Consider the following 144,179-nt stretch of genomic DNA (forward strand, 5'->3'; position numbering starts at 1 on the left):
GGCGAGTACCGGAAAAGCGTCGAATAAGTGTGAGTACGAAAAATCATAGAATCCGGGCGAGTACCGAAAAATGGAAGAATTCGTATGAGTATCGAAAATTTGTAGGGGCGAGTACCCGAAAAGAGTCGAATAAGTGTGAGCACCAAAAAATGATATTATCCGAGCGAGTATCGGAAAAAGGAAGAATCGGTGCGAGTATCGAAAAACTGTCCGGGCGAGTACCCGAAAAGAGTCGAATAAGTGTGAGTACCGAAAAAAGATATAATCCGAGCGAGTATCGGAAAAAGGCAGAATCCGTGCGAGTATCGAAAAACTTTCCGGGCGAGTACCCGAAAAGAGTCGAATAAGTGTGAGAGTACCGAAAAATGATATAATCCGAGCGAGTATCGGAAAAAGGCAGAATCCGTGCGAGTATCGAAAAACTGTCCGGGCGAGTACCGGAAAAGCGTCGAATAAGTGTGAGTACTAAAAAATGATAGAATTCGGGCGACTACCGAAAAATGGCAGAATCCGTGTGAGTATCGAAAATTTGTCGGGGCGAGTACCCGAAAAAAGTCGAATAAGTGTGAGCACCAAAAAATGATATTATCCGAGCGAGTATCGGAAAAAGGCAGAATCGGTGCGAGTATCGAAAAACTGTCCGGGCGAATACCCGAAAAGAGTCGAATAAGTGTGAGTACCGAAAAATGATATAATCCGAGCGGGTATCGGAAAAAGATAGAATCCTTGCGAGTATCGAAAAACTGTCCGGGCGAGTACCCGAAAAGAGTCGAATAAGTGTGAGTACCAAAAAATGATAGAACCCGAGCGAGTATCCGAAAAAGGCAGAATCCGTACGAGTATGGAAAAACTGTCCGGGAGAGTACCCGAAAAGACTCGAATAAGTGTGAGCACCGAAAAATGATATAATCCGAGCGAGTATCGGAAAAAGGCAGAATCCGTGTGAGTATGGAAAAACTGTCGGGGCGAGTACCCGAAAAGAGTCGAATAAGTGTGAGTATCGAAAAATGATATAATCCGAGCGACTATCGGAAAAAGGCTGAATCCGTGCGAGTATGGAAAAACTGTCCGGGCGAGTACCCGAAAAGAGTCGAATAAGTGTGAGTACCGAAAAATCATATAATCCGAGCGAGTATCGGAAAAAGATAGAATCCTTGCGAGTATCGAAAAATTGTCTGGGCGAGTACCCGAAAAGAGTCGAATAAGTGTGAGTACCGAAAAATGATATAATCCGAGCGAGTATCGGAAAAAGGCAGAATCCGTACGAGTATGGAAAAACTGTCCGGGCGAGTACCCGAAAAGAGTCGAATAAGTGTGAGTACCGAAAAATCATATAATCCGAGCGAGTATCGGAAAAAGATAGAATCCTTGCGAGTATCGAAAAACTGTCCGGGCGAGTACCCGAAAAGAGTCGAATAAGTGTGAGTACCGAAAAATGATAGAACCCGAGCGAGTATCCGAAAAAAGCAGAATCCGTACGAGTATCGAAAAACTGACCGGGAGAGTACCCGAAAAGAGTCGAATAAGTGTGAGCACCGAAAAATGATATAATCCGAGCGAGTATCGGAAAAAGGACGAATCCGTGCGAGTATCGAAAAACTGTCCGGGCGAGTACCGGAAAAGCGTCGAATAACTGTGAGTACTAAAAAAAGATAGAATCCGGGCGAGTACTGAAAAATGGCAGAATCCGTGCAAGTATGGAAAAACTGTCCGGGAGAGTACCCGAAAAGAGTCGAATAAGTGTGAGCACCGAAAAATGATATAATCCGAGCGAGTATCGGAAAAAGGACGAATCCGTGCGAGTATGGAAAAACTGTCCGGGAGAGTACCCGAAAAGAGTCGACTAAGTGTGAGCATCGAAAAATGATATTGTCCGAGCGACTATGGGAAAAAGGCTGAATCCTTACGAGTATGGAAAAACTGTCCGGGTGAGTACCCGAAAAGAGTCGAATAAGTGTGAGTACCGAAAAATCATATAATCCGAGCAAGTATCGGAAAAAGATAGAATCCTTGCGAGTATCGAAAAACTGTTCGGGAGAGTACCCGAAAAGAGTCGACTAAGTGTGAGCATCGAAAAATGATATTGTCCGAGCGACTATCGGAAAAAGGCTGAATCCTTACGAGTATGGAAAAACTGTCCGGGTGAGTACCCGAAAAGAGTCGAATAAGTGTGAGTACCGAAAAATGATATAATCCGAGCGAGTATCGGAAAAAGGCAGAATCCGTGCGAGTATCGAAAAACTGTCCGGGCGAGTACCGGAAAAGCGTCGAATAAGTGTGAGTACGAAAAAATCATAGAATCCGGGCGAGTACCGAAAAATGGCAGAATCCGTGTGAGTATCGAAAATTTGTCGGGGCGAGTACCCGAAAAGAGTCGAATAAGTGTGAGCACCAACAAAATATATTATCCGAGCGAGTATTGGAAAAAGGCAGAATCGGTGCGAGTATCGAAAAACTGTCCGGGCGAGTACCCAAAAAGAGTCGAATAAGTGTGAGTACCGAAAAATCATATAATCCGAGCGAGTATCGGAAAAAGATAGAATCCTTGCGAGTATCGAAAAGCTGTCCGGGCGAGTACCCGAAAAAGGCAGAATCCGTACGAGTATGGAAAAACTGACCGAGAGAGTACCCGAAAAGAGTCGAATAAGTGTGAGCACCGAAAAATGATATAATCCGAGCGAGTATCGAAAAAAGGCAGAATCTGTGTGAGTATCGAAAAACTGTCCTGGCGAGTACCGGAAAAGCGTCGAATAAGTGTGAGTACGAAAAAATCATAGAATCCGGGCGAGTACCGAAAAATGGAAGAATTCGTATGAGTATCGAAAATTTGTAGGGGCGAGTACCCGAAAAGAGTCGAATAAGTGTGAGCACCAAAAAATGATATTATCCGAGCGAGTATCGGAAAAAGGAAGAATCGGTGCGAGTATCGAAAAACTGTCCGGGCGAGTACCCGAAAAGAGTCGAATAAGTGTGAGTACCGAAAAAAGATATAATCCGAGCGAGTATCGGAAAAAGGCAGAATCCGTGCGAGTATCGAAAAACTTTCCGGGCGAGTACCCGAAAAGAGTCGAATAAGTGTGAGAGTACCGAAAAATGATATAATCCGAGCGAGTATCGGAAAAAGGCAGAATCCGTGCGAGTATCGAAAAACTGTCCGGGCGAGTACCGGAAAAGCGTCGAATAAGTGTGAGTACTAAAAAATGATAGAATTCGGGCGACTACCGAAAAATGGCAGAATCCGTGTGAGTATCGAAAATTTGTCGGGGCGAGTACCCGAAAAAAGTCGAATAAGTGTGAGCACCAAAAAATGATATTATCCGAGCGAGTATCGGAAAAAGGCAGAATCGGTGCGAGTATCGAAAAACTGTCCGGGCGAATACCCGAAAAGAGTCGAATAAGTGTGAGTACCGAAAAATGATATAATCCGAGCGGGTATCGGAAAAAGATAGAATCCTTGCGAGTATCGAAAAACTGTCCGGGCGAGTACCCGAAAAGAGTCGAATAAGTGTGAGTACCAAAAAATGATAGAACCCGAGCGAGTATCCGAAAAAGGCAGAATCCGTACGAGTATGGAAAAACTGTCCGGGAGAGTACCCGAAAAGACTCGAATAAGTGTGAGCACCGAAAAATGATATAATCCGAGCGAGTATCGGAAAAAGGCAGAATCCGTGTGAGTATGGAAAAACTGTCGGGGCGAGTACCCGAAAAGAGTCGAATAAGTGTGAGTATCGAAAAATGATATAATCCGAGCGACTATCGGAAAAAGGCTGAATCCGTGCGAGTATGGAAAAACTGTCCGGGCGAGTACCCGAAAAGAGTCGAATAAGTGTGAGTACCGAAAAATCATATAATCCGAGCGAGTATCGGAAAAAGATAGAATCCTTGCGAGTATCGAAAAATTGTCTGGGCGAGTACCCGAAAAGAGTCGAATAAGTGTGAGTACCGAAAAATGATATAATCCGAGCGAGTATCGGAAAAAGGCAGAATCCGTACGAGTATGGAAAAACTGTCCGGGCGAGTACCCGAAAAGAGTCGAATAAGTGTGAGTACCGAAAAATCATATAATCCGAGCGAGTATCGGAAAAAGATAGAATCCTTGCGAGTATCGAAAAACTGTCCGGGCGAGTACCCGAAAAGAGTCGAATAAGTGTGAGTACCGAAAAATGATAGAACCCGAGCGAGTATCCGAAAAAAGCAGAATCCGTACGAGTATCGAAAAACTGACCGGGAGAGTACCCGAAAAGAGTCGAATAAGTGTGAGCACCGAAAAATGATATAATCCGAGCGAGTATCGGAAAAAGGACGAATCCGTGCGAGTATCGAAAAACTGTCCGGGCGAGTACCGGAAAAGCGTCGAATAACTGTGAGTACTAAAAAAAGATAGAATCCGGGCGAGTACTGAAAAATGGCAGAATCCGTGCAAGTATGGAAAAACTGTCCGGGAGAGTACCCGAAAAGAGTCGAATAAGTGTGAGCACCGAAAAATGATATAATCCGAGCGAGTATCGGAAAAAGGACGAATCCGTGCGAGTATGGAAAAACTGTCCGGGAGAGTACCCGAAAAGAGTCGACTAAGTGTGAGCATCGAAAAATGATATTGTCCGAGCGACTATGGGAAAAAGGCTGAATCCTTACGAGTATGGAAAAACTGTCCGGGTGAGTACCCGAAAAGAGTCGAATAAGTGTGAGTACCGAAAAATCATATAATCCGAGCAAGTATCGGAAAAAGATAGAATCCTTGCGAGTATCGAAAAACTGTTCGGGAGAGTACCCGAAAAGAGTCGACTAAGTGTGAGCATCGAAAAATGATATTGTCCGAGCGACTATCGGAAAAAGGCTGAATCCTTACGAGTATGGAAAAACTGTCCGGGTGAGTACCCGAAAAGAGTCGAATAAGTGTGAGTACCGAAAAATGATATAATCCGAGCGAGTATCGGAAAAAGGCAGAATCCGTGCGAGTATCGAAAAACTGTCCGGGCGAGTACCGAAAAAGCGTCGAATAACTGTGAGTACTAAAAAATGATAGAATCCGGGCGAGTACTGAAAAATGGCAGAATCCGTGCGAGTATGGAAAAACTGTCCGGGAGAGTACCTGAAAATAGTCGAATAAGTGTGAGCACCGAAAAATGATATTGTCTGAGCGACTATCGGAAAAAGGTTGAATCCTTACGAGTATGGAAAAACTGTCCGGGTGAGTACCCGAAAAGAGTCGAATAAGTGTGAGTACCGAAAAATCATATAATCCGAGCGAGTATCGGAAAAAGATAGAATCCTTGCGAGTATCGAAAAACTGTCTGGGCGAGTACCCGAAAAGAGTCGAATAAGTGTGAGCACCAAAAAATGATATTATCCGAGCGAGTATTGGAAAAAGGCAGAATCGGTGCGAGTATCGAAAAACTGTCCGAGCGAGTACCCGAAAAGAGTCGAATAAGTGTGAGCACCGAAAAGTGAGATAATCTGAGCGAGTATCGGAAAAAGGCAGAATCCGTGCGAGTATTGAAAAACTGTCCGGGCGAGTACCGGAAAAGCGTCGAATAAGTGTGAGTACGAAAAAATCATAGAATCCGGGCGAGTACCGAAAAATGGCAGAATCCGTGTGAGTATCGAAAATTTGTCGGGGCGAGTACCCGAAAACAGTCGAATAAGTGTGAGCACCAAAAAATGATATTATCCGAGCGAGTATCGGAAAAAGGCAGAATCGGTGCGAGTATCGAAAAACTGTCCGGGCGAGTACCCGAAAAGAGTCGAATAACTGTGAGAGTACCGAAAAATGATATAATCCGAGCGAGTATCGAAAAAAGGCAGAATCCATGCGAGTATCGAAAAACTGTCCGGGCGAGTACCGGAAAAGCGTCGAATAAGTGTGAGTACTAAAAAATGATAGAATACGGGCGAGTACTGAAAAATGGCAGAATCCGTGCGAGTATGGAAAAACTGTCCGGGAGAGTACCCGAAAAGAGTCGAATAAGTGTGAGCACCGAAAAATGATATAATCCGAGCGAGTATCGGAAAAAGGACGAATCCGTGCGAGTATCGAAAAACTGTCCGGGAGAGTACCGAAAAATGGCAGAATCCGTGTGAGTATCGAAAATTTGTCGGGGCGAGTACCCGAAAAGAGTCGAATAAGTGTGAGCACCAAAAAATGATATTATCCGAGCGAGTATTGGAAAAAGGTAGAATCGGTGCGAGTATCGAAAAACTGTCCGGGCGAGTACCGGAAAAGCGTCGAATAAGTGTGAGTACTAAAAAATGATAGAATCCGGGCGAGTACTGAAAAATGGCAGAATCCGTGCGAGTATCGAAAAACTGTCCGGGCGAGTACCCGAAAAGAGTCGAATAAGTGTGAGAGTACCGAAAAAGGCAGAATCCGTGCGAGTATCGAAAAACTGTCCGGGCGAGTACCGGAAAAGCGTCGAATAAGTGTGAGTACTAAAAAATGATAGAATCCGGGCGAGTACCGAAAAATGGCAGAATCCGTGTGAGTATCGAAAATTTGTCGGGGCGAGTACCCGAAAAAAATCGAATAAGTGTGAGCACCAAAAAATGATATTATCCGAGCGAGTATCGGAAAAAGGCAGAATCGGTGCGAGTATCGAAAAACTTTCCGGGTGAGTACCCGAAAAGAGTCGAATAAGTGTGAGTACCGAAAAATGATATAATCCAAGCGAGTATCGGAAAAAGGCAGAATCCGTGCGAGTATCGAAAAACTGTCCGGGCGAGTACCGAAAAAGAGTCGAATAACTGTGAGTACTAAAAAATGATAGAATCCGGGCGAGTACTGAAAAATGGCAGAATCCGTGCGAGTATGGAAAAACTGTCCGGGAGAGTACCCGAAAAGAGTCGAATAAGTGTGAGCACCGAAAAATGATATTATCCGAGCGACTATAGGAAAAAGGCTGAATCCGTGCGAGTATGGAAAAACTGTCCGGGCGAGTACCCGAAAAGAGTCGAATAAGTGTGAGTACCGAAAAATGATATAATCCGAGCGAGTATCGGAAAAAGGCAGAATCCGTACGAGTATGGAAAAATTGTCCGGGCGAGTACCCGAAAAGAGTCGAATAAGTGTAAGTACCGAAAAATCATATAATCCGAGCGAGTATCGGAAAAAGATAGAATCCTTGCGAGTATCGAAAAACTGTCCGGGCGAGTACCCAAAAAGTGTCGAATAAGTGTGAGTACCGAAAAATGATAGAACCCGAGCGAGTATCCGAAAAAGGCAGAATCCGTACGAGTATCGAAAAACTGACCGGGAGAGTACCCGAAAAGAGTCGAATAAGTGTGAGCACCTAAAAATGATATAATCCGAGCGAGTATCGGAAAAAGGACGAATCCATGCGAGTATCGAAAAACTGTCCGGGAGAGTACCGGAAAAGCGTCGAATAAGTGTGAGTACGAAAAAATCATAGAATCCGGGCGAGTACCGAAAAATGGCAGAATCCTTGCGAGTATGGAAAAACTGTCCGGGAGAGTACCCGAAAAGAGTCGAATAAGTGTGAGCATCGAAAAATGATATTGTCCGAGCGACTATCGGAAAAAGGCTGAATCCGTGCGAGTATGGAAAAACTGTCCGGGAGAGTATCCGAAAAGAGTCGAATAAGTGTGAGCACCGAAAAATGATATTGTCCGAGCGACTATCGGAAAAAGGCTGAATCCGTGCGAGTATGGAAAAACTGTCCGGGCGAGTACCCGAAAAGAGTCGAATAAGTGTGAGTACCGAAAAATGATATACTCCGAGCGAGTATCAGAAAAAGGCAGAATCCTTACGAGTATGGAAAAACTGTCCGGGTGAGTACCCGAAAAGAGTCGAATAAGTGTGAGTACCGAAAAATCATATAATCCAAGCGAGTATCGGAAAAAGATAGAATCCTTGCGAGTATCGAAAAACTGTCCGGGCGAGTACCCGAAAATAGTCGAATAAGTGTGAGCACCAAAAAATGATATTATCCGAGCGAGTATTGGAAAAAGGCAGAATCGGTGCGGGTATCGAAAAACTGTCCGAGCGAGTACCCGAAAAGAGTCGAATAAATGTGAGCACCGAAAAGTGAGATAATCTGAGCGAGTATCGGAAAAAGGCAGAATCCGTGCGAGTATTGAAAAACTGTCCGGGCGAGTAGCGGAAAAGCGTCGAATAAGTGTGAGTACGAAAAAATCATAGAATCCGGGCGAGTACCGAAAAATGGCAGAATCCGTGTGAGTATCGAAATTTTGTCGGGACGAGTACCCGAAAACAGTCGAATAAGTGTGAACACCAAAAAATGATATAATCCGAGCGAGTATCGGAAAAAGGACGAATCCATGCGAGTATCGAAAAACTGTCCGGGAGAGTACCGGAAAAGCGTCGAATAAGTGTGAGTACGAAAAAATCATAGAATCCGGGCGAGTACCGAAAAATGGCAGAATCCTTGCGAGTATGGAAAAACTGTCCGGGAGAGTACCCGAAAAGAGTCGAATAAGTGTGAGCATCGAAAAATGATATTGTCCGAGCGACTATCGGAAAAAGGCTGAATCCGTGCGAGTATGGAAAAACTGTCCGGGAGAGTATCCGAAAAGAGTCGAATAAGTGTGAGCACCGAAAAATGATATTGTCCGAGCGACTATCGGAAAAAGGCTGAATCCGTGCGAGTATGGAAAAACTGTCCGGGCGAGTACCCGAAAAGAGTCGAATAAGTGTGAGTACCGAAAAATGATATACTCCGAGCGAGTATCAGAAAAAGGCAGAATCCTTACGAGTATGGAAAAACTGTCCGGGTGAGTACCCGAAAAGAGTCGAATAAGTGTGAGTACCGAAAAATCATATAATCCAAGCGAGTATCGGAAAAAGATAGAATCCTTACGAGTATCGAAAAACTGTCCGGGCGAGTACCCGAAAATAGTCGAATAAGTGTGAGCACCAAAAAATGATATTATCCGAGCGAGTATTGGAAAAAGGCAGAATCGGTGCGGGTATCGAAAAACTGTCCGAGCGAGTACCCGAAAAGAGTCGAATAAATGTGAGCACCGAAAAGTGAGATAATCTGAGCGAGTATCGGAAAAAGGCAGAATCCGTGCGAGTATTGAAAAACTGTCCGGGCGAGTAGCGGAAAAGCGTCGAATAAGTGTGAGTACGAAAAAATCATAGAATCCGGGCGAGTACCGAAAAATGGCAGAATCCGTGTGAGTATCGAAATTTTGTCGGGGCGAGTACCCGAAAACAGTCGAATAAGTGTGAACACCAAAAAATGATATTATCCGAGCGAGTATCGGAAAAAGGCAGAATCCGTGCGAGTATCGAAAAACTGTCCGGGCGAGTACCGGAAAAGCGTCGAATAAGTGTGACTACTGAAAAATGATAGAATCCGGGCGAGTACTGAAAAATGGCAGAATCCGTGCGAGTATGGAAAAACTGTCCGGGAGAGTACCCGAAAAGAGTCGAATAAGTGTGAGCACCGAAAAATGATATTATCCAAGCGACTATCGGAAAAAGGCTGAATCCGTGCGAGTATGGAAAAACTGTCCGGGCGAGTACCCGAAAAGAGTCGAATAAGTGTGAGCATCAAAAAAAGATATTATCCGAGCGACTATCGGAAAAAGGCTGAATCCGTGCGAGTATTGAAAAACTGTCCGGGCGAGTACCGAAAAAGCGTCGAATAATTGTTAGTACGAAAAAATCATAGAATCCGGGCGAGTACCGAAGAATGGCAGAATCCGTGTGAGTATCGAAAATTTGTCGGGCCGAGTACCCGAAAAGAGTCGAATAAGTGTGAGCACCAAAAAATGATATTATCCGAGCGAGTATCGGAAAAAGGCAGAATCGGTGCGAGTATCGAAAAACTGTCCGGGCGAGTACCTGAAAAGAGTCGAATAAGTGTGAGTACCGAAAAATGATATAATCCGAGCGAGTATCGGAAAAAGGCAGAATCCGTGCGAGTATCGAAAACCAGTTCGGGCGTGTACCACAAAAGAGTCGAATAAGTAAGAGTATCGAAAAACTGTTCGGGCGAGTACCGGAAAAGCGTCGAATAAGTGTGAGTACTAAAAAATGATAGAATCCGGGCGAGTACTGAAAAAAGGCAGAATCCGTGCGAGTATGGAAAAACTGTCCGGGAAAGTACCCGAAAAGAGTCGAATAAGTGTGAGCACCGAAAAATGATATTATCCGAACGACTATCGGAAAAAGGCTGAATCCGTACGAGTATGGAAAAACTGTCCTGGCGAGTACCGGAAAAGCGTTGAATAAGTGTGAGTACGAAAAAATCATAGAATCCGGGCGAGTACCCGAAAACAGTCGAATAAGTGTGAGCACCAAAAAATGATATTATCCGAGCGAGTATCGGAAAAAGGCAGAATCGGTGCGAGTATCGAAAAACTGTCCGGGCGAGTACCCGAAAAGAGTCGAATAAGTGTGAGAGTACCGAAAAATGATATAATCCGAGCGAGTATCGGAAAAAGGCAGAATCCGTGCGAGTATGGACAAACTGTCCGGGCGAGTACCCGAAAAGAGTCGAATAAGTGTGAGTACCGAAAAATGATATAATCCGAGCGAGTATCGGAAAAAAACAGAATCCGTGCGAGTATCGAAAACCAGTTCGGGCGTGTACCACAAAAGAGTCGAATAAGTAAGAGTACCGAAAAATGATATAATCCCAGCGAGTATCGGAAAAAGGCAGAATCCGTCCGAGTATCGAAAAACTGTCCTAGCGAGTACCGGAAAAGCGTCGAATAAGTGTGAGTACTAAAAAATGATAGAATCCGGGCGAGTACTGAAAAATGGCCGAATCCGTGCGAGTATGGAAAAACTGTCCGGGAGAGTACCCGAAAAGAGTGGAATAAGTTTGAGCACCGAAAAATGATATTGTCCGAGCGACTATCGGAAAAAGCGTGAATCCGTGCGAGTATGGAAAAACTGTCCGGGCGAGTACCCGAAAAGAGTCGAATAAGTGTGAGTACCGAAAAATGATATAATCCGAGCGAGTATCGGAAAAAGGCAGAATCCGTGCGAGTATGGAAAAACTGTCCGGGCGAGTACCGGAAAAGCGTCGAATAAGTGTGAGTACGAAAAAATCATAGAATCCGGGCGAGTACCTGAAAACAGTCGAATAAGTGTGAGCACCAAAAAATGATATTATCCGAGCGAGTATCGGAAAAAGGCAGAATCGGTGCGAGTATCGAAAAACTGTCCGGGCGAGTACCCGAAAAGAGTCGAATAAGTGTGAGAGTACCGAAAAATGATATAATCCGAGCGAGTATCGGAAAAAGGCAGAATCCGTGCGAGTATGGACAAACTGTCCGGGCGAGTACCCGAAAAGAGTCGAATAAGTGTGAGTACCGAAAAATGATATAATCCGAGCGAGTATCGGAAAAAAACAGAATCCGTGCGAGTATCGAAAACCAGTTCGGGCGTGTACCACAAAAGAGTCGAATAAGTAAGAGTACCGAAAAATGATATAATCCGAGCGAGTATCGGAAAAAGGCAGAATCCGTCCGAGTATCGAAAAATTGTCCTAGCGAGTACCGGAAAAGAGTCGAATAAGTGTGAGTACTAAAAAATGATAGAATCCGGGCGAGTACTGAAAAATGGCCGAATCCGTGCGAGTATGGAAAAACTGTCCGGGAGAGTACCCAAAAAGAGTGGAATAAGTTTGAGCACCGAAAAATGATATTGTCCGAGCGACTATCGGAAAAAGCGTGAATCCGTGCGAGTATGGAAAAACTGTCCGGGAGAGTACCCGAAAAGAGTCGAATAAGTGTGAGCACCGAAAAATGATATTATCCGAGCGACTATCGGAAAAAGGCTGAATCCGTACGAGTATGGAAAAACTGTCCTGGCGAGTACCGGAAAAGCGTTGAATAAGTGTGAGTACGAAAAAATCATAGAATCCGGGCGAGTACCCGAAAACAGTCGAATAAGTGTGAGCACCAAAAAATGATATTATCCGAGCGAGTATCGGAAAAAGGCAGAATCGGTGCGAGTATCGAAAAACTGTCCGGGCGAGTACCCGAAAAGAGTCGAATAAGTGTGAGAGTACCGAAAAATGATATAATCCGAGCGAGTATCGGAAAAAGGCAGAATCCGTGCGAGTATGGACAAACTGTCCGGGCGAGTACCCGAAAAGAGTCGAATAAGTGTGAGTACCGAAAAATGATATAATCCGAGCGAGTATCGGAAAAAAACAGAATCCGTGCGAGTATCGAAAACCAGTTCGGGCGTGTACCACAAAAGAGTCGAATAAGTAAGAGTACCGAAAAATGATATAATCCCAGCGAGTATCGGAAAAAGGCAGAATCCGTCCGAGTATCGAAAAACTGTCCTAGCGAGTACCGGAAAAGCGTCGAATAAGTGTGAGTACTAAAAAATGATAGAATCCGGGCGAGTACTGAAAAATGGCCGAATCCGTGCGAGTATGGAAAAACTGTCCGGGAGAGTACCCGAAAAGAGTGGAATAAGTTTGAGCACCGAAAAATGATATTGTCCGAGCGACTATCGGAAAAAGCGTGAATCCGTGCGAGTATGGAAAAACTGTCCGGGCGAGTACCCGAAAAGAGTCGAATAAGTGTGAGTACCGAAAAATGATATAATCCGAGCGAGTATCGGAAAAAGGCAGAATCCGTGCGAGTATGGAAAAACTGTCCGGGCGAGTATGGAAAAACTGTCCGGGAGAGTACCCGAAAAGAGTGGAATAAGTTTGAGCACCGAAAAATGATATTGTCCGAGCGACTATCGGAAAAAGCGTGAATCCGTGCGAGTATGGAAAAACTGTCCGGGCGAGTACCCGAAAAGAGTCGAATAAGTGTGAGTACCGAAAAATGATATAATCCGAGCGAGTATCGGAAAAAGGCAGAATCCGTGCGAGTATGGAAAAACTGTCCGGGCGAGTACCGGAAAAGCGTCGAATAAGTGTGAGTACGAAAAAATCATAGAATCCGGGCGAGTACCCGAAAACAGTCGAATAAGTGTGAGCACCAAAAAATGATATTATCCGAGCGAGTATCGGAAAAAGGCAGAATCGGTGCGAGTATCGAAAAACTGTCCGGGCGAGTACCCGAAAAGAGTCGAATAAGTGTGAGAGTACCGAAAAATGATATAATCCGAGCGAGTATCGGAAAAAGGCAGAATCCGTGCGAGTATGGACAAACTGTCCGGGCGAGTACCCGAAAAGAGTCGAATAAGTGTGAGTACCGAAAAATGATATAATCCGAGCGAGTATCGGAAAAAAACAGAATCCGTGCGAGTATCGAAAACCAGTTCGGGCGTGTACCACAAAAGAGTCGAATAAGTAAGAGTACCGAAAAATGATATAATCCGAGCGAGTATCGGAAAAAGGCAGAATCCGTCCGAGTATCGAAAAATTGTCCTAGCGAGTACCGGAAAAGCGTCGAATAAGTGTGAGTACTAAAAAATGATAGAATCCGGGCGAGTACTGAAAAATGGCCGAATCCGTGCGAGTATGGAAAAACTGTCCGGGAGAGTACCCAAAAAGAGTGGAATAAGTTTGAGCACCGAAAAATGATATTGTCCGAGCGACTATCGGAAAAAGCGTGAATCCGTGCGAGTATGGAAAAACTGTCCGGGAGAGTACCCGAAAAGAGTCGAATAAGTGTGAGCACCGAAAAATGATATTATCCGAGCGACTATCGGAAAAAGGCTGAATCCGTACGAGTATGGAAAAACTGTCCTGGCGAGTACCGGAAAAGCGTTGAATAAGTGTGAGTACGAAAAAATCATAGAATCCGGGCGAGTACCCGAAAACAGTCGAATAAGTGTGAGCACCAAAAAATGATATTATCCGAGCGAGTATCGGAAAAAGGCAGAATCGGTGCGAGTATCGAAAAACTGTCCGGGCGAGTACCCGAAAAGAGTCGAATAAGTGTGAGAGTACCGAAAAATGATATAATCCGAGCGAGTATCGGAAAAAGGCAGAATCCGTGCGAGTATGGAAAAACTGTCCGGGCGAGTATGGAAAAACTGTCCGGGAGAGTACCCGAAAAGAGTGGAATAAGTTTGAGCACCGAAAAATGATATTGTCCGAGCGACTATCGGAAAAAGCGTGAATCCGTGCGAGTATGGAAAAACTGTCCGGGCGAGTACCCGAAAAGAGTCGAATAAGTGTGAGTACCGAAAAATGATATAATCCGAGCGAGTATCGGAAAAAGGCAGAATCCGTGCGAGTATGGAAAAACTGTCCGGGCGAGTACCGGAAAAGCGTCGAATAAGTGTGAGTACGAAAAAATCATAGAATCCGGGCGAGTACCCGAAAACAGTCGAATAAGTGTGAGCACCAAAAAATGATATTATCCGAGCGAGTATCGGAAAAAGGCAGAATCGGTGCGAGTATCGAAAAACTGTCCGGGCGAGTACCCGAAAAGAGTCGAATAAGTGTGAGAGTACCGAAAAATGATATAATCCGAGCGAGTATCGGAAAAAGGCAGAATCCGTGCGAGTATGGACAAACTGTCCGGGCGAGTACCCGAAAAGAGTCGAATAAGTGTGAGTACCGAAAAATGATATAATCCGAGCGAGTATCGGAAAAAAACAGAATCCGTGCGAGTATCGAAAACCAGTTCGGGCGTGTACCACAAAAGAGTCGAATAAGTAAGAGTACCGAAAAATGATATAATCCGAGCGAGTATCGGAAAAAGGCAGAATCCGTGCGAGTATGGAAAAACTGTCCGGGAGAGTACCCGAAAAGAGTGGAATAAGTTTGAGCACCGAAAAATGATATTGTCCGAGCGACTATCGGAAAAAGCGTGAATCCGTGCGAGTATGGAAAAACTGTCCGGGCGAGTACCCGAAAAGAGTCGAATAAGTGTGAGTACCGAAAAATGATATAATCCGAGCGAGTATCGGAAAAAGGCAGAATCCGTGCGAGTATGGAAAAACTGTCCGGGCGAGTATGGAAAAACTGTCCGGGAGAGTACCCGAAAAGAGTGGAATAAGTTTGAGCACCGAAAAATGATATTGTCCGAGCGACTATCGGAAAAAGCGTGAATCCGTGCGAGTATGGAAAAACTGTCCGGGCGAGTACCCGAAAAGAGTCGAATAAGTGTGAGTACCGAAAAATGATATAATCCGAGCGAGTATCGGAAAAAGGCAGAATCCGTGCGAGTATGGAAAAACTGTCCGGGCGAGTACCGGAAAAGCGTCGAATAAGTGTGAGTACGAAAAAATCATAGAATCCGGGCGAGTACCCGAAAACAGTCGAATAAGTGTGAGCACCAAAAAATGATATTATCCGAGCGAGTATCGGAAAAAGGCAGAATCGGTGCGAGTATCGAAAAACTGTCCGGGCGAGTACCCGAAAAGAGTCGAATAAGTGTGAGAGTACCGAAAAATGATATAATCCGAGCGAGTATCGGAAAAAGGCAGAATCCGTGCGAGTATGGACAAACTGTCCGGGCGAGTACCCGAAAAGAGTCGAATAAGTGTGAGTACCGAAAAATGATATAATCCGAGCGAGTATCGGAAAAAAACAGAATCCGTGCGAGTATCGAAAACCAGTTCGGGCGTGTACCACAAAAGAGTCGAATAAGTAAGAGTACCGAAAAATGATATAATCCGAGCGAGTATCGGAAAAAGGCAGAATCCGTCCGAGTATCGAAAAATTGTCCTAGCGAGTACCGGAAAAGCGTCGAATAAGTGTGAGTACTAAAAAATGATAGAATCCGGGCGAGTACTGAAAAATGGCCGAATCCGTGCGAGTATGGAAAAACTGTCCGGGAGAGTACCCAAAAAGAGTGGAATAAGTTTGAGCACCGAAAAATGATATTGTCCGAGCGACTATCGGAAAAAGCGTGAATCCGTGCGAGTATGGAAAAACTGTCCGGGAGAGTACCCGAAAAGAGTCGAATAAGTGTGAGCACCGAAAAATGATATTATCCGAGCGACTATCGGAAAAAGGCTGAATCCGTACGAGTATGGAAAAACTGTCCTGGCGAGTACCGGAAAAGCGTTGAATAAGTGTGAGTACGAAAAAATCATAGAATCCGGGCGAGTACCCGAAAACAGTCGAATAAGTGTGAGCACCAAAAAATGATATTATCCGAGCGAGTATCGGAAAAAGGCAGAATCGGTGCGAGTATCGAAAAACTGTCCGGGCGAGTACCCGAAAAGAGTCGAATAAGTGTGAGAGTACCGAAAAATGATATAATCCGAGCGAGTATCGGAAAAAGGCAGAATCCGTGCGAGTATGGAAAAACTGTCCGGGCGAGTATGGAAAAACTGTCCGGGAGAGTACCCGAAAAGAGTGGAATAAGTTTGAGCACCGAAAAATGATATTGTCCGAGCGACTATCGGAAAAAGCGTGAATCCGTGCGAGTATGGAAAAACTGTCCGGGCGAGTACCCGAAAAGAGTCGAATAAGTGTGAGTACCGAAAAATGATATAATCCGAGCGAGTATCGGAAAAAGGCAGAATCCGTGCGAGTATGGAAAAACTGTCCGGGCGAGTACCGGAAAAGCGTCGAATAAGTGTGAGTACGAAAAAATCATAGAATCCGGGCGAGTACCCGAAAACAGTCGAATAAGTGTGAGCACCAAAAAATGATATTATCCGAGCGAGTATCGGAAAAAGGCAGAATCGGTGCGAGTATCGAAAAACTGTCCGGGCGAGTACCCGAAAAGAGTCGAATAAGTGTGAGAGTACCGAAAAATGATATAATCCGAGCGAGTATCGGAAAAAGGCAGAATCCGTGCGAGTATGGACAAACTGTCCGGGCGAGTACCCGAAAAGAGTCGAATAAGTGTGAGTACCGAAAAATGATATAATCCGAGCGAGTATCGGAAAAAAACAGAATCCGTGCGAGTATCGAAAACCAGTTCGGGCGTGTACCACAAAAGAGTCGAATAAGTAAGAGTACCGAAAAATGATATAATCCGAGCGAGTATCGGAAAAAGGCAGAATCCGTCCGAGTATCGAAAAATTGTCCTAGCGAGTACCGGAAAAGCGTCGAATAAGTGTGAGTACTAAAAAATGATAGAATCCGGGCGAGTACTGAAAAATGGCCGAATCCGTGCGAGTATGGAAAAACTGTCCGGGAGAGTACCCAAAAAGAGTGGAATAAGTTTGAGCACCGAAAAATGATATTGTCCGAGCGACTATCGGAAAAAGCGTGAATCCGTGCGAGTATGGAAAAACTGTCCGGGCGAGTACCCGAAAAGAGTCGAATAAGTGTGAGTACCGAAAAATGATATAATCCGAGCGAGTATCGGAAAAAGGCAGAATCCGTGCGAGTATGGAAAAACTGTCCGGGCGAGTATGGAAAAACTGTCCGGGAGAGTACCCGAAAAGAGTGGAATAAGTTTGAGCACCGAAAAATGATATTGTCCGAGCGACTATCGGAAAAAGCGTGAATCCGTGCGAGTATGGAAAAACTGTCCGGGCGAGTACCCGAAAAGAGTCGAATAAGTGTGAGTACCGAAAAATGATATAATCCGAGCGAGTATCGGAAAAAGGCAGAATCCGTGCGAGTATGGAAAAACTGTCCGGGCGAGTACCGGAAAAGCGTCGAATAAGTGTGAGTACGAAAAAATCATAGAATCCGGGCGAGTACCCGAAAACAGTCGAATAAGTGTGAGCACCAAAAAATGATATTATCCGAGCGAGTATCGGAAAAAGGCAGAATCGGTGCGAGTATCGAAAAACTGTCCGGGCGAGTACCCGAAAAGAGTCGAATAAGTGTGAGAGTACCGAAAAATGATATAATCCGAGCGAGTATCGGAAAAAGGCAGAATCCGTGCGAGTATGGACAAACTGTCCGGGCGAGTACCCGAAAAGAGTCGAATAAGTGTGAGTACCGAAAAATGATATAATCCGAGCGAGTATCGGAAAAAAACAGAATCCGTGCGAGTATCGAAAACCAGTTCGGGCGTGTACCACAAAAGAGTCGAATAAGTAAGAGTACCGAAAAATGATATAATCCGAGCGAGTATCGGAAAAAGGCAGAATCCGTCCGAGTATCGAAAAATTGTCCTAGCGAGTACCGGAAAAGCGTCGAATAAGTGTGAGTACTAAAAAATGATAGAATCCGGGCGAGTACTGAAAAATGGCCGAATCCGTGCGAGTATGGAAAAACTGTCCGGGAGAGTACCCAAAAAGAGTGGAATAAGTTTGAGCACCGAAAAATGATATTGTCCGAGCGACTATCGGAAAAAGCGTGAATCCGTGCGAGTATGGAAAAACTGTCCGGGAGAGTACCCGAAAAGAGTCGAATAAGTGTGAGCACCGAAAAATGATATTATCCGAGCGACTATCGGAAAAAGGCTGAATCCGTACGAGTATGGAAAAACTGTCCTGGCGAGTACCGGAAAAGCGTTGAATAAGTGTGAGTACGAAAAAATCATAGAATCCGGGCGAGTACCCGAAAACAGTCGAATAAGTGTGAGCACCAAAAAATGATATTATCCGAGCGAGTATCGGAAAAAGGCAGAATCGGTGCGAGTATCGAAAAACTGTCCGGGCGAGTACCCGAAAAGAGTCGAATAAGTGTGAGAGTACCGAAAAATGATATAATCCGAGCGAGTATCGGAAAAAGGCAGAATCCGTGCGAGTATGGAAAAACTGTCCGGGCGAGTATGGAAAAACTGTCCGGGAGAGTACCCGAAAAGAGTGGAATAAGTTTGAGCACCGAAAAATGATATTGTCCGAGCGACTATCGGAAAAAGCGTGAATCCGTGCGAGTATGGAAAAACTGTCCGGGCGAGTACCCGAAAAGAGTCGAATAAGTGTGAGTACCGAAAAATGATATAATCCGAGCGAGTATCGGAAAAAGGCAGAATCCGTGCGAGTATGGAAAAACTGTCCGGGCGAGTACCGGAAAAGCGTCGAATAAGTGTGAGTACGAAAAAATCATAGAATCCGGGCGAGTACCCGAAAACAGTCGAATAAGTGTGAGCACCAAAAAATGATATTATCCGAGCGAGTATCGGAAAAAGGCAGAATCGGTGCGAGTATCGAAAAACTGTCCGGGCGAGTACCCGAAAAGAGTCGAATAAGTGTGAGAGTACCGAAAAATGATATAATCCGAGCGAGTATCGGAAAAAGGCAGAATCCGTGCGAGTATGGACAAACTGTCCGGGCGAGTACCCGAAAAGAGTCGAATAAGTGTGAGTACCGAAAAATGATATAATCCGAGCGAGTATCGGAAAAAAACAGAATTCGTGCGAGTATCGAAAACCAGTTCGGGCGTGTACCACAAAAGAGTCGAATAAGTAAGAGTACCGAAAAATGATATAATCCGAGCGAGTATCGGAAAAAGGCAGAATCCGTCCGAGTATCGAAAAATTGTCCTAGCGAGTACCGGAAAAGCGTCGAATAAGTGTGAGTACTAAAAAATGATAGAATCCGGGCGAGTACTGAAAAATGGCCGAATCCGTGCGAGTATGGAAAAACTGTCCGGGAGAGTACCCAAAAAGAGTGGAATAAGTTTGAGCACCGAAAAATGATATTGTCCGAGCGACTATCGGAAAAAGCGTGAATCCGTGCGAGTATGGAAAAACTGTCCGGGCGAGTACCCGAAAAGAGTCGAATAAGTGTGAGTACCGAAAAATGATATAATCCGAGCGAGTATCGGAAAAAGGCAGAATCCGTGCGAGTATGGAAAAACTGTCCGGGCGAGTACCGGAAAAGCGTCGAATAAGTGTGAGTACGAAAAAATCATAGAATCCGGGCGAGTACCCGAAAACAGTCGAATAAGTGTGAGCACCAAAAAATGATATTATCCGAGCGAGTATCGGAAAAAGGCAGAATCGGTGCGAGTATCGAAAAACTGTCCGGGCGAGTACCCGAAAAGAGTCGAATAAGTGTGAGAGTACCGAAAAATGATATAATCCGAGCGAGTATCGGAAAAAGGCAGAATCCGTGCGAGTATGGACAAACTGTCCGGGCGAGTACCCGAAAAGAGTCGAATAAGTGTGAGTACCGAAAAATGATATAATCCGAGCGAGTATCGGAAAAAAACAGAATCCGTGCGAGTATCGAAAACCAGTTCGGGCGTGTACCACAAAAGAGTCGAATAAGTAAGAGTACCGAAAAATGATATAATCCCAGCGAGTATCGGAAAAAGGCAGAATCCGTCCGAGTATCGAAAAATTGTCCTAGCGAGTACCGGAAAAGCGTCGAATAAGTGTGAGTACTAAAAAATGATAGAATCCGGGCGAGTACTGAAAAATGGCCGAATCCGTGCGAGTATGGAAAAACTGTCCGGGAGAGTACCCAAAAAGAGTGGAATAAGTTTGAGCACCGAAAAATGATATTGTCCGAGCGACTATCGGAAAAAGCGTGAATCCGTGCGAGTATGGAAAAACTGTCCGGGAGAGTACCCGAAAAGAGTCGAATAAGTGTGAGCACCGAAAAATGATATTATCCGAGCGACTATCGGAAAAAGGCTGAATCCGTACAAGTATGGAAAAACTGTCCTGGCGAGTACCGGAAAAGCGTTGAATAAGTGTGAGTACGAAAAAATCATAGAATCCGGGCGAGTACCCGAAAACAGTCGAATAAGTGTGAGCACCAAAAAATGATATTATCCGAGCGAGTATCGGAAAAAGGCAGAATCGGTGCGAGTATCGAAAAACTGTCCGGGCGAGTACCCGAAAAGAGTCGAATAAGTGTGAGAGTACCGAAAAATGATATAATCCGAGCGAGTATCGGAAAAAGGTAGAATCCGTGCGAGTATGGACAAACTGTCCGGGCGAGTACCCGAAAAGAGTCGAATAAGTGTGAGTACCGAAAAATGATATAATCCGAGCGAGTATCGGAAAAAAACAGAATCCGTGCGAGTATCGAAAACCAGTTCGGGCGTGTACCACACAAGAGTCGAATAAGTAAGAGTACCGAAAAATGATATAATCCGAGCGAGTATCGGAAAAAGGCAGAATCCGTCCGAGTATCGAAAAATTGTCCTAGCGAGTACCGGAAAAGCGTCGAATAAGTGTGAGTACTAAAAAATGATAGAATCCGGGCGAGTACTGAAAAATGGCCGAATCCGTGCGAGTATGGAAAAACTGTCCGGGAGAGTACCCAAAAAGAGTGGAATAAGTTTGAGCACCGAAAAATGATATTGTCCGAGCGACTATCGGAAAAAGCGTGAATCCGTGCGAGTATGGAAAAACTGTCCGGGAGAGTACCCGAAAAGAGTCGAATAAGTGTGAGCACCGAAAAATGATATTATCCGAGCGACTATCGGAAAAAGGCTGAATCCGTACGAGTATGGAAAAACTGTCCTGGCGAGTACCGGAAAAGCGTTGAATAAGTGTGAGTACGAAAAAATCATAGAATCCGGGCGAGTACCCGAAAACAGTCGAATAAGTGTGAGCACCAAAAAATGATATTATCCGAGCGAGTATCGGAAAAAGGCAGAATCGGTGCGAGTATCGAAAAACTGTCCGGGCGAGTACCCGAAAAGAGTCGAATAAGTGTGAGAGTACCGAAAAATGATATAATCTTAGCGAGTATCGGAAAAAGGCAGAATCCGTGCGAGTATGGACAAGCTGTCCGGGCGAGTACCCGAAAAGAGTCGAATAAGTGTGAGTACCGAAAAATGATATAATCCGAGCGAGTATCGGAAAAAAACAGAATCCGTGCGAGTATCGAAAACCAGTTCGGGCGTGTACCACAAAAGAGTCGAATAAGTAAGAGTACCGAAAAATGATATAATCCGAGCGAGTATCGGAAAAAGGCAGAATCCGTCCGAGTATCGAAAAATTGTCATAGCGAGTACCGGAAAAGCGTCGAATAAGTGTGAGTACTAAAAAATGATAGAATCCGGGCGAGTACTGAAAAATGGCCGAATCCGTGCGAGTATGGAAAAACTGTCCGGGAGAGTACCCAAAAAGAGTGGAATAAGTTTGAGCACCGAAAAATGATATTGTCCGAGCGACTATCGGAAAAAGCGTGAATCCGTGCGAGTATGGAAAAACTGTCCGGGAGAGTACCCGAAAAGAGTCGAATAAGTGTGAGCACCGAAAAATGATATTATCCGAGCAACTATCGGAAAAAGGCTGAATCCGTACGAGTATGGAAAAACTGTCCTGGCGAGTACCGGAAAAGCGTTGAATAAGTGTGAGTACGAAAAAATCATAGAATCCGGGCGAGTACCCGAAAACAGTCGAATAAGTGTGAGCACCAAAAAATGATATTATCCGAGCGAGTATCGGAAAAAGGCAGAATCGGTGCGAGTATCGAAAAACTGTCCGGGCGAGTACCCGAAAAGAGTCGAATAAGTGTGAGAGTACCGAAAAATGATATAATCCGAGCGAGTATCGGAAAAAGGCAGAATCCGTGCGAGTATGGACAAACTGTCCGGGCGAGTACCCGAAAAGAGTCGAATAAGTGTGAGTACCGAAAAATGATATAATCCGAGCGAGTATCGGAAAAAAACAGAATCCGTGCGAGTATCGAAAACCAGTTCGGGCGTGTACCACAAAAGAGTCGAATAAGTAAGAGTACCGAAAAATGATATAATCCCAGCGAGTATCGGAAAAAGGCAGAATCCGTCCGAGTATCGAAAAACTGTCCTAGCGAGTACCGGAAAAGCGTCGAATAAGTGTGAGTACTAAAAAATGATAGAATCCGGGCGAGTACTGAAAAATGGCCGAATCCGTGCGAGTATGGAAAAACTGTCCGGGAGAGTACCCGAAAAGAGTGGAATAAGTTTGAGCACCGAAAAATGATATTGTCCGAGCGACTATCGGAAAAAGCGTGAATCCGTGCGAGTATGGAAAAACTGTCCGGGAGAGTACCCGAAAAGAGTCGAATAAGTGTGAGCACCGAAAAATGATATTATCCGAGCGACTATCGGAAAAAGGCTGAATCCGTACGAGTATGGAAAAACTGTCCTGGCGAGTACCGGAAAAGCGTTGAATAAGTGTGAGTACGAAAAAATCATAGAATCCGGGCGAGTACCCGAAAACAGTCGAATAAGTGTGAGCACCAAAAAATGATATTATCCGAGCGAGTATCGGAAAAAGGCAGAATCGGTGCGAGTATCGAAAAACTGTCCGGGCGAGTACCCGAAAAGAGTCGAATAAGTGTGAGAGTACCGAAAAATGATATAATCCGAGCGAGTATCGGAAAAAGGTAGAATCCGTGCGAGTATGGACAAACTGTCCGGGCGAGTACCCGAAAAGAGTCGAATAAGTGTGAGTACCGAAAAATGATATAATCCGAGCGAGTATCGGAAAAAAACAGAATCCGTGCGAGTATCGAAAACCAGTTCGGGCGTGTACCACACAAGAGTCGAATAAGTAAGAGTACCGAAAAATGATATAATCCGAGCGAGTATCGGAAAAAGGCAGAATCCGTCCGAGTATCGAAAAATTGTCCTAGCGAGTACCGGAAAAGCGTCGAATAAGTGTGAGTACTAAAAAATGATAGAATCCGGGCGAGTACTGAAAAATGGCCGAATCCGTGCGAGTATGGAAAAACTGTCCGGGAGAGTACCCAAAAAGAGTGGAATAAGTTTGAGCACCGAAAAATGATATTGTCCGAGCGACTATCGGAAAAAGCGTGAATCCGTGCGAGTATGGAAAAACTGTCCGGGAGAGTACCCGAAAAGAGTCGAATAAGTGTGAGCACCGAAAAATGATATTATCCGAGCGACTATCGGAAAAAGGCTGAATCCGTACGAGTATGGAAAAACTGTCCTGGCGAGTACCGGAAAAGCGTTGAATAAGTGTGAGTACGAAAAAATCATAGAATCCGGGCGAGTACCCGAAAACAGTCGAATAAGTGTGAGCACCAAAAAATGATATTATCCGAGCGAGTATCGGAAAAAGGCAGAATCGGTGCGAGTATCGAAAAACTGTCCGGGCGAGTACCCGAAAAGAGTCGAATAAGTGTGAGAGTACCGAAAAATGATATAATCTTAGCGAGTATCGGAAAAAGGCAGAATCCGTGCGAGTATGGACAAGCTGTCCGGGCGAGTACCCGAAAAGAGTCGAATAAGTGTGAGTACCGAAAAATGATATAATCCGAGCGAGTATCGGAAAAAAACAGAATCCGTGCGAGTATCGAAAACCAGTTCGGGCGTGTACCACAAAAGAGTCGAATAAGTAAGAGTACCGAAAAATGATATAATCCGAGCGAGTATCGGAAAAAGGCAGAATCCGTCCGAGTATCGAAAAATTGTCATAGCGAGTACCGGAAAAGCGTCGAATAAGTGTGAGTACTAAAAAATGATAGAATCCGGGCGAGTACTGAAAAATGGCCGAATCCGTGCGAGTATGGAAAAACTGTCCGGGAGAGTACCCAAAAAGAGTGGAATAAGTTTGAGCACCGAAAAATGATATTGTCCGAGCGACTATCGGAAAAAGCGTGAATCCGTGCGAGTATGGAAAAACTGTCCGGGAGAGTACCCGAAAAGAGTCGAATAAGTGTGAGCACCGAAAAATGATATTATCCGAGCAACTATCGGAAAAAGGCTGAATCCGTACGAGTATGGAAAAACTGTCCTGGCGAGTACCGGAAAAGCGTTGAATAAGTGTGAGTACGAAAAAATCATAGAATCCGGGCGAGTACCCGAAAACAGTCGAATAAGTGTGAGCACCAAAAAATGATATTATCCGAGCGAGTATCGGAAAAAGGCAGAATCGGTGCGAGTATCGAAAAACTGTCCGGGCGAGTACCCGAAAAGAGTCGAATAAGTGTGAGAGTACCGAAAAATGATATAATCCGAGCGAGTATCGGAAAAAGGCAGAATCCGTGCGAGTATGGACAAACTGTCCGGGCGAGTACCCGAAAAGAGTCGAATAAGTGTGAGTACCGAAAAATGATATAATCCGAGCGAGTATCGGAAAAAAACAGAATCCGTGCGAGTATCGAAAACCAGTTCGGGCGTGTACCACAAAAGAGTCGAATAAGTAAGAGTACCGAAAAATGATATAATCCCAGCGAGTATCGGAAAAAGGCAGAATCCGTCCGAGTATCGAAAAACTGTCCTAGCGAGTACCGGAAAAGCGTCGAATAAGTGTGAGTACTAAAAAATGATAGAATCCGGGCGAGTACTGAAAAATGGCCGAATCCGTGCGAGTATGGAAAAACTGTCCGGGAGAGTACCCGAAAAGAGTGGAATAAGTTTGAGCACCGAAAAATGATATTGTCCGAGCGACTATCGGAAAAAGCGTGAATCCGTGCGAGTATGGAAAAACTGTCCGGGAGAGTACCCGAAAAGAGTCGAATAAGTGTGAGCACCGAAAAATGATATTATCCGAGCGACTATCGGAAAAAGGCTGAATCCGTACGAGTATGGAAAAACTGTCCTGGCGAGTACCGGAAAAGCGTTGAATAAGTGTGAGTACGAAAAAATCATAGAATCCGGGCGAGTACCCGAAAACAGTCGAATAAGTGTGAGCACCAAAAAATGATATTATCCGAGCGAGTATCGGAAAAAGGCAGAATCGGTGCGAGTATCGAAAAACTGTCCGGGCGAGTACCCGAAAAGAGTCGAATAAGTGTGAGAGTACCGAAAAATGATATAATCCGAGCGAGTATCGGAAAAAGGTAGAATCCGTGCGAGTATGGACAAACTGTCCGGGCGAGTACCCGAAAAGAGTCGAATAAGTGTGAGTACCGAAAAATGATATAATCCGAGCGAGTATCGGAAAAAAACAGAATCCGTGCGAGTATCGAAAACCAGTTCGGGCGTGTACCACACAAGAGTCGAATAAGTAAGAGTACCGAAAAATGATATAATCCGAGCGAGTATCGGAAAAAGGCAGAATCCGTCCGAGTATCGAAAAATTGTCCTAGCGAGTACCGGAAAAGCGTCGAATAAGTGTGAGTACTAAAAAATGATAGAATCCGGGCGAGTACTGAAAAATGGCCGAATCCGTGCGAGTATGGAAAAACTGTCCGGGAGAGTACCCAAAAAGAGTGGAATAAGTTTGAGCACCGAAAAATGATATTGTCCGAGCGACTATCGGAAAAAGCGTGAATCCGTGCGAGTATGGAAAAACTGTCCGGGAGAGTACCCGAAAAGAGTCGAATAAGTGTGAGCACCGAAAAATGATATTATCCGAGCGACTATCGGAAAAAGGCTGAATCCGTACGAGTATGGAAAAACTGTCCTGGCGAGTACCGGAAAAGCGTTGAATAAGTGTGAGTACGAAAAAATCATAGAATCCGGGCGAGTACCCGAAAACAGTCGAATAAGTGTGAGCACCAAAAAATGATATTATCCGAGCGAGTATCGGAAAAAGGCAGAATCGGTGCGAGTATCGAAAAACTGTCCGGGCGAGTACCCGAAAAGAGTCGAATAAGTGTGAGAGTACCGAAAAATGATATAATCTTAGCGAGTATCGTAAAAAGGCAGAATCCGTGCGAGTATGGACAAGCTGTCCGGGCGAGTACCCGAAAAGAGTCGAATAAGTGTGAGTACCGAAAAATGATATAATCCGAGCGAGTATCGGAAAAAAACAGAATCCGTGCGAGTATCGAAAACCAGTTCGGGCGTGTACCACAAAAGAGTCGAATAAGTAAGAGTACCGAAAAATGATATAATCCGAGCGAGTATCGGAAAAAGGCAGAATCCGTCCGAGTATCGAAAAATTGTCATAGCGAGTACCGGAAAAGCGTCGAATAAGTGTGAGTACTAAAAAATGATAGAATCCGGGCGAGTACTGAAAAATGGCCGAATCCGTGCGAGTATGGAAAAACTGTCCGGGAGAGTACCCAAAAAGAGTGGAATAAGTTTGAGCACCGAAAAATGATATTGTCCGAGCGACTATCGGAAAAAGCGTGAATCCGTGCGAGTATGGAAAAACTGTCCGGGAGAGTACCCGAAAAGAGTCGAATAAGTGTGAGCACCGAAAAATGATATTATCCGAGCAACTATCGGAAAAAGGCTGAATCCGTACGAGTATGGAAAAACTGTCCTGGCGAGTACCGGAAAAGCGTTGAATAAGTGTGAGTACGAAAAAATCATAGAATCCGGGCGAGTACCCGAAAACAGTCGAATAAGTGTGAGCACCAAAAAATGATATTATCCGAGCGAGTATCGGAAAAAGGCAGAATCGGTGCGAGTATCGAAAAACTGTCCGGGCGAGTACCCGAAAAGAGTCGAATAAGTGTGAGAGTACCGAAAAATGATATAATCCGAGCGAGTATCGGAAAAAGGCAGAATCCGTGCGAGTATGGACAAACTGTCCGGGCGAGTACCCGAAAAGAGTCGAATAAGTGTGAGTACCGAAAAATGATATAATCCGAGCGAGTATCGGAAAAAAACAGAATCCGTGCGAGTATCGAAAACCAGTTCGGGCGTGTACCACAAAAGAGTCGAATAAGTAAGAGTACCGAAAAATGATATAATCCCAGCGAGTATCGGAAAAAGGCAGAATCCGTCCGAGTATCGAAAAACTGTCCTAGCGAGTACCGGAAAAGCGTCGAATAAGTGTGAGTACTAAAAAATGATAGAATCCGGGCGAGTACTGAAAAATGGCCGAATCCGTGCGAGTATGGAAAAACTGTCCGGGAGAGTACCCGAAAAGAGTGGAATAAGTTTGAGCACCGAAAAATGATATTGTCCGAGCGACTATCGGAAAAAGCGTGAATCCGTGCGAGTATGGAAAAACTGTCCGGGCGAGTACCCGAAAAGAGTCGAATAAGTGTGAGTACCGAAAAATGATATAATCCGAGCGAGTATCGGAAAAAGGCAGAATCCGTGCGAGTATGGAAAAACTGTCCGGGCGAGTACCGGAAAAGCGTCGAATAAGTGTGAGTACGAAAAAATCATAGAATCCGGGCGAGTACCGAAAAATGGCAGAATCCGTGTGAGTATCGAAAATTTGTCAGGGCGAGTACCCGAAAACAGTCGAATAAGTGTGAGCACCAAAAAATGATATTATCCGAGCGAGTATCGGAAAAAGGCAGAATCGGTGCGAGTATCGAAAAACTATCCGGGCGAGTACCCGAAAAGAGTCGAATAAGTGTGAGAGTACCGAAAAATGATATAATCCGAGCGAGTATCGGAAAAAGGCAGAATCCGTGCGAGTATGGACAAACTGTCCGGGCGAGTACCCGAAAAGAGTCGAATAAGTGTGAGTATCGAAAAATGATATAATCCGAGCGAGTATCCGAAAAAGGCAGAATCCGTACGAGTATCGAAAAACTATCCGGGCGAGTACCGGAAAAGCGTCGAATAAGTGTGAGTACTAAAAAATGATAGAATCCCGGCGAGTACCGAAAAATGGCAGAATCCGTGTGAGTATCGAAAAACTGTCGGGGCGAGTACCCGAAAAGTGTCGAATAAGTGTGACTATCGAAAAATGATTTAATCCGAGCGACTATCGGAAAAAGGCTGAATCCGTGCGAGTATGGAAAAACTGTCCGGGCGAGTACCCGAGAAGAGTCGAATAAGTGTGAGCACCGAAAAATGATATAATCCGAGCGACTATCGGAAAAAGGCAGAATCCGTGCGAGAATGGAAAAACTGTGGGGGCGAGTACCCGAAAAGAGTCGAATAAGTGTGAGTATCGAAAAATGATATAATCCGAGCGAGTATCCGAAAAAGGCAGAATCCGTGTGAGTATCGAAAAACTGTAGGGACGAGTACCCGAAAAGAGTCGAATAAGTGTGAGTACCGAAAAATGATATAATCCGAGCGAGTATCGGAAAAAGGCAGAATCCGTGCGAGTATGGAAAAACTGTCCGGGCGAGTACCGGAAAAGCGTCGAATAAGTGTGAGTACGAAAAAATCATAGAATCCGGGCGAGTACCGAAAAATGGCAGAATCCGTGTGAGTATCGAAAATTTGTCAGGGCGAGTACCCGAAAACAGTCGAATAAGTGTGAGCACCAAAAAATGATATTATCCGAGCGACTATCGGAAAAAGGCAGAATCGGTGCGAGTATCGAAAAACTATCCGGGCGAGTACCCGAAAAGAGTCGAATAAGTGTGAGAGTACCGAAAAATGATATAATCCGAGCGAGTATCGGAAAAAGGCAGAATCCGTGCGAGTATGGACAAACTGTCCGGGCGAGTACCCGAAAAGAGTCGAATAAGTGTGAGTACCGAAAAATGATATAATCCGAGCGAGTATCGGAAAAAAACAGAATCCGTGCGAGTATCGAAAACCAGTTCGGGCGTGTACCACAAAAGAGTCGAATAAGTAAGAGTACCGAAAAATGATATAATCCGAGTAAGTATCGGAAAAAGGCAGAATCCGTGCGAGTATGGAAAAACTGTCCGGGCGAGTACCGGAAAAGCGTCGAATAAGTGTGAGTACGAAAAAATCATAGAATCCGGGCGAGTACCGAAAAATGGCAGAATCCGTGTGAGTATCGAAAATTTGTCAGGGCGAGTACCCGAAAACAGTCGAATAAGTGTGAGCACCAAAAAATGATATTATCCGAGCGAGTATCGAAAAAAGGCAGAATCGGTGCGAGTATCGAAAAACTGTCCGGGCGAGTACCCGAAAAGAGTCGAATAAGTGTGAGATTACCGAAAAATGATATAATCCGAGCGAGTATCGGAAAAAGGCAGAATCCGTGCGAGTATCGAAAAACTGTCCGGGCGAGTACCGGAAAAGCGTCGAATAAGTGTGAGTACTAAAAAATGATAGAATCCGGGCGAGTACTGAAAAATGGCAGAATCCGTACGAGTATGGAAAAACTTTCCGGGAGAGTACCCGAAAAGAGTCGAATAAGTGTGAGCACCGAAAAATGATATTATCCGAGCGACTATCGGAAAAAGGCTGAATCCGTGCGAGTATGGAAAAACTGTTCGGGCGAGTACCCGAAAAGAGTCGAATAAGTGTGAGTACCGAAAAATCATATGATCCGAGCGAGTATCGGAAAAAGGCAGAATACGTGCGAGTATCGAAAAACTGTCCGGGCGAGTACCGGAAAAGCGTCGAATAAGTGTGAGCACCGAAAAATGATATTATCCGAGCGACTATCGGAAAAAGGCTGAATCCGTACGAGTATGGAAAAACTGTCCTGGCGAGTACCGGAAAAGCGTCGAATAAGTGTGAGTACGAAAAAATCATAGAATCTGGGCGAGTACCAAAAAATGGAAGAATCCGTGTGAGTATCGAAAATTTGTCGAGGCGAGTACCCGAAAAGAGTCGAATAAGTGTGAGCACCAAAAAATGATATTATCCGAGCGAGTATCGGAAAAAGGCAGAATCAGTGCGAGTATCGAAAAACTGTCCGGGCGAGTACCCGAAAAGAGTCGAATAAGTGTGCGTACCGAAAAATGATATAATCCGAGCGAGTATCGGAAAAAAACAGAATCCGTGCGAGTATCGAAAACCAGTTCGGGCGTGTACCACAAAAGAGTCGAATAAGTAAGAGTACCGAAAAATGATATAATCCGAGCGAGTATCGGAAAAAGACAGAATCTGTGCGAGTATCGAAAAACAGTTCGGGCGAGTACCACAAAAGAGTCGAATAAGTGTGAGTACCGAAAAATGATATAAACAGAGCGTGTATCGGAAAAAGGTAGAATCCGTGCGAGTATGGAAAAACTTTCCGGGCGAGTACCGGAAAAGCGTCGAATAAGTGTGAGTACTGAAAAAAGATAGAATCCGGGCGATTGCCGAAAAATGGCAGAATCCGTGTGAGTATCGAAAAACTGTCCGGGCCAGTACCCGAAAAGAGTCGAATAAGTGTGAGTACCGAAAAATAATATAATCCGAGCGAGTATCGGAAAAAGACAGAATCCGTGCGAGTATCGAAAAACAGTTCGGGCGAGTACCACAAAAGAGTCGAATAAGTGTGAGTACTGAAAAATGATAGAATCCGGGCGATTACCGAAAAATGGCAGAATCCGTGTGAGTATCGAAAAACTGTCCGGGCCAGTACCCGAAAAGAGTCGAATAAGTGTGAGTATTGAAAAATGATATAATCCGAGGGAGTATCGGAAAAAGACAGAATCCGTGCGAGTATCGAAAAACAGTTCGGGCGGGTACCACAAAAGAGTCGAATAAGTGTGAGTACCGAAAAATAATATAAACCGAGCGTGTATCGGAAAAAGGTAGAATCCGTGCGAGTATGGAAAAACTTTCCGGGCGAGTACCGGAAAAGCGTCGAATAAGTCTGAGTACTGAAAAAAGATAGAATCCGGGCGATTGCCGAAAAATGGCAGAATCCGTGTGAGTATCGAAAAACTGTCCGGGCCAGTACCCGAAAAGAGTCGAATAAGTGTGAGTACCGAAAAATAATATAATCCGAGCGAGTATCGGAAAAAGACAGAATCCGTGCGAGTATCGAAAAACAGTTCGGGCGAGTACCACAAAAGAGTCGAATAAGTGTAAGTACCGAAAAATGATATAAACCGAGCGTGTATCGGAAAAAGGAAGAATCCGTGCGAGTATGGAAAAACTTTCCGGTCGAGTACCGGAAAAGCGTCGAATAAGTGTGAGTACTGAAAAATGATAGAATCCGGGCGATTACCGAAAAATGGCAGAATCCGTGTGAGTATCGAAAAACTGTCCGGGCCAGTACCCGAAAAGAGTCGAATAAGTGTGAGTATTGAAAAATGATATAATCCGAGCGAGTATCGGAAAAAGAAAGAATCCGTGCGAGTATCGAAAAACAGTTCGGGCGTGTATCACAAAAGAGTCGAATAAGTAAGAGTACCGAAAAATGATATAAACCGAGCGAGTATCGGAAAAAGACAGAATCTGTGCGAGTATCGAAAAACAGTTCGGGCGAGTACCACAAAAGAGTCGAATAAGTGTGAGTACCGAAAAATGATATAAACAGAGCGTGTATCGGAAAAAGGTAGAATCCGTGCGAGTATGGAAAAACTTTCCGGGCGAGTACCGGAAAAGCGTCGAATAAGTGTGAGTACTGAAAAAAGATAGAATCCGGGCGATTGCCGAAAAATGGCAGAATCCGTGTGAGTATCGAAAAACTGTCCGGGCCAGTACCCGAAAAGAGTCGAATAAGTGTGAGTACCGAAAAATAATATAATCCGAGCGAGTATCGGAAAAAGACAGAATCCGTGCGAGTATCGAAAAACAGTTCGGGCGAGTACCACAAAAGAGTCGAATAAGTGTGAGTACTGAAAAATGATAGAATCCGGGCGATTACCGAAAAATGGCAGAATCCGTGTGAGTATCGAAAAACTGTCCGGGCCAGTACCCGAAAAGAGTCGAATAAGTGTGAGTATTGAAAAATGATATAATCCGAGGGAGTATCGGAAAAAGACAGAATCCGTGCGAGTATCGAAAAACAGTTCGGGCGTGTACCACAAAAGAGTCGAATAAGTGTGAGTACCGAAAAATAATATAAACCGAGCGTGTATCGGAAAAAGGTAGAATCCGTGCGAGTATGGAAAAACTTTCCGGGCGAGTACCGGAAAAGCGTCGAATAAGTCTGAGTACTGAAAAAAGATAGAATCCGGGCGATTGCCGAAAAATGGCAGAATCCGTGTGAGTATCGAAAAACTGTCCGGGCCAGTACCCGAAAAGAGTCGAATAAGTGTGAGTACCGAAAAATAATATAATCCGAGCGAGTATCGGAAAAAGACAGAATCCGTGCGAGTATCGAAAAACAGTTCGGGCGAGTACCACAAAAGAGTCGAATAAGTGTAAGTACCGAAAAATGATATAAACCGAGCGTGTATCGGAAAAAGGAAGAATCCGTGCGAGTATGGAAAAACTTTCCGGTCGAGTACCGGAAAAGCGTCGAATAAGTGTGAGTACTGAAAAATGATAGAATCCGGGCGATTACCGAAAAATGGCAGAATCCGTGTGAGTATCGAAAAACTGTCCGGGCCAGTACCCGAAAAGAGTCGAATAAGTGTGAGTATTGAAAAATGATATAATCCGAGCGAGTATCGGAAAAAGAAAGAATCCGTGCGAGTATCGAAAAACAGTTCGGGCGTGTATCACAAAAGAGTCGAATAAGTAAGAGTACCGAAAAATGATATAAACCGAGCGAGTATCGGAAAAAGACAGAATCTGTGCGAGTATCGAAAAACAATTCGGGCGAGTACCACAAAAGAGTCGAATAAGTGTGAGTACCGAAAAATGATATAAACAGAGCGTGTATCGGAAAAAGGTAGAATCCGTGCGAGTATGGAAAAACTTTCCGGGCGAGTACCGGAAAAGCGTCGAATAAGTGTGAGTACTGAAAAAAGATAGAATCCGGGCGATTGCCGAAAAATGGCAGAATCCGTGTGAGTATCGAAAAACTGTCCGGGCCAGTACCCGAAAAGAGTCGAATAAGTGTGAGTACCGAAAAATAATATAATCCGAGCGAGTATCGGAAAAAGACAGAATCCGTGCGAGTATCGAAAAACAGTTCGGGCGAGTACCACAAAAGAGTCGAATAAGTGTGAGTACTGAAAAATGATAGAATCCGGGCGATTACCGAAAAATGGCAGAATCCGTGTGAGTATCGAAAAACTGTCCGGGCCAGTACCCGAAAAGAGTCGAATAAGTGTGAGTATTGAAAAATGATATAATCCGAGGGAGTATCGGAAAAAGACAGAATCCGTGCGAGTATCGAAAAACAGTTCGGGCGTGTACCACAAAAGAGTCGAATAAGTGTGAGTACCGAAAAATAATATAAACCGAGCGTGTATCGGAAAAAGGTAGAATCCGTGCGAGTATGGAAAAACTTTCCGGGCGAGTACCGGAAAAGCGTCGAATAAGTCTGAGTACTGAAAAAAGATAGAATCCGGGCGATTGCCGAAAAATTGCAGAATCCGTGTGAGTATCGAAAAACTGTCCGGGCCAGTACCCGAAAAGAGTCGAATAAGTGTGAGTACCGAAAAATGATATAATCCGAGCGAGTATCGGAAAAAGACAGAATCCGTGCGAGTATCGAAAAACCGTTCGGGCGAGTACCACAAAAGAGTCGAATAAGTGTGAGTACCGAAAAATGATATAAACCGAGCGTGTATCGGAAAAAGGTAGAATCCGTGCGAGTATGGAAAAACTTTCCGGTCGAGTACCGGAAAAGCGTCGAATAAGTGTGAGTACTGAAAAATGATAGAATCCGGGCGATTACCGAAAAATGGCAGAATCCGTGTGAGTATCGAAAAACTGTCCGGGCCAGTACCCGAAAAGAGTCGAATAAGTGTGAGTATTGAAAAATGATATAATCCGAGCGAGTATCGGAAAAAGACAGAATCCGTGCGAGTATCGAAAAACAGTTCGGGCGTGTACCACAAAAGAGTCGAATAAGTAAGAGTACCGAAAAATGATATAATCCGAGCGAGTATAGGAAAAAGGTAGAATCCGTGCGAGAATCGAAAAACTGTTCGGGCGAGTACCACAAAAGAGTCGAATAAGTGTGAGTACCGAAAAATGATATAAACCGAGCGTGTATCGAAAAAAGGTAGAATCCGTGCGAGTATGGAAAAACTTTCCGTGCGAGTACCGGAAAAGCGTCGAATAAGTGTGAGTACTGAAAAAAGATAGAATCCGGGCGATTGCCGAAAAATGGCAGAATCCGTGTGAGTATCGAAAAACTGTCCGGGCCAGTACCCGAAAAGAGTCGAATAAGTGTGAGTACCGAAAAATAATATAATCCGAGCGAGTATCGGAAAAAGACAGAATCCGTGCGAGTATCGAAAAACAGTTCGGGCGAGTACCACAAAAGAGTCGAATAATGTGAGTACCGAAAAATGATATAAACCGAGCGTGTATCGGAAAAAGGTAGAATCCGTGCGAGTATGGAAAAACTTTCCGGGCGAGTACCGGAAAAGCGTCGAATAAGTCTGAGTACTGAAAAAAGATAGAATCCGGGCGATTGCCGAAAAATGGCAGAATCCGTGTGAGTATCGAAAAACTGTCCGGGCCAGTACCCGAAAAGAGTCGAATAAGTGTGAGTACCGAAAAATAATATAATCCGAGCGAGTATCGGAAAAAGACAGAATCCGTGCGAGTATCGAAAAACAGTTCGGGCGAGTACCACAAAAGAGTCGAATAAGTGTAAGTACCGAAAAATGATATAAACCGAGCGTGTATCGGAAAAAGGAAGAATCCGTGCGAGTATGGAAAAACTTTCCGGTCGAGTACCGGAAAAGCGTCGAATAAGTGTGAGTACTGAAAAATGATAGAATCCGGGCGATTACCGAAAAATGGCAGAATCCGTGTGAGTATCGAAAAACTGTCCGGGCCAGTACCCGAAAAGAGTCGAATAAGTGTGAGTATTGAAAAATGATATAATCCGAGCGAGTATCGGAAAAAGAAAGAATCCGTGCGAGTATCGAAAAACAGTTCGGGCGTGTATCACAAAAGAGTCGAATAAGTAAGAGTACCGAAAAATGATATAATCCGAGCGAGTATCGGAAAAAGACAGAATCTGTGCGAGTATCGAAAAACAGTTCGGGCGAGTACCACAAAAGAGTCGAATAAGTGTGAGTACCGAAAAATGATATAAACAGAGCGTGTATCGGAAAAAGGTAGAATCCGTGCGAGTATGGAAAAACTTTCCGGGCGAGTACCGGAAAAGCGTCGAATAAGTGTGAGTACTGAAAAAAGATAGAATCCGGGCGATTGCCGAAAAATGGCAGAATCCGTGTGAGTATCGAAAAACTGTCCGGGCCAGTACCCGAAAAGAGTCGAATAAGTGTGAGTACCGAAAAATAATATAATCCGAGCGAGTATCGGAAAAAGACAGAATCCGTGCGAGTATCGAAAAACAGTTCGGGCGAGTACCACAAAAGAGTCGAATAAGTGTGAGTACTGAAAAATGATAGAATCCGGGCGATTACCGAAAAATGGCAGAATCCGTGTGAGTATCGAAAAACTGTCCGGGCCAGTACCCGAAAAGAGTCGAATAAGTGTGAGTATTGAAAAATGATATAATCCGAGGGAGTATCGGAAAAAGACAGAATCCGTGCGAGTATCGAAAAACAGTTCGGGCGTGTACCACAAAAGAGTCGAATAAGTGTGAGTACCGAAAAATAATATAAACCGAGCGTGTATCGGAAAAAGGTAGAATCCGTGCGAGTATGGAAAAACTTTCCGGGCGAGTACCGGAAAAGCGTCGAATAAGTCTGAGTACTGAAAAAAGATAGAATCCGGGCGATTGCCGAAAAATTGCAGAATCCGTGTGAGTATCGAAAAACTGTCCGGGCCAGTACCCGAAAAGAGTCGAATAAGTGTGAGTACCGAAAAATGATATAATCCGAGCGAGTATCGGAAAAAGACAGAATCCGTGCGAGTATCGAAAAACCGTTCGGGCGAGTACCACAAAAGAGTCGAATAAGTGTGAGTACCGAAAAATGATATAAACCGAGCGTGTATCGGAAAAAGGTAGAATCCGTGCGAGTATGGAAAAACTTTCCGGTCGAGTACCGGAAAAGCGTCGAATAAGTGTGAGTACTGAAAAATGATAGAATCCGGGCGATTACCGAAAAATGGCAGAATCCGTGTGAGTATCGAAAAACTGTCCGGGCCAGTACCCGAAAAGAGTCGAATAAGTGTGAGTATTGAAAAATGATATAATCCGAGCGAGTATCGGAAAAAGACAGAATCCGTGCGAGTATCGAAAAACAGTTCGGGCGTGTACCACAAAAGAGTCGAATAAGTAAGAGTACCGAAAAATGATATAATCCGAGCGAGTATAGGAAAAAGGTAGAATCCGTGCGAGAATCGAAAAACTGTTCGGGCGAGTACCACAAAAGAGTCGAATAAGTGTGAGTACCGAAAAATGATATAAACCGAGCGTGTATCGAAAAAAGGTAGAATCCGTGCGAGTATGGAAAAACTTTCCGTGCGAGTACCGGAAAAGCGTCGAATAAGTGTGAGTACTGAAAAAAGATAGAATCCGGGCGATTGCCGAAAAATGGCAGAATCCGTGTGAGTATCGAAAAACTGTCCGGGCCAGTACCCGAAAAGAGTCGAATAAGTGTGAGTACCGAAAAATAATATAATCCGAGCGAGTATCGGAAAAAGACAGAATCCGTGCGAGTATCGAAAAACAGTTCGGGCGAGTACCACAAAAGAGTCGAATAATGTGAGTACCGAAAAATGATATAAACCGAGCGTGTATCGGAAAAAGGTAGAATCCGTGCGAGTATGGAAAAACTTTCCGGGCGAGTACCGGAAAAGCGTCGAATAAGTCTGAGTACTGAAAAAAGATAGAATCCGGGCGATTGCCGAAAAATGGCACAATCCGTGTGAGTATCGAAAAACTGTCCGGGCCAGTACCCGAAAAGAGTCGAATAAGTGTGAGTACCGAAAAATAATATAATCCGAGCGAGTATCGGAAAAAGACAGAATCCGTGCGAGTATCGAAAAACAGTTCGGGCGAGTACCACAAAAGAGTCGAATAAGTGTAAGTACCGAAAAATGATATAAACCGAGCGTGTATCGGAAAAAGGAAGAATCCGTGCGAGTATGGAAAAACTTTCCGGTCGAGTACCGGAAAAGCGTCGAATAAGTGTGAGTACTGAAAAATGATAGAATCCGGGCGATTACCGAAAAATGGCAGAATCCGTGTGAGTATCGAAAAACTGTCCGGGCCAGTACCCGAAAAGAGTCGAATAAGTGTGAGTATTGAAAAATGATATAATCCGAGCGAGTATCGGAAAAAGAAAGAATCCGTGCGAGTATCGAAAAACAGTTCGGGCGTGTATCACAAAAGAGTCGAATAAGTAAGAGTACCGAAAAATGATATAAACCGAGCGAGTATCGGAAAAAGACAGAATCTGTGCGAGTATCGAAAAACAGTTCGGGCGAGTACCACAAAAGAGTCGAATAAGTGTGAGTACCGAAAAATGATATAAACAGAGCGTGTATCGGAAAAAGGTAGAATCCGTGCGAGTATGGAAAAACTTTCCGGGCGAGTACCGGAAAAGCGTCGAATAAGTGTGAGTACTGAAAAAAGATAGAATCCGGGCGATTGCCGAAAAATGGCAGAATCCGTGTGAGTATCGAAAAACTGTCCGGGCCAGTACCCGAAAAGAGTCGAATAAGTGTGAGTACCGAAAAATAATATAATCCGAGCGAGTATCGGAAAAAGACAGAATCCGTGCGAGTATCGAAAAACAGTTCGGGCGAGTACCACAAAAGAGTCGAATAAGTGTGAGTACTGAAAAATGATAGAATCCGGGCGATTACCGAAAAATGGCAGAATCCGTGTGAGTATCGAAAAACTGTCCGGGCCAGTACCCGAAAAGAGTCGAATAAGTGTGAGTATTGAAAAATGATATAATCCGAGGGAGTATCGGAAAAAGACAGAATCCGTGCGAGTATCGAAAAACAGTTCGGGCGTGTACCACAAAAGAGTCGAATAAGTGTGAGTACCGAAAAATAATATAAACCGAGCGTGTATCGGAAAAAGGTAGAATCCGTGCGAGTATGGAAAAACTTTCCGGGCGAGTACCGGAAAAGCGTCGAATAAGTCTGAGTACTGAAAAAAGATAGAATCCGGGCGATTGCCGAAAAATTGCAGAATCCGTGTGAGTATCGAAAAACTGTCCGGGCCAGTACCCGAAAAGAGTCGAATAAGTGTGAGTACCGAAAAATGATATAATCCGAGCGAGTATCGGAAAAAGACAGAATCCGTGCGAGTGTCGAAAAACCGTTCGGGCGAGTACCACAAAAGAGTCGAATAAGTGTGAGTACCGAAAAATGATATAAACCGAGCGTGTATCGGAAAAAGGTAGAATCCGTGCGAGTATGGAAAAACTTTCCGGTCGAGTACCGGAAAAGCGTCGAATAAGTGTGAGTACTGAAAAATGATAGAATCCGGGCGATTACCGAAAAATGGCAGAATCCGTGTGAGTATCGAAAAACTGTCCGGGCCAGTACCCGAAAAGAGTCGAATAAGTGTGAGTATTGAAAAATGATATAATCCGAGCGAGTATCGGAAAAAGAAAGAATCCGTGCGAGTATCGAAAAACAGTTCGGGCGTGTATCACAAAAGAGTCGAATAAGTAAGAGTACCGAAAAATGATATAATCCGAGCGAGTATCGAAAAAAGACAGAATCTGTGCGAGTATCGAAAAACAGTTCGGGCGAGTACCACAAAAGAGTCGAATAAGTGTGAGTACCGAAAAATGATATAAACAGAGCGTGTATCGGAAAAAGGTAGAATCCGTGCGAGTATGGAAAAACTTTCCGGGCGAGTACCGGAAAAGCGTCGAATAAGTGTGAGTACTGAAAAATGATAGAATCCGGGCGATTACCGAAAAATGGCAGAATCCGTGTGAGTATCGAAAAACTGTCCGGGCCAGTACCCGAAAAGAGTCGAATAAGTGTGAGTATTGAAAAATGATATAATCCGAGCGAGTATCGGAAAAAGACAGAATCCGTGCGAGTATCGAAAAACAGTTCGGGCGTGTACCACAAAAGAGTCGAATAAGTAAGAGTACCGAAAAATGATATAATCCGAGCGAGTATAGGAAAAAGGTAGAATCCGTGCGAGAATCGAAAAACTGTTCGGGCGAGTACCACAAAAGAGTCGAATAAGTGTGAGTACCGAAAAATGATATAAACCGAGCGTGTATCGAAAAAAGGTAGAATCCGTGCGAGTATGGAAAAACTTTCCGTGCGAGTACCGGAAAAGCGTCGAATAAGTGTGAGTACTGAAAAAAGATAGAATCCGGGCGATTGCCGAAAAATGGCAGAATCCGTGTGAGTATCAAAAAACTGTCCGGGCCAGTACCCGAAAAGAGTCGAATAAGTGTGAGTATTGAAAAATGATATAATCCGAGCGAGTATCGGAAAAAGACAGAATCCGTGCGAGTATGGAAAAACTTTCCGTGCGAGTACCGGAAAAGCGTCGAATAAGTGTGAGTACTGAAAAAAGATAGAATCCGGGCGATTGCCGAAAAATTGCAGAATCCGTGTGAGTATCGAAAAACTGTCCGGGCCAGTACCCGAAAAGAGTCGAATAAGTGTGAGTACCGAAAAATGATATAATCCGAGCGAGTATCGGAAAAAGACAGAATCCGTGCGAGTATCGAAAAACCGTTCGGGCGAGTACCACAAAAGAGTCGAATAAGTGTGAGTACCGAAAAATGATATAATCCGAGCGTGTATCGGAAAAAGGTAGAATCCGTGCGAGTATGGAAAAACTTTCCGGTCGAGTACCGGAAAAGCGTCGAATAAGTGTGAGTACTGAAAAATGATAGAATCCGGGCGATTACCGAAAAATGGCAGAATCCGTGTGAGTATCGAAAAACTGTCCGGGCCAGTACCCGAAAAGAGTCGAATAAGTGTGAGTATTGAAAAATGATATAATCCGAGCGAGTATCGGAAAAAGACAGAATCCGTGCGAGTATCGAAAAACAGTTCGGGCGTGTACCACAAAAGAGTCGAATAAGTAAGAGTACCGAAAAATGATATAATCCGAGCGAGTATAGGAAAAAGGTAGAATCCGTGCGAGTATCGAAAAACAGTTCGGGCGAGTACCACAAAAGAGTCGAATAATGTGAGTACCGAAAAATGATATAAACCGAGCGTGTATCGGAAAAAGGTAGAATCCGTGCGAGTATGGAAAAACTTTCCGGGCGAGTACCGGAAAAGCGTCGAATAAGTCTGAGTACTGAAAAAAGATAGAATCCGGGCGATTGCCGAAAAATGGCAGAATCCGTGTGAGTATCGAAAAACTGTCCGGGCCAGTACCCGAAAAGAGTCGAATAAGTTTGAGTACCGAAAAATAATATAATCCGAGCGAGTATCGGAAAAAGACAGAATCCGTGCGAGTATCGAAAAACAGTTCGGGCGAGTACCACAAAAGAGTCGAATAATGTGAGTACCGAAAAATGATATAAACCGAGCGTGTATCGGAAAAAGGTAGAATCCGTGCGAGTATGGAAAAACTTTCCGGTCGAGTACCGGAAAAGCGTCGAATAAGTGTGAGTACTGAAAAATGATAGAATCCGGGCGATTACCGAAAAATGGCAGAATCCGTGTGAGTATCGAAAAACTGTCCGGGCCAGTACCCGAAAAGAGTCGAATAAGTGTGAGTATTGAAAAATGATATAATCCGAGCGAGTATCGGAAAAAGAAAGAATCCGTGCGAGTATCGAAAAACAGTTCGGGCGTGTATCACAAAAGAGTCGAATAAGTAAGAGTACCGAAAAATGATATAATCCGAGCGAGTATCGGAAAAAGACAGAATCTGTGCGAGTATCGAAAAACAGTTCGGGCGAGTACCACAAAAGAGTCGAATAAGTGTGAGTACCGAAAAATGATATAAACAGAGCGTGTATCGGAAAAAGGTAGAATCCGTGCGAGTATGGAAAAACTTTCCGGTCGAGTACCGGAAAAGCGTCGAATAAGTGTGAGTACTGAAAAATGATAGAATCTGGGCGATTACCGAAAAATGGCAGAATCCGTGTGAGTATCGAAAAACTGTCCGGGCCAGTACCCGAAAAGAGTCGAATAAGTGTGAGTATTGAAAAATGATATAATCCGAGCGAGTATCGGAAAAAGACAGAATCCGTGCGAGTATCGAAAAACAGTTCGGGCGAGTACCACAAAAGAGTCGAATAAGTGTCAGTACCGAAAAATGATATAAACCGAGCGTGTATCGGAAAAAGGTAGAATCCGTGCGAGTATGGAAAAACTTTCCGGTCGAGTACCGGAAAAGCGTCGAATAAGTGTGAGTACTGAAAAATGATAGAATCCGGGCGATTACCGAAAAATGGCAGAATCCGTGTGAGTATCGAAAAACTGTCCGGGCCAGTACCCGAAAAGAGTCGAATAAGTGTGAGTATTGAAAAATGATATAATCCGAGCGAGTATCGGAAAAAGAAAGAATCCGTGCGAGTATCGAAAAACAGTTCGGGCGTGTATCACAAAAGAGTCGAATAAGTAAGAGTACCGAAAAATGATATAATCCGAGCGAGTATCGGAAAAAGACAGAATCTGTGCGAGTATCGAAAAACAGTTCGGGCGAGTACCACAAAAGAGTCGAATAAGTGTGAGTACCGAAAAATGATATAAACAGAGCGTGTATCGGAAAAAGGTAGAATCCGTGCGAGTATGGAAAAACTTTCCGGGCGAGTACCGGAAAAGCGTCGAATAAGTCTGAGTACTGAAAAAAGATAGAATCCGGGCGATTGCCGAAAAATTGCAGAATCCGTGTGAGTATCGAAAAACTGTCCGGGCCAGTACCCGAAAAGAGTCGAATAAGTGTGAGTACCGAAAAATGATATAATCCGAGCGAGTATCGGAAAAAGACAGAATCCGTGCGAGTATCGAAAAACCGTTCGGGCGAGTACCACAAAAGAGTCGAATAAGTGTGAGTACCGAAAAATGATATAAACCGAGCGTGTATCGGAAAAAGGTAGAATCCGTGCGAGTATGGAAAAACTTTCCGGTCGAGTACCGGAAAAGCGTCGAATAAGTGTGAGTACTGAAAAATGATAGAATCCGGGCGATTACCGAAAAATGGCAGAATCCGTGTGAGTATCGAAAAACTGTCCGGGCCAGTACCCGAAAAGAGTCGAATAAGTGTGAGTATTGAAAAATGATATAATCCGAGCGAGTATCGGAAAAAGACAGAATCCGTGCGAGTATCGAAAAACAGTTCGGGCGTGTACCACAAAAGAGTCGAATAAGTAAGAGTACCGAAAAATGATATAATCCGAGCGAGTATAGGAAAAAGGTAGAATCCGTGCGAGAATCGAAAAACTGTTCGGGCGAGTACCACAAAAGAGTCGAATAAGTGTGAGTACCGAAAAATGATATAAACCGAGCGTGTATCGAAAAAAGGTAGAATCCGTGCGAGTATGGAAAAACTTTCCGTGCGAGTACCGGAAAAGCGTCGAATAAGTGTGAGTACTGAAAAAAGATAGAATCCGGGCGATTGCCGAAAAATGGCAGAATCCGTGTGAGTATCGAAAAACTGTCCGGGCCAGTACCCGAAAAGAGTCGAATAAGTGTGAGTACCGAAAAATAATATAATCCGAGCGAGTATCGGAAAAAGACAGAATCCGTGCGAGTATCGAAAAACAGTTCGGGCGAGTACCACAAAAGAGTCGAATAATGTGAGTACCGAAAAATGATATAAACCGAGCGTGTATCGGAAAAAGGTAGAATCCGTGCGAGTATGGAAAAACTTTCCGGTCGAGTACCGGAAAAGCGTCGAATAAGTGTGAGTACTGAAAAATGATAGAATCCGGGCGATTACCGAAAAATGGCAGAATCCGTGTGAGTATCGAAAAACTGTCCGGGCCAGTACCCGAAAAGAGTCGAATAAGTGTGAGTATTGAAAAATGATATAATCCGAGCGAGTATCGGAAAAAGAAAGAATCCGTGCGAGTATCGAAAAACAGTTCGGGCGTGTATCACAAAAGAGTCGAATAAGTAAGAGTACCGAAAAATGATATAATCCGAGCGAGTATCGGAAAAAGACAGAATCTGTGCGAGTATCGAAAAACAGTTCGGGCGAGTACCACAAAAGAGTCGAATAAGTGTGAGTACCGAAAAATGATATAAACAGAGCGTGTATCGGAAAAAGGTAGAATCCGTGCGAGTATGGAAAAACTTTCCGGTCGAGTACCGGAAAAGCGTCGAATAAGTGTGAGTACTGAAAAATGATAGAATCTGGGCGATTACCGAAAAATGGCAGAATCCGTGTGAGTATCGAAAAACTGTCCGGGCCAGTACCCGAAAAGAGTCGAATAAGTGTGAGTATTGAAAAATGATATAATCCGAGCGAGTATCGGAAAAAGACAGAATCCGTGCGAGTATCGAAAAACAGTTCGGGCGAGTACCACAAAAGAGTCGAATAAGTGTCAGTACCGAAAAATGATATAAACCGAGCGTGTATCGGAAAAAGGTAGAATCCGTGCGAGTATGGAAAAACTTTCCGGTCGAGTACCGGAAAAGCGTCGAATAAGTGTGAGTACTGAAAAATGATAGAATCCGGGCGATTACCGAAAAATGGCAGAATCCGTGTGAGTATCGAAAAACTGTCCGGGCCAGTACCCGAAAAGAGTCGAATAAGTGTGAGTATTGAAAAATGATATAATCCGAGCGAGTATCGGAAAAAGAAAGAATCCGTGCGAGTATCGAAAAACAGTTCGGGCGTGTATCACAAAAGAGTCGAATAAGTAAGAGTACCGAAAAATGATATAATCCGAGCGAGTATCGGAAAAAGACAGAATCTGTGCGAGTATCGAAAAACAGTTCGGGCGAGTACCACAAAAGAGTCGAATAAGTGTGAGTACCGAAAAATGATATAAACAGAGCGTGTATCGGAAAAAGGTAGAATCCGTGCGAGTATGGAAAAACTTTCCGGTCGAGTACCGGAAAAGCGTCGAATAAGTGTGAGTACTGAAAAATGATAGAATCTGGGCGATTACCGAAAAATGGCAGAATCCGTGTGAGTATCGAAAAACTGTCCGGGCCAGTACCCGAAAAGAGTCGAATAAGTGTGAGTATTGAAAAATGATATAATCCGAGCGAGTATCGGAAAAAGACAGAATCCGTGCGAGTATCGAAAAACAGTTCGGGCGAGTACCACAAAAGAGTCGAATAAGTGTGAGTACCGAAAAATGATATAAACCGAGCGTGTATCGGAAAAAGGTAGAATCCGTGCGAGTATGGAAAAACTTTCCGGTCGAGTACCGGAAAAGCGTCGAATAAGTGTGAGTACTGAAAAATGATAGAATCCGGGCGATTACCGAAAAATGGCAGAATCCGTGTGAGTATCGAAAAACTGTCCGGGCCAGTACCCGAAAAGAGTCGAATAAGTGTGAGTATTGAAAAATGATATAATCCGAGCGAGTATCGGAAAAAGACAGAATCCGTGCGAGTATCGAAAAACAGTTCGGGCGAGTACCACAAAAGAGTCGAATAAGTGTGAGTACCGAAAAATGATATAAACCGAGCGTGTATCGGAAAAAGGTAGAATCCGTGCGAGTATGGAAAAACTTTCCGGGCGAGTACCGGAAAAGCGTCGAATAAGTGTGAGTACTGAAAAAAGATAGAATCGGGGCGATTGCCGAAAAATGGCACAATCCGTGTGAGTATCGAAAAACTGTCCGGGCCAGTACCCGAAAAGAGTCGAATAAGTGTGAGTACCGAAAAATAATATAATCCGAGCGAGTATCGGAAAAAGACAGAATCCGTGCGAGTATCGAAAAACAGTTCGGGCGAGTACCACAAAAGAGTCGAATAAGTGTGAGTACCGAAAAATGATATAAACCGAGCGTGTATCGGAAAAAGGTAGAATCCGTGCGAGTATGGAAAAACTTTCCGGTCGAGTACCGGAAAAGCGTCGAATAAGTGTGAGTACTGAAAAATGATAGAATCCGGGCGATTACCGAAAAATGGCAGAATCCGTGTGAGTATCGAAAAACTGTCCGGGCCAGTACCCGAAAAGAGTCGAATAAGTGTGAGTATTGAAAAATGATATAATCCGAGCGAGTATCGGAAAAAGAAAGAATCCGTGCGAGTATCGAAAAACAGTTCGGGCGTGTATCACAAAAGAGTCGAATAAGTAAGAGTACCGAAAAATGATATAATCCGAGCGAGTATCGGAAAAAGACAGAATCTGTGCGAGTATCGAAAAACAGTTCGGGCGAGTACCACAAAAGAGTCGAATAAGTGTGAGTACCGAAAAATGATATAAACAGAGCGTGTATCGGAAAAAGGTAGAATCCGTGCGAGTATGGAAAAACTTTCCGGTCGAGTACCGGAAAAGCGTCGAATAAGTGTGAGTACTGAAAAATGATAGAATCTGGGCGATTACCGAAAAATGGCAGAATCCGTGTGAGTATCGAAAAACTGTCCGGGCCAGTACCCGAAAAGAGTCGAATAAGTGTGAGTATTGAAAAATGATATAATCCGAGCGAGTATCGGAAAAAGACAGAATCCGTGCGAGTATCGAAAAACAGTTCGGGCGAGTACCACAAAAGAGTCGAATAAGTGTGAGTACCGAAAAATGATATAAACCGAGCGTGTATCGGAAAAAGGTAGAATCCGTGCGAGTATGGAAAAACTTTCCGGTCGAGTACCGGAAAAGCGTCGAATAAGTGTGAGTACTGAAAAATGATAGAATCCGGGCGATTACCGAAAAATGGCAGAATCCGTGTGAGTATCGAAAAACTGTCCGGGCCAGTACCCGAAAAGAGTCGAATAAGTGTGAGTATTGAAAAATGATATAATCCGAGCGAGTATCGGAAAAAGACAGAATCCGTGCGAGTATCGAAAAACAGTTCGGGCGAGTACCACAAAAGAGTCGAATAAGTGTGAGTACCGAAAAATGATATAAACCGAGCGTGTATCGGAAAAAGGTAGAATCCGTGCGAGTATGGAAAAACTTTCCGGGCGAGTACCGGAAAAGCGTCGAATAAGTGTGAGTACTGAAAAAAGATAGAATCGGGGCGATTGCCGAAAAATGGCACAATCCGTGTGAGTATCGAAAAACTGTCCGGGCCAGTACCCGAAAAGAGTCGAATAAGTGTGAGTACCGAAAAATAATATAATCCGAGCGAGTATCGGAAAAAGACAGAATCCGTGCGAGTATCGAAAAACAGTTCGGGCGAGTACCACAAAAGAGTCGAATAAGTGTGAGTACCGAAAAATGATATAAACCGAGCGTGTATCGGAAAAAGGTAGAATCCGTGCGAGTATGGAAAAACTTTCCGGTCGAGTACCGGAAAAGCGTCGAATAAGTGTGAGTACTGAAAAATGATAGAATCCGGGCGATTACCGAAAAATGGCAGAATCCGTGTGAGTATCGAAAAACTGTCCGGGCCAGTACCCGAAAAGAGTCGAATAAGTGTGAGTATTGAAAAATGATATAATCCGAGCGAGTATCGGAAAAAGAAAGAATCCGTGCGAGTATCGAAAAACAGTTCGGGCGTGTATCACAAAAGAGTCGAATAAGTAAGAGTACCGAAAAATGATATAATCCGAGCGAGTATCGGAAAAAGACAGAATCTGTGCGAGTATCGAAAAACAGTTCGGGCGAGTACCACAAAAGAGTCGAATAAGTGTGAGTACCGAAAAATGATATAAACAGAGCGTGTATCGGAAAAAGGTAGAATCCGTGCGAGTATGGAAAAACTTTCCGGTCGAGTACCGGAAAAGCGTCGAATAAGTGTGAGTACTGAAAAATGATAGAATCCGGGCGATTACCGAAAAATGGCAGAATCCGTGTGAGTATCAAAAAACTGTCCGGGCCAGTACCCGAAAAGAGTCGAATAAGTGTTAGTATTGAAAAATGATATAATCCGAGCGAGTATCGGAAAAAGAAAGAATCCGTGCGAGTATCGAAAAACAGTTCGGGCGTGTATCACAAAAGAGTCGAATAAGTAAGAGTACCGAAAAATGATATAATCCGAGCGAGTATCGGAAAAAGACAGAATCTGTGCGAGTATCGAAAAACAGTTCGGGCGAGTACCACAAAAGAGTCGAATAAGTGTGAGTACCGAAAAATGATATAAACAGAGCGTGTATCGGAAAAAGGTAGAATCCGTGCGAGTATGGAAAAACTTTCCGGTCGAGTACCGGAAAAGCGTCGAATAAGTGTGAGTACTGAAAAATGATAGAATCTGGGCGATTACCGAAAAATGGCAGAATCCGTGTGAGTATCGAAAAACTGTCCGGGCCAGTACCCGAAAAGAGTCGAATAAGTGTGAGTATTGAAAAATGATATAATCCGAGCGAGTATCGGAAAAAGACAGAATCCGTGCGAGTATCGAAAAACAGTTCGGGCGAGTACCACAAAAGAGTCGAATAAGTGTGAGTACCGAAAAATGATATAAACCGAGCGTGTATCGGAAAAAGGTAGAATCCGTGCGAGTATGGAAAAACTTTCCGGTCGAGTACCGGAAAAGCGTCGAATAAGTGTGAGTACTGAAAAATGATAGAATCCGGGCGATTACCGAAAAATGGCAGAATCCGTGTGAGTATCAAAAAACTGTCCGGGCCAGTACCCGAAAAGAGTCGAATAAGTGTGAGTATTGAAAAATGATATAATCCGAGCGAGTATCGGAAAAAGACAGAATCCGTGCGAGTATGGAAAAACTTTCCGGGCGAGTACCGGAAAAGCGTCGAATAAGTGTGAGTACTGAAAAAAGATAGAATCCGGGCGATTGCCGAAAAATGGCAGAATCCGTGTGAGTATCGAAAAACTGTCCGGGCCAGTACCCGAAAAGAGTCGAATAAGTGTGAGTACCGAAAAATAATATAATCCGAGCGAGTATCGGAAAAAGACAGAATCCGTGCGAGTATCGAAAAACAGTTCGGGCGAGTACCACAAAAGAGTCGAATAAGTGTAAGTACCGAAAAATGATATAAACCGAGCGTGTATCGGAAAAAGGTAGAATCCGTGCGAGTATGGAAAAACTTTCCGGTCGAGTACCGGAAAAACGTCGAATAAGTGTGAGTACTGAAAAATGATAGAATCCGGGCGATTACCGAAAAATGGCAGAATCCGTGTGAGTATCGAAAAACTGTCCGGGCCAGTACCCGAAAAGAGTCGAATAAGTGTGAGTATTGAAAAATGATATAATCCGAGCGAGTATCGGAAAAAGAAAGAATCCGTGCGAGTATCGAAAAACAGTTCGGGCGTGTATCACAAAAGAGTCGAATAAGTAAGAGTACCGAAAAATGATATAATCCGAGCGAGTATCGGAAAAAGACAGAATCTGTGCGAGTATCGAAAAACAGTTCGGGCGAGTACCACAAAAGAGTCGAATAAGTGTGAGTACCGAAAAATGATATAAACAGAGCGTGTATCGGAAAAAGGTAGAATCCGTGCGAGTATGGAAAAACTTTCCGGTCGAGTACCGGAAAAGCGTCGAATAAGTGTGAGTACTGAAAAATGATAGAATCTGGGCGATTACCGAAAAATGGCAGAATCCGTGTGAGTATCGAAAAACTGTCCGGGCCAGTACCCCAAAAGAGTCGAATAAGTGTGAGTATTGAAAAATGATATAATCCGAGCGAGTATCGGAAAAAGACAGAATCCGTGCGAGTATCGAAAAACAGTTCGGGCGAGTACCACAAAAGAGTCGAATAAGTGTGAGTACCGAAAAATGATATAAACCGAGCGTGTATCGGAAAAAGGTAGAATCCGTGCGAGTATGGAAAAACTTTCCGGTCGAGTACCGGAAAAGCGTCGAATAAGTGTGAGTACTGAAAAATGATAGAATCCGGGCGATTACCGAAAAATGGCAGAATCCGTGTGAGTATCAAAAAACTGTCCGGGCCAGTACCCGAAAAGAGTCGAATAAGTGTGAGTATTGAAAAATGATATAATCCGAGCGAGTATCGGAAAAAGAAAGAATCCGTGCGAGTATCGAAAAACAGTTCGGGCGTGTATCACAAAAGAGTCGAATAAGTAAGAGTACCGAAAAATGATATAATCCGAGCGAGTATCGGAAAAAGACAGAATCTGTGCGAGTATCGAAAAACAGTTCGGGCGAGTACCACAAAAGAGTCGAATAAGTGTGAGTACCGAAAAATGATATAAACAGAGCGTGTATCGGAAAAAGGTAGAATCCGCGCGAGTATGGAAAAACTTTCCGGTCGAGTACCGGAAAAGCGTCGAATAAGTGTGAGTACTGAAAAATGATAGAATCTGGGCGATTACCGAAAAATGGCAGAATCCGTGTGAGTATCGAAAAACTGTCCGAGCCAGTACCCGAAAAGAGTCGAATAAGTGTGAGTATTGAAAAATGATATAATCCGAGCGAGTATCGGAAAAAGACAGAATCCGTGCGAGTATCGAAAAACAGTTCGGGCGAGTACCACAAAAGAGTCGAATAAGTGTGAGTACCGAAAAATGATATAAACCGAGCGTGTATCGGAAAAAGGTAGAATCCGTGCGAGTATGGAAAAACTTTCCGGTCGAGTACCGGAAAAACGTCGAATAAGTGTGAGTACTGAAAAATGATAGAATCCGGGCGATTACCGAAAAATGGCAGAATCCGTGTGAGTATCAAAAAACTGTCCGGGCCAGTACCCGAAAAGAGTCGAATAAGTGTGAGTATTGAAAAATGATATAATCCGAGCGAGTATCGGAAAAAGACAGAATCCGTGCGAGTATCGAAAAACAGTTCGGGCGTGTACCACAAAAGAGTCGAATAAGTAAGAGTACCGAAAAATGATATAATCCGAGCGAGTATAGGAAAAAGGCAGAATCCGTGCGAGAATCGAAAAACTGTTCGGGCGAGTACCACAAAAGAGTCGAATAAGTGTGAGTACCGAAAAATGATATAAACCGAGCGTGTATCGGAAAAAGGTAGAATCCGTGCGAGTATGGAAAAACTTTCCGGGCGAGTACCGGAAAAGCGTCGAATAAGTGTGAGTACTGAAAAAAGATAGAATCGGGGCGATTGCCGAAAAATGGCACAATCCGTGTGAGTATCGAAAAACTGTCCGGGCCAGTACCCGAAAAGAGTCGAATAAGTGTGAGTACCGAAAAATAATATAATCCGAGCGAGTATCGGAAAAAGACAGAATCCGTGCGAGTATCGAAAAACAGTTCGGGCGAGTACCACAAAAGAGTCGAATAAGTGTGAGTACCGAAAAATGATATAAACCGAGCGTGTATCGGAAAAAGGTAGAATCCGTGCGAGTATGGAAAAACTTTCCGGTCGAGTACCGGAAAAGCGTCGAATAAGTGTGAGTACTGAAAAATGATAGAATCCGGGCGATTACCGAAAAATGGCAGAATCCGTGTGAGTATCGAAAAACTGTCCGGGCCAGTACCCGAAAAGAGTCGAATAAGTGTGAGTATTGAAAAATGATATAATCCGAGCGAGTATCGGAAAAAGAAAGAATCCGTGCGAGTATCGAAAAACAGTTCGGGCGTGTATCACAAAAGAGTCGAATAAGTAAGAGTACCGAAAAATGATATAATCCGAGCGAGTATCGGAAAAAGACAGAATCTGTGCGAGTATCGAAAAACAGTTCGGGCGAGTACCACAAAAGAGTCGAATAAGTGTGAGTACCGAAAAATGATATAACCAGAGCGTGTATCGGAAAAAGGTAGAATCCGTGCGAGTATGGAAAAACTTTCCGGTCGAGTACCGGAAAAGCGTCGAATAAGTGTGAGTACTGAAAAATGATAGAATCCGGGCGATTACCGAAAAATGGCAGAATCCGTGTGAGTATCGAAAAACTGTCCGGGCCAGTACCCGAAAAGAGTCGAATAAGTGTGAGTATTGAAAAATGATATAATCCGAGCGAGTATCGGAAAAAGAAAGAATCCGTGCGAGTATCGAAAAACAGTTCGGGCGTGTATCACAAAAGAGTCGAATAAGTAAGAGTACCGAAAAATGATATAATCCGAGCGAGTATCGGAAAAAGACAGAATCTGTGCGAGTATCGAAAAACAGTTCGGGCGAGTACCACAAAAGAGTCGAATAAGTGTGAGTACCGAAAAATGATATAAACAGAGCGTGTATCGGAAAAAGGTAGAATCCGTGCGAGTATGGAAAAACTTTCCGGTCGAGTACCGGAAAAGCGTCGAATAAGTGTGAGTACTGAAAAATGATAGAATCTGGGCGATTACCGAAAAATGGCAGAATCCGTGTGAGTATCGAAAAACTGTCCGGGCCAGTACCCGAAAAGAGTCGAATAAGTGTGAGTATTGAAAAATGATATAATCCGAGCGAGTATCGGAAAAAGACAGAATCCGTGCGAGTATCGAAAAACAGTTCGGGCGAGTACCACAAAAGAGTCGAATAAGTGTGAGTACCGAAAAATGATATAAACCGAGCGTGTATCGGAAAAAGGTAGAATCCGTGCGAGTATGGAAAAACTTTCCGGTCGAGTACCGGAAAAGCGTCGAATAAGTGTGAGTACTGAAAAATGAAAGAATCCGGGCGATTACCGAAAAATGGCAGAATCCGTGTGAGTATCAAAAAACTGTCCGGGCCAGTACCCGAAAAGAGTCGAATAAGTGTGAGTATTGAAAAATGATATAATCCGAGCGAGTATCGGAAAAAGAAAGAATCCGTGCGAGTATCGAAAAACAGTTCGGGCGTGTATCACAAAAGAGTCGAATAAGTAAGAGTACCGAAAAATGATATAATCCGAGCGAGTATCGGAAAAAGACAGAATCTGTGCGAGTATCGAAAAACAGTTCGGGCGAGTACCACAAAAGAGTCGAATAACTGTGAGTACCGAAAAATGATATAAACAGAGCGTGTATCGGAAAAAGGTAGAATCCGTGCGAGTATGGAAAAACTTTCCGATCGAGTACCGGAAAAGCGTCGAATAAGTGTGACTACTGAAAAATGATAGAATCCGGGCGATTACCGAAAAATGGCAGAATCCGTGTGAGTATCGAAAAACTGTCCGGGCCAGTACCCGAAAAGAGTCGAATAAGTGTGAGTACCGAAAAATGATATAATCCGAGCGAGTATCGGAAAAAGACAGAATCTGTGCGAGTATCGAAAAACAGTTCGGGCGAGTACCACAAAAGAGTCGAATAAGTGTGAGTACCGAAAAATGATATAAACAGAGCGTGTATCGGAAAAAGGTAGAATCCGTGCGAGTATGGAAAAACTTTCCGGTCGAGTACCGGAAAAGCGTCGAATAAGTGTGAGTACTGAAAAATGATAGAATCCGGGCGATTACCGAAAAATGGCAGAATCCGTGTGAGTATCGAAAAACTGTCCGGGCCAGTACCCGAAAAGAGTCGAATAAGTGTGAGTATTGAAAAATGATATAATCCGAGCGAGTATCGGAAAAAGAAAGAATCCGTGCGAGTATCGAAAAACAGTTCGGGCGTGTATCACAAAAGAGTCGAATAAGTAAGAGTACCGAAAAATGATATAATCCGAGCGAGTATCGGAAAAAGACAGAATCTGTGCGAGTATCGAAAAACAGTTCGGGCGAGTACCACAAAAGAGTCGAATAAGTGTGAGTACCGAAAAATGATATAAACAGAGCGTGTATCGGAAAAAGGTAGAATCCGTGCGAGTATGGAAAAACTTTCCGGTCGAGTACCGGAAAAGCGTCGAATAAGTGTGAGTACTGAAAAATGATAGAATCTGGGCGATTACCGAAAAATGGCAGAATCCGTGTGAGTATCGAAAAACTGTCCGGGCCAGTACCCGAAAAGAGTCGAATAAGTGTGAGTATTGAAAAATGATATAATCCGAGCGAGTATCGGAAAAAGACAGAATCCGTGCGAGTATCGAAAAACAGTTCGGGCGAGTACCACAAAAGAGTCGAATAAGTGTGAGTACCGAAAAATGATATAAACCGAGCGTGTATCGGAAAAAGGTAGAATCCGTGCGAGTATGGAAAAACTTTCCGGTCGAGTACCGGAAAAGCGTCGAATAAGTGTGAGTACTGAAAAATGATAGAATCCGGGCGATTACCGAAAAATGGCAGAATCCGTGTGAGTATCAAAAAACTGTCCGGGCCAGTACCCGAAAAGAGTCGAATAAGTGTGAGTATTGAAAAATGATATAATCCGAGCGAGTATCGGAAAAAGAAAGAATCCGTGCGAGTATCGAAAAACAGTTCGGGCGTGTATCACAAAAGAGTCGAATAAGTAAGAGTACCGAAAAATGATATAATCCGAGCGAGTATCGGAAAAAGACAGAATCTGTGCGAGTATCGAAAAACAGTTCGGGCGAGTACCACAAAAGAGTCGAATAAGTGTGAGTACCGAAAAATGATATAAACAGAGCGTGTATCGGAAAAAGGTAGAATCCGTGCGAGTATGGAAAAACTTTCCGGTCGAGTACCGGAAAAGCGTCGAATAAGTGTGAGTACTGAAAAATGATAGAATCTGGGCGATTACCGAAAAATGGCAGAATCCGTGTGAGTATCGAAAAACTGTCCGAGCCAGTACCCGAAAAGAGTCGAATAAGTGTGAGTATTGAAAAATGATATAATCCGAGCGAGTATCGGAAAAAGACAGAATCCGTGCGAGTATCGAAAAACAGTTCGGGCGAGTACCACAAAAGAGTCGAATAAGTGTGAGTACCGAAAAATGATATAAACCGAGCGTGTATCGGAAAAAGGTAGAATCCGTGCGAGTATGGAAAAACTTTCCGGTCGAGTACCGGAAAAACGTCGAATAAGTGTGAGTACTGAAAAATGATAGAATCCGGGCGATTACCGAAAAATGGCAGAATCCGTGTGAGTATCAAAAAACTGTCCGGGCCAGTACCCGAAAAGAGTCGAATAAGTGTGAGTATTGAAAAATGATATAATCCGAGCGAGTATCGGAAAAAGACAGAATCCGTGCGAGTATCGAAAAACAGTTCGGGCGTGTACCACAAAAGAGTCGAATAAGTAAGAGTACCGAAAAATGATATAATCCGAGCGAGTATAGGAAAAAGGCAGAATCCGTGCGAGAATCGAAAAACTGTTCGGGCGAGTACCACAAAAGAGTCGAATAAGTGTGAGTACCGAAAAATGATATAAACCGAGCGTGTATCGGAAAAAGGTAGAATCCGTGCGAGTATGGAAAAACTTTCCGGTCGAGTACCGGAAAAGCGTCGAATAAGTGTGAGTACTGAAAAATGATAGAATCCGGGCGATTACCGAAAAATGGCAGAATCCGTGTGAGTATCGAAAAACTGTCCGGGCCAGTACCCGAAAAGAGTCGAATAAGTGTGAGTATTGAAAAATGATATAATCCGAGCGAGTATCGGAAAAAGAAAGAATCCGTGCGAGTATCGAAAAACAGTTCGGGCGTGTATCACAAAAGAGTCGAATAAGTAAGAGTACCGAAAAATGATATAATCCGAGCGAGTATCGGAAAAAGACAGAATCTGTGCGAGTATCGAAAAACAGTTCGGGCGAGTACCACAAAAGAGTCGAATAAGTGTGAGTACCGAAAAATGATATAAACAGAGCGTGTATCGGAAAAAGGTAGAATCCGTGCGAGTATGGAAAAACTTTCCGATCGAGTACCGGAAAAGCGTCGAATAAGTGTGACTACTGAAAAATGATAGAATCCGGGCGATTACCGAAAAATGGCAGAATCCGTGTGAGTATCGAAAAACTGTCCGGGCCAGTACCCGAAAAGAGTCGAATAAGTGTGAGTACCGAAAAATGATATAATCCGAGCGAGTATCGGAAAAAGACAGAATCTGTGCGAGTATCGAAAAACAGTTCGGGCGAGTACCACAAAAGAGTCGAATAAGTGTGAGTACCGAAAAATGATATAAACAGAGCGTGTATCGGAAAAAGGTAGAATCCGTGCGAGTATGGAAAAACTTTCCGGTCGAGTACCGGAAAAGCGTCGAATAAGTGTGAGTACTGAAAAATGATAGAATCCGGGCGATTACCGAAAAATGGCAGAATCCGTGTGAGTATCAAAAAACTGTCCGGGCCAGTACCCGAAAAGAGTCGAATAAGTGTGAGTATTGAAAAATGATATAATCCGAGCGAGTATCGGAAAAAGAAAGAATCCGTGCGAGTATCGAAAAACAGTTCGGGCGTGTATCACAAAAGAGTCGAATAAGTAAGAGTACCGAAAAATGATATAATCCGAGCGAGTATCGGAAAAAGACAGAATCTGTGCGAGTATCGAAAAACAGTTCGGGCGAGTACCACAAAAGAGTCGAATAAGTGTGAGTACCGAAAAATGATATAAACAGAGCGTGTATCGGAAAAAGGTAGAATCCGTGCGAGTATGGAAAAACTTTCCGGTCGAGTACCGGAAAAGCGTCGAATAAGTGTGAGTACTGAAAAATGATAGAATCTGGGCGATTACCGAAAAATGGCAGAATCCGTGTGAGTATCGAAAAACTGTCCGAGCCAGTACCCGAAAAGAGTCGAATAAGTGTGAGTATTGAAAAATGATATAATCCGAGCGAGTATCGGAAAAAGACAGAATCCGTGCGAGTATCGAAAAACAGTTCGGGCGAGTACCACAAAAGAGTCGAATAAGTGTGAGTACCGAAAAATGATATAAACCGAGCGTGTATCGGAAAAAGGTAGAATCCGTGCGAGTATGGAAAAACTTTCCGGTCGAGTACCGGAAAAACGTCGAATAAGTGTGAGTACTGAAAAATGATAGAATCCGGGCGATTACCGAAAAATGGCAGAATCCGTGTGAGTATCAAAAAACTGTCCGGGCCAGTACCCGAAAAGAGTCGAATAAGTGTGAGTATTGAAAAATGATATAATCCGAGCGAGTATCGGAAAAAGACAGAATCCGTGCGAGTATCGAAAAACAGTTCGGGCGTGTACCACAAAAGAGTCGAATAAGTAAGAGTACCGAAAAATGATATAATCCGAGCGAGTATAGGAAAAAGGCAGAATCCGTGCGAGAATCGAAAAACTGTTCGGGCGAGTACCACAAAAGAGTCGAATAAGTGTGAGTACCGAAAAATGATATAAACCGAGCGTGTATCGGAAAAAGGTAGAATCCGTGCGAGTATGGAAAAACTTTCCGGGCGAGTACCGGAAAAGCGTCGAATAAGTGTGAGTACTGAAAAAAGATAGAATCGGGGCGATTGCCGAAAAATGGCACAATCCGTGTGAGTATCGAAAAACTGTCCGGGCCAGTACCCGAAAAGAGTCGAATAAGTGTGAGTACCGAAAAATAATATAATCCGAGCGAGTATCGGAAAAAGACAGAATCCGTGCGAGTATCGAAAAACAGTTCGGGCGAGTACCACAAAAGAGTCGAATAAGTGTGAGTACCGAAAAATGATATAAACCGAGCGTGTATCGGAAAAAGGTAGAATCCGTGCGAGTATGGAAAAACTTTCCGGTCGAGTACCGGAAAAGCGTCGAATAAGTGTGAGTACTGAAAAATGATAGAATCCGGGCGATTACCGAAAAATGGCAGAATCCGTGTGAGTATCGAAAAACTGTCCGGGCCAGTACCCGAAAAGAGTCGAATAAGTGTGAGTATTGAAAAATGATATAATCCGAGCGAGTATCGGAAAAAGAAAGAATCCGTGCGAGTATCGAAAAACAGTTCGGGCGTGTATCACAAAAGAGTCGAATAAGTAAGAGTACCGAAAAATGATATAATCCGAGCGAGTATCGGAAAAAGACAGAATCTGTGCGAGTATCGAAAAACAGTTCGGGCGAGTACCACAAAAGAGTCGAATAAGTGTGAGTACCGAAAAATGATATAAACAGAGCGTGTATCGGAAAAAGGTAGAATCCGTGCGAGTATGGAAAAACTTTCCGATCGAGTACCGGAAAAGCGTCGAATAAGTGTGACTACTGAAAAATGATAGAATCCGGGCGATTACCGAAAAATGGCAGAATCCGTGTGAGTATCGAAAAACTGTCCGGGCCAGTACCCGAAAAGAGTCGAATAAGTGTGAGTACCGAAAAATGATATAATCCGAGCGAGTATCGGAAAAAGACAGAATCCGTGCGAGTATCGAAAAACAGTTCGGGCGAGTACCACAAAAGAGTCGAATAAGTGTGAGTACCGAAAAATGATATAAACCGAGCGTGTATCGGAAAAAGGTAAAATCCGTGCGAGTATGGAAAAACATTCCGGTCGAGTACCGGAAAAGCGTCGAATAAGTGTGAGTACTGAAAAATGATAGAATCGGGGCGATTACCGAAAAATGGCAGAATCCGTGTGAGTATCGAAAAACTGTCCGGGCCAGTACCCGAAAAGAGTCGAATAAGTGTGAGTATTGAAAAATGATATAATCCGAGCGAGTATCGGAAAAAGAAAGAATCCGTGCGAGTATCGAAAAACAGTTCGGGCGTGTATCACAAAAGAGTCGAATAAGTAAGAGTACCGAAAAATGATATAATCCGAGCGAGTATCGGAAAAAGACAGAATCTGTGCGAGTATCGAAAAACAGTTCGGGCGAGTACCACAAAAGAGTCGAATAAGTGTGAGTACCGAAAAATGATATAAACAGAGCGTGTATCGGAAAAAGGTAGAATCCGTGCGAGTATGGAAAAACTTTCCGGTCGAGTACCGGAAAAGCGTCGAATAAGTGTGAGTACTGAAAAATGATAGAATCTGGGCGATTACCGAAAAATGGCAGAATCCGTGTGAGTATCGAAAAACTGTCCGAGCCAGTACCCGAAAAGAGTCGAATAAGTGTGAGTATTGAAAAATGATATAATCCGAGCGAGTATCGGAAAAAGACAGAATCCGTGCGAGTATCGAAAAACAGTTCGGGCGAGTACCACAAAAGAGTCGAATAAGTGTGAGTACCGAAAAATGATATAAACCGAGCGTGTATCGGAAAAAGGTAGAATCCGTGCGAGTATGGAAAAACTTTCCGGTCGAGTACCGGAAAAACGTCGAATAAGTGTGAGTACTGAAAAATGATAGAATCCGGGCGATTACCGAAAAATGGCAGAATCCGTGTGAGTATCAAAAAACTGTCCGGGCCAGTACCCGAAAAGAGTCGAATAAGTGTGAGTATTGAAAAATGATATAATCCGAGCGAGTATCGGAAAAAGACAGAATCCGTGCGAGTATCGAAAAACAGTTCGGGCGTGTACCACAAAAGAGTCGAATAAGTAAGAGTACCGAAAAATGATATAATCCGAGCGAGTATAGGAAAAAGGCAGAATCCGTGCGAGAATCGAAAAACTGTTCGGGCGAGTACCACAAAAGAGTCGAATAAGTGTGAGTACCGAAAAATGATATAAACCGAGCGTGTATCGGAAAAAGGTAGAATCCGTGCGAGTATGGAAAAACTTTCCGGGCGAGTACCGGAAAAGCGTCGAATAAGTGTGAGTACTGAAAAAAGATAGAATCGGGGCGATTGCCGAAAAATGGCACAATCCGTGTGAGTATCGAAAAACTGTCCGGGCCAGTACCCGAAAAGAGTCGAATAAGTGTGAGTACCGAAAAATAATATAATCCGAGCGAGTATCGGAAAAAGACAGAATCCGTGCGAGTATCGAAAAACAGTTCGGGCGAGTACCACAAAAGAGTCGAATAAGTGTGAGTACCGAAAAATGATATAAACCGAGCGTGTATCGGAAAAAGGTAGAATCCGTGCGAGTATGGAAAAACTTTCCGGTCGAGTACCGGAAAAGCGTCGAATAAGTGTGAGTACTGAAAAATGATAGAATCCGGGCGATTACCGAAAAATGGCAGAATCCGTGTGAGTATCGAAAAACTGTCCGGGCCAGTACCCGAAAAGAGTCGAATAAGTGTGAGTATTGAAAAATGATATAATCCGAGCGAGTATCGGAAAAAGAAAGAATCCGTGCGAGTATCGAAAAACAGTTCGGGCGTGTATCACAAAAGAGTCGAATAAGTAAGAGTACCGAAAAATGATATAATCCGAGCGAGTATCGGAAAAAGACAGAATCTGTGCGAGTATCGAAAAACAGTTCGGGCGAGTACCACAAAAGAGTCGAATAAGTGTGAGTACCGAAAAATGATATAAACAGAGCGTGTATCGGAAAAAGGTAGAATCCGTGCGAGTATGGAAAAACTTTCCGATCGAGTACCGGAAAAGCGTCGAATAAGTGTGACTACTGAAAAATGATAGAATCCGGGCGATTACCGAAAAATGGCAGAATCCGTGTGAGTATCGAAAAACTGTCCGGGCCAGTACCCGAAAAGAGTCGAATAAGTGTGAGTACCGAAAAATGATATAATCCGAGCGAGTATCGGAAAAAGACAGAATCCGTGCGAGTATCGAAAAACAGTTCGGGCGAGTACCACAAAAGAGTCGAATAAGTGTGAGTACCGAAAAATGATATAAACCGAGCGTGTATCGGAAAAAGGTAAAATCCGTGCGAGTATGGAAAAACATTCCGGTCGAGTACCGGAAAAGCGTCGAATAAGTGTGAGTACTGAAAAATGATAGAATCGGGGCGATTACCGAAAAATGGCAGAATCCGTGTGAGTATCGAAAAACTGTCCGGGCCAGTACCCGAAAAGAGTCGAATAAGTGTGAGTATTGAAAAATGATATAATCCGAGCGAGTATCGGAAAAAGAAAGAATCCGTGCGAGTATCGAAAAACAGTTCGGGCGTGTATCACAAAAGAGTCGAATAAGTAAGAGTACCGAAAAATGATATAATCCGAGCGAGTATCGGAAAAAGACAGAATCTGTGCGAGTATCGAAAAACAGTTCGGGCGAGTACCACAAAAGAGTCGAATAAGTGTGAGTACCGAAAAATGATATAAACAGAGCGTGTATCGGAAAAAGGTAGAATCCGTGCGAGTATGGAAAAACTTTCCGGTCGAGTACCGGAAAAGCGTCGAATAAGTGTGAGTACTGAAAAATGATAGAATCTGGGCGATTACCGAAAAATGGCAGAATCCGTGTGAGTATCGAAAAACTGTCCGAGCCAGTACCCGAAAAGAGTCGAATAAGTGTGAGTATTGAAAAATGATATAATCCGAGCGAGTATCGGAAAAAGACAGAATCCGTGCGAGTATCGAAAAACAGTTCGGGCGAGTACCACAAAAGAGTCGAATAAGTGTGAGTACCGAAAAATGATATAAACCGAGCGTGTATCGGAAAAAGGTAGAATCCGTGCGAGTATGGAAAAACTTTCCGGTCGAGTACCGGAAAAACGTCGAATAAGTGTGAGTACTGAAAAATGATAGAATCCGGGCGATTACCGAAAAATGGCAGAATCCGTGTGAGTATCAAAAAACTGTCCGGGCCAGTACCCGAAAAGAGTCGAATAAGTGTGAGTATTGAAAAATGATATAATCCGAGCGAGTATCGGAAAAAGACAGAATCCGTGCGAGTATCGAAAAACAGTTCGGGCGTGTACCACAAAAGAGTCGAATAAGTAAGAGTACCGAAAAATGATATAATCCGAGCGAGTATAGGAAAAAGGCAGAATCCGTGTGAGAATCGAAAAACTGTTCGGGCGAGTACCACAAAAGAGTCGAATAAGTGTGAGTACCGAAAAATGATATAAACCGAGCGTGTATCGGAAAAAGGTAGAATCCGTGCGAGTATGGAAAAACTTTCCGGGCGAGTACCGGAAAAGCGTCGAATAAGTGTGAGTACTGAAAAAAGATAGAATCGGGGCGATTGCCGAAAAATGGCACAATCCGTGTGAGTATCGAAAAACTGTCCGGGCCAGTACCCGAAAAGAGTCGAATAAGTGTGAGTACCGAAAAATAATATAATCCGAGCGAGTATCGGAAAAAGACAGAATCCGTGCGAGTATCGAAAAACAGTTCGGGCGAGTACCACAAAAGAGTCGAATAAGTGTGAGTACCGAAAAATGATATAAACCGAGCGTGTATCGGAAAAAGGTAGAATCCGTGCGAGTATGGAAAAACTTTCCGGTCGAGTACCGGAAAAGCGTCGAATAAGTGTGAGTACTGAAAAATGATAGAATCCGGGCGATTACCGAAAAATGGCAGAATCCGTGTGAGTATCGAAAAACTGTCCGGGCCAGTACCCGAAAAGAGTCGAATAAGTGTGAGTATTTAAAAATGATATAATCCGAGCGAGTATCGGAAAAAGAAAGAATCCGTGCGAGTATCGAAAAACAGTTCGGGCGTGTATCACAAAAGAGTCGAATAAGTAAGAGTACCGAAAAATGATATAATCCGAGCGAGTATCGGAAAAAGACAGAATCTGTGCGAGTATCGAAAAACAGTTCGGGCGAGTACCACAAAAGAGTCGAATAAGTGTGAGTACCGAAAAATGATATAAACAGAGCGTGTATCGGAAAAAGGTAGAATCCGTGCGAGTATGGAAAAACTTTCCGATCGAGTACCGGAAAAGCGTCGAATAAGTGTGACTACTGAAAAATGATAGAATCCGGGCGATTACCGAAAAATGGCAGAATCCGTGTGAGTATCGAAAAACTGTCCGGGCCAGTACCCGAAAAGAGTCGAATAAGTGTGAGTACCGAAAAATGATATAATCCGAGCGAGTATCGGAAAAAGACAGAATCCGTGCGAGTATCGAAAAACAGTTCGGGCGAGTACCACAAAAGAGTCGAATAAGTGTGAGTACCGAAAAATGATATAAACCGAGCGTGTATCGGAAAAAGGTAAAATCCGTGCGAGTATGGAAAAACATTCCGGTCGAGTACCGGAAAAGCGTCGAATAAGTGTGAGTACTGAAAAATGATAGAATCGGGGCGATTACCGAAAAATGGCAGAATCCGTGTGAGTATCGAAAAACTGTCCGGGCCAGTACCCGAAAAGAGTCGAATAAGTGTGAGTACCGAAAAATAATATAATCCGAGCGAGTATCGGAAAAAGACAGAATCCGTGCGAGTATCGAAAAACAGTTCGGGCGAGTACCACAAAAGAGTCGAATAAGTGTGAGTACCGAAAAATGATATAAACCGAGCGTGTATCGGAAAAAGGTAGAATCCGTGCGAGTATGGAAAAACTTTCCGGTCGAGTACCGGAAAAGCTTCGAATAAGTGTGAGTACTGAAAAATGATAGAATCCGGGCGATTACCGAAAAATGGCAGAATCCGTGTGAGTATCGAAAAACTGTCCGGGCCAGTACCCGAAAAGAGTCGAATAAGTGTGAGTATTGAAAAATGATATAATCCGAGCGAGTATCGGAAAAAGAAAGAATCCGTGCGAGTATCGAAAAACAGTTCGGGCGTGTATCACAAAAGAGTCGAATAAGTAAGAGTACCGAAAAATGATATAATCCGAGCGAGTATCGGAAAAAGACAGAATCTGTGCGAGTATCGAAAAACAGTTCGGGCGAGTACCACAAAAGAGTCGAATAAGTGTGAGTACCGAAAAATGATATAAACAGAGCGTGTATCGGAAAAAGGTAGAATCCGTGCGAGTATGGAAAAACTTTACGATCGAGTACCGGAAAAGCGTCGAATAAGTGTGAGTACTGAAAAATGATAGAATCGGGGCGATTACCGAAAAATGGCAGAATCCGTGTGAGTATCGAAAAACTGTCCGGGCCAGTACCCGAAAAGAGTCGAATAAGTGTGAGTACCGAAAAATGATATAATCCGAGCGAGTATCGGAAAAAGACAGAATCCGTGCGAGTATCGAAAAACAGTTCGGGCGAGTACCACAAAAGAGTCGAATAAGTGTGAGTACCGAAAAATGATATAAACCGAGCGTGTATCGGAAAAAGGTAAAATCCGTGCGAGTATGGAAAAACTTTCCGGTCGAGTACCGGAAAAGCGTCGAATAAGTGTGAGTACTGAAAAATGATAGAATCGGGGCGATTACCGAAAAATGGCAGAATCCGTGTGAGTATCGAAAAACTGTCCGGGCCAGTACCCGAAAAGAGTCGAATAAGTGTGAGTACCGAAAAATAATATAATCCGAGCGAGTATCGGAAAAAGACAGAATCCGTGCGAGTATCGAAAAACAGTTCGGGCGAGTACCACAAAAGAGTCGAATAAGTGTGAGTACCGAAAAATGATATAAACCGAGCGTGTATCGGAAAAAGGTAGAATCCGTGCGAGTATGGAAAAACTTTCCGGTCGAGTACCGGAAAAGCGTCGGAGAAGTGTGAGTACTGAAAAATGATAGAATCCGGGCGATTACCGAAAAATGGCAGAATCCTTGTGAGTATCAAAAAACTGTCCGGGCCAGTACCCGAAAAGTGTCGAATAAGTGTTAGTATTGAAAAATGATATAATCCGAGCGAGTATCGGAAAAAGACAGAATCCGTGCGAGTATCGAAAAACAGTTCGGGCGAGTACCACAAAAGAGTCGAATAAGTGTGAGTACCGAAAAATGATATAAACCGAGCGTGTATCGGAAAAAGGTAAAATCCGTGCGAGTATGGAAAAACTTTCCGGTCGAGTACCGGAAAAGCGTCGAATAAGTGTGAGTACTGAAAAATGATAGAATCGGGGCGATTACCGAAAAATGGCAGAATCCGTGTGAGTATCGAAAAACTGTCCGGGCCAGTACCCGAAAAGAGTCGAATAAGTGTGAGTACCGAAAAATAATATAATCCGAGCGAGTATCGGAAAAAGACAGAATCCGTGCGAGTATCGAAAAACAGTTCCGGCGAGTACCACAAAAGAGTCGAATAAGTGTGAGTACCGAAAAATGATATAAACCGAGCGTGTATCGGAAAAAGGTAGAATCCGTGCGAGTATGGAAAAACTTTCCGGTCGAGTACCGGAAAAGCTTCGAATATGTGTGAGTACTGAAAAATGATAGAATCCGGGCGATTACCGAAAAATGGCAGAATCCGTGTGAGTATCGAAAAACTGTCCGGGCCAGTACCCGAAAAGAGTCGAATAAGTGTGAGTATTGAAAAATGATATAATCCGAGCGAGTATCGGAAAAAGAAAGAATCCGTGCGAGTATCGAAAAACAGTTCGGGCGTGTATCACAAAAGAGTCGAATAAGTAAGAGTACCGAAAAATGATATAATCCGAGCGAGTATCGGAAAAAGACAGAATCTGTGCGAGTATCGAAAAACAGTTCGGGCGAGTACCACAAAAGAGTCGAATAAGTGTGAGTACCGAAAAATGATATAAACAGAGCGTGTATCGGAAAAAGGTAGAATCCGTGCGAGTATGGAAAAACTTTCCGATCGAGTACCGGAAAAGCGTCGAATAAGTGTGACTACTGAAAAATGATAGAATCCGGGCGATTACCGAAAAATGGCAGAATCCGTGTGAGTATCGAAAAACTGTGCGGGCCAGTACCCGAAAAGAGTCGAATAAGTGTGAGTACCGAAAAATGATATAATCCGAGCGAGTATCGGAAAAAGACAGAATCCGTGCGAGTATCGAAAAACAGTTCGGGCGAGTACCACAAAAGAGTCGAATAAGTGTGAGTACCGAAAAATGATATAAACCGAGCGTGTATCGGAAAAAGGTAAAATCCGTGCGAGTATGGAAAAACTTTCCGGTCGAGTACCGGAAAAGCGTCGAATAAGTGTGAGTACTGAAAAATGATAGAATCGGGGCGATTACCGAAAAATGGCAGAATCCGTGTGAGTATCGAAAAACTGTCCGGGCCAGTACCCGAAAAGAGTCGAATAAGTGTGAGTACCGAAAAATAATATAATCCGAGCGAGTATCGGAAAAAGACAGAATCCGTGCGAGTATCGAAAAACAGTTCGGGCGAGTACCATAAAAGAGTCGAATAAGTGTGAGTACCGAAAAATGATATAAACCGAGCGTGTATCGGAAAAAGGTAGAATCCGTGCGAGTATGGAAAAACTTTCCGGTCGAGTACCGGAAAAGCGTCGAATAAGTGTGAGTACTGAAAAATGATAGAATCCGGGCGATTGCCGAAAAATGGCAGAATCCGTGTGAGTATCGAAAAACTGTCCGGGCCAGTACCCGAAAAGAGTCGAATAAGTGTGAGTATTGAAAAATGATATAATCCGAGCGAGTATCGGAAAAAGAAAGAATCCGTGCGAGTATCGAAAAACAGTTCGGGCGTGTATCACAAAAGAGTCGAATAAGTAAGAGTACCGAAAAATGATATAATCCGAGCGAGTATCGGAAAAAGACAGAATCTGTGCGAGTATCGAAAAACAGTTCGGGCGAGTACCACAAAAGAGTGGAATAAGTGTGAGTACCGAAAAATGATATAAACAGAGCGTGTATCGGAAAAAGGTAGAATCCGTGCGAGTATGGAAAAACTTTCCGATCGAGTACCGGAAAAGCGTCGAATAAGTGTGACTACTGAAAAATGATAGAATCCGGGCGATTACCGAAAAATGGCAGAATCCGTGTGAGTATCAAAAAACTGTCCGGGCCAGTACCCGAAAAGAGTCGAATAAGTGTTAGTATTGAAAAATGATATAATCCGAGCGAGTATCGGAAAAAGACAGAATCCGTGCGAGTATCGAAAAACAGTTCGGGCGAGTACCACAAAAGAGTCGAATAAGTGTGAGTACCGAAAAATGATATAAACCGAGCGTGTATCGGAAAAAGGTAAAATCCGTGCGAGTATGGAAAAACTTTCCGGTCGAGTACCGGAAAAGCGTCGAATAAGTGTGAGTACTGAAAAATGATAGAATCCGGGCGATTACCGAAAAATGGCAGAATCCGTGTGAGTATCGAAAAACTGTGCGGGCCAGTACCCGAAAAGAGTCGAATAAGTGTGAGTACCGAAAAATGATATAATCCGAGCGAGTATCGGAAAAAGACAGAATCTGTGCGAGTATCGAAAAACAGTTCGGGCGAGTACCACAAAAGAGTCGAATAAGTGTGAGTACCGAAAAATGATATAAACAGAGCGTGTATCGGAAAAAGGTAGAATCCGTGCGAGTATGGAAAAACTTTCCGATCGAGTACCGGAAAAGCGTCGAATAAGTGTGAGTACTGAAAAATGATAGAATCGGGGCGATTACCGAAAAATGGCAGAATCCGTGTGAGTATCGAAAAACTGTCCGGGCAAGTACCCGAAAAGAGTCGAATAAGTGTGAGTACCGAAAAATGATATAATCCGAGCGAGTATCGGAAAAAGACAGAATCCGTGCGAGTATCGAAAAACAGTTCGGGCGAGTACCACAAAAGAGTCGAATAAGTGTGAGTACCGAAAAATGATATAAACCGAGCGTGTATCGGAAAAAGGTAAAATCCGTGCGAGTATGGAAAAACTTTCCGGTCGAGTACCGGAAAAGCGTCGAATAAGTGTGAGTACTGAAAAATGATAGAATCGGGGCGATTACCGAAAAATGGCAGAATCCGTGTGAGTATCGAAAAACTGTCCGGGCCAGTACCCGAAAAGAGTCGAATAAGTGTGAGTACCGAAAAATGATATAATCCGAGCGAGTATCGGAAAAAGGCAGAATCCATGCGAGTATCGAAAAACTGTCCGGGCGAGTACCGGAAAAGCGTCGAATAAGTGTGAGTACCGAAAAATGATATAAACCGAGCGTGTATCGGAAAAAGGTAAAATCCGTGCGAGTATGGAAAAACTTTCCGGTCGAGTACCGGAAAAGCGTCGAATAAGTGTGAGTACTGAAAAATGATAGAATCGGGGCGATTACCGAAAAATGGCAGAATCCGTGTGAGTATCGAAAAACTGTGCGGGCCAGTACCCGAAAAGAGTCGAATAAGTGTGAGTACCGAAAAATGATATAATCCGAGCGAGTATCGGAAAAAGACAGAATCCGTGCGAGTATCGAAAAACAGTTCGGGCGAGTACCACAAAAGAGTCGAATAAGTGTGAGTACCGAAAAATGATATAAACCGAGCGTGTATCGGAAAAAGGTAGAATCCGTGCGAGTATGGAAAAACTTTCCGGTCGAGTACCGGAAAAGCGTCGGAGAAGTGTGAGTACTGAAAAATGATAGAATCCGGGCGATTACCGAAAAATGGCAGAATCCTTGTGAGTATCAAAAAACTGTCCGGGCCAGTACCCGAAAAGAGTCGAATAAGTGTTAGTATTGAAAAATGATATAATCCGAGCGAGTATCGGAAAAAGACAGAATCCGTGCGAGTATCGAAAAACAGTTCGGGCGAGTACCACAAAAGAGTCGAATAAGTGTGAGTACCGAAAAATGATATAAACCGAGCGTGTATCGGAAAAAGGTAAAATCCGTGCGAGTATGGAAAAACTTTCCGGTCGAGTACCGGAAAAGCGTCGAATAAGTGTGAGTACTGAAAAATGATAGAATCGGGGCGATTACCGAAAAATGGCAGAATCCGTGTGAGTATCGAAAAACTGTCCGGGCCAGTACCCGAAAAGAGTCGAATAAGTGTGAGTACCGAAAAATAATATAATCCGAGCGAGTATCGGAAAAAGACAGAATCCGTGCGAGTATCGAAAAACAGTTCGGGCGAGTACCACAAAAGAGTAGAATAAGTGTGAGTACCGAAAAATGATATAAACCGAGCGTGTATCGGAAAAAGGTAGAATCCGTGCGAGTATGGAAAAACTTTCCGGTCGAGTACCGGAAAAGCGTCGAATAAGTGTGAGTACTGAAAAATGATAGAATCCGGGCGATTGCCGAAAAATGGCAGAATCCGTGTGAGTATCGAAAAACTGTCCGGGCCAGTACCCGAAAAGAGTCGAATAAGTGTGAGTATTGAAAAATGATATAATCCGAGCGAGTATCGGAAAAAGAAAGAATCCGTGCGAGTATCGAAAAACAGTTCGGGCGAGTACCACAAAAGAGTCGAATAAGTGTGAGTACCGAAAAATGATATAAACCGAGCGTGTATCGGAAAAAGGTAAAATCCGTGCGAGTATGGAAAAACTTTCCGGTCGAGTACCGGAAAAGCGTCGAATAAGTGTGAGTACTGAAAAATGATAGAATCGGGGCGATTACCGAAAAATGGCAGAATCCGTGTGAGTATCGAAAAACTGTCCGGGCCAGTACCCGAAAAGAGTCGAATAAGTGTGAGTACCGAAAAATAATATAATCCGAGCGAGTATCGGAAAAAGACAGAATCCGTGCGAGTATCGAAAAACAGTTCGGGCGAGTACCACAAAAGAGTCGAATAAGTGTGAGTACCGAAAAATGATATAAACCGAGCGTGTATCGGAAAAAGGTAGAATCCGTGCGAGTATGGAAAAACTTTCCGGTCGAGTACCGGAAAAGCGTCGAATAAGTGTGAGTACTGAAAAATGATAGAATCCGGGCGATTGCCGAAAAATGGCAGAATCCGTGTGAGTATCGAAAAACTGTCCGGGCCAGTACCCGAAAAGAGTCGAATAAGTGTGAGTATTGAAAAATGATATAATCCGAGCGAGTATCGGAAAAAGAAAGAATCCGTGCGAGTATCGAAAAACAGTTCGGGCGTGTATCACAAAAGAGTCGAATAAGTAAGAGTACCGAAAAATGATATAATCCGAGCGAGTATCGGAAAAAGACAGAATCTGTGCGAGTATCGAAAAACAGTTCGGGCGAGTACCACAAAAGAGTGGAATAAGTGTGAGTACCGAAAAATGATATAAACAGAGCGTGTATCGGAAAAAGGTAGAATCCGTGCGAGTATGGAAAAACTTTCCGATCGAGTACCGGAAAAGCGTCGAATAAGTGTGACTACTGAAAAATGATAGAATCCGGGCGATTACCGAAAAATGGCAGAATCCGTGTGAGTATCAAAAAACTGTCCGGGCCAGTACCCGAAAAGAGTCGAATAAGTGTTAGTATTGAAAAATGATATAATCCGAGCGAGTATCGGAAAAAGACAGAATCCGTGCGAGTATCGAAAAACAGTTCGGGCGAGTACCACAAAAGAGTCGAATAAGTGTGAGTACCGAAAAATGATATAAACCGAGCGTGTATCGGAAAAAGGTAGAATCCGTGCGAGTATGGAAAAACTTTCCGGTCGAGTACCGGAAAAGCGTCGAATAAGTGTGAGTACTGAAAAATGATAGAATCCTGGCGATTACCGAAAAATGGCAGAATCCGTGTGAGTATCGAAAAACTGTCCGGGCCAGTACCCGAAAAGAGTCGAATAAGTGTGAGTATTGAAAAATGATATAATCCGAGCGAGTATCGGAAAAAGACAGAATCCGTGCGAGTATCGAAAAACAGTTCGGGCGTGTACCACAAAAGAGTCGAATAAGTGTGAGTACCGAAAAATGATATAAACCGAGCGTGTATCGGAAAAAGACAGAATCCGTGCGAGTATCGAAAAACAGTTCGGGCGTGTACCACAAAAGAGTCGAATAAGTAAGAGTACCGAAAAATGATATAATCCGAGCGAGTATAGGAAAAAGGCAGAATCCGTGCGAGAATCGAAAAACTGTTCGGGCGAGTACCACAAAAGAGTCGAATAAGTGTGAGTACCGAAAAATGATATAAACAGAGCGTGTATCGGAAAAAGGTAGAATCCGTGCGAGTATGGAAAAACTTTCCGATCGAGTACCGGAAAAGCGTCGAATAAGTGTGACTACTGAAAAATGATAGAATCCGGGCGATTACCGAAAAATGGCAGAATCCGTGTGAGTATCAAAAAACTGTCCGGGCCAGTACCCGAAAAGAGTCGAATAAGTGTTAGTATTGAAAAATGATATAATCCGAGCGAGTATCGGAAAAAGAAAGAATCCGTGCGAGTATCGAAAAACAGTTCGGGCGTGTATCACAAAAGAGTCGAATAAGTAAGAGTACCGAAAAATGATATAATCCGAGCGAGTATCGGAAAAAGACAGAATCTGTGCGAGTATCGAAAAACAGTTCGGGCGAGTACCACAAAAGAGTCGAATAAGTGTGAGTACCGAAAAATGATATAAACAGAGCGTGTTTCGGAAAAAGGTAGAATCCGTGCGAGTATGGAAAAACTTTCCGGTCGAGTACCGGAAAAGCGTCGAATAAGTGTGAGTACTGAAAAATGATAGAATCTGGGCGATTACCGAAAAATGGCAGAATCCGTGTGAGTATCGAAAAACTGTCCGGGCCAGTACCCGAAAAGAGTCGAATAAGTGTGAGTATTGAAAAATGATATAATCCGAGCGAGTATCGGAAAAAGACAGAATCCGTGCGAGTATCGAAAAACAGTTCGGGCGAGTACCACAAAAGAGTCGAATAAGTGTGAGTACCGAAAAATGATATAAACCGAGCGTGTATCGGAAAAAGGTAGAATCCGTGCGAGTATGGAAAAACTTTCCGGTCGAGTACCGGAAAAGCGTCGAATAAGTGTGAGTACTGAAAAATGATAGAATCCGGGCGATTACCGAAAAATGGCAGAATCCGTGTGAGTATCAAAAAACTGTCCGGGCCAGTACCCGAAAAGAGTCGAATAAGTGTTAGTATTGAAAAATGATATAATCCGAGCGAGTATCGGAAAAAGACAGAATCCGTGCGAGTATCGAAAAACAGTTCGGGCGAGTACCACAAAAGAGTCGAATAAGTGTGAGTACCGAAAAATGATATAAACCGAGCGTGTATCGGAAAAAGGTAGAATCCGTGCGAGTATGGAAAAACTTTCCGGTCGAGTACCGGAAAAGCGTCGAATAAGTGTGAGTACTGAAAAATGATAGAATCCTGGCGATTACCGAAAAATGGCAGAATCCGTGTGAGTATCGAAAAACTGTCCGGGCCAGTACCCGAAAAGAGTCGAATAAGTGTGAGTATTGAAAAATGATATAATCCGAGCGAGTATCGGAAAAAGACAGAATCCGTGCGAGTATCGGAAAACAGTTCGGGCGTGTACCACAAAAGAGTCGAATAAGTGTGAGTACCGAAAAATGATATAAACCGAGCGTGTATCGGAAAAAGACAGAATCCGTGCGAGTATCGAAAAACAGTTCGGGCGTGTACCACAAAAGAGTCGAATAAGTAAGAGTACCGAAAAATGATATAATCCGAGCGAGTATAGGAAAAAGGCAGAATCCGTGCGAGAATCGAAAAACTGTTCGGGCGAGTACCACAAAAGAGTCGAATAAGTGTGAGTACCGAAAAATGATATAAACAGAGCGTGTATCGGAAAAAGGTAGAATCCGTGCGAGTATGGAAAAACTTTCCGATCGAGTACCGGAAAAGCGTCGAATAAGTGTGACTACTGAAAAATGATAGAATCCGGGCGATTACCGAAAAATGGCAGAATCCGTGTGAGTATCAAAAAACTGTCCGGGCCAGTACCCGAAAAGAGTCGAATAAGTGTTAGTATTGAAAAATGATATAATCCGAGCGAGTATCGGAAAAAGAAAGAATCCGTGCGAGTATCGAAAAACAGTTCGGGCGTGTATCACAAAAGAGTCGAATAAGTAAGAGTACCGAAAAATGATATAATCCGAGCGAGTATCGAAAAAAGACAGAATCTGTGCGAGTATCGAAAAACAGTTCGGGCGAGTACCACAAAAGTGTCGAATAAGTGTGAGTACCGAAAAATGATATAAACAGAGCGTGTATCGGAAAAAGGTAGAATCCGTGCGAGTATGGAAAAACTTTCCGGTCGAGTACCGGAAAAGCGTCGAATAAGTGTGAGTACTGAAAAATGATAGAATCTGGGCGATTACCGAAAAATGGCAGAATCCGTGTGAGTATCGAAAAACTGTCCGGGCCAGTACCCGAAAAGAGTCGAATAAGTGTGAGTATTGAAAAATGATATAATCCGAGCGAGTATCGGAAAAAGACAGAATCCGTGCGAGTATCGAAAAACAGTTCGGGCGAGTACCACAAAAGAGTCGAATAAGTGTGAGTACCGAAAAATGATATAAACCGAGCGTGTATCGGAAAAAGGTAGAATCCGTGCGAGTATAGAAAAACTTTCCGGTCGAGTACCGGAAAAGCGTCGAATAAGTGTGAGTACTGAAAAATGATAGAATCCGGGCGATTACCGAAAAATGGCAGAATCCGTGTGAGTATCAAAAAACTGTCCGGGCCAGTACCCGAAAAGAGTCGAATAAGTGTGAGTATTGAAAAATGATATAATCCGAGCGAGTATCGGAAAAAGACAGAATCCGTGCGAGTATGGAAAAACTTTCCGGGCGAGTACCGGAAAAGCGTCGAATAAGTGTGAGTACTGAAAAAAGATAGAATCCGGGCGATTGCCGAAAAATGGCAGAATCCGTGTGAGTATCGAAAAACTGTCCGGGCCAGTACCCGAAAAGAGTCGAATAAGTGTGAGTACCGAAAAATAATATAATCCGAGCGAGTATCGGAAAAAGACAGAATCCGTGCGAGTATCGAAAAACAGTTCGGGCGAGTACCACAAAAGAGTCGAATAAGTGTGAGTACCGAAAAATGATATAAACCGAGCGTGTATCGGAAAAAGGTAGAATCCGTGCGAGTATGGAAAAACTTTCCGGTCGAGTACCGGAAAAGCGTCGAATAAGTGTGAGTACTGAAAAATGATAGAATCCGGGCGATTACCGAAAAATGGCAGAATCCGTGTGAGTATCGAAAAACTGTCCGGGCCAGTACCCGAAAAGAGTCGAATAAGTGTGAGTATTGAAAAATGATATAATCCGAGCGAGTATCGGAAAAAGAAAGAATCCGTGCGAGTATCGAAAAACAGTTCGGGCGTGTATCACAAAAGAGTCGAATAAGTAAGAGTACCGAAAAATGATATAATCCGAGCGAGTATCGGAAAAAGACAGAATCCGTGCGAGTATCGAAAAACAGTTCGGGCGAGTACCACAAAAGAGTCGAATAAGTGTGAGTACCGAAAAATGATATAAACAGAGCGTGTATCGGAAAAAGGTAGAATCCGTGCGAGTATGGAAAAACTTTCCGGTCGAGTACCGGAAAAGCGTCGAATAAGTGTGAGTACTGAAAAATGATAGAATCCGGGCGATTACCGAAAAATGGCAGAATCCGTGTGAGTATCGAAAAACTGTCCGGGCCAGTACCCGAAAAGAGTCGAATAAGTGTGAGTATTGAAAAATGATATAATCCGAGCGAGTATCGGAAAAAGAAAGAATCCGTGCGAGTATCGAAAAACAGTTCGGGCGTGTATCACAAAAGAGTCGAATAAGTAAGAGTACCGAAAAATGATATAATCCGAGCGAGTATCGGAAAAAGACAGAATCTGTGCGAGTATCGAAAAACAGTTCGGGCGAGTACCACAAAAGAGTCGAATAAGTGTGAGTACCGAAAAATGATATAAACAGAGCGTGTATCGGAAAAAGGTAGAATCCGTGCGAGTATGGAAAAACTTTCCGGTCGAGTACCGGAAAAGCGTCGAATAAGTGTGAGTACTGAAAAATGATAGAATCTGGGCGATTACCGAAAAATGGCAGAATCCGTGTGAGTATCGAAAAACTGTCCGGGCCAGTACCCGAAAAGAGTCGAATAAGTGTGAGTATTGAAAAATGATATAATCCGAGCGAGTATCGGAAAAAGACAGAATCCGTGCGAGTATCGAAAAACAGTTCGGGCGAGTACCACAAAAGAGTCGAATAAGTGTGAGTACCGAAAAATGATATAAACCGAGCGTGTATCGGAAAAAGGTAGAATCCGTGCGAGTATGGAAAAACTTTCCGGTCGAGTACCGGAAAAGCGTCGAATAAGTGTGAGTACTGAAAAATGATAGAATCCGGGCGATTACCGAAAAATGGCAGAATCCGTGTGAGTATCAAAAAACTGTCCGGGCCAGTACCCGAAAAGAGTCGAATAAGTGTGAGTATTGAAAAATGATATAATCCGAGCGAGTATCGGAAAAAGAAAGAATCCGTGCGAGTATCGAAAAACAGTTCGGGCGTGTATCACAAAAGAGTCGAATAAGTAAGAGTACCGAAAAATGATATAATCCGAGCGAGTATCGGAAAAAGACAGAATCTGTGCGAGTATCGAAAAACAGTTCGGGCGAGTACCACAAAAGAGTCGAATAAGTGTGAGTACCGAAAAATGATATAAACCGAGCGTGTATCAGAAAAAGGTAGAATCCGTGCGAGTATGGAAAAACTTTCCGGTCGAGTACCGGAAAAGCGTCGAATAAGTGTGAGTACTGAAAAATGATAGAATCCGGGCGATTACCGAAAAATGGCAGAATCCGTGTGAGTATCAAAAAACTGTCCGGGCCAGTACCCGAAAAGAGTCGAATAAGTGTGAGTATTGAAAAATGATATAATCCGAGCGAGTATCGGAAAAAGAAAGAATCCGTGCGAGTATCGAAAAACAGTTCGGGCGTGTATCACAAAAGAGTCGAATAAGTAAGAGTACCGAAAAATGATATAATCCGAGCGAGTATCGGAAAAAGACAGAATCTGTGCGAGTATCGAAAAACAGTTCGGGCGAGTACCACAAAAGAGTCGAATAAGTGTGAGTACCGAAAAATGATATAAACAGAGCGTGTATCGGAAAAAGGTAGAATCCGTGCGAGTATGGAAAAACTTTCCGGTCGAGTACCGGAAAAGCGTCGAATAAGTGTGAGTACTGAAAAATGATAGAATCTGGGCGATTACCGAAAAATGGCAGAATCCGTGTGAGTATCGAAAAACTGTCCGGGCCAGTACCCGAAAAGAGTCGAATAAGTGTGAGTATTGAAAAATGATATAATCCGAGCGAGTATCGGAAAAAGACAGAATCCGTGCGAGTATCGAAAAACAGTTCGGGCGAGTACCACAAAAGAGTCGAATAAGTGTGAGTACCGAAAAATGATATAAACAGAGCGTGTATCGGAAAAAGGTAGAATCCGTGCGAGTATGGAAAAACTTTCCGGTCGAGTACCGGAAAAGCGTCGAATAAGTGTGAGTACTGAAAAATGATAGAATCTGGGCGATTACCGAAAAATGGCAGAATCCGTGTGAGTATCGAAAAACTGTCCGGGCCAGTACCCGAAAAGAGTCGAATAAGTGTGAGTATTGAAAAATGATATAATCCGAGCGAGTATCGGAAAAAGACAGAATCCGTGCGAGTATCGAAAAACAGTTCGGGCGAGTACCACAAAAGAGTCGAATAAGTGTGAGTACCGAAAAATGATATAAACCGAGCGTGTATCGGAAAAAGGTAGAATCCGTGCGAGTATGGAAAAACTTTCCGGTCGAGTACCGGAAAAACGTCGAATAAGTGTGAGTACTGAAAAATGATAGAATCCGGGCGATTACCGAAAAATGGCAGAATCCGTGTGAGTATCAAAAAACTGTCCGGGCCAGTACCCGAAAAGAGTCGAATAAGTGTGAGTATTGAAAAATGATATAATCCGAGCGAGTATCGGAAAAAGACAGAATTCGTGCGAGTATCGAAAAACAGTTCGGGCGTGTACCACAAAAGAGTCGAATAAGTAAGAGTACCGAAAAATGATATAATCCGAGCGAGTATAGGAAAAAGGCAGAATCCGTGCGAGAATCGAAAAACTGTTCGGGCGAGTACCACAAAAGAGTCGAATAAGTGTGAGTACCGAAAAATGATATAAACCGAGCGTGTATCGGAAAAAGGTAGAATCCGTGCGAGTATGGAAAAACTTTCCGGGCGAGTACCGGAAAAGCGTCGAATAAGTGTGAGTACTGAAAAAAGATAGAATCCGGGCGATTGCCGAAAAATGGCACAATCCGTGTGAGTATCGAAAAACTGTCCGGGCCAGTACCCGAAAAGAGTCGAATAAGTGTGAGTACCGAAAAATAATATAATCCGAGCGAGTATCGGAAAAAGACAGAATCCGTGCGAGTATCGAAAAACAGTTCGGGCGAGTACCACAAAAGAGTCGAATAAGTGTGAGTACCGAAAAATGATATAAACCGAGCGTGTATCGGAAAAAGGTAGAATCCGTGCGAGTATGGAAAAACTTTCCGGTCGAGTACCGGAAAAGCGTCGAATAAGTGTGAGTACTGAAAAATGATAGAATCCGGGCGATTACCGAAAAATGGCAGAATCCGTGTGAGTATCGAAAAACTGTCCGGGCCAGTACCCGAAAAGAGTCGAATAAGTGTGAGTATTGAAAAATGATATAATCCGAGCGAGTATCGGAAAAAGAAAGAATCCGTGCGAGTATCGAAAAACAGTTCGGGCGTGTATCACAAAAGAGTCGAATAAGTAAGAGTACCGAAAAATGATATAATCCGAGCGAGTATCGGAAAAAGACAGAATCCGTGCGAGTATCGAAAAACAGTTCGGGCGAGTACCACAAAAGAGTCGAATAAGTGTGAGTACCGAAAAATGATATAAACAGAGCGTGTATCGGAAAAAGGTAGAATCCGTGCGAGTATGGAAAAACTTTCCGATCGAGTACCGGAAAAGCTTCGAATAAGTGTGACTACTGAAAAATGATAGAATCCGGGCGATTACCGAAAAATGGCAGAATCCGTGTGAGTATCGAAAAACTGTCCGGGCCAGTACCCGAAAAGAGTCGAATAAGTGTGAGTATTGAAAAATGATATAATCCGAGCGAGTATCGGAAAAAGACAGAATCCGTGCGAGTATCGAAAAACAGTTCGGGCGAGTACCACAAAAGAGTCGAATAAGTGTGAGTACCGAAAAATGATATAAACAGAGCGTGTATCGGAAAAAGGTAGAATCCGTGCGAGTATGGAAAAACTTTCCGGTCGAGTACCGGAAAAGCGTCGAATAAGTGTGAGTACTGAAAAATGATAGAATCGGGGCGATTACCGAAAAATGGCAGAATCCGTGTGAGTATCGAAAAACTGTCCGGGCCAGTACCCGAAAAGAGTCGAATAAGTGTGAGTACCGAAAAATAATATAATCCGAGCGAGTATCGGAAAAAGACAGAATCCGTGCGAGTATCGAAAAACAGTTCGGGCGAGTACCACAAAAGAGTCGAATAAGTGTGAGTACCGAAAAATGATATAAACCGAGCGTGTATCGGAAAAAGGTAGAATCCGTGCGAGTATGGAAAAACTTTCCGGTCGAGTACCGGAAAAGCTTCGAATAAGTGTGAGTACTGAAAAATGATAGAATCCGGGCGATTACCGAAAAATGGCAGAATCCGTGTGAGTATCGAAAAACTGTCCGGGCCAGTACCCGAAAAGAGTCGAATAAGTGTGAGTATTGAAAAATGATATAATCCGAGCGAGTATCGGAAAAAGAAAGAATCCGTGCGAGTATCGAAAAACAGTTCGGGCGTGTATCACAAAAGAGTCGAATAAGTAAGAGTACCGAAAAATGATATAATCCGAGCGAGTATCGGAAAAAGACAGAATCTGTGCGAGTATCGAAAAACAGTTCGGGCGAGTACCACAAAAGAGTCGAATAAGTGTGAGTACCGAAAAATGATATAAACAGAGCGTGTATCGGAAAAAGGTAGAATCCGTGCGAGTATGGAAAAACTTTCCGATCGAGTACCGGAAAAGCGTCGAATAAGTGTGACTACTGAAAAATGATAGAATCCGGGCGATTACCGAAAAATGGCAGAATCCGTGTGAGTATCGAAAAACTGTGCGGGCCAGTACCCGAAAAGAGTCGAATAAGTGTGAGTACCGAAAAATGATATAATCCGAGCGAGTATCGGAAAAAGACAGAATCCGTGCGAGTATCGAAAAACAGTTCGGGCGAGTACCACAAAAGAGTCGAATAAGTGTGAGTACCGAAAAATGATATAAACCGAGCGTGTATCGGAAAAAGGTAGAATCCGTGCGAGTATGGAAAAACTTTCCGGTCGAGTACCGGAAAAGCGTCGGAGAAGTGTGAGTACTGAAAAATGATAGAATCCGGGCGATTACCGAAAAATGGCAGAATCCGTGTGAGTATCAAAAAACTGTCCGGGCCAGTACCCGAAAAGAGTCGAATAAGTGTTAGTATTGAAAAATGATATAATCCGAGCGAGTATCGGAAAAAGACAGAATCTGTGCGAGTATCGAAAAACAGTTCGGGCGAGTTCCACAAAAGAGTCGAATAAGTGTGAGTACCGAAAAATGATATAAACAGAGCGTGTATCGGAAAAAGGTAGAATCCGTGCGAGTATGGAAAAACTTTCCGATCGAGTACCGGAAAAGCGTCGAATAAGTGTGACTACTGAAAAATGATAGAATCCGGGCGATTACCGAAAAATGGCAGAATCCGTGTGAGTATCGAAAAACTGTCCGGGCCAGTACCCGAAAAGAGTCGAATAAGTGTGAGTACCGAAAAATGATATAATCCGAGCGAGTATCGGAAAAAGACAGAATCTGTGCGAGTATCGAAAAACAGTTCGGGCGAGTACCACAAAAGAGTCGAATAAGTGTGAGTACCGAAAAATGATAGAATCCTGGCGATTACCGAAAAATGGCAGAATCCGTGTGAGTATCGAAAAACTGTCCGGGCCAGTACCCGAAAAGAGTCGAATAAGTGTGAGTATTGAAAAATGATATAATCCGAGCGAGTATCGGAAAAAGACAGAATCCGTGCAAGTATCGAAAAACAGTTCGGGCGTGTACCACAAAAGAGTCGAATAAGTGTGAGTACCGAAAAATGATATAAACCGAGCGTGTATCGGAAAAAGACAGAATCCGTGCGAGTATCGAAAAACAGTTCGGGCGTGTACCACAAAAGAGTCGAATAAGTAAGAGTACCGAAAAATGATATAATCCGAGCGAGTATAGGAAAAAGGCAGAATCCGTGCGAGTATCGAAAAACAGTTCGGGCGTGTACCACAAAAGAGTCGAATAAGTGTGAGTACCGAAAAATGATATAAACCGAGCGTGTATCGGAAAAAGACAGAATCCGTGCGAGTATCGAAAAACAGTTCGGGCGTGTACCACAAAAGAGTCGAATAAGTAAGAGTACCGAAAAATGATATAATCCGAGCGAGTATCGGAAAAAGACAGAATCCGTGCGAGTATCGAAAAACAGTTCGGGCGAGTACCACAAAAGAGTCGAATAAGTGTGAGTACCGAAAAATGATATAAACAGAGCGTGTATCGGAAAAAGGTAGAATCCGTGCGAGTATGGAAAAACTTTCCGGTCGAGTATCGGAAAAGCGTCGAATAAGTGTGACTAATGAAAAATGATAGAATCCGGGCGATTACCGAAAAATGGCAGAATCCGTGTGAGTATCAAAAAACTGTCCGGGCCAGTACCCGAAAAGAGTCGAATAAGTGTTAGTATTGAAAAATGATATAATCCGAGCGAGTATCGGAAAAAGAAAGAATCCGTGCGAGTATCGAAAAACAGTTCGGGCGTGTATCACAAAAGAGTCGAATAAGTAAGAGTACCGAAAAATGATATAATCCGAGCGAGTATCGGAAAAAGACAGAATCCGTGCGAGTATCGAAAAACAGTTCGGGCGAGTACCACAAAAGAGTCGAATAAGTGTGAGTACCGAAAAATGATATAAACAGAGCGTGTATCGGAAAAAGGTAGAATCCGTGCGAGTATGGAAAAACTTTCCGGTCGAGTATCGGAAAAGCGTCGAATAAGTGTGACTAATGAAAAATGATAGAATCCGGGCGATTACCGAAAAATGGCAGAATCCGTGTGAGTATCGAAAAACTGTCCGGGCCAGTACCCGAAAAGAGTCGAATAAGTGTGAGTACCGAAAAATGATATAATCCGGGCGATTGCCGAAAAATGGCACAATCCGTGTGAGTATCGAAAAACTGTCCGGGCCAGTACCCGAAAAGAGTCGAATAAGTGTGAGTACCGATAAATGATATAATCCGAGCGAGTATCGGAAAAAGACAGAATCCGTGCGAGTATCGAAAAACAGTTCGGGCGAGTACCACAAAAGAGTCGAATAAGTGTGAGTACCGAAAAATGATATAAACCGAGCGTGTATCGGAAAAAGGTAGAATCCGTGCGAGTATGGAAAAACTTTCCGGTCGAGTACCGGAAAGGCGTCGAATAAGTGTGAGTACTGAAAAATGATAGAATCCTGGCGATTACCGAAAAATGGCAGAATCCGTGTGAGTATCGAAAAACTGTCCGGGCCAGTACCCGAAAAGAGTCGAATAAGTGTGAGTATTGAAAAATGATATAATCCGAGCGAGTATCGGAAAAAGACAGAATCCGTGCGAGTATCGAAAAACAGTTCGGGCGTGTACCACAAAAGAGTCGAATAAGTGTGAGTACCGAAAAATGATATAAACCGAGCGTGTATCGGAAAAAGACAGAATCCGTGCGAGTATCGAAAAACAGTTCGGGCGTGTACCACAAAAGAGTCGAATAAGTAAGAGTACCGAAAAATGATATAATCCGAGCGAGTATCGGAAAAAGACAGAATCCGTGCGAGTATCGAAAAACAGTTCGGGCGAGTACCACAAAAGAGTCGAATAAGTGTGAGTACCGAAAAATGATATAAACAGAGCGTGTATCGGAAAAAGGTAGAATCCGTGCGAGTAAGGAAAAACTTTCCGGTCGAGTACCGGAAAAGCGTCGAATAAGTGTGACTACTGAAAAATGATAGAATCCGGGCGATTACCGAAAAATGGCAGAATCCGTGTGAGTATCGAAAAACTGTCCGGGCCAGTACCCGAAAAGAGTCGAATAAGTGTGAGTACCGAAAAATGATATAATCCGAGCGAGTATCGGAAAAAGACAGAATCCGTGCGAGTATCGAAAAACAGTTCAGGCGAGTACCAGAAAAGAGTCGAATAAGTGTGAGTACCGAAAAATGATATAAACCGAGCGTGTATCGGAAAAAGGTAGAATCCGTGCGAGTATGGAAAAACTTTCCGGTCGAGTACCGGAAAAGCGTCGAATAAGTGTGAGTACTGAAAAATGATAGAATCCGGGCGATTACCGAAAAATGGCAGAATCCGTGTGAGTATCGAAAAACTGTCCGGGCCAGTACCCGAAAAGAGTCGAATAAGTGTGAGTATTGAAAAATGATATAATCCGAGCGAGTATCGGAAAAAGATAGAATCCGTGCGAGTATCGAAAAACAGTTCGGGCGTGTACCACAAAAGAGTCGAATAAGTGTGAGTACCGAAAAATGATATAAACCGAGCGTGTATCGGAAAAAGACAGAATCCGTGCGAGTATCGAAAAACAGTTCGGGCGTGTACCACAAAAGAGTCGAATAAGTAAGAGTACCGAAAAATGATATAATCCGAGCGAGTATCGGAAAAAGACAGAATCCGTGCGAGTATCGAAAAACAGTTCGGGCGAGTACCACAAAAGAGTCGAATAAGTGTGAGTACCGAAAAATGATATAAACAGAGCGTGTATCGGAAAAAGGTAGAATCCGTGCGAGTATGGAAAAACTTTCCGGTCGAGTATCGGAAAAGCGTCGAATAAGTGTGACTAATGAAAAATGATAGAATCCGGGCGATTACCGAAAAATGGCAGAATCCGTGTGAGTATCAAAAAACTGTCCGGGCCAGTACCCGAAAAGAGTCGAATAAGTGTTAGTATTGAAAAATGATATAATCCGAGCGAGTATCGGAAAAAGAAAGAATCCGTGCGAGTATCGAAAAACAGTTCGGGCGTGTATCACAAAAGAGTCGAATAAGTAAGAGTACCGAAAAATGATATAATCCGAGCGAGTATCGGAAAAAGACAGAATCCGTGCGAGTATCGAAAAACAGTTCGGGCGAGTACCACAAAAGAGTCGAATAAGTGTGAGTACCGAAAAATGATATAAACAGAGCGTGTATCGGAAAAAGGTAGAATCCGTGCGAGTATGGAAAAACTTTCCGGTCGAGTATCGGAAAAGCGTCGAATAAGTGTGACTAATGAAAAATGATAGAATCCGGGCGATTACCGAAAAATGGCAGAATCCGTGTGAGTATCGAAAAACTGTCCGGGCCAGTACCCGAAAAGAGTCGAATAAGTGTGAGTACCGAAAAATGATATAATCCGGGCGATTGCCGAAAAATGGCACAATCCGTGTGAGTATCGAAAAACTGTCCGGGCCAGTACCCGAAAAGAGTCGAATAAGTGTGAGTACCGAAAAATGATATAATCCGAGCGAGTATCGGAAAAAGACAGAATCCGTGCGAGTATCGAAAAACAGTTCGGGCGAGTACCACAAAAGAGTCGAATAAGTGTGAGTACCGAAAAATGATATAAACCGAGCGTGTATCGGAAAAAGGTAGAATCCGTGCGAGTATGGAAAAACTTTCCGGTCGAGTACCGGAAAAGCGTCGGAGAAGTGTGAGTACTGAAAAATGATAGAATCCGGGCGATTACCGAAAAATGGCAGAATCCGTGTGAGTATCAAAAAACTGTCCGGGCCAGTACCCGAAAAGAGTCGAATAAGTGTTAGTATTGAAAAATGATATAATCCGAGCGAGTATCGGAAAAAGACAGAATCTGTGCGAGTATCGAAAAACAGTTCGGGCGAGTTCCACAAAAGAGTCGAATAAGTGTGAGTACCGAAAAATGATATAAACAGAGCGTGTATCGGAAAAAGGTAGAATCCGTGCGAGTATGGAAAAACTTTCCGATCGAGTACCGGAAAAGCGTCGAATAAGTGTGACTACTGAAAAATGATAGAATCCGGGCGATTACCGAAAAATGGCAGAATCCGTGTGAGTATCGAAAAACTGTCCGGGCCAGTACCCGAAAAGAGTCGAATAAGTGTGAGTACCGAAAAATGATATAATCCGAGCGAGTATCGGAAAAAGACAGAATCTGTGCGAGTATCGAAAAACAGTTCGGGCGAGTACCACAAAAGAGTCGAATAAGTGTGAGTACCGAAAAATGATAGAATCCTGGCGATTACCGAAAAATGGCAGAATCCGTGTGAGTATCGAAAAACTGTCCGGGCCAGTACCCGAAAAGAGTCGAATAAGTGTGAGTATTGAAAAATGATATAATCCGAGCGAGTATCGGAAAAAGACAGAATCCGTGCGAGTATCGAAAAACAGTTCGGGCGTGTACCACAAAAGAGTCGAATAAGTGTGAGTACCGAAAAATGATATAAACCGAGCGTGTATCGGAAAAAGACAGAATCCGTGCGAGTATCGAAAAACAGTTCGGGCGTGTACCACAAAAGAGTCGAATAAGTAAGAGTACCGAAAAATGATATAATCCGAGCGAGTATAGGAAAAAGGCAGAATCCGTGCGAGTATCGAAAAACAGTTCGGGCGTGTACCACAAAAGAGTCGAATAAGTGTGAGTACCGAAAAATGATATAAACCGAGCGTGTATCGGAAAAAGACAGAATCCGTGCGAGTATCGAAAAACAGTTCGGGCGTGTACCACAAAAGAGTCGAATAAGTAAGAGTACCGAAAAATGATATAATCCGAGCGAGTATCGGAAAAAGACAGAATCCGTGCGAGTATCGAAAAACAGTTCGGGCGAGTACCACAAAAGAGTCGAATAAGTGTGAGTACCGAAAAATGATATAAACAGAGCGTGTATCGGAAAAAGGTAGAATCCGTGCGAGTATGGAAAAACTTTCCGGTCGAGTATCGGAAAAGCGTCGAATAAGTGTGACTAATGAAAAATGATAGAATCCGGGCGATTACCGAAAAATGGCAGAATCCGTGTGAGTATCAAAAAACTGTCCGGGCCAGTACCCGAAAAGAGTCGAATAAGTGTTAGTATTGAAAAATGATATAATCCGAGCGAGTATCGGAAAAAGAAAGAATCCGTGCGAGTATCGAAAAACAGTTCGGGCGTGTATCACAAAAGAGTCGAATAAGTAAGAGTACCGAAAAATGATATAATCCGAGCGAGTATCGGAAAAAGACAGAATCCGTGCGAGTATCGAAAAACAGTTCGGGCGAGTACCACAAAAGAGTCGAATAAGTGTGAGTACCGAAAAATGATATAAACAGAGCGTGTATCGGAAAAAGGTAGAATCCGTGCGAGTATGGAAAAACTTTCCGGTCGAGTATCGGAAAAGCGTCGAATAAGTGTGACTAATGAAAAATGATAGAATCCGGGCGATTACCGAAAAATGGCAGAATCCGTGTGAGTATCGAAAAACTGTCCGGGCCAGTACCCGAAAAGAGTCGAATAAGTGTGAGTACCGAAAAATGATATAATCCGGGCGATTGCCGAAAAATGGCACAATCCGTGTGAGTATCGAAAAACTGTCCGGGCCAGTACCCGAAAAGAGTCGAATAAGTGTGAGTACCGATAAATGATATAATCCGAGCGAGTATCGGAAAAAGACAGAATCCGTGCGAGTATCGAAAAACAGTTCGGGCGAGTACCACAAAAGAGTCGAATAAGTGTGAGTACCGAAAAATGATATAAACCGAGCGTGTATCGGAAAAAGGTAGAATCCGTGCGAGTATGGAAAAACTTTCCGGTCGAGTACCGGAAAGGCGTCGAATAAGTGTGAGTACTGAAAAATGATAGAATCCTGGCGATTACCGAAAAATGGCAGAATCCGTGTGAGTATCGAAAAACTGTCCGGGCCAGTACCCGAAAAGAGTCGAATAAGTGTGAGTATTGAAAAATGATATAATCCGAGCGAGTATCGGAAAAAGACAGAATCCGTGCGAGTATCGAAAAACAGTTCGGGCGTGTACCACAAAAGAGTCGAATAAGTGTGAGTACCGAAAAATGATATAAACCGAGCGTGTATCGGAAAAAGACAGAATCCGTGCGAGTATCGAAAAACAGTTCGGGCGTGTACCACAAAAGAGTCGAATAAGTAAGAGTACCGAAAAATGATATAATCCGAGCGAGTATCGGAAAAAGACAGAATCCGTGCGAGTATCGAAAAACAGTTCGGGCGAGTACCACAAAAGAGTCGAATAAGTGTGAGTACCGAAAAATGATATAAACAGAGCGTGTATCGGAAAAAGGTAGAATCCGTGCGAGTAAGGAAAAACTTTCCGGTCGAGTACCGGAAAAGCGTCGAATAAGTGTGACTACTGAAAAATGATAGAATCCGGGCGATTACCGAAAAATGGCAGAATCCGTGTGAGTATCGAAAAACTGTCCGGGCCAGTACCCGAAAAGAGTCGAATAAGTGTGAGTACCGAAAAATGATATAATCCGAGCGAGTATCGGAAAAAGACAGAATCCGTGCGAGTATCGAAAAACAGTTCAGGCGAGTACCAGAAAAGAGTCGAATAAGTGTGAGTACCGAAAAATGATATAAACCGAGCGTGTATCGGAAAAAGGTAGAATCCGTGCGAGTATGGAAAAACTTTCCGGTCGAGTACCGGAAAAGCGTCGAATAAGTGTGAGTACTGAAAAATGATAGAATCCGGGCGATTACCGAAAAATGGCAGAATCCGTGTGAGTATCGAAAAACTGTCCGGGCCAGTACCCGAAAAGAGTCGAATAAGTGTGAGTATTGAAAAATGATATAATCCGAGCGAGTATCGGAAAAAGATAGAATCCGTGCGAGTATCGAAAAACAGTTCGGGCGTGTACCACAAAAGAGTCGAATAAGTGTGAGTACCGAAAAATGATATAAACCGAGCGTGTATCGGAAAAAGACAGAATCCGTGCGAGTATCGAAAAACAGTTCGGGCGTGTACCACAAAAGAGTCGAATAAGTAAGAGTACCGAAAAATGATATAATCCGAGCGAGTATCGGAAAAAGACAGAATCCGTGCGAGTATCGAAAAACAGTTCGGGCGAGTACCACAAAAGAGTCGAATAAGTGTGAGTACCGAAAAATGATATAAACAGAGCGTGTATCGGAAAAAGGTAGAATCCGTGCGAGTATGGAAAAACTTTCCGGTCGAGTATCGGAAAAGCGTCGAATAAGTGTGACTAATGAAAAATGATAGAATCCGGGCGATTACCGAAAAATGGCAGAATCCGTGTGAGTATCAAAAAACTGTCCGGGCCAGTACCCGAAAAGAGTCGAATAAGTGTTAGTATTGAAAAATGATATAATCCGAGCGAGTATCGGAAAAAGAAAGAATCCGTGCGAGTATCGAAAAACAGTTCGGGCGTGTATCACAAAAGAGTCGAATAAGTAAGAGTACCGAAAAATGATATAATCCGAGCGAGTATCGGAAAAAGACAGAATCCGTGCGAGTATCGAAAAACAGTTCGGGCGAGTACCACAAAAGAGTCGAATAAGTGTGAGTACCGAAAAATGATATAAACAGAGCGTGTATCGGAAAAAGGTAGAATCCGTGCGAGTATGGAAAAACTTTCCGGTCGAGTATCGGAAAAGCGTCGAATAAGTGTGACTAATGAAAAATGATAGAATCCGGGCGATTACCGAAAAATGGCAGAATCCGTGTGAGTATCGAAAAACTGTCCGGGCCAGTACCCGAAAAGAGTCGAATAAGTGTGAGTACCGAAAAATGATATAATCCGGGCGATTGCCGAAAAATGGCACAATCCGTGTGAGTATCGAAAAACTGTCCGGGCCAGTACCCGAAAAGAGTCGAATAAGTGTGAGTACCGAAAAATGATATAATCCGAGCGAGTATCGGAAAAAGACAGAATCCGTGCGAGTATCGAAAAACAGTTCGGGCGAGTACCACAAAAGAGTCGAATAAGTGTGAGTACCGAAAAATGATATAAACCGAGCGTGTATCGGAAAAAGGTAGAATCCGTGCGAGTATGGAAAAACTTTCCGGTCGAGTACCAGAAAGGCGTCGAATAAGTGTGAGTACTGAAAAATGATAGAATCCTGGCGATTACCGAAAAATGGCAGAATCCGTGTGAGTATCGAAAAACTGTCCGGGCCAGTACCCGAAAAGAGTCGAATAAGTGTGAGTATTGAAAAATGATATAATCCGAGCGAGTATCGGAAAAAGACAGAATCCGTGCGAGTATCGAAAAACAGTTCGGGCGTGTACCACAAAAGAGTCGAATAAGTGTGAGTACCGAAAAATGATATAAACCGAGCGTGTATCGGAAAAAGACAGAATCCGTGCGAGTATCGAAAAACAGTTCGGGCGTGTACCACAAAAGAGTCGAATAAGTAAGAGTACCGAAAAATGATATAATCCGAGCGAGTATCGGAAAAAGACAGAATCCGTGCGAGTATCGAAAAACAGTTCGGGCGAGTACCACAAAAGAGTCGAATAAGTGTGAGTACCGAAAAATGATATAAACAGAGCGTGTATCGGAAAAAGGTAGAATCCGTGCGAGTAAGGAAAAACTTTCCGGTCGAGTACCGGAAAAGCGTCGAATAAGTGTGACTACTGAAAAATGATAGAATCCGGGCGATTACCGAAAAATGGCAGAATCCGTGTGAGTATAGAAAAACTGTCCGGGCCAGTACCCGAAAAGAGTCGAATAAGTGTGAGTACCGAAAAATGATATAATCCGAGCGAGTATCGGAAAAAGACAGAATCCGTGCGAGTATCGAAAAACAGTTCAGGCGAGTACCAGAAAAGAGTCGAATAAGTGTGAGTACCGAAAAATGATATAAACCGAGCGTGTATCGGAAAAAGGTAGAATCCGTGCGAGTATGGAAAAACTTTCCGGTCGAGTACCGGAAAAGCGTCGAATAAGTGTGAGTACTGAAAAATGATAGAATCCGGGCGATTACCGAAAAATGGCAGAATCCGTGTGAGTATCGAAAAACTGTCCGGGCCAGTACCCGAAAAGAGTCGAATAAGTGTGAGTATTGAAAAATGATATAATCCGAGCGAGTATCGGAAAAAGATAGAATCCGTGCGAGTATCGAAAAACAGTTCGGGCGTGTACCACAAAAGAGTCGAATAAGTGTGAGTACCGAAAAATGATATAAACCGAGCGTGTATCGGAAAAAGACAGAATCCGTGCGAGTATCGAAAAACAGTTCGGGCGTGTACCACAAAAGAGTCGAATAAGTAAGAGTACCGAAAAATGATATAATCCGAGCGAGTATCGGAAAAAGACAGAATCCGTGCGAGTATCGAAAAACAGTTCGGGCGAGTACCACAAAAGAGTCGAATAAGTGTGAGTACCGAAAAATGATATAAACAGAGCGTGTATCGGAAAAAGGTAGAATCCGTGCGAGTATGGAAAAACTTTCCGGTCGAGTATCGGAAAAGCGTCGAATAAGTGTGACTAATGAAAAATGATAGAATCCGGGCGATTACCGAAAAATGGCAGAATCCGTGTGAGTATCGAAAAACTGTCCGGGCCAGTACCCGAAAAGAGTCGAATAAGTGTGAGTACCGAAAAATGATATAATCCGGGCGATTGCCGAAAAATGGCACAATCCGTGTGAGTATCGAAAAACTGTCCGGGCCAGTACCCGAAAAGAGTCGAATAAGTGTGAGTACCGAAAAATGATATAATCCGAGCGAGTATCGGAAAAAGACAGAATCCGTGCGAGTATCGAAAAACAGTTCGGGCGAGTACCACAAAAGAGTCGAATAAGTGTGAGTACCGAAAAATGATATAAACCGAGCGTGTATCGGAAAAAGGTAGAATCCGTGCGAGTATGGAAAAACTTTCCGGTCGAGTACCGGAAAGGCGTCGAATAAGTGTGAGTACTGAAAAATGATAGAATCCTGGCGATTACCGAAAAATGGCAGAATCCGTGTGAGTGTCGAAAAACTGTCCGGGCCAGTACCCGAAAAGAGTCGAATAAGTGTGAGTATTGAAAAATGATATAATCCGAGCGAGTATCGGAAAAAGACAGAATCCGTGCGAGTATCGAAAAACAGTTCGGGCGTGTACCACAAAAGAGTCGAATAAGTGTGAGTACCGAAAAATGATATAAACCGAGCGTGTATCGGAAAAAGACAGAATCCGTGCGAGTATCGAAAAACAGTTCGGGCGTGTACCACAAAAGAGTCGAATAAGTAAGAGTACCGAAAAATGATATAATCCGAGCGAGTATCGGAAAAAGACAGAATCCGTGCGAGTATCGAAAAACAGTTCGGGCGAGTACCACAAAAGAGTCGAATAAGTGTGAGTACCGAAAAATGATATAAACAGAGCGTGTATCGGAAAAAGGTAGAATCCGTGCGAGTAAGGAAAAACTTTCCGGTCGAGTACCGGAAAAGCGTCGAATAAGTGTGACTACTGAAAAATGATAGAATCCGGGCGATTACCGAAAAATGGCAGAATCCGTGTGAGTATCGAAAAACTGTCCGGGCCAGTACCCGAAAAGAGTCGAATAAGTGTGAGTACCGAAAAATGATATAATCCGAGCGAGTATCGGAAAAAGACAGAATCCGTGCGAGTATCGAAAAACAGTTCAGGCGAGTACCAGAAAAGAGTCGAATAAGTGTGAGTACCGAAAAATGATATAAACCGAGCGTGTATCGGAAAAAGGTAGAATCCGTGCGAGTATGGAAAAACTTTCCGGTCGAGTACCGGAAAAGCGTCGAATAAGTGTGAGTACTGAAAAATGATAGAATCCGGGCGATTACCGAAAAATGGCAGAATCCGTGTGAGTATCGAAAAACTGTCCGGGCCAGTACCCGAAAAGAGTCGAATAAGTGTGAGTATTGAAAAATGATATAATCCGAGCGAGTATCGGAAAAAGATAGAATCCGTGCGAGTATCGAAAAACAGTTCGGGCGTGTACCACAAAAGAGTCGAATAAGTGTGAGTACCGAAAAATGATATAAACCGAGCGTGTATCGGAAAAAGACAGAATCCGTGCGAGTATCGAAAAACAGTTCGGGCGTGTACCACAAAAGAGTCGAATAAGTAAGAGTACCGAAAAATGATATAATCCGAGCGAGTATCGGAAAAAGACAGAATCCGTGCGAGTATCGAAAAACAGTTCGGGCGAGTACCACAAAAGAGTCGAGTCGAGTATCGGAAAAGCGTCGAATAAGTGTGACTAATGAAAAATGATAGAATCCGGGCGATTACCGAAAAATGGCAGAATCCGTGTGAGTATCGAAAAACTGTCCGGGCTAGTACCCGAAAAGAGTCGAATAAGTGTGAGTACCGAAAAATGATATAATCCGAGCGAGTATCGGAAAAAGACAGAATCCGTGCGAGTATCGAAAAACAGTTCGGGCGTGTACCATAAAAGAGTCGAATAAGTGTGAGTACCGAAAAATGATATAAACCGAGCGTGTATCGGAAAAAGACAGAATCCGTGCGAGTATCGAAAAACAGTTCGGGCGTGTACCGGAAAAGCGTCGAATAAGTGTGAGTACTGAAAAATGATAGAATCCGGGCGATTACCGAAAAATGGCAGAATCCGTGTGAGTATCGAAAAACTGTCCGGGCCAGTACCCGAAAAGAGTCGAATAAGTGTGAGTACCGAAAAATGATATAATCCGAGCGAGTATCGGAAAAAGACAGAATCCGTGCGAGTATCGAAAAACAGTTCAGGCGAGTACCACAAAAGAGTCGAATAAGTGTGAGTACCGAAAAATGATATAAACCGAGCGTGTATCGGAAAAAGGTAGAATCCGTGCGAGTATGGAAAAACTTTCCGGTCGAGTACCGGAAAAGCGTCGAATAAGTGTGAGTACTGAAAAATGATAGAATCCGGGCGATTACCGAAAAATGGCAGAATCCGTGTGAGTATCGAAAAACTGTCCGGGCCAGTACCCGAAAAGAGTCGAATAAGTGTGAGTATTGAAAAATGTTATAATCCGAGCGAGTATCGGAAAAAGATAGAATCCGTGCGAGTATCGAAAAACAGTTCGGGCGTGTACCACAAAAGAGTCGAATAAGTGTGAGTACCGAAAAATGATATAAACCGAGCGTGTATCGGAAAAAGACAGAATCCGTGCGAGTATCGAAAAACAGTTCGGGCGTGTACCACAAAAGAGTCGAATAAGTAAGAGTACCGAAAAATGATATAATCCGAGCGAGTATCGGAAAAAGACAGAATCCGTGCGAGTATCGAAAAACAGTTCGGGCGAGTACCACAAAAGAGTCGAATAAGTGTGAGTACCGAAAAATGATATAAACAGAGCGTGTATCGGAAAAAGGTAGAATCCGTGCGAGTAAGGAAAAACTTTCCGGTCGAGTACCGGAAAAGCGTCGAATAAGTGTGACTACTGAAAAATGATAGAATCCGGGCGATTACCGAAAAATGGCAGAATCCGTGTGAGTATCGAAAAACTGTCCGGGCCAGTACCCGAAAAGAGTCGAATAAGTGTGAGTACCGAAAAATGATATAATCCGAGCGAGTATCGGAAAAAGACAGAATCCGTGCGAGTATCGAAAAACAGTTCAGGCGAGTACCAGAAAAGAGTCGAATAAGTGTGAGTACCGAAAAATGATATAAACCGAGCGTGTATCGGAAAAAGGTAGAATCCGTGCGAGTATGGAAAAACTTTCCGGTCGAGTACCGGAAAAGCGTCGAATAAGTGTGAGTACTGAAAAATGATAGAATCCGGGCGATTACCGAAAAATGGCAGAATCCGTGTGAGTATCGAAAAACTGTCCGGGCCAGTACCCGAAAAGAGTCGAATAAGTGTGAGTATTGAAAAATGATATAATCCGAGCGAGTATCGGAAAAAGATAGAATCCGTGCGAGTATCGAAAAACAGTTCGGGCGTGTACCACAAAAGAGTCGAATAAGTGTGAGTACCGAAAAATGATATAAACCGAGCGTGTATCGGAAAAAGACAGAATCCGTGCGAGTATCGAAAAACAGTTCGGGCGTGTACCACAAAAGAGTCGAATAAGTAAGAGTACCGAAAAATGATATAATCCGAGCGAGTATCGGAAAAAGACAGAATCCGTGCGAGTATCGAAAAACAGTTCGGGCGAGTACCACAAAAGAGTCGAATAAGTGTGAGTACCGAAAAATGATATAAACAGAGCGTGTATCGGAAAAACGTAGAATCCGTGCGAGTATGGAAAAACTTTCCGGTCGAGTATCGGAAAAGCGTCGAATAAGTGTGACTAATGAAAAATGATAGAATCCGGGCGATTACCGAAAAATGGCAGAATCCGTGTGAGTATCGAAAAACTGTCCGGGCCAGTACCCGAAAAGAGTCGAATAAGTGTGAGTACCGAAAAATGATATAATCCGAGCGAGTATCGGAAAAAGACAGAATCCGTGCGAGTATCGAAAAACAGTTCGGGCGTGTACCATAAAAGAGTCGAATAAGTGTGAGTACCGAAAAATGATATAAACCGAGCGTGTATCGGAAAAAGACAGAATCCGTGCGAGTATCGAAAAACAGTTCGGGCGTGTACCGGAAAAGCGTCGAATAAGTGTGAGTACTGAAAAATGATAGAATCCGGGCGATTACCGAAAAATGGCAGAATCCGTGTGAGTATCGAAAAACTGTCCGGGCCAGTACCCGAAAAGAGTCGAATAAGTGTGAGTACCGAAAAATGATATAATCCGAGCGAGTATCGGAAAAAGACAGAATCCGTGCGAGTATCGAAAAACAGTTCAGGCGAGTACCACAAAAGAGTCGAATAAGTGTGAGTACCGAAAAATGATATAAACCGAGCGTGTATCGGAAAAAGGTAGAATCCGTGCGAGTATGGAAAAACTTTCCGGTCGAGTACCGGAAAAGCGTCGAATAAGTGTGAGTACTGAAAAATGATAGAATCCGGGCGATTACCGAAAAATGGCAGAATCCGTGTGAGTATCGAAAAACTGTCCGGGCCAGTACCCGAAAAGAGTCGAATAAGTGTGAGTATTGAAAAATGTTATAATCCGAGCGAGTATCGGAAAAAGATAGAATCCGTGCGAGTATCGAAAAACAGTTCGGGCGTGTACCACAAAAGAGTCGAATAAGTGTGAGTACCGAAAAATGATATAAACCGAGCGTGTATCGGAAAAAGACAGAATCCGTGCGAGTATCGAAAAACAGTTCGGGCGTGTACCACAAAAGAGTCGAATAAGTAAGAGTACCGAAAAATGATATAATCCGAGCGAGTATCGGAAAAAGACAGAATCCGTGCGAGTATCGAAAAACAGTTCGGGCGAGTACCACAAAAGAGTCGAATAAGTGTGAGTACCGAAAAATGATATAAACAGAGCGTGTATCGGAAAAAGGTAGAATCCGTGCGAGTAAGGAAAAACTTTCCGGTCGAGTACCGGAAAAGCGTCGAATAAGTGTGACTACTGAAAAATGATAGAATCCGGGCGATTACCGAAAAATGGCAGAATCCGTGTGAGTATCGAAAAACTGTCCGGGCCAGTACCCGAAAAGAGTCGAATAAGTGTGAGTACCGAAAAATGATATAATCCGAGCGAGTATCGGAAAAAGACAGAATCCGTGCGAGTATCGAAAAACAGTTCAGGCGAGTACCAGAAAAGAGTCGAATAAGTGTGAGTACCGAAAAATGATATAAACCGAGCGTGTATCGGAAAAAGGTAGAATCCGTGCGAGTATGGAAAAACTTTCCGGTCGAGTACCGGAAAAGCGTCGAATAAGTGTGAGTACTGAAAAATGATAGAATCCGGGCGATTACCGAAAAATGGCAGAATCCGTGTGAGTATCGAAAAACTGTCCGGGCCAGTACCCGAAAAGAGTCGAATAAGTGTGAGTATTGAAAAATGATATAATCCGAGCGAGTATCGGAAAAAGATAGAATCCGTGCGAGTATCGAAAAACAGTTCGGGCGTGTACCACAAAAGAGTCGAATAGGTGTGAGTACCGAAAAATGATATAAACCGAGCGTGTATCGGAAAAAGACAGAATCCGTGCGAGTATCGAAAAACAGTTCGGGCGTGTACCACAAAAGAGTCGAATAAGTAAGAGTACCGAAAAATGATATAATCCGAGCGAGTATCGGAAAAAGACAGAATCCGTGCGAGTATCGAAAAACAGTTCGGGCGAGTACCACAAAAGAGTCGAATAAGTGTGAGTACCGAAAAATGATATAAACAGAGCGTGTATCGGAAAAACGTAGAATCCGTGCGAGTATGGAAAAACTTTCCGGTCGAGTATCGGAAAAGCGTCGAATAAGTGTGACTAATGAAAAATGATAGAATCCGGGCGATTACCGAAAAATGGCAGAATCCGTGTGAGTATCGAAAAACTGTCCGGGCCAGTACCCGAAAAGAGTCGAATAAGTGTGAGTACCGAAAATTGATATAATCCGAGCGAGTATCGGAAAAAGACAGAATCCGTGCGAGTATCGAAAAACAGTTCGGGCGTGTACCACAAAAGAGTCGAATAAGTGTGAGTACCGAAAAATGATATAAACCGAGCGTGTATCGGAAAAAGACAGAATCCGTGCGAGTATCGAAAAACAGTTCGGGCGTGTACCGGAAAAGCGTCGAATAAGTGTGAGTACTGAAAAATGATAGAATCCGGGCGATTACCGAAAAATGGCAGAATCCGTGTGAGTATCGAAAAACTGTCCGGGCCAGTACCCGAAAAGAGTCGAATAAGTGTGAGTACCGAAAAATGATATAATCCGAGCGAGTATCGGAAAAAGACAGAATCCGTGCGAGTATCGAAAAACAGTTCAGGCGAGTACCAGAAAAGAGTCGAATAAGTGTGAGTACCGAAAAATGATATAAACCGAGCGTGTATCGGAAAAAGGTAGAATCCGTGCGAGTATGGAAAAACTTTCCGGTCGAGTACCGGAAAAGCGTCGAATAAGTGTGAGTACTGAAAAATGATAGAATCCGGGCGATTACCGAAAAATGGCAGAATCCGTGTGAGTATCGAAAAACTGTCCGGGCCAGTACCCGAAAAGAGTCGAATAAGTGTGAGTATTGAAAAATGATATAATCCGAGCGAGTATCGGAAAAAGATAGAATCCGTGCGAGTATCGAAAAACAGTTCGGGCGTGTACCACAAAATAGTCGAATAAGTGTGAGTACCGAAAAATGATATAAACCGAGCGTGTATCGGAAAAAGACAGAATCCGTGCGAGTATCGAAAAACAGTTCGGGCGTGTACCACAAAAGAGTCGAATAAGTAAGAGTACCGAAAAATGATATAATCCGAGCGAGTATCGGAAAAAGACAGAATCCGTGCGAGTATCGAAAAACAGTTCGGGCGAGTACCACAAAAGAGTCGAATAAGTGTGAGTACCGAAAAATGATATAAACAGAGCGTGTATCGGAAAAACGTAGAATCCGTGCGAGTATGGAAAAACTTTCCGGTCGAGTATCGGAAAAGCGTCGAATAAGTGTGACTAATGAAAAATGATAGAATCCGGGCGATTACCGAAAAATGGCAGAATCCGTGTGAGTATCGAAAAACTGTCCGGGCCAGTACCCGAAAAGAGTCGAATAAGTGTGAGTACCGAAAAATGATATAATCCGAGCGAGTATCGGAAAAAGACAGAATCCGTGCGAGTATCGAAAAACAGTTCGGGCGTGTACCACAAAAGAGTCGAATAAGTGTGAGTACCGAAAAATGATATAAACCGAGCCTGTATCGGAAAAAGACAGAATCCGTGCGAGTATCGAAAAACAGTTCGGGCGTGTACCGGAAAAGCGTCGAATAAGTGTGAGTACTGAAAAATCATAGAATCCGGGCGATTACCGAAAAATGGCAGAATCCGTGTGAGTATCGAAAAACTGTCCGGGCCAGTACCCGAAAAGAGTCGAATAAGTGTGAGTATTGAAAAATGATATAATCCGAGCGAGTATCGGAAAAAGACAGAATCCGTGCGAGTATCGAAAAACAGTTCGGGCGTGTACCACAAAAGAGTCGAATAAGTAAGAGTACCGAAAAATGATATAATCCGGGCGAGTATAAGAAAAAGGCAGAATCCGTGCGAGAATCGAAAAACAGTTCGGGCGTGTACCACAAAAGAGTAGAATAAGTGTGAGTACCGAAAAATGATATAAACCGAGTGTGTATCGGAAAAAGACAGAATCCGTGCGAGTATCGAAAAACAGTTCGGGCGTGTACCACAAAAGAGTCGAATAAGTAAGAGTACCGAAAAATGATATAATCCGAGCGAGTATCGGAAAAAGACAGAATCCGTGCGAGTATCGAAAAACAGTTCGGGCGAGTACCACAAAAGAGTCGAATAAGTGTGAGTACCGAAAAATGATATAAACCGAGCGTGTATCGGAAAAAGGTAGAATCCGTGCGAGTATGGAAAAACATTCCGGTCGAGTACCGGAAAAGCGTCGAATAAGTGTGAGTACTGAAAAATGATAGAATCTGGGCGATTACCGAAAAATGGCAGAATCCGTGTGAGTATCGAAAAACTGTCCGGGCCAGTACCCGAAAAGAGTCGAATAAGTGTGAGTACCCAAAAATGATATAATCCGAGCGAGTATCGGAAAAAGACAGAATCCGTGCGAGTATCGAAAAACAGTTCGGGCGAGTACCACAAAAGAGTCGAATAAGTGTGAGTACCGAAAAATGATATAAACCGAGCGTGTATCGGAAAAAGGTAGAATCCGTGCGAGTATGGAAAAACTTTCCGGTCGAGTACCGGAAAAGCGTCGAATAAGTGTGAGTACTGAAAAATGATAGAATCCGGGCGATTACCGAAAAATGGCAGAATCCGTGTGAGTATCGAAAAACTGTCCGGGCCAGTACCCGAAAAGAGTCGAATAAGTGTGAGTATTGAAAAATGATATAATCCGAGCGAGTATCGGAAAAAGACAGAATCCGTGCGAGTATCGAAAAACAGTTCGGGCGTGTACCACAAAAGAGTCGAATAAGTAAGAGTACCGAAAAATGATATAATCCGAGCGAGTATCGGAAAAAGACAGAATCCGTGCGAGTATCGAAAAACAGTTCGGGCGAGTACCACAAAAGAGTCGAATAAGTGTGAGTACCGAAAAATGATATAAACCGAGCGTGTATCGGAAAAAGGTAGAATCCGTGCGAGTATGGAAAAACATTCCGGTCGAGTACCGGAAAAGCGTCGAATAAGTGTGAGTACTGAAAAATGATAGAATCTGGGCGATTACCGAAAAATGGCAGAATCCGTGTGAGTATCGAAAAACTGTCCGGGCCAGTACCCGAAAAGAGTCGAATAAGTGTGAGTACCCAAAAATGATATAATCCGAGCGAGTATCGGAAAAAGACAGAATCCGTGCGAGTATCGAAAAACAGTTCGGGCGAGTACCACAAAAGAGTCGAATAAGTGTGAGTACCGAAAAATGATATAAACCGAGCGTGTATCGGAAAAAGGTAGAATCCGTGCGAGTATGGAAAAACTTTCCGGTCGAGTACCGGAAAAGCGTCGAATAAGTGTGAGTACTGAAAAATGATAGAATCCGGGGGATTACCGAAAAATGGCAGAATCCGTGTGAGTATCGAAAAACTGTCCGGGCCAGTACCCGAAAAGAGTCGAATAAGTGTGAGTATTGAAAAATGATATAATCCGAGCGAGTATCGGAAAAAGACAGAATCCGTGCGAGTATCGAAAAACAGTTCGGGCGTGTACCACAAAAGAGTCGAATAAGTAAGAGTACCGAAAAATGATATAATCCGGGCGAGTATAAGAAAAAGGCAGAATCCGTGCGAGAATCGAAAAACTGTTCGGGCGAGTACCACAAAAGAGTCGAATAAGTGTGAGTACCGAAAAATGATATAAACCGAGCGTGTATCGGAAAAAGGTAGAATCCGTGCGAGTATGGAAAAACTTTCCGGGCGAGTACCGGAAAAGCGTCGAATAAGTGTGAGTACTGAAAAAAGATAGAATCCGGGCGATTGCCGAAAAATGGCAGAATCCGTGTGAGTATCGAAAAACTGTCCGGGCCAGTACCCGAAAAGAGTCGAATAAGTGTGAGTATTGAAAAATGATATAATCCGAGCGAGTATCGGAAAAAGACAGAATCCGTGCGAGTATCGAAAAACAGTCCGGGCGTGTACCACAAAAGAGTCGAATAAGTAAGAGTAGCGAAAAATGATATAATCCGAGCGAGTATAGGAAAAAGGCAGAATCCGTGCGATAATCGAAAAACTGTTCGGGCGAGTACCACAAAAGAGTCGAATAAGTGTGAGTACCGAAAAATGATATAAACAGAGCGTGTATCGGAAAAAGGTAGAATCCGTGCGAGTATGGAAAAACTTTCCGGGCGAGTACCGGAAAAGCGTCGAATAAGTGTGAGTACTGAAAAAAGATAGAATCCGGGCGATTGCCGAAAAATGGCAGAATCCGTGTGAGTATCGAAAAACTGTCCGGGCCAGTACCCGAAAAGAGTCGAATAAGTGTGAGTACCGAAAAATGATATAATCCGAGCGAGTATCGGAAAAAGACAGAATCCGTGCGAGTATCGAAAAACAGTTCGGGCGAGTACCACAAAAGAGTCGAATAAGTGTGAGTACCGAAAAATGATATAAACCGAGCGTGTATCGGAAAAAGGTAAAATCCGTGCGAGTATGGAAAAACTTTCCGGTCGAGTACCGGAAAAGCGTCGAATAAGTGTGAGTACTGAAAAATGATAGAATCTGGGCGATTACCGAAAAATGGCAGAATCCGTGTGAGTATCGAAAAACTGTCCGGGCCAGTACCCGAAAAGAGTCGAATAAGTGTGAGTACCGAAAAATAATATAATCCGAGCGAGTATCGAAAAAAGACAGAATCCGTGCGAGTATCGAAAAACAGTTCGGGCGAGTACCACAAAAGAGTCGAATAAGTGTGAGTACCGAAAAATGATATAAACCGAGCGTGTATCGGAAAAAGGTAGAATCCGTGCGAGTATGGAAAAACTTTCCGGGCGAGTACCGGAAAAGCGTCGAATAAGTGTGAGTACTGAAAAAAGATAGAATCCGGGCGATTGCCGAAAAATGGCAGAATCCGTGTGAGTTTCGAAAAACTGTCCGGGCCAGTACCCGAAAAGAGTCGAATAAGTGTGAGTACCGAAAAATGATATAATCCGAGCGAGTATCGGAAAAAGACAGAATCCGTGCGAGTATCGAAAAACAGTTCGGGCGAGTACCACAAAAGAGTCGAATAAGTGTGAGTACCGAAAAATGATATTAACCGAGCGTGTATCGGAAAAAGGTAGAATCCGTGCGAGTATGGAAAAACTTTCCTGGCGAGTACCGGAAAAGCGTCGAATAAGTGTGAGTACTGAAAAAAGATAGAATCCGGGCGATTGCCGAAAAATGGCAGAATCCGTGTGAGTATCGAAAAACTGTCCGGGCCAGTACCCGAAAAGAGTCGAATAAGTGTGAGTATTGAAAAATGATATAATCCGAGCGAGTATCGGAAAAAGACAGAATCCGTGCGAGTATCGAAAAACAGTCCGGGCGTGTACCACAAAAGAGTCGAATAAGTAAGAGTACCGAAAAATGATATAATCCGAGCGAGTATAGGAAAAAGGCAGAATCCGTGCGATAATCGAAAAACTGTTCGGGCGAGTACCACAAAAGAGTCGAATAAGTGTGAGTACCGAAAAATGATATAAACCGAGCGTGTATCAGAAAAAGGTAGAATCCGTGCGAGTATGGAAAAACATTCCGGGCGAGTACCGGAAAAGCGTCGAATAAGTGTGAGTACTGAAAAAAGATAGAATCCGGGCGATTGCCGAAAAATGGCAGAATCCGTGTGAGTATCGAAAAACTGTCCGGGCCAGTACCCGAAAAGAGTCGAATAAGTGTGAGTATTGAAAAATGATATAATCCGAGCGAGTATCGGAAAAAGACAGAATCCGTGCGAGTATCGAAAAACAGTCCGGGCGTGTACCACAAAAGAGTCGAATAAGTAAGAGTACCGAAAAATGATATAATCCGAGCGAGTATAGGAAAAAGGCAGAATCCGTGCGATAATCGAAAAACTGTTCGGGCGAGTACCACAAAAGAGTCGAATAAGTGTGAGTACCGAAAAATGATATAAATCGAGCGTGTATCGGAAAAAGGTAGAATCCGTGCGAGTATGGAAAAACTTTCCGGGCGAGTACCGGAAAAGCGTCGAATAAGTGTGAGTACTGAAAAAAGATAGAATCCGGGCGATTGCCGAAAAATGGCAGAATCCGTGTGAGTATCGAAAAACTGTCTGGGCCAGTACCCGAAAAGAGTCGAATAAGTGTGAGTACCGAAAAATGATATAATCCGAGCGAGTATCGGAAAAAGACAGAATTCGTGCGAGTATCGAAAAACAGTTCGGGCGAGTACCACAAAAGAGTCGAATAAGTGTGAGTACCGAAAAATGATATAAACCGAGCGTGTATCGGAAAAAGGTAGAATCCGTGCGAGTATGGAAAAACATTCCGGTCGAGTACCGGAAAAGCGTCGAATAAGTGTGAGTACTGAAAAATGATAGAATCTGGGCGATTACAGAAAAATGGCAGAATCCGTGTGAGTATCGAAAAACTGTCCGGGCCAGTACCCGAAAAGAGTCGAATAAGTGTGAGTACCGAAAAATGATATAATCCGAGCGAGTATCGGAAAAAGACAGAATCCGTGCGAGTATCGAAAAACAGTTCGGGCAAGTACCACAAAAGAGTCGAATAAGTGTGAGTACCGAAAAATGATATAAACCGAGCGTGTATCGGAAAAAGGTAGAATCCGTGCGAGTATGGAAAAACTTTCCGGTCGAGTACCGGAAAAGCGTCGAATAAGTGTGAGTACTGAAAAATGATAGAATCCGGGCGATTACCGAAAAATGGCAGAATCCGTGTGAGTATCGAAAAACTGTCCGGGCCAGTACCCGAAAAGAGTCGAATAAGTGTGAGTATTGAAAAATGATATAATCCGAGCGAGTATCGGAAAAAGACAGAATCCGTGCGAGTATCGAAAAACAGTTCGGGCGTGTACCACAAAAGAGTCGAATAAGTAAGAGTACCGAAAAATGATATAATCCGGGCTAGTATAAGAAAAAGGCAGAATCCGTGCGAGAATCGAAAAACTGTTCGGGCGAGTACCACAAAAGAGTCGAATAAGTGTGAGTACCGAAAAATGATATAAACCGAGCGTGTATCGGAAAAAGGTAGAATCCGTGCGAGTATGGAAAAACTTTCCGGGCGAGTACCGGAAAAGCGTCGAATAAGTGTGAGTACTGAAAAAAGATAGAATCCGGGCGATTGCCGAAAAATGGCAGAATCCGTGTGAGTATCGAAAAACTGTCCGGGCCAGTACCCGAAAAGAGTCGAATAAGTGTGAGTATTGAAAAATGATATAATCCGAGCGAGTATCGGAAAAAGACAGAATCCGTGCGAGTATCGAAAAACAGTCCGGGCGTGTACCACAAAAGAGTCGAATAAGTAAGAGTACCGAAAAATGATATAATCCGAGCGAGTATAGGAAAAAGGCAGAATCCGTGCGATAATCGAAAAACTGTTCGGGCGAGTACCACAAAAGAGTCGAATAAGTGTGAGTACCGAAAAATGATATAAATCGAGCGTGTATCGGAAAAAGGTAGAATCCGTGCCAGTATGGAAAAACTTTCCGGGCGAGTACCGGAAAAGCGTCGAATAAGTGTGAGTACTGAAAAAAGATAGAATCCGGGCGATTGCCGAAAAATGGCAGAATCCGTGTGAGTATCGAAAAACTGTCCGGGCCAGTACCCGAAAAGAGTCGAATAAGTGTGAGTACCGAAAAATGATATAATCCGAGCGAGTATCGGAAAAAGACAGAATCCGTGCGAGTATCGAAAAACAGTCCGGGCGTGTACCACAAAAGATTCGAATAAGTAAGAGTACCGAAAAATGATATAATCCGAGCGAGTATAGGAAAAAGGCAGAATCCGTGCGAGAATCGAAAAACCGTTCGGGCGAGTACCACAAAAGAGTCGAATAAGTGTGAATACCGAAAAATGATATAAACCGAGCGTGTATCGGAAAAAGGTAGAATCCGTGCGAGTATGGAAAAACTTTCCGGGCGAGTACCGGAAAAGCGTCGAATAAGTGTGAGTACTGAAAAATGATAGAATCCGGGCGATTGCCGAAAAATGGCAGAATCCGTGTGAGTATCGAAAAACTGTCCGGGCAAGTACCCGAAAAGAGTCGAATAAGTGTGAGTACCGAAAAATGATATAATCCGAGCGAGTATCGGAAAAAGGCAGAATCCGTGCGAGTATCGAAAAACAGTTCGGACGAGTACCACAAAAGAGTCGAATAAGTGTGAATACCGAAAAATGATATAAACCGAGCGTCTATCGATAAAAGGTAGAATCCGTGCGAGTATGGAAAAACTTTCCGGGCGAGTACCGGAAAATCGTCGAATAGGTGTGAGTACTGAAAAATGATAGAATCTGGGCGATTGCCGAAAAATGGCAGAATCCGTGTGAGTATCGAAAAACTGTCCGGGCCACTACCCGAAAAGAGTCGAATAAGTGTGAGTACCGAAAAATGATATAATCCGAGCGAGTATCGGAAAAAGACAGAATCCGTGCGAGTATCGAAAACCAGTTCGGGCGTGTACCACAAAAGAGTCGAATAAGTAAGAGTACCGAAAAATGATATAATCCGAGCGAGTATCGGAAAAAGGCAGAATCCGTGCGAGTATCGAAAAACAATTCGGGCGAGCACCACAAAAGAGTCGAATAAGTGTGAATACCGAAAAATGATATAAACCGAGCGTGTATCGGAAAAAGGTAGAATCCGTGCGAGTATGGAAAAACTTTCCGGGCGAGTACCGGAAAAGCGTCGAATAAGTGTGAGTACTGAAAAATGATAGAATCCGGGCGATTGCCGAAAAATGGCAGAATCCGTGTGAGTATCGAAAAACTGTCCGGGCCAGTACCCGAAAAGAGTCGAATAAGTGTGAGTACCGAAAAATGATATAATCCGAGCGAGTATCGGAAAAAGACAGAATCCGTGCGAGTATCGAAAAACAGTTCAGGCGAGTACCACAAAAGAGTCGAATAAGTGTGAGTACCGAAAAATGATATAAACCGAGCGTGTATCGGAAAAAGGTAGAATCCGTGCGAGTATGGAAAAACTTTCCGGGCGAGTACCGGAAAAGCGTCGAATAAGTGTGAGTACTGAAAAAAGATAGAATCCGGGCGATTGCCGAAAAATGGCAGAATCCGTGTGAGTATCGAAAAACTGTCCGGGCCAGTACCCGAAAAGAGTCGAATAAGTGTGAGTACCGAAAAATGATATAATCCGAGCGAGTATCGGAAAAAGACAGAATCCGTGCGAGTATCGAAAAACAGTTCGGGCGAGTACCACAAAAGGGTCGAATAAGTGTGAGTACCGAAAAATGATATTAACCGAGCGTGTATCGGAAAAAGGTAGAATCCGTGCGAGTATGGAAAAACTTTCCGGTCGAGTACCGGAAAAGCGTCGAATAAGTGTGAGTACTGAAAAATGATAGAATCCTGGCGATTACCGAAAAATGGCAGAATCCGTGTGAGTATCGAAAAACTGTCCGGGCCAGTACCCGAAAAGAGTCGAATAAGTGTGAGTACCGAAAAATGATATAATCCGAGCGAGTATCGGAAAAAGACAGAATCCGTGCGAGTATCGAAAAACAGTTCGGGCGTGTACGACAAAAGAGTCGAATAAGTGTGAGTACCGAAAAATGATATAAACCGAGCGTGTATCGGAAAAAGACAGAATCCGTGCGAGTATCGAAAAACAGTTCGGGCGTGTACCACAAAAGAGTCGAATAAGTAAGAGTACCGAAAAATTACATAATCCGAGCGAGTATCGGAAAAAGACAGAATCCGTGCGAGTATCGAAAAACAGTTCGGGCGAGTACCACAAAAGAGTCGAATAAGTGTGAGTACCGAAAAATGATATAAACCGAGCGTGTATCGGAAAAAGGTAGAATCCGTGCGAGTATGGAAAAACATTCCGGTCGAGTACCGGAAAAGCGTCGAATAAGTGTGAGTACTGAAAAATGATAGAATCTGGGCGATTACCGAAAAATGGCAGAATCCGTGTGAGTATCGAAAAACTGTCCGGGCCAGTACCCGAAAAGAGTCGAATAAGTGTGAGTACCGAAAAATGATATAATCCGAGCGAGTATCGGAAAAAGACAGAATCCGTGCGAGTATCGAAAAACAGTTCGGGCAAGTACCACAAAAGAGTCGAATAAGTGTGAGTACCGAAAAATGATATAAACCGAGCGTGTATCGGAAAAAGGTAGAATCCGTGCGAGTATGGAAAAACATTCCGGTCGAGTACCGGAAAAGCGTCGAATAAGTGTGAGTACTGAAAAATGATAGAATCTGGGCGATTACCGAAAAATGGCAGAATCCGTGTGAGTATCGAAAAACTGTCCGGGCCAGTACCCGAAAAGAGTCGAATAAGTGTGAGTACCGAAAAATGATATAATCCGAGCGAGTATCGGAAAAAGACAGAATCCGTGCGAGTATCGAAAAACAGTTCGGGCAAGTACCACAAAAGAGTCGAATAAGTGTGAGTACCGAAAAATGATATAAACCGAGCGTGTATCGGAAAAAGGTAGAATCCGTGCGAGTATGGAAAAACTTTCCGGTCGAGTACCGGAAAAGCGTCGAATAAGTGTGAGTACTGAAAAATGATAGAATCCGGGCGATTACCGAAAAATGGCAGAATCCGTGTGAGTATCGAAAAACTGTCCGGGCCAGTACCCGAAAAGAGTCGAATAAGTGTGAGTATTGAAAAATGATATAATCCGAGCGAGTATCGGAAAAAGACAGAATCCGTGCGAGTATCGAAAAACAGTCCGGGCGTGTACCACAAAAGATTCGAATAAGTAAGAGTACCGAAAAATGATATAATCCGAGCGAGTATAGGAAAAAGGCAGAATCCGTGCGAGAATCGAAAAACCGTTCGGGCGAGTACCACAAAAGAGTCGAATAAGTGTGAGTACCGAAAAATGATATAAACCGAGCGTGTATCGGAAAAAGGTAGAATCCGTGCGAGTATGGAAAAACTTTCCGGGCGAGTACCGGAAAAGCGTCGAATAAGTGTGAGTACTGAAAAATGATAGAATCCGGGCGATTATCGAAAAATGGCAGAATCCGTGTGAGTATCGAAAAACTGTCCGGGCCAGTACCCGAAAAGAGTCGAATAAGTGTGAGTATTGAAAAATGATATAATCCGAGCGAGTATCGGAAAAAGACAGAATCCGTGCGAGTATCGAAAAACAGTTCGGGCGTGTACCACAAAAGAGTCGAATAAGTAAGAGTACCGAAAAATGATATAATCCGGGCTAGTATAAGAAATGGCAGAATCCGTGCGAGAATCGAAAAACTGTTCGGGCGAGTACCACAAAAGAGTCGAATAAGTGTGAGTACCGAAAAATGATATAAACCGAGCGTGTATCGGAAAAAGGTAGAATCCGTGCGAGTATGGAAAAACATTCCGGTCGAGTACCGGAAAAGCGTCGAATAAGTGTGAGTACTGAAAAATGATAGAATCTGGGCGATTACCGAAAAATGGCAGAATCCGTGTGAGTATCGAAAAACTGTCCGGGCCAGTACCCGAAAAGAGTCGAATAAGTGTGAGTACCGAAAAATGATATAATCCGAGCGAGTATCGGAAAAAGACAGAATCCGTGCGAGTATCGAAAACCAGTTCGGGCGTGTACCACAAAAGAGTCGAATAAGTAAGAGTACCGAAAAATGATATAATCCGAGCGAGTATCGGAAAAAGGCAGAATCCGTGCGAGTATCGAAAAACAATTCGGGCGAGCACCACAAAAGAGTCGAATAAGTGTGAATACCGAAAAATGATATAAACCGAGCGTGTATCGGAAAAAGGTAGAATCCGTGCGAGTATGGAAAAACTTTCCGGGCGAGTACCGGAAAAGCGTCGAATAAGTGTGAGTACTGAAAAATGATAGAATCCGGGCGATTGCCGAAAAATGGCAGAATCCGTGTGAGTATCGAAAAACTGTCCGGGCCAGTACCCGAAAAGAGTCGAATAAGTGTGAGTACCGAAAAATGATATAATCCGAGCGAGTATCGGAAAAAGACAGAATCCGTGCGAGTATCGAAAAACAGTTCAGGCGAGTACCACAAAAGAGTCGAATAAGTGTGAGTACCGAAAAATGATATAAACCGAGCGTGTATCGGAAAAAGGTAGAATCCGTGCGAGTATGGAAAAACTTTCCGGGCGAGTACCGGAAAAGCGTCGAATAAGTGTGAGTACTGAAAAAAGATAGAATCCGGGCGATTGCCGAAAAATGGCAGAATCCGTGTGAGTATCGAAAAACTGTCCGGGCCAGTACCCGAAAAGAGTCGAATAAGTGTGAGTACCGAAAAATGATATAATCCGAGCGAGTATCGGAAAAAGACAGAATCCGTGCGAGTATCGAAAAACAGTTCGGGCGAGTACCACAAAAGGGTCGAATAAGTGTGAGTACCGAAAAATGATATTAACCGAGCGTGTATCGGAAAAAGGTAGAATCCGTGCGAGTATGGAAAAACTTTCCGGTCGAGTACCGGAAAAGCGTCGAATAAGTGTGAGTACTGAAAAATGATAGAATCCTGGCGATTACCGAAAAATGGCAGAATCCGTGTGAGTATCGAAAAACTGTCCGGGCCAGTACCCGAAAAGAGTCGAATAAGTGTGAGTACCGAAAAATGATATAATCCGAGCGAGTATCGGAAAAAGACAGAATCCGTGCGAGTATCGAAAAACAGTTCGGGCGTGTACGACAAAAGAGTCGAATAAGTGTGAGTACCGAAAAATGATATAAACCGAGCGTGTATCGGAAAAAGACAGAATCCGTGCGAGTATCGAAAAACAGTTCGGGCGTGTACCACAAAAGAGTCGAATAAGTAAGAGTACCGAAAAATTACATAATCCGAGCGAGTATCGGAAAAAGACAGAATCCGTGCGAGTATCGAAAAACAGTTCGGGCGAGTACCACAAAAGAGTCGAATAAGTGTGAGTACCGAAAAATGATATAAACCGAGCGTGTATCGGAAAAAGGTAGAATCCGTGCGAGTATGGAAAAACATTCCGGTCGAGTACCGGAAAAGCGTCGAATAAGTGTGAGTACTGAAAAATGATAGAATCTGGGCGATTACCGAAAAATGGCAGAATCCGTGTGAGTATCGAAAAACTGTCCGGGCCAGTACCCGAAAAGAGTCGAATAAGTGTGAGTACCGAAAAATGATATAATCCGAGCGAGTATCGGAAAAAGACAGAATCCGTGCGAGTATCGAAAAACAGTTCGGGCAAGTACCACAAAAGAGTCGAATAAGTGTGAGTACCGAAAAATGATATAAACCGAGCGTGTATCGGAAAAAGGTAGAATCCGTGCGAGTATGGAAAAACATTCCGGTCGAGTACCGGAAAAGCGTCGAATAAGTGTGAGTACTGAAAAATGATAGAATCTGGGCGATTACCGAAAAATGGCAGAATCCGTGTGAGTATCGAAAAACTGTCCGGGCCAGTACCCGAAAAGAGTCGAATAAGTGTGAGTACCGAAAAATGATATAATCCGAGCGAGTATCGGAAAAAGACAGAATCCGTGCGAGTATCGAAAAACAGTTCGGGCAAGTACCACAAAAGAGTCGAATAAGTGTGAGTACCGAAAAATGATATAAACCGAGCGTGTATCGGAAAAAGGTAGAATCCGTGCGAGTATGGAAAAACTTTCCGGTCGAGTACCGGAAAAGCGTCGAATAAGTGTGAGTACTGAAAAATGATAGAATCCGGGCGATTACCGAAAAATGGCAGAATCCGTGTGAGTATCGAAAAACTGTCCGGGCCAGTACCCGAAAAGAGTCGAATAAGTGTGAGTATTGAAAAATGATATAATCCGAGCGAGTATCGGAAAAAGACAGAATCCGTGCGAGTATCGAAAAACAGTCCGGGCGTGTACCACAAAAGATTCGAATAAGTAAGAGTACCGAAAAATGATATAATCCGAGCGAGTATAGGAAAAAGGCAGAATCCGTGCGAGAATCGAAAAACCGTTCGGGCGAGTACCACAAAAGAGTCGAATAAGTGTGAGTACCGAAAAATGATATAAACCGAGCGTGTATCGGAAAAAGGTAGAATCCGTGCGAGTATGGAAAAACTTTCCGGGCGAGTACCGGAAAAGCGTCGAATAAGTGTGAGTACTGAAAAATGATAGAATCCGGGCGATTATCGAAAAATGGCAGAATCCGTGTGAGTATCGAAAAACTGTCCGGGCCAGTACCCGAAAAGAGTCGAATAAGTGTGAGTATTGAAAAATGATATAATCCGAGCGAGTATCGGAAAAAGACAGAATCCGTGCGAGTATCGAAAAACAGTTCGGGCGTGTACCACAAAAGAGTCGAATAAGTAAGAGTACCGAAAAATGATATAATCCGGGCTAGTATAAGAAATGGCAGAATCCGTGCGAGAATCGAAAAACTGTTCGGGCGAGTACCACAAAAGAGTCGAATAAGTGTGAGTACCGAAAAATGATATAAACCGAGCGTGTATCGGAAAAAGGTAGAATCCGTGCGAGTATGGAAAAACTTTCCGGGCGAGTACCGGAAAAGCGTCGAATAAGTGTGAGTACTGAAAAAAGATAGAATCCGGGCGATTGCCGAAAAATGGCAGAATCCGTGTGAGTATCGAAAAACTGTCCGGGCCAGTACCCGAAAAGAGTCGAATAAGTGTGAGTATTGAAAAATGATATAATCCGAGCGAGTATCGGAAAAAGACAGAATCCGTGCGAGTATCGAAAAACAGTCCGGGCGTGTACCACAAAAGAGTCGAATAAGTAAGAGTACCGAAAAATGATATAATCCGAGCGAGTATAGGAAAAAGGCAGAATCCGTGCGATAATCGAAAAACTGTTCGGGCGAGTACCACAAAAGAGTCGAATAAGTGTGAGTACCGAAAAATGATATAAACCGAGCGTGTATCGGAAAAAGGTAGAATCCGTGCGAGTATGGAAAAACTTTCCGGGCGAGTACCGGAAAAGCGTCGAATAAGTGTGAGTACTGAAAAAAGATAGAATCCGGGCGATTGCCGAAAAATGGCAGAATCCGTGTGAGTATCGAAAAACTGTCCGGGCCAGTACCCGAAAAGAGTCGAATAAGTGTGAGTATTGAAAAATGATATAATCCGAGCGAGTATCGGAAAAAGACAGAATCCGTGCGAGTATCGAAAAACAGTCCGGGCGTGTACCACAAAAGAGTCGAATAAGTAAGAGTACCGAAAAATGATATAATCCGAGCGAGTATAGGAAAAAGGCAGAATCCGTGCGATAATCGAAAAACTGTTCGGGCGAGTACCACAAAAGAGTCGAATAAGTGTGAGTACCGAAAAATGATATAAACCGAGCGTGTATCGGAAAAAGGTAGAATCCGTGCGAGTATGGAAAAACTTTCCGGGCGAGTACCGGAAAAGCGTCGAATAAGTGTGAGTACTGAAAAAAGATAGAATCCGGGCGATTGCCGAAAAATGGCAGAATCCGTGTGAGTATCGAAAAACTGTCCGGGCCAGTACCCGAAAAGAGTCGAATAAGTGTGAGTATTGAAAAATGATATAATCCGAGCGAGTATCGGAAAAAGACAGAATCCGTGCGAGTATCGAAAAACAGTCCGGGCGTGTACCACAAAAGAGTCGAATAAGTAAGAGTACCGAAAAATGATATAATCCGAGCGAGTATAGGAAAAAGGCAGAATCCGTGCGATAATCGAAAAACTGTCCGGGCCAGTACCCGAAAAGAGTCGAATAAGTGTGAGTATTGAAAAATGATATAATCCGAGCGAGTATCGGAAAAAGACAGAATCCGTGCGAGTATCGAAAAACAGTCCGGGCGTGTACCACAAAAGAGTCGAATAAGTAAGAGTACCGAAAAATGATATAATCCGAGCGAGTATAGGAAAAAGGCAGAATCCGTGCGATAATCGAAAAACTGTTCGGGCGAGTACCACAAAAGAGTCGAATAAGTGTGAGTACCGAAAAATGATATAAACCGAGCGTGTATCGGAAAAAGGTAGAATCCGTGCGAGTATGGAAAAACTTTCCGGGCGAGTACCGGAAAAGCGTCGAATAAGTGTGAGTACTGAAAAAAGATAGAATCCGGGCGATTGCCGAAAAATGGCAGAATCCGTGTGAGTATCGAAAAACTGTCCGGGCCAGTACCCGAAAAGAGTCGAATAAGTGTGAGTATTGAAAAATGATATAATCCGAGCGAGTATCGGAAAAAGACAGAATCCGTGCGAGTATCGAAAAACAGTCCGGGCGTGTACCACAAAAGAGTCGAATAAGTAAGAGTACCGAAAAATGATATAATCCGAGCGAGTATAGGAAAAAGGCAGAATCCGTGCGATAATCGAAAAACTGTTCGGGCGAGTACCACAAAAGAGTCGAATAAGTGTGAGTACCGAAAAATGATATAAACCGAGCGTGTATCGGAAAAAGGTAGAATCCGTGCGAGTATGGAAAAACTTTCCGGGCGAGTACCGGAAAAGCGTCGAATAAGTGTGAGTACTGAAAAAAGATAGAATCCGGGCGATTGCCGAAAAATGGCAGAATCCGTGTGAGTATCGAAAAACTGTCCGGGCCAGTACCCGAAAAGAGTCGAATAAGTGTGAGTATTGAAAAATGATATAATCCGAGCGAGTATCGGAAAAAGACAGAATCCGTGCGAGTATCGAAAAACAGTCCGGGCGTGTACCACAAAAGAGTCGAATAAGTAAGAGTACCGAAAAATGATATAATCCGAGCGAGTATAGGAAAAAGGCAGAATCCGTGCGATAATCGAAAAACTGTCCGGGCCAGTACCCGAAAAGAGTCGAATAAGTGTGAGTATTGAAAAATGATATAATCCGAGCGAGTATCGGAAAAAGACAGAATCCGTGCGAGTATCGAAAAACAGTCCGGGCGTGTACCACAAAAGAGTCGAATAAGTAAGAGTACCGAAAAATGATATAATCCGAGCGAGTATAGGAAAAAGGCAGAATCCGTGCGATAATCGAAAAACTGTTCGGGCGAGTACCACAAAAGAGTCGAATAAGTGTGAGTACCGAAAAATGATATAAACCGAGCGTGTATCGGAAAAAGGTAGAATCCGTGCGAGTATGGAAAAACTTTCCGGGCGAGTACCGGAAAAGCGTCGAATAAGTGTGAGTACTGAAAAAAGATAGAATCCGGGCGATTGCCGAAAAATGGCAGAATCCGTGTGAGTATCGAAAAACTGTCCGGGCCAGTACCCGAAAAGAGTCGAATAAGTGTGAGTATTGAAAAATGATATAATCCGAGCGAGTATCGGAAAAAGACAGAATCCGTGCGAGTATCGAAAAACAGTCCGGGCGTGTACCACAAAAGATTCGAATAAGTAAGAGTACCGAAAAATGATATAATCCGAGCGAGTATAGGAAAAAGGCAGAATCCGTGCGAGAATCGAAAAACCGTTCGGGCGAGTACCACAAAAGAGTCGAATAAGTGTGAGTACCGAAAAATGATATAAACCGAGCGTGTATCGGAAAAAGGTAGAATCCGTGCGAGTATGGAAAAACTTTCCGGGCGAGTACCGGAAAAGCGTCGAATAAGTGTGAGTACTGAAAAAAGATAGAATCCGGGCGATTGCCGAAAAATGGCAGAATCCGTGTGAGTATCGAAAAACTGTCCGGGCCAGTACCCGAAAAGAGTCGAATAAGTGTGAGTATTGAAAAATGATATAATCCGAGCGAGTATCGGAAAAAGACAGAATCCGTGCGAGTATCGAAAAACAGTCCGGGCGTGTACCACAAAAGAGTCGAATAAGTAAGAGTACCGGAAAATGATATAATCCGAGCGAGTATAGGAAAAAGGCAGAATCCGTGCGATAATCGAAAAACTGTTCGGGCGAGTACCACAAAAGAGTCGAATAAGTGTGAGTACCGAAAAATGATATAAACCGAGCGTGTATCGGAAAAAGGTAGAATCCGTGCGAGTATGGAAAAACTTTCCGGGCGAGTACCGGAAAAGCGTCGAATAAGTGTGAGTACTGAAAAAAGATAGAATCCGGGCGATTGCCGAAAAATGGCAGAATCCGTGTGAGTATCGAAAAACTGTCCGGGCCAGTACCCGAAAAGAGTCGAATAAGTGTGAGTATTGAAAAATGATATAATCCGAGCGAGTATCGGAAAAAGACAGAATCCGTGCGAGTATCGAAAAACAGTCCGAGCGTGTACCACAAAAGAGTCGAATAAGTAAGAGTACCGAAAAATGATATAATCCGAGCGAGTATAGGAAAAAGGCAGAATCCGTGCGATAATCGAAAAACGGTTCGGGCGAGTACCACAAAAGAGTCGAATAAGTGTGAGTACCGAAAAATGATATAAACCGAGCGTGTATCGGAAAAAGGTAGAATCCGTGCGAGTATGGAAAAACTTTCCGGGCGAGTACCGGAAAAGCGTCGAATAAGTGTGAGTACTGAAAAATGATAGAATCCGGGCGATTATCGAAAAATGGCAGAATCCGTGTGAGTATCGAAAAACTGTCCGGGCCAGTACCCGAAAAGAGTCGAATAAGTGTGAGTATTGAAAAATGATATAATCCGAGCGAGTATCGGAAAAAGACAGAATCCGTGCGAGTATCGAAAAACAGTTCGGGCGTGTACCACAAAAGAGTCGAATAAGTAAGAGTACCGAAAAATGATATAATCCGGGCTAGTATAAGAAAAAGGCAGAATCCGTGCGAGAATCGAAAAACTGTTCGGGCGAGTACCACAAAAGAGTCGAATAAGTGTGAGTACCGAAAAATGATATAAACCGAGCGTGTATCGGAAAAAGGTAGAATCCGTGCGAGTATGGAAAAACTTTCCGGGCGAGTACCGGAAAAGCGTCGAATAAGTGTGAGTACTGAAAAAAGATAGAATCCGGGCGATTGCCGAAAAATGGCAGAATCCGTGTGAGTATCGAAAAACTGTCCGGGCCAGTACCCGAAAAGAGTCGAATAAGTGTGAGTATTGAAAAATGATATAATCCGAGCGAGTATCGGAAAAAGACAGAATCCGTGCGAGTATCGAAAAACAGTCCGGGCGTGTACCACAAAAGATTCGAATAAGTAAGAGTACCGAAAAATGATATAATCCGAGCGAGTATAGGAAAAAGGCAGAATCCGTGCGAGAATCGAAAAACCGTTCGGGCGAGTACCACAAAAGAGTCGAATAAGTGTGAGTACCGAAAAATGATATAAACCGAGCGTGTATCGGAAAAAGGTAGAATCCGTGCGAGTATGGAAAAACTTTCCGGGCGAGTACCGGAAAAGCGTCGAATAAGTGTGAGTACTGAAAAAAGATAGAATCCGGGCGATTGCCGAAAAATGGCAGAATCCGTGTGAGTATCGAAAAACTGTCCGGGCCAGTACCCGAAAAGAGTCGAATAAGTGTGAGTATTGAAAAATGATATAATCCGAGCGAGTATCGGAAAAAGACAGAATCCGTGCGAGTATCGAAAAACAGTTCGGGCGTGTACCACAAAAGAGTCGAATAAGTAAGAGTACCGAAAAATGATATAATCCGGGCTAGTATAAGAAAAAGGCAGAATCCGTGCGAGAATCGAAAAACTGTTCGGGCGAGTACCACAAAAGAGTCGAATAAGTGTGAGTACCGAAAAATGATATAAACCGAGCGTGTATCGGAAAAAGGTAGAATCCGTGCGAGTATGGAAAAACTTTCCGGGCGAGTACCGGAAAAGCGTCGAATAAGTGTGAGTACTGAAAAAAGATAGAATCCGGGCGATTGCCGAAAAATGGCAGAATCCGTGTGAGTATCGAAAAACTGTCCGGGCCAGTACCCGAAAAGAGTCGAATAAGTGTGAGTATTGAAAAATGATATAATCCGAGCGAGTATCGGAAAAAGACAGAATCCGTGCGAGTATCGAAAAACAGTCCGGGCGTGTACCACAAAAGATTCGAATAAGTAAGAGTACCGAAAAATGATATAATCCGAGCGAGTATAGGAAAAAGGCAGAATCCGTGCGAGAATCGAAAAACCGTTCGGGCGAGTACCACAAAAGAGTCGAATAAGTGTGAGTACCGAAAAATGATATAAACCGAGCGTGTATCGGAAAAAGGTAGAATCCGTGCGAGTATGGAAAAACTTTCCGGGCGAGTACCGGAAAAGCGTCGAATAAGTGTGAGTACTGAAAAAAGATAGAATCCGGGCGATTGCCGAAAAATGGCAGAATCCGTGTGAGTATCGAAAAACTGTCCGGGCCAGTACCCGAAAAGAGTCGAATAAGTGTGAGTATTGAAAAATGATATAATCCGAGCGAGTATCGGAAAAAGACAGAATCCGTGCGAGTATCGAAAAACAGTCCGGGCGTGTACCACAAAAGAGTCGAATAAGTAAGAGTACCGAAAAATGATATAATCCGAGCGAGTATAGGAAAAAGGCAGAATCCGTGCGATAATCGAAAAACTGTTCGGGCGAGTACCACAAAAGAGTCGAATAAGTGTGAGTACCGAAAAATGATATAAACCGAGCGTGTATCGGAAAAAGGTAGAATCCGTGCGAGTATGGAAAAACTTTCCGGGCGAGTACCGGAAAAGCGTCGAATAAGTGTGAGTACTGAAAAAAGATAGAATCCGGGCGATTGCCGAAAAATGGCAGAATCCGTGTGAGTATCGAAAAACTGTCCGGGCCAGTACCCGAAAAGAGTCGAATAAGTGTGAGTATTGAAAAATGATATAATCCGAGCGAGTATCGGAAAAAGACAGAATCCGTGCGAGTATCGAAAAACAGTCCGGGCGTGTACCACAAAAGATTCGAATAAGTAAGAGTACCGAAAAATGATATAATCCGAGCGAGTATAGGAAAAAGGCAGAATCCGTGCGATAATCGAAAAACTGTTCGGGCGAGTACCACAAAAGAGTCGAATAAGTGTGAGTACCGAAAAATGATATAAACCGAGCGTGTATCGGAAAAAGGTAGAATCCGTGCGAGTATGGAAAAACTTTCCGGGCGAGTACCGGAAAAGCGTCGAATAAGTGTGAGTACTGAAAAAAGATAGAATCCGGGCGATTGCCGAAAAATGGCAGAATCCGTGTGAGTATCGAAAAACTGTCCGGGCCAGTACCCGAAAAGAGTCGAATAAGTGTGAGTATTGAAAAATGATATAATCCGAGCGAGTATCGGAAAAAGACAGAATCCGTGCGAGTATCGAAAAACAGTCCGGGCGTGTACCACAAAAGAGTCGAATAAGTAAGAGTACCGAAAAATGATATAATCCGAGCGAGTATAGGAAAAAGGCAGAATCCGTGCGATAATCGAAAAACTGTTCGGGCGAGTACCACAAAAGAGTCGAATAAGTGTGAGTACCGAAAAATGATATAAACCGAGCGTGTATCGGAAAAAGGTAGAATCCGTGCGAGTATGGAAAAACTTTCCGGGCGAGTACCGGAAAAGCGTCGAATAAGTGTGAGTACTGAAAAAAGATAGAATCCGGGCGATTGCCGAAAAATGGCAGAATCCGTGTGAGTATCGAAAAACTGTCCGGGCCAGTACCCGAAAAGAGTCGAATAAGTGTGAGTATTGAAAAATGATATAATCCGAGCGAGTATCGGAAAAAGACAGAATCCGTGCGAGTATCGAAAAACAGTCCGGGCGTGTACCACAAAAGATTCGAATAAGTAAGAGTACCGAAAAATGATATAATCCGAGCGAGTATAGGAAAAAGGCAGAATCCGTGCGATAATCGAAAAACTGTTCGGGCGAGTACCACAAAAGAGTCGAATAAGTGTGAGTACCGAAAAATGATATAAACCGAGCGTGTATCGGAAAAAGGTAGAATCCGTGCGAGTATGGAAAAACTTTCCGGGCGAGTACCGGAAAAGCGTCGAATAAGTGTGAGTACTGAAAAAAGATAGAATCCGGGCGATTGCCGAAAAATGGCAGAATCCGTGTGAGTATCGAAAAACTGTCCGGGCCAGTACCCGAAAAGAGTCGAATAAGTGTGAGTATTGAAAAATGATATAATCCGAGCGAGTATCGGAAAAAGACAGAATCCGTGCGAGTATCGAAAAACAGTCCGGGCGTGTACCACAAAAGAGTCGAATAAGTAAGAGTACCGAAAAATGATATAATCCGAGCGAGTATAGGAAAAAGGCAGAATCCGTGCGATAATCGAAAAACTGTTCGGGCGAGTACCACAAAAGAGTCGAATAAGTGTGAGTACCGAAAAATGATATAAACCGAGCGTGTATCGGAAAAAGGTAGAATCCGTGCGAGTATGGAAAAACTTTCCGGGCGAGTACCGGAAAAGCGTCGAATAAGTGTGAGTACTGAAAAAAGATAGAATCCGGGCGATTGCCGAAAAATGGCAGAATCCGTGTGAGTATCGAAAAACTGTCCGGGCCAGTACCCGAAAAGAGTCGAATAAGTGTGAGTATTGAAAAATGATATAATCCGAGCGAGTATCGGAAAAAGACAGAATCCGTGCGAGTATCGAAAAACAGTCCGGGCGTGTACCACAAAAGAGTCGAATAAGTAAGAGTACCGAAAAATGATATAATCCGAGCGAGTATAGGAAAAAGGCAGAATCCGTGCGATAATCGAAAAACTGTTCGGGCGAGTACCACAAAAGAGTCGAATAAGTGTGAGTACCGAAAAATGATATAAACCGAGCGTGTATCGGAAAAAGGTAGAATCCGTGCGAGTATGGAAAAACTTTCCGGGCGAGTACCGGAAAAGCGTCGAATAAGTGTGAGTACTGAAAAAAGATAGAATCCGGGCGATTGCCGAAAAATGGCAGAATCCGTGTGAGTATCGAAAAACTGTCCGGGCCAGTACCCGAAAAGAGTCGAATAAGTGTGAGTATTGAAAAATGATATAATCCGAGCGAGTATCGGAAAAAGACAGAATCCGTGCGAGTATCGAAAAACAGTCCGGGCGTGTACCACAAAAGATTCGAATAAGTAAGAGTACCGAAAAATGATATAATCCGAGCGAGTATAGGAAAAAGGCAGAATCCGTGCGAGAATCGAAAAACCGTTCGGGCGAGTACCACAAAAGAGTCGAATAAGTGTGAGTACCGAAAAATGATATAAACCGAGCGTGTATCGGAAAAAGGTAGAATCCGTGCGAGTATGGAAAAACTTTCCGGGCGAGTACCGGAAAAGCGTCGAATAAGTGTGAGTACTGAAAAATGATAGAATCCGGGCGATTATCGAAAAATGGCAGAATCCGTGTGAGTATCGAAAAACTGTCCGGGCCAGTACCCGAAAAGAGTCGAATAAGTGTGAGTATTGAAAAATGATATAATCCGAGCGAGTATCGGAAAAAGACAGAATCCGTGCGAGTATCGAAAAACAGTTCGGGCGTGTACCACAAAAGAGTCGAATAAGTAAGAGTACCGAAAAATGATATAATCCGGGCTAGTATAAGAAAAAGGCAGAATCCGTGCGAGAATCGAAAAACTGTTCGGGCGAGTACCACAAAAGAGTCGAATAAGTGTGAGTACCGAAAAATGATATAAACCGAGCGTGTATCGGAAAAAGGTAGAATCCGTGCGAGTATGGAAAAACTTTCCGGGCGAGTACCGGAAAAGCGTCGAATAAGTGTGAGTACTGAAAAAAGATAGAATCCGGGCGATTGCCGAAAAATGGCAGAATCCGTGTGAGTATCGAAAAACTGTCCGGGCCAGTACCCGAAAAGAGTCGAATAAGTGTGAGTATTGAAAAATGATATAATCCGAGCGAGTATCGGAAAAAGACAGAATCCGTGCGAGTATCGAAAAACAGTCCGGGCGTGTACCACAAAAGAGTCGAATAAGTAAGAGTACCGGAAAATGATATAATCCGAGCGAGTATAGGAAAAAGGCAGAATCCGTGCGATAATCGAAAAACTGTTCGGGCGAGTACCACAAAAGAGTCGAATAAGTGTGAGTACCGAAAAATGATATAAACCGAGCGTGTATCGGAAAAAGGTAGAATCCGTGCGAGTATGGAAAAACTTTCCGGGCGAGTACCGGAAAAGCGTCGAATAAGTGTGAGTACTGAAAAAAGATAGAATCCGGGCGATTGCCGAAAAATGGCAGAATCCGTGTGAGTATCGAAAAACTGTCCGGGCCAGTACCCGAAAAGAGTCGAATAAGTGTGAGTATTGAAAAATGATATAATCCGAGCGAGTATCGGAAAAAGACAGAATCCGTGCGAGTATCGAAAAACAGTCCGAGCGTGTACCACAAAAGAGTCGAATAAGTAAGAGTACCGAAAAATGATATAATCCGAGCGAGTATAGGAAAAAGGCAGAATCCGTGCGATAATCGAAAAACGGTTCGGGCGAGTACCACAAAAGAGTCGAATAAGTGTGAGTACCGAAAAATGATATAAACCGAGCGTGTATCGGAAAAAGGTAGAATCCGTGCGAGTATGGAAAAACTTTCCGGGCGAGTACCGGAAAAGCGTCGAATAAGTGTGAGTACTGAAAAATGATAGAATCCGGGCGATTATCGAAAAATGGCAGAATCCGTGTGAGTATCGAAAAACTGTCCGGGCCAGTACCCGAAAAGAGTCGAATAAGTGTGAGTATTGAAAAATGATATAATCCGAGCGAGTATCGGAAAAAGACAGAATCCGTGCGAGTATCGAAAAACAGTTCGGGCGTGTACCACAAAAGAGTCGAATAAGTAAGAGTACCGAAAAATGATATAATCCGGGCTAGTATAAGAAAAAGGCAGAATCCGTGCGAGAATCGAAAAACTGTTCGGGCGAGTACCACAAAAGAGTCGAATAAGTGTGAGTACCGAAAAATGATATAAACCGAGCGTGTATCGGAAAAAGGTAGAATCCGTGCGAGTATGGAAAAACTTTCCGGGCGAGTACCGGAAAAGCGTCGAATAAGTGTGAGTACTGAAAAAAGATAGAATCCGGGCGATTGCCGAAAAATGGCAGAATCCGTGTGAGTATCGAAAAACTGTCCGGGCCAGTACCCGAAAAGAGTCGAATAAGTGTGAGTATTGAAAAATGATATAATCCGAGCGAGTATCGGAAAAAGACAGAATCCGTGCGAGTATCGAAAAACAGTCCGGGCGTGTACCACAAAAGAGTCGAATAAGTAAGAGTACCGAAAAATGATATAATCCGAGCGAGTATAGGAAAAAGGCAGAATCCGTGCGATAATCGAAAAACTGTTCGGGCGAGTACCACAAAAGAGTCGAATAAGTGTGAGTACCGAAAAATGATATAAACCGAGCGTGTATCGGAAAAAGGTAGAATCCGTGCGAGTATGGAAAAACTTTCCGGGCGAGTACCGGAAAAGCGTCGAATAAGTGTGAGTACTGAAAAAAGATAGAATCCGGGCGATTGCCGAAAAATGGCAGAATCCGTGTGAGTATCGAAAAACTGTCCGGGCCAGTACCCGAAAAGAGTCGAATAAGTGTGAGTATTGAAAAATGATATAATCCGAGCGAGTATCGGAAAAAGACAGAATCCGTGCGAGTATCGAAAAACAGTCCGGGCGTGTACCACAAAAGATTCGAATAAGTAAGAGTACCGAAAAATGATATAATCCGAGCGAGTATAGGAAAAAGGCAGAATCCGTGCGAGAATCGAAAAACCGTTCGGGCGAGTACCACAAAAGAGTCGAATAAGTGTGAGTACCGAAAAATGATATAAACCGAGCGTGTATCGGAAAAAGGTAGAATCCGTGCGAGTATGGAAAAACTTTCCGGGCGAGTACCGGAAAAGCGTCGAATAAGTGTGAGTACTGAAAAATGATAGAATCCGGGCGATTATCGAAAAATGGCAGAATCCGTGTGAGTATCGAAAAACTGTCCGGGCCAGTACCCGAAAAGAGTCGAATAAGTGTGAGTATTGAAAAATGATATAATCCGAGCGAGTATCGGAAAAAGACAGAATCCGTGCGAGTATCGAAAAACAGTTCGGGCGTGTACCACAAAAGAGTCGAATAAGTAAGAGTACCGAAAAATGATATAATCCGGGCTAGTGTAAGAAAAAGGCAGAATCCGTGCGAGAATCGAAAAACTGTTCGGGCGAGTACCACAAAAGAGTCGAATAAGTGTGAGTACCGAAAAATGATATAAACCGAGCGTGTATCGGAAAAAGGTAGAATCCGTGCGAGTATGGAAAAACTTTCCGGGCGAGTACCGGAAAAGCGTCGAATAAGTGTGAGTACTGAAAAAAGATAGAATCCGGGCGATTGCCGAAAAATGGCAGAATCCGTGTGAGTATCGAAAAACTGTCCGGGCCAGTACCCGAAAAGAGTCGAATAAGTGTGAGTATTGAAAAATGATATAATCCGAGCGAGTATCGGAAAAAGACAGAATCCGTGCGAGTATCGAAAAACAGTCCGGGCGTGTACCACAAAAGAGTCGAATAAGTAAGAGTACCGAAAAATGATATAATCCGAGCGAGTATAGGAAAAAGGCAGAATCCGTGCGAGAATCGAAAAACCGTTCGGGCGAGTACCACAAAAGAGTCGAATAAGTGTGAGTACCGAAAAATGATATAAACCGAGCGTGTATCGGAAAAAGGTAGAATCCGTGCGAGTATGGAAAAACTTTCCGGGCGAGTACCGGAAAAGCGTCGAATAAGTGTGAGTACTGAAAAAAGATAGAATCCGGGCGATTGCCGAAAAATGGCAGAATCCGTGTGAGTATCGAAAAACTGTCCGGGCCAGTACCCGAAAAGAGTCGAATAAGTGTGAGTATTGAAAAATGATATAATCCGAGCGAGTATCGGAAAAAGACAGAATCCGTGCGAGTATCGAAAAACAGTCCGGGCGTGTACCACAAAAGAGTCGAATAAGTAAGAGTACCGAAAAATGATATAATCCGAGCGAGTATAGGAAAAAGGCAGAATCCGTGCGATAATCGAAAAACTGTTCGGGCGAGTACCACAAAAGAGTCGAATAAGTGTGAGTACCGAAAAATGATATAAACCGAGCGTGTATCGGAAAAAGGTAGAATCCGTGCGAGTATGGAAAAACTTTCCGGGCGAGTACCGGAAAAGCGTCGAATAAGTGTGAGTACTGAAAAAAGATAGAATCCGGGCGATTGCCGAAAAATGGCAGAATCCGTGTGAGTATCGAAAAACTGTCCGGGCCAGTACCCGAAAAGAGTCGAATAAGTGTGAGTATTGAAAAATGATATAATCCGAGCGAGTATCGGAAAAAGACAGAATCCGTGCGAGTATCGAAAAACAGTCCGGGCGTGTACCACAAAAGATTCGAATAAGTAAGAGTACCGAAAAATGATATAATCCGAGCGAGTATAGGAAAAAGGCAGAATCCGTGCGATAATCGAAAAACTGTTCGGGCGAGTACCACAAAAGAGTCGAATAAGTGTGAGTACCGAAAAATGATATAAACCGAGCGTGTATCGGAAAAAGGTAGAATCCGTGCGAGTATGGAAAAACTTTCCGGGCGAGTACCGGAAAAGCGTCGAATAAGTGTGAGTACTGAAAAAAGATAGAATCCGGGCGATTGCCGAAAAATGGCAGAATCCGTGTGAGTATCGAAAAACTGTCCGGGCCAGTACCCGAAAAGAGTCGAATAAGTGTGAGTATTGAAAAATGATATAATCCGAGCGAGTATCGGAAAAAGACAGAATCCGTGCGAGTATCGAAAAACAGTCCGGGCGTGTACCACAAAAGAGTCGAATAAGTAAGAGTACCGAAAAATGATATAATCCGAGCGAGTATAGGAAAAAGGCAGAATCCGTGCGATAATCGAAAAACCGTTCGGGCGAGTACCACAAAAGAGTCGAATAAGTGTGAGTACCGAAAAATGATATAAACCGAGCGTGTATCGGAAAAAGGTAGAATCCGTGCGAGTATGGAAAAACTTTCCGGGCGAGTACCGGAAAAGCGTCGAATAAGTGTGAGTACTGAAAAAAGATAGAATCCGGGCGATTGCCGAAAAATGGCAGAATCCGTGTGAGTATCGAAAAACTGTCCGGGCCAGTTCCCGAAAAGAGTCGAATAAGTGTGAGTATTGAAAAATGATATAATCCGAGCGAGTATCGGAAAAAGACAGAATCCGTGCGAGTATCGAAAAACAGTCCGAGCGTGTACCACAAAAGAGTCGAATAAGTAAGAGTACCGAAAAATGATATAATCCGAGCGAGTATAGGAAAAAGGCAGAATCCGTGCGAGAATCGAAAAACCGTTCGGGCGAGTACCACAAAAGAGTCGAATAAGTGTGAGTACCGAAAAATGATATAAACCGAGCGTGTATCGGAAAAAGGTAGAATCCGTGCGAGTATGGAAAAACTTTCCGGTCGAGTACCGGAAAAGCGTCGAATAAGTGTGAGTACTGAAAAATGATAGAATCCGGGCGATTACCGAAAAATGGCAGAATCCGTGTGAGTATCGAAAAACTGTCCGGGCCAGTGCCCGAAAAGAGTCGAATAAGTGTGAGTATTGAAAAATGATATAATCCGAGCGAGTATCGGAAAAAGACAGAATCCGTGCGAGTATCGAAAAACAGTCCGAGCGTGTACCACAAAAGAGTCGAATAAGTAAGAGTACCGAAAAATGATATAATCCGAGCGAGTATAGGAAAAAGGCAGAATCCGTGCGAGAATCGAAAAACCGTTCGGGCGAGTACCACAAAAGAGTCGAATAAGTGTGAGTACCGAAAAATGATATAAACCGAGCGTGTATCGGAAAAAGGTAGAATCCGTGCGAGTATGGAAAAACTTTCCGGTCGAGTACCGGAAAAGCGTCGAATAAGTGTGAGTACTGAAAAATGATAGAATCCGGGCGATTACCGAAAAATGGCAGAATCCGTGTGAGTATCGAAAAACTGTCCGGGCCAGTGCCCGAAAAGAGTCGAATAAGTGTGAGTATTGAAAAATGATATAATCCGAGCGAGTATCGGAAAAAGACAGAATCCGTGCGACTATCGAAAAACAGTTCGGGCGTGTACCACAAAAGAGTCGAATAAGTAAGAGTACCGAAAAATGATATAATCCGAGCGAGTATAGGAAAAAGGCAGAATCCGTGCGAGAATCGAAAAACTGTTCGGGCGAGTACCACAAAAGAGTCGAATAAGTGTGAGTACCGAAAAATGATATAAACCCAGCGTGTATCGGAAAAAGGTAGAATCCGTGCGAGAATGGAAAAACTTTCCGGTCGAGTACCGGAAAAGCGTCGAATTAGTGTGAGTACTGAAAAATGATAGAATCCGGGCGATTACCGAAAAATGGCAGAATCCGTGTGAGTATCGAAAAACTGTCCGGGCCAGTACCCGAAAAGAGTCGAATAAGTGTGAGTATTGAAAAATGATATAATCCGAGCGAGTATCGGAAAAAGACAGAATCCGTGCGAGTATCGAAAAACAGTCCGAGCGTGTACCACAAAAGAGTCGAATAAGTAAGAGTACCGAAAAATGATATAATCCGAGCGAGTATAGGAAAAAGGCAGAATCCGTGCGAGAATCGAAAAACCGTTCGGGCGAGTACCACAAAAGAGTCGAATAAGTGTGAGTACCGAAAAATGATATAAACCGAGCGTGTATCGGAAAAAGGTAGAATCCGTGCGAGTATGGAAAAACTTTCCGGTCGAGTACCGGAAAAGCGTCGAATAAGTGTGAGTACTGAAAAATGATAGAATCCGGGCGATTACCGAAAAATGGCAGAATCCGTGTGAGTATCGAAAAACTGTCCGGGCCAGTGCCCGAAAAGAGTCGAATAAGTGTGAGTATTGAAAAATGATATAATCCGAGCGAGTATCGGAAAAAGACAGAATCCGTGCGAGTATCAAAAAACAGTTCGGGCGTGTACCACAAAAGAGTCGAATAAGTAAGAGTACCGAAAAATGATATAATCCGAGCGAGTATAGGAAAAAGGCAGAATCCGTGCGAGAATCGAAAAACTGTTCGGGCGAGTACCACAAAAGAGTCGAATAAGTGTGAGTACCGAAAAATGATATAAACCGAGCGTGTATCGGAAAAAGGTAGAATCCGTGCGAGTATGGAAAAACTTTCCGGGCGAGTACCCGAAAAGCGTCGAATAAGTGTGAGTACTGAAAAATGATAGAATCCGGGCGATTGCCGAAAAATGGCAGAATCCGTGTGAGTATCGAAAAACTGTCCTGGCCAGTACCCGAAAAGAGTCGAATAAGTGTGAGTACTGAAAAATGATATAATCCGAGCGAGTATCGGAAAAAGACAGAATCCGTGCGAGTATCGAAAAAAAGTTCGGGCGAGTACCACAAAAGAGTCGAATAAGTGTGAGTACCGAAAAATGATATAAACCGAGCGTGTATCGGAAAAAGGTACAATCCGTGCGAGTATGGAAAAACTTTCCGGTCGAGTACCGGAAAAGCGTCGAATAAGTGTGAGTACTGAAAAATGATAGAATCCGGGCGATTACCGAAAAATGGCAGAATCCGTGTGAGTATCGAAAAACTGTCCGGGCCAGTACCCGAAAAGAGTCGAATAAGTGTGAGTATTGAAAAATGATATAATCCGAGCGAGTATCGGAAAAAGACAGAATCCGTGCGACTATCGAAAAACAGTTCGGGCGTGTACAACAAAAGAGTCGAATAAGTAAGAGTACCGAAAAATGATATAATCCGAGCGAGTATAGGAAAAAGGCAGAATCCGTGCGAGAATCGAAAAACTGTTCGGGCGAGTACCACAAAAGAGTCGAATAAGTGTGAGTACCGAAAAATGATATAAACCGAGCGTGTATCGGAAAAAGGTAGAATCCGTGCGAGTATGGAAAAACTTTCCGGGCGAGTACCGGAAAAGCGTCGAATAAGTGTGAGTACTGAAAAAAGATAGAATCCGGGCGATTGCCGAAAAATGGCAGAATCCGTGTGAGTATCGAAAAACTGTCCGGGCCAGTACCCGAAAAGAGTCGAATAAGTGTGAGTATTGAAAAATGATATAATCCGAGCGAGTATCGGAAAAAGACAGAATCCGTGCGAGTATCGAAAAACAGTCCGGGCGTGTACCACAAAAGATTCGAATAAGTAAGAGTACCGAAAAATGATATAATCCGAGCGAGTATAGGAAAAAGGCAGAATCCGTGCGAGAATCGAAAAACCGTTCGGGCGAGTACCACAAAAGAGTCGAATAAGTGTGAGTACCGAAAAATGATATAAACCGAGCGTGTATCGGAAAAAGGTAGAATCCGTGCGAGTATGGAAAAACTTTCCGGGCGAGTACCGGAAAAGCGTCGAATAAGTGTGAGTACTGAAAAAAGATAGAATCCGGGCGATTGCCGAAAAATGGCAGAATCCGTGTGAGTATCGAAAAACTGTCCGGGCCAGTACCCGAAAAGAGTCGAATAAGTGTGAGTATTGAAAAATGATATAATCCGAGCGAGTATCGGAAAAAGACAGAATCCGTGCGAGTATCGAAAAACAGTCCGGGCGTGTACCACAAAAGAGTCGAATAAGTAAGAGTACCGAAAAATGATATAATCCGAGCGAGTATAGGAAAAAGGCAGAATCCGTGCGATAATCGAAAAACTGTTCGGGCGAGTACCACAAAAGAGTCGAATAAGTGTGAGTACCGAAAAATGATATAAACCGAGCGTGTATCGGAAAAAGGTAGAATCCGTGCGAGTATGGAAAAACTTTCCGGGCGAGTACCGGAAAAGCGTCGAATAAGTGTGAGTACTGAAAAAAGATAGAATCCGGGCGATTGCCGAAAAATGGCAGAATCCGTGTGAGTATCGAAAAACTGTCCGGGCCAGTACCCGAAAAGAGTCGAATAAGTGTGAGTATTGAAAAATGATATAATCCGAGCGAGTATCGGAAAAAGACAGAATCCGTGCGAGTATCGAAAAACAGTCCGGGCGTGTACCACAAAAGATTCGAATAAGTAAGAGTACCGAAAAATGATATAATCCGAGCGAGTATAGGAAAAAGGCAGAATCCGTGCGATAATCGAAAAACTGTTCGGGCGAGTACCACAAAAGAGTCGAATAAGTGTGAGTACCGAAAAATGATATAAACCGAGCGTGTATCGGAAAAAGGTAGAATCCGTGCGAGTATGGAAAAACTTTCCGGGCGAGTACCGGAAAAGCGTCGAATAAGTGTGAGTACTGAAAAAAGATAGAATCCGGGCGATTGCCGAAAAATGGCAGAATCCGTGTGAGTATCGAAAAACTGTCCGGGCCAGTACCCGAAAAGAGTCGAATAAGTGTGAGTATTGAAAAATGATATAATCCGAGCGAGTATCGGAAAAAGACAGAATCCGTGCGAGTATCGAAAAACAGTCCGGGCGTGTACCACAAAAGAGTCGAATAAGTAAGAGTACCGAAAAATGATATAATCCGAGCGAGTATAGGAAAAAGGCAGAATCCGTGCGATAATCGAAAAACTGTTCGGGCGAGTACCACAAAAGAGTCGAATAAGTGTGAGTACCGAAAAATGATATAAACCGAGCGTGTATCGGAAAAAGGTAGAATCCGTGCGAGTATGGAAAAACTTTCCGGGCGAGTACCGGAAAAGCGTCGAATAAGTGTGAGTACTGAAAAAAGATAGAATCCGGGCGATTGCCGAAAAATGGCAGAATCCGTGTGAGTATCGAAAAACTGTCCGGGCCAGTACCCGAAAAGAGTCGAATAAGTGTGAGTATTGAAAAATGATATAATCCGAGCGAGTATCGGAAAAAGACAGAATCCGTGCGAGTATCGAAAAACAGTCCGAGCGTGTACCACAAAAGAGTCGAATAAGTAAGAGTACCGAAAAATGATATAATCCGAGCGAGTATAGGAAAAAGGCAGAATCCGTGCGAGAATCGAAAAACCGTTCGGGCGAGTACCACAAAAGAGTCGAATAAGTGTGAGTACCGAAAAATGATATAAACCGAGCGTGTATCGGAAAAAGGTAGAATCCGTGCGAGTATGGAAAAACTTTCCGGTCGAGTACCGGAAAAGCGTCGAATAAGTGTGAGTACTGAAAAATGATAGAATCCGGGCGATTACCGAAAAATGGCAGAATCCGTGTGAGTATCGAAAAACTGTCCGGGCCAGTGCCCGAAAAGAGTCGAATAAGTGTGAGTATTGAAAAATGATATAATCCGAGCGAGTATCGGAAAAAGACAGAATCCGTGCGAGTATCGAAAAACAGTCCGAGCGTGTACCACAAAAGAGTCGAATAAGTAAGAGTACCGAAAAATGATATAATCCGAGCGAGTATAGGAAAAAGGCAGAATCCGTGCGAGAATCGAAAAACCGTTCGGGCGAGTACCACAAAAGAGTCGAATAAGTGTGAGTACCGAAAAATGATATAAACCGAGCGTGTATCGGAAAAAGGTAGAATCCGTGCGAGTATGGAAAAACTTTCCGGTCGAGTACCGGAAAAGCGTCGAATAAGTGTGAGTACTGAAAAATGATAGAATCCGGGCGATTACCGAAAAATGGCAGAATCCGTGTGAGTATCGAAAAACTGTCCGGGCCAGTGCCCGAAAAGAGTCGAATAAGTGTGAGTATTGAAAAATGATATAATCCGAGCGAGTATCGGAAAAAGACAGAATCCGTGCGACTATCGAAAAACAGTTCGGGCGTGTACCACAAAAGAGTCGAATAAGTAAGAGTACCGAAAAATGATATAATCCGAGCGAGTATAGGAAAAAGGCAGAATCCGTGCGAGAATCGAAAAACTGTTCGGGCGAGTACCACAAAAGAGTCGAATAAGTGTGAGTACCGAAAAATGATATAAACCCAGCGTGTATCGGAAAAAGGTAGAATCCGTGCGAGAATGGAAAAACTTTCCGGTCGAGTACCGGAAAAGCGTCGAATTAGTGTGAGTACTGAAAAATGATAGAATCCGGGCGATTACCGAAAAATGGCAGAATCCGTGTGAGTATCGAAAAACTGTCCGGGCCAGTACCCGAAAAGAGTCGAATAAGTGTGAGTATTGAAAAATGATATAATCCGAGCGAGTATCGGAAAAAGACAGAATCCGTGCGAGTATCGAAAAACAGTCCGAGCGTGTACCACAAAAGAGTCGAATAAGTAAGAGTACCGAAAAATGATATAATCCGAGCGAGTATAGGAAAAAGGCAGAATCCGTGCGAGAATCGAAAAACCGTTCGGGCGAGTACCACAAAAGAGTCGAATAAGTGTGAGTACCGAAAAATGATATAAACCGAGCGTGTATCGGAAAAAGGTAGAATCCGTGCGAGTATGGAAAAACTTTCCGGTCGAGTACCGGAAAAGCGTCGAATAAGTGTGAGTACTGAAAAATGATAGAATCCGGGCGATTACCGAAAAATGGCAGAATCCGTGTGAGTATCGAAAAACTGTCCGGGCCAGTGCCCGAAAAGAGTCGAATAAGTGTGAGTATTGAAAAATGATATAATCCGAGCGAGTATCGGAAAAAGACAGAATCCGTGCGAGTATCAAAAAACAGTTCGGGCGTGTACCACAAAAGAGTCGAATAAGTAAGAGTACCGAAAAATGATATAATCCGAGCGAGTATAGGAAAAAGGCAGAATCCGTGCGAGAATCGAAAAACTGTTCGGGCGAGTACCACAAAAGAGTCGAATAAGTGTGAGTACCGAAAAATGATATAAACCGAGCGTGTATCGGAAAAAGGTAGAATCCGTGCGAGTATGGAAAAACTTTCCGGGCGAGTACCCGAAAAGCGTCGAATAAGTGTGAGTACTGAAAAATGATAGAATCCGGGCGATTGCCGAAAAATGGCAGAATCCGTGTGAGTATCGAAAAACTGTCCTGGCCAGTACCCGAAAAGAGTCGAATAAGTGTGAGTACTGAAAAATGATATAATCCGAGCGAGTATCGGAAAAAGACAGAATCCGTGCGAGTATCGAAAAAAAGTTCGGGCGAGTACCACAAAAGAGTCGAATAAGTGTGAGTACCGAAAAATGATATAAACCGAGCGTGTATCGGAAAAAGGTACAATCCGTGCGAGTATGGAAAAACTTTCCGGTCGAGTACCGGAAAAGCGTCGAATAAGTGTGAGTACTGAAAAATGATAGAATCCGGGCGATTACCGAAAAATGGCAGAATCCGTGTGAGTATCGAAAAACTGTCCGGGCCAGTACCCGAAAAGAGTCGAATAAGTGTGAGTATTGAAAAATGATATAATCCGAGCGAGTATCGGAAAAAGACAGAATCCGTGCGACTATCGAAAAACAGTTCGGGCGTGTACAACAAAAGAGTCGAATAAGTAAGAGTACCGAAAAATGATATAATCCGAGCGAGTATAGGAAAAAGGCAGAATCCGTGCGAGAATCGAAAAACTGTTCGGGCGAGTACCACAAAAGAGTCGAATAAGTGTGAGTACCGAAAAATGATATAAACCGAGCGTGTATCGGAAAAAGGTAGAATCCGTGCGAGTATGGAAAAACTTTCCGGGCGAGTACCGGAAAAGCGTCGAATAAGTGTGAGTACTGAAAAATGATAGAATCCGGGCGATTGCCGAAAAATGGCAGAATCCGTGTGAGTATCGAAAAACTGTCCTGGCCAGTACCCGAAAAGAGTCGAATAAGTGTGAGTACTAAAAAATGATATAATCCGAGCGAGTATCGGAAAAAGACAGAATCCGTGCGAGTATCGAAAAACAGTTCGGGCGAGTACCACAAAAGAGTCGAATAAGTGTGAGTACCGAAAAATGATATAAACCGAGCGTGTATCGGAAAAAGGTAGAATCCGTGCGAGTATGGAAAAACTTTCCGGTCGAGTACCGGAAAAGCGTCGAATAAGTGTGAGTACTGAAAAATGATAGAATCCGGGCGATTACCGAAAAATGGCAGAATCCGTGTGAGTATCGAAAAACTGTCCGGGCCAGTACCCGAAAAGAGTCGAATAAGTGTGAGTATTGAAAAATGATATAATCCGAGCGAGTATCGGAAAAAGACAGAATCCGTGCGACTATCGAAAAACAGTTCGGGCGTGTACCACAAAAGAGTCGAATAAGTAAGAGTACCGAAAAATGATATAATCCGAGCGAGTATAGGAAAAAGGCAGAATCCGTGCGAGAATCGAAAAACTGTTCGGGCGAGTACCACAAAAGAGTCGAATAAGTGTGAGTACCGAAAAATGATATAAACCAAGCGTGTATCGGAAAAAGGTAGAATCCGTGCGAGAATGGAAAAACTTTCCGGTCGAGTACCGGAAAAGCGTCGATTTAGTGTGAGTACTGAAAAATGATAGAATCCGGGCGATTACCGAAAAATGGCAGAATCCGTGTGAGTATCGAAAAACTGTCCGGGCCAGTACCCGAAAAGAGTCGAATAAGTGTGAGTATTGAAAAATGATATAATCCGAGCGAGTATCGGAAAAAGACAGAATCCGTGCGAGTATCGAAAAACAGTCCGAGCGTGTACCACAAAAGAGTCGAATAAGTAAGAGTACCGAAAAATGATATAATCCGAGCGAGTATAGGAAAAAGGCAGAATCCGTGCGAGAATCGAAAAACCGTTCGGGCGAGTACCACAAAAGAGTCGAATAAGTGTGAGTACCGAAAAATGATATAAACCGAGCGTGTATCGGAAAAAGGTAGAATCCGTGCGAGTATGGAAAAACTTTCCGGTCGAGTACCGGAAAAGCGTCGAATAAGTGTGAGTACTGAAAAATGATAGAATCCGGGCGATTACCGAAAAATGGCAGAATCCGTGTGAGTATCGAAAAACTGTCCGGGCCAGTGCCCGAAAAGAGTCGAATAAGTGTGAGTATTGAAAAATGATATAATCCGAGCGAGTATCGGAAAAAGACAGAATCCGTGCGAGTATCAAAAAACAGTTCGGGCGTGTACCACAAAAGAGTCGAATAAGTAAGAGTACCGAAAAATGATATAATCCGAGCGAGTATAGGAAAAGGCAGAATCCGTGCGAGAATCGAAAAACTGTTCGGGCGAGTACCACAAAAGAGTCGAATAAGTGTGAGTGCCGAAAAATGATATAAACCGAGCGTGTATCGGAAAAAGGTAGAATCCGTGCGAGTATGGAAAAACTTTCCGGGCGAGTACCGGAAAAGCGTCGAATAAGTGTGAGTACTGAAAAATGATAGAATCCGGGCGATTGCCGAAAAATGGCAGAATCCGTGTGAGTATCGAAAAACTGTCCTGGCCAGTACCCGAAAAGAGTCGAATAAGTGTGAGTACTGAAAAATGATATAATCCGAGCGAGTATCGGAAAAAGACAGAATCCGTGCGAGTATCGAAAAACAGTTCGGGCGAGTACCACAAAAGAGTCGAATAAGTGTGAGTACCGAAAAATGATATAAACCGAGCGTGTATCGGAAAAAGGTAGAATCCGTGCGAGTATGGAAAAACTTTCCGGTCGAGTACCGGAAAAGCGTCGAATAAGTGTGAGTACTGAAAAATGATAGAATCCGGGCGATTACCGAAAAATGGCAGAATCCGTGTGAGTATCGAAAAACTGTCCGGGCCAGTACCCGAAAAGAGTCGAATAAGTGTGAGTATTGAAAAATGATATAATCCGAGCGAGTATCGGAAAAAGACAGAATCCGTGCGACTATCGAAAAACAGTTCGGGCGTGTACAACAAAAGAGTCGAATAAGTAAGAGTACCGAAAAATGATATAATCCGAGCGAGTATAGGAAAAAGGCAGAATCCGTGCGAGAATCGAAAAACTGTTCGGGCGAGTACCACAAAAGAGTCGAATAAGTGTGAGTACCGAAAAATGATATAAACCGAGCGTGTATCGGAAAAAGGTAGAATCCGTGCGAGTATGGAAAAACTTTCCGGGCGAGTACCGGAAAAGCGTCGAATAAGTGTGAGTACTGAAAAATGATAGAATCCGGGCGATTGCCGAAAAATGGCAGAATCCGTGTGAGTATCGAAAAACTGTCCTGGCCAGTACCCGAAAAGAGTCGAATAAGTGTGAGTACTGAAAAATGATATAATCCGAGCGAGTATCGGAAAAAGACAGAATCCGTGCGAGTATCGAAAAACAGTTCGGGCGAGTACCACAAAAGAGTCGAATAAGTGTGAGTACCGAAAAATGATATAAACCGAGCGTGTATCGGAAAAAGGTAGAATCCGTGCGAGTATGGAAAAACTTTCCGGTCGAGTACCGGAAAAGCGTCGAATAAGTGTGAGTACTGAAAAATGATAGAATCCGGGCGATTACCGAAAAATGGCAGAATCCGTGTGAGTATCGAAAAACTGTCCGGGCCAGTACCCGAAAAGAGTCGAATAAGTGTGAGTATTGAAAAATGATATAATCCGAGCGAGTATCGGAAAAAGACAGAATCCGTGCGACTATCGAAAAACAGTTCGGGCGTGTACCACAAAAGAGTCGAATAAGTAAGAGTACCGAAAAATGATATAATCCGAGCGAGTATAGGAAAAAGGCAGAATCCGTGCGAGAATCGAAAAACTGTTCGGGCGAGTACCACAAAAGAGTCGAATAAGTGTGAGTACCGAAAAATGATATAAACCAAGCGTGTATCGGAAAAAGGTAGAATCCGTGCGAGAATGGAAAAACTTTCCGGTCGAGTACCGGAAAAGCGTCGATTTAGTGTGAGTACTGAAAAATGATAGAATCCGGGCGATTACCGAAAAATGGCAGAATCCGTGTGAGTATCGAAAAACTGTCCGGGCCAGTACCCGAAAAGAGTCGAATAAGTGTGAGTATTGAAAAATGATATAATCCGAGCGAGTATCGGAAAAAGACAGAATCCGTGCGAGTATCGAAAAACAGTCCGAGCGTGTACCACAAAAGAGTCGAATAAGTAAGAGTACCGAAAAATGATATAATCCGAGCGAGTATAGGAAAAAGGCAGAATCCGTGCGAGAATCGAAAAACCGTTCGGGCGAGTACCACAAAAGAGTCGAATAAGTGTGAGTACCGAAAAATGATATAAACCGAGCGTGTATCGGAAAAAGGTAGAATCCGTGCGAGTATGGAAAAACTTTCCGGTCGAGTACCGGAAAAGCGTCGAATAAGTGTGAGTACTGAAAAATGATAGAATCCGGGCGATTACCGAAAAATGGCAGAATCCGTGTGAGTATCGAAAAACTGTCCGGGCCAGTGCCCGAAAAGAGTCGAATAAGTGTGAGTATTGAAAAATGATATAATCCGAGCGAGTATCGGAAAAAGACAGAATCCGTGCGAGTATCAAAAAACAGTTCGGGCGTGTACCACAAAAGAGTCGAATAAGTAAGAGTACCGAAAAATGATATAATCCGAGCGAGTATAGGAAAAGGCAGAATCCGTGCGAGAATCGAAAAACTGTTCGGGCGAGTACCACAAAAGAGTCGAATAAGTGTGAGTGCCGAAAAATGATATAAACCGAGCGTGTATCGGAAAAAGGTAGAATCCGTGCGAGTATGGAAAAACTTTCCGGGCGAGTACCGGAAAAGCGTCGAATAAGTGTGAGTACTGAAAAATGATAGAATCCGGGCGATTGCCGAAAAATGGCAGAATCCGTGTGAGTATCGAAAAACTGTCCTGGCCAGTACCCGAAAAGAGTCGAATAAGTGTGAGTACTGAAAAATGATATAATCCGAGCGAGTATCGGAAAAAGACAGAATCCGTGCGAGTATCGAAAAACAGTTCGGGCGAGTACCACAAAAGAGTCGAATAAGTGTGAGTACCGAAAAATGATATAAACCGAGCGTGTATCGGAAAAAGGTAGAATCCGTGCGAGTATGGAAAAACTTTCCGGTCGAGTACCGGAAAAGCGTCGAATAAGTGTGAGTACTGAAAAATGATAGAATCCGGGCGATTACCGAAAAATGGCAGAATCCGTGTGAGTATCGAAAAACTGTCCGGGCCAGTACCCGAAAAGAGTCGAATAAGTGTGAGTATTGAAAAATGATATAATCCGAGCGAGTATCGGAAAAAGACAGAATCCGTGCGACTATCGAAAAACAGTTCGGGCGTGTACAACAAAAGAGTCGAATAAGTAAGAGTACCGAAAAATGATATAATCCGAGCGAGTATAGGAAAAAGGCAGAATCCGTGCGAGAATCGAAAAACTGTTCGGGCGAGTACCACAAAAGAGTCGAATAAGTGTGAGTACCGAAAAATGATATAAACCGAGCGTGTATCGGAAAAAGGTAGAATCCGTGCGAGTATGGAAAAACTTTCCGGGCGAGTACCGGAAAAGCGTCGAATAAGTGTGAGTACTGAAAAATGATAGAATCCGGGCGATTGCCGAAAAATGGCAGAATCCGTGTGAGTATCGAAAAACTGTCCTGGCCAGTACCCGAAAAGAGTCGAATAAGTGTGAGTACTGAAAAATGATATAATCCGAGCGAGTATCGGAAAAAGACAGAATCCGTGCGAGTATCGAAAAACAGTTCGGGCGAGTACCACAAAAGAGTCGAATAAGTGTGAGTACCGAAAAATGATATAAACCGAGCGTGTATCGGAAAAAGGTAGAATCCGTGCGAGTATGGAAAAACTTTCCGGTCGAGTACCGGAAAAGCGTCGAATAAGTGTGAGTACTGAAAAATGATAGAATCCGGGCGATTACCGAAAAATGGCAGAATCCGTGTGAGTATCGAAAAACTGTCCGGGCCAGTACCCGAAAAGAGTCGAATAAGTGTGAGTATTGAAAAATGATATAATCCGAGCGAGTATCGGAAAAAGACAGAATCCGTGCGACTATCGAAAAACAGTTCGGGCGTGTACCACAAAAGAGTCGAATAAGTAAGAGTACCGAAAAATGATATAATCCGAGCGAGTATAGGAAAAAGGCAGAATCCGTGCGAGAATCGAAAAACTGTTCGGGCGAGTACCACAAAAGAGTCGAATAAGTGTGAGTACCGAAAAATGATATAAACCAAGCGTGTATCGGAAAAAGGTAGAATCCGTGCGAGAATGGAAAAACTTTCCGGTCGAGTACCGGAAAAGCGTCGATTTAGTGTGAGTACTGAAAAATGATAGAATCCGGGCGATTACCGAAAAATGGCAGAATCCGTGTGAGTATCGAAAAACTGTCCGGGCCAGTACCCGAAAAGAGTCGAATAAGTGTGAGTATTGAAAAATGATATAATCCGAGCGAGTATCGGAAAAAGACAGAATCCGTGCGAGTATCGAAAAACAGTCCGAGCGTGTACCACAAAAGAGTCGAATAAGTAAGAGTACCGAAAAATGATATAATCCGAGCGAGTATAGGAAAAAGGCAGAATCCGTGCGAGAATCGAAAAACCGTTCGGGCGAGTACCACAAAAGAGTCGAATAAGTGTGAGTACCGAAAAATGATATAAACCGAGCGTGTATCGGAAAAAGGTAGAATCCGTGCGAGTATGGAAAAACTTTCCGGTCGAGTACCGGAAAAGCGTCGAATAAGTGTGAGTACTGAAAAATGATAGAATCCGGGCGATTACCGAAAAATGGCAGAATCCGTGTGAGTATCGAAAAACTGTCCGGGCCAGTGCCCGAAAAGAGTCGAATAAGTGTGAGTATTGAAAAATGATATAATCCGAGCGAGTATCGGAAAAAGACAGAATCCGTGCGAGTATCAAAAAACAGTTCGGGCGTGTACCACAAAAGAGTCGAATAAGTAAGAGTACCGAAAAATGATATAATCCGAGCGAGTATAGGAAAAGGCAGAATCCGTGCGAGAATCGAAAAACTGTTCGGGCGAGTACCACAAAAGAGTCGAATAAGTGTGAGTGCCGAAAAATGATATAAACCGAGCGTGTATCGGAAAAAGGTAGAATCCGTGCGAGTATGGAAAAACTTTCCGGGCGAGTACCGGAAAAGCGTCGAATAAGTGTGAGTACTGAAAAATGATAGAATCCGGGCGATTGCCGAAAAATGGCAGAATCCGTGTGAGTATCGAAAAACTGTCCTGGCCAGTACCCGAAAAGAGTCGAATAAGTGTGAGTACTGAAAAATGATATAATCCGAGCGAGTATCGGAAAAAGACAGAATCCGTGCGAGTATCGAAAAACAGTTCGGGCGAGTACCACAAAAGAGTCGAATAAGTGTGAGTACCGAAAAATGATATAAACCGAGCGTGTATCGGAAAAAGGTAGAATCCGTGCGAGTATGGAAAAACTTTCCGGTCGAGTACCGGAAAAGCGTCGAATAAGTGTGAGTACTGAAAAATGATAGAATCCGGGCGATTACCGAAAAATGGCAGAATCCGTGTGAGTATCGAAAAACTGTCCGGGCCAGTACCCGAAAAGAGTCGAATAAGTGTGAGTATTGAAAAATGATATAATCCGAGCGAGTATCGGAAAAAGACAGAATCCGTGCGACTATCGAAAAACAGTTCGGGCGTGTACAACAAAAGAGTCGAATAAGTAAGAGTACCGAAAAATGATATAATCCGAGCGAGTATAGGAAAAAGGCAGAATCCGTGCGAGAATCGAAAAACTGTTCGGGCGAGTACCACAAAAGAGTCGAATAAGTGTGAGTACCGAAAAATGATATAAACCGAGCGTGTATCGGAAAAAGGTAGAATCCGTGCGAGTATGGAAAAACTTTCCGGGCGAGTACCGGAAAAGCGTCGAATAAGTGTGAGTACTGAAAAATGATAGAATCCGGGCGATTGCCGAAAAATGGCAGAATCCGTGTGAGTATCGAAAAACTGTCCTGGCCAGTACCCGAAAAGAGTCGAATAAGTGTGAGTACTGAAAAATGATATAATCCGAGCGAGTATCGGAAAAAGACAGAATCCGTGCGAGTATCGAAAAACAGTTCGGGCGAGTACCACAAAAGAGTCGAATAAGTGTGAGTACCGAAAAATGATATAAACCGAGCGTGTATCGGAAAAAGGTAGAATCCGTGCGAGTATGGAAAAACTTTCCGGTCGAGTACCGGAAAAGCGTCGAATAAGTGTGAGTACTGAAAAATGATAGAATCCGGGCGATTACCGAAAAATGGCAGAATCCGTGTGAGTATCGAAAAACTGTCCGGGCCAGTACCCGAAAAGAGTCGAATAAGTGTGAGTATTGAAAAATGATATAATCCGAGCGAGTATCGGAAAAAGACAGAATCCGTGCGACTATCGAAAAACAGTTCGGGCGTGTACCACAAAAGAGTCGAATAAGTAAGAGTACCGAAAAATGATATAATCCGAGCGAGTATAGGAAAAAGGCAGAATCCGTGCGAGAATCGAAAAACTGTTCGGGCGAGTACCACAAAAGAGTCGAATAAGTGTGAGTACCGAAAAATGATATAAACCGAGCGTGTATCGGAAAAAGGTAGAATCCGTGCGAGTATGGAAAAACTTTCCGGGCGAGTACCGGAAAAGCGTCGAATAAGTGTGAGTACTGAAAAATGATAGAATCCGGGCGATTGCCGAAAAATGGCAGAATCCGTGTGAGTATCGAAAAACTGTCCTGGCCAGTACCCGAAAAGAGTCGAATAAGTGTGAGTACTGAAAAATGATATAATCCGAGCGAGTATCGGAAAAAGACAGAATCCGTGCGAGTATCGAAAAACAGTTCGGGCGAGTACCACAAAAGAGTCGAATAAGTGTGAGTACCGAAAAATGATATAAACCGAGCGTGTATCGGAAAAAGGTAGAATCCGTGCGAGTATGGAAAAACTTTCCGGTCGAGTACCGGAAAAGCGTCGAATAAGTGTGAGTACTGAAAAATGATAGAATCCGGGCGATTACCGAAAAATGGCAGAATCCGTGTGAGTATCGAAAAACTGTCCGGGCCAGTACCCGAAAAGAGTCGAATAAGTGTGAGTATTGAAAAATGATATAATCCGAGCGAGTATCGGAAAAAGACAGAATCCGTGCGACTATCGAAAAACAGTTCGGGCGTGTACCACAAAAGAGTCGAATAAGTAAGAGTACCGAAAAATGATATAATCCGAGCGAGTATAGGAAAAAGGCAGAATCCGTGCGAGAATCGAAAAACTGTTCGGGCGAGTACCACAAAAGAGTCGAATAAGTGTGAGTACCGAAAAATGATATAAACCAAGCGTGTATCGGAAAAAGGTAGAATCCGTGCGAGTATGGAATAACTTTCCGGTCGAGTACCGGAAAAGCGTCGAATAAGTGTGAGTACTGAAAAATGATAGAATCCGGGCGATTACCGAAAAATGGCAGAATCCGTGTGAGTATCGAAAAACTGTCCGGGCCAGTGCCCGAAAAGAGTCGAATAAGTGTGAGTATTGAAAAATGATATAATCCGAGCGAGTATCGGAAAAAGACAGAATCCGTGCGAGTATCGAAAAACAGTTCGGGCGTGTACCACAAAAGAGTCGAATAAGTAAGAGTACCGAAAAATGATATAATCCGAGCGAGTATAGGAAAAAGGCAGAATCCGTGCGAGAATCGAAAAACTGTTCGGGCGAGTACCACAAAAGAGTCGAATAAGTGTGAGTACCGAAAAATGATATAAACCGAGCGTGTATCGGAAAAAGGTAGAATCCGTGCGAGTATGGAAAAACTTTCCGGGCGAGTACCGGAAAAGCGTCGAATAAGTGTGAGTACTGAAAAATGATAGAATCCGGGCGATTGCCGAAAAATGGCAGAATCCGTGTGAGTATCGAAAAACTGTCCTGGCCAGTACCCGAAAAGAGTCGAATAAGTGTGAGTACGGAAAAATGATATAATCCGAGCGAGTATCGGAAAAAGACAGAATCCGTGCGAGTATCGAAAAACAGTTCGGGCGAGTACCACAAAAGAGTCGAATAAGTGTGAGTACCGAAAAATGATATAAACCGAGCGTGTATCGGAAAAAGGTAGAATCCGTGCGAGTATGGAAAAACTTTCCGGTCGAGTACCGGAAAAGCGTCGAATAAGTGTGAGTACTGAAAAATGATAGAATCCGGGCGATTACCGAAAAATGGCAGAATCCGTGTGAGTATCGAAAAACTGTCCGAGCCAGTACCCGAAAAGAGTCGAATAAGTGTGAGTATTGAAAAATGATATAATCCGAGCGAGTATCGGAAAAAGACAGAATCCGTGCGAGTATCGAAAAACAGTTCGGGCGTGTACCACAAAAGAGTCGAATAAGTAAGAGTACCGAAAAATGATATAATCCGAGCGAGTATAGGAAAAAGGCAGAATCCGTGCGAGAATCGAAAAACTGTTCGGGCGAGTACCACAAAAGAGTCGAATAAGTGTGAGTACCGAAAAATGATATAAACCAAGCGTGTATCGGAAAAAGGTAGAATCCGTGCGAGTATGGAAAAACTTTCCGGTCGAGTACCGGAAAAGCGTCGAATAAGTGTGAGTACTGAAAAATGATAGAATCCGGGCGATTACCGAAAAATGGCAGAATCCGTGTGAGTATCGAAAAACTGTCCGGGCCAGTACCCGAAAAGAGTCGAATAAGTGTGAGTATTGAAAAATGATATAATCCGAGCGAGTATCGGAAAAAGACAGAATCCGTGCGACTATCGAAAAACAGTTCGGGCGTGTACCACAAAAGAGTCGAATAAGTAAGAGTACCGAAAAATGATATAATCCGAGCGAGTATAGGAAAAAGGCAGAATCCGTGCGAGAATCGAAAAACTGTTCGGGCGAGTACCACAAAAGAGTCGAATAAGTGTGAGTACCGAAAAATGATATAAACCAAGCGTGTATCGGAAAAAGGTAGAATCCGTGCGAGTATGGAAAAACTTTCCGGTCGAGTACCGGAAAAGCGTCGAATAAGTGTGAGTACTGAAAAATGATAGAATCCGGGCGATTACCGAAAAATGGCAGAATCCGTGTGAGTATCGAAAAACTGTCCGGGCCAGTACCCGAAAAGAGTCGAATAAGTGTGAGTATTGAAAAATGATATAATCCGAGCGAGTATCGGAAAAAGACAGAATCCGTGCGAGTATCGAAAAACAGTCCGAGCGTGTACCACAAAAGAGTCGAATAAGTAAGAGTACCGAAAAATGATATAATCCGAGCGAGTATAGGAAAAAGGCAGAATCCGTGCGAGAATCGAAAAACCGTTCGGGCGAGTACCACAAAAGAGTCGAATAAGTGTGAGTACCGAAAAATGATATAAACCGAGCGTGTATCGGAAAAAGGTAGAATCCGTGCGAGTATGGAAAAACTTTCCGGTCGAGTACCGGAAAAGCGTCGAATAAGTGTGAGTACTGAAAAATGATAGAATCCGGGCGATTACCGAAAAATGGCAGAATCCGTGTGAGTATCGAAAAACTGTCCGGGCCAGTGCCCGAAAAGAGTCGAATAAGTGTGAGTATTGAAAAATGATATAATCCGAGCGAGTATCGGAAAAAGACAGAATCCGTGCGAGTATCAAAAAACAGTTCGGGCGTGTACCACAAAAGAGTCGAATAAGTAAGAGTACCGAAAAATGATATAATCCGAGCGAGTATAGGAAAAGGCAGAATCCGTGCGAGAATCGAAAAACTGTTCGGGCGAGTACCACAAAAGAGTCGAATAAGTGTGAGTACCGAAAAATGATATAAACCGAGCGTGTATCGGAAAAAGGTAGAATCCGTGCGAGTATGGAAAAACTTTCCGGGCGAGTACCGGAAAAGCGTCGAATAAGTGTGAGTACTGAAAAATGATAGAATCCGGGCGATTGCCGAAAAATGGCAGAATCCGTGTGAGTATCGAAAAACTGTCCTGGCCAGTACCCGAAAAGAGTCGAATAAGTGTGAGTACTGAAAAATGATATAATCCGAGCGAGTATCGGAAAAAGACAGAATCCGTGCGAGTATCGAAAAACAGTTCGGGCGAGTACCACAAAAGAGTCGAATAAGTGTGAGTACCGAAAAATGATATAAACCGAGCGTGTATCGGAAAAAGGTAGAATCCGTGCGAGTATGGAAAAACTTTCCGGTCGAGTACCGGAAAAGCGTCGAATAAGTGTGAGTACTGAAAAATGATAGAATCCGGGCGATTACCGAAAAATGGCAGAATCCGTGTGAGTATCGAAAAACTGTCCGGGCCAGTACCCGAAAAGAGTCGAATAAGTGTGAGTATTGAAAAATGATATAATCCGAGCGAGTATCGGAAAAAGACAGAATCCGTGCGACTATCGAAAAACAGTTCGGGCGTGTACAACAAAAGAGTCGAATAAGTAAGAGTACCGAAAAATGATATAATCCGAGCGAGTATAGGAAAAAGGCAGAATCCGTGCGAGAATCGAAAAACTGTTCGGGCGAGTACCACAAAAGAGTCGAATAAGTGTGAGTACCGAAAAATGATATAAACCGAGCGTGTATCGGAAAAAGGTAGAATCCGTGCGAGTATGGAAAAACTTTCCGGGCGAGTACCGGAAAAGCGTCGAATAAGTGTGAGTAGTGAAAAATGATAGAATCCGGGCGATTGCCGAAAAATGGCAGAATCCGTGTCAGTATCGAAAAACTGTCCTGGCCAGTACCCGAAAAGAGTCGAATAAGTGTGAGTACTGAAAAATGATATAATCCGAGCGAGTATCGGAAAAAGACAGAATCCGTGCGAGTATCGAAAAACAGTTCGGGCGAGTACCACAAAAGAGTCGAATAAGTGTGAGTACCGAAAAATGATATAAACCGAGCGTGTATCGGAAAAAGGTAGAATCCGTGCGAGAATCGAAAAACTGTTCGGGCGAGTACCACAAAAGAGTCGAATAAGTGTGAGTACCGAAAAATGATATAAACCAAGCGTGTATCGGAAAAAGGTAGAATCCGTGCGAGTATGGAAAAACTTTCCGGTCGAGTACCGGAAAAGCGTCGAATAAGTGTGAGTACTGAAAAATGATAGAATCCGGGCGATTACCGAAAAATGGCAGAATCCGTGTGAGTATCGAAAAACTGTCCGGGCCAGTACCCGAAAAGAGTCGAATAAGTGTGAGTATTGAAAAATGATATAATCCGAGCGAGTATCGGAAAAAGACAGAATCCGTGCGAGTATCGAAAAACAGTTCGGGCGTGTACCACAAAAGAGTCGAATAAGTAAGAGTACCGAAAAATGATATAATCCGAGCGAGTATAGGAAAAAGGCAGAATCCGTGCGAGAATCGAAAAACTGTTCGGGCGAGTACCACAAAAGAGTCGAATAAGTGTGAGTACCGAAAAATGATATAAACCGAGCGTGTATCGGAAAAAGGTAGAATCCGTGCGAGTATGGAAAAACTTTCCGGGCGAGTACCGGAAAAGCGTCGAATAAGTGTGAGTACTGAAAAATGATAGAATCCGGGCGATTGCCGAAAAATGGCAGAATCCGTGTGAGTATCGAAAAACTGTCCTGGCCAGTACCCGAAAAGAGTCGAATAAGTGTGAGTACGGAAAAATGATATAATCCGAGCGAGTATCGGAAAAAGACAGAATCCGTGCGAGTATCGAAAAACAGTTCGGGCGAGTACCACAAAAGAGTCGAATAAGTGTGAGTACCGAAAAATGATATAAACCGAGCGTGTATCGGAAAAAGGTAGAATCCGTGCGAGTATGGAAAAACTTTCCGGTCGAGTACCGGAAAAGCGTCGAATAAGTGTGAGTACTGAAAAATGATAGAATCCGGGCGATTACCGAAAAATGGCAGAATCCGTGTGAGTATCGAAAAACTGTCCGAGCCAGTACCCGAAAAGAGTCGAATAAGTGTGAGTATTGAAAAATGATATAATCCGAGCGAGTATCGGAAAAAGACAGAATCCGTGCGAGTATCGAAAAACAGTTCGGGCGTGTACCACAAAAGAGTCGAATAAGTAAGAGTACCGAAAAATGATATAATCCGAGCGAGTATAGGAAAAAGGCAGAATCCGTGCGAGAATCGAAAAACTGTTCGGGCGAGTACCACAAAAGAGTCGAATAAGTGTGAGTACCGAAAAATGATATAAACCAAGCGTGTATCGGAAAAAGGTAGAATCCGTGCGAGTATGGAAAAACTTTCCGGTCGAGTACCGGAAAAGCGTCGAATAAGTGTGAGTACTGAAAAATGATAGAATCCGGGCGATTACCGAAAAATGGCAGAATCCGTGTGAGTATCGAAAAACTGTCCGGGCCAGTACCCGAAAAGAGTCGAATAAGTGTGAGTATTGAAAAATGATATAATCCGAGCGAGTATCGGAAAAAGACAGAATCCGTGCGACTATCGAAAAACAGTTCGGGCGTGTACCACAAAAGAGTCGAATAAGTAAGAGTACCGAAAAATGATATAATCCGAGCGAGTATAGGAAAAAGGCAGAATCCGTGCGAGAATCGAAAAACTGTTCGGGCGAGTACCACAAAAGAGTCGAATAAGTGTGAGTACCGAAAAATGATATAAACCAAGCGTGTATCGGAAAAAGGTAGAATCCGTGCGAGTATGGAAAAACTTTCCGGTCGAGTACCGGAAAAGCGTCGAATAAGTGTGAGTACTGAAAAATGATAGAATCCGGGCGATTACCGAAAAATGGCAGAATCCGTGTGAGTATCGAAAAACTGTCCGGGCCAGTGCCCGAAAAGAGTCGAATAAGTGTGAGTATTGAAAAATGATATAATCCGAGCGAGTATCGGAAAAAGACAGAATCCGTGCGAGTATCGAAAAACAGTTCGGGCGTGTACCACAAAAGAGTCGAATAAGTAAGAGTACCGAAAAATGATATAATCCGAGCGAGTATAGGAAAAAGGCAGAATCCGTGCGAGAATCGAAAAACAGTTCGGGCGAGTACCACAAAAGAGTCGAATAAGTGTGAGTACCGAAAAATGATATAAACCGAGCGTGTATCGGAAAAAGGTAGAATCCGTGCGAGTATGGAAAAACTTTCCGGTCGAGTACCGGAAAAGCGTCGAATAAGTGTGAGTACTGAAAAATGATAGAATCCGGGCGATTACCGAAAAATGGCAGAATCCGTGTGAGTATCGAAAAACTGTCCGAGCTAGTACCCGAAAAGAGTCGAATAAGTGTGAGTATTGAAAAATGATATAATCCGAGCGAGTATCGGAAAAAGACAGAATCCGTGCGAGTATCGAAAAACAGTTCGGGCGTGTACCACAAAAGAGTCGAATAAGTAAGAGTACCGAAAAATGATATAATCCGAGCGAGTATAGGAAAAAGGCAGAATCCGTGCGAGAATCGAAAAACTGTTCGGGCGAGTACCACAAAAGAGTCGAATAAGTGTGAGTACCGAAAAATGATATAAACCAAGCGTGTATCGGAAAAAGGTAGAATCCGTGCGAGTATGGAAAAACTTTCCGGTCGAGTACCGGAAAAGCGTCGAATAAGTGTGAGTACTGAAAAATGATAGAATCCGGGCGATTACCGAAAAATGGCAGAATCCGTGTGAGTATCGAAAAACTGTCCGGGCCAGTACCCGAAAAGAGTCGAATAAGTGTGAGTATTGAAAAATGATATAATCCGAGCGAGTATCGGAAAAGGACAGAATCCGTGCGAGTATCGAAAAACAGTCCGAGCGTGTACCACAAAAGAGTCGAATAAGTAAGAGTACCGAAAAATGATATAATCCGAGCGAGTATAGGAAAAAGGCAGAATCCGTGCGAGAATCGAAAAACCGTTCGGGCGAGTACCACAAAAGAGTCGAATAAGTGTGAGTACCGAAAAATGATATAAACCGAGCGTGTATCGGAAAAAGGTAGAATCCGTGCGAGTATGGAAAAACTTTCCGGTCGAGTACCGGAAAAGCGTCGAATAAGTGTGAGTACTGAAAAATGATAGAATCCGGGCGATTACCGAAAAATGGCAGAATCCGTGTGAGTATCGAAAAACTGTCCGGGCCAGTGCCCGAAAAGAGTCGAATAAGTGTGAGTATTGAAAAATGATATAATCCGAGCGAGTATCGGAAAAAGACAGAATCCGTGCGAGTATCAAAAAACAGTTCGGGCGTGTACCACAAAAGAGTCGAATAAGTAAGAGTACCGAAAAATGATATAATCCGAGCGAGTATAGGAAAAAGGCAGAATCCGTGCGAGAATCGAAAAACTGTTCGGGCGAGTACCACAAAAGAGTCGAATAAGTGTGAGTACCGAAAAATGATATAAACCGAGCGTGTATCGGAAAAAGGTAGAATCCGTGCGAGTA

The sequence above is a fragment of the Vitis vinifera genome, chromosome 19 (genome assembly GCF_030704535.1).
Source record: "Vitis vinifera cultivar Pinot Noir 40024 chromosome 19, ASM3070453v1".
Classification (NCBI taxonomy): Eukaryota; Viridiplantae; Streptophyta; class Magnoliopsida; order Vitales; family Vitaceae; genus Vitis; species Vitis vinifera.